Source organism: Homo sapiens, chromosome 14 (assembly GCF_000001405.40).
Source record: "Homo sapiens chromosome 14, GRCh38.p14 Primary Assembly".
Lineage (NCBI taxonomy): Eukaryota > Metazoa > Chordata > Mammalia > Primates > Hominidae > Homo > Homo sapiens.
The window spans coordinates 96,127,512-96,266,227 of record NC_000014.9 but is presented as its reverse complement, the minus strand read 5'-3'; the positions used below and the strand labels follow the sequence as shown (position 1 = coordinate 96,266,227).

General features: G+C 47.8%; 2 protein-coding genes, 1 long non-coding RNA gene and 1 pseudogene across 6 annotated transcripts in view, besides 11 other annotated features; 1 reads left to right on the top strand and 3 right to left on the bottom strand.

Annotated features, from left to right (window-relative positions):
- Nucleotides 1-6,997, top strand: part of BDKRB1-AS1 (BDKRB1 antisense RNA 1) — a 9,350-nt gene extending 2,353 nt beyond the window's left edge. Inside the window, exons 1-2 of one of the 2 annotated variants that reach the window (XR_007064323.1) lie at nt 3,617-4,139; nt 6,336-6,997. This is a non-coding gene — a long non-coding RNA (BDKRB1 antisense RNA 1). Of the gene's footprint in view, nt 1-3,616; nt 4,140-6,335 lie in introns of those variants that run through there. The other variant, XR_007064322.1, reaches the window with a different exon arrangement.
- Nucleotides 1,465-10,018, bottom strand: BDKRB1 (bradykinin receptor B1). 2 transcript variants are annotated; one of them, NM_000710.4, is made up of 3 exons: nt 9,928-10,018; nt 3,458-3,576; nt 1,465-2,555 (listed from the first exon to the last, which is right to left on the bottom strand). In NM_000710.4, the coding sequence occupies exon 3, from the start codon at nt 2,543-2,545 to the stop codon at nt 1,484-1,486; it is 1,062 nt and encodes a 353-aa protein (NP_000701.2). In that variant the 5' UTR covers nt 2,546-2,555; nt 3,458-3,576; nt 9,928-10,018; the 3' UTR covers nt 1,465-1,483. The 2 variants fall into 2 exon arrangements, with proteins under 2 accessions (NP_000701.2, NP_001372936.1); NM_001386007.1 differs by lacking the exon at nt 3,458-3,576.
- Nucleotides 12,523-13,032: an enhancer, noted in NCBI's record as "H3K27ac-H3K4me1 hESC enhancer chr14:96719533-96720042 (GRCh37/hg19 assembly coordinates)". NCBI's record gives its function as "activates a minimal SCP1, AML or CMV promoter by ChIP-STARR-seq in naive H9 embryonic stem cells {active_cell/tissue: H9 hESC(naive)}" and the evidence as "EXISTENCE:reporter gene assay evidence [ECO:0000049][PMID:30033119]".
- BDKRB2 (bradykinin receptor B2) lies at nt 22,064-61,389 on the bottom strand. Of its 2 annotated transcripts, none has more exons than NM_001379692.1 (3): nt 61,269-61,389; nt 29,047-29,159; nt 22,064-25,825 (listed from the first exon to the last, which is right to left on the bottom strand). In NM_001379692.1, exons 2-3 carry the CDS (start codon nt 29,118-29,120, stop codon nt 24,724-24,726), a joined length of 1,176 nt encoding a protein of 391 aa, NP_001366621.1. In that variant the 5' UTR covers nt 29,121-29,159; nt 61,269-61,389; the 3' UTR covers nt 22,064-24,723. The 2 variants fall into 2 exon arrangements, with proteins under 2 accessions (NP_001366621.1, NP_000614.1); NM_000623.4 differs by having other exon boundaries at nt 29,047-29,154.
- Nucleotides 34,701-34,896: a silencer, noted in NCBI's record as "fragment chr14:96697669-96697864 (GRCh37/hg19 assembly coordinates)". NCBI's record gives its function as "represses an EF-1alpha promoter that drives an FKBP-Casp9 reporter gene in an ReSE screen in both phorbol 12-myristate 13-acetate-treated (for megakaryocytic differentiation) and untreated K562 erythroleukemia cells {active_cell/tissue: K562 | K562(+PMA)}" and the evidence as "EXISTENCE:reporter gene assay evidence [ECO:0000049][PMID:32094911]".
- Nucleotides 42,409-43,183, bottom strand: CKS1BP1 (CDC28 protein kinase regulatory subunit 1B pseudogene 1; annotated as a pseudogene).
- Nucleotides 61,053-61,928: an enhancer, noted in NCBI's record as "H3K4me1 hESC enhancer chr14:96670637-96671512 (GRCh37/hg19 assembly coordinates)". NCBI's record gives its function as "activates a minimal SCP1, AML or CMV promoter by ChIP-STARR-seq in naive H9 embryonic stem cells {active_cell/tissue: H9 hESC(naive)}" and the evidence as "EXISTENCE:reporter gene assay evidence [ECO:0000049][PMID:30033119]".
- Nucleotides 67,850-68,456: an enhancer, noted in NCBI's record as "H3K4me1 hESC enhancer chr14:96664109-96664715 (GRCh37/hg19 assembly coordinates)". NCBI's record gives its function as "activates a minimal SCP1, AML or CMV promoter by ChIP-STARR-seq in naive H9 embryonic stem cells {active_cell/tissue: H9 hESC(naive)}" and the evidence as "EXISTENCE:reporter gene assay evidence [ECO:0000049][PMID:30033119]".
- Nucleotides 70,247-70,854: an enhancer, noted in NCBI's record as "H3K4me1 hESC enhancer chr14:96661711-96662318 (GRCh37/hg19 assembly coordinates)". NCBI's record gives its function as "activates a minimal SCP1, AML or CMV promoter by ChIP-STARR-seq in naive H9 embryonic stem cells {active_cell/tissue: H9 hESC(naive)}" and the evidence as "EXISTENCE:reporter gene assay evidence [ECO:0000049][PMID:30033119]".
- Nucleotides 70,855-71,462: an enhancer, noted in NCBI's record as "H3K4me1 hESC enhancer chr14:96661103-96661710 (GRCh37/hg19 assembly coordinates)". NCBI's record gives its function as "activates a minimal SCP1, AML or CMV promoter by ChIP-STARR-seq in naive H9 embryonic stem cells {active_cell/tissue: H9 hESC(naive)}" and the evidence as "EXISTENCE:reporter gene assay evidence [ECO:0000049][PMID:30033119]".
- Nucleotides 71,285-71,404: an enhancer, noted in NCBI's record as "active region_8984". NCBI's record gives its function as "activates an Ori minimal core promoter by ATAC-STARR-seq in GM12878 lymphoblastoid cells {active_cell/tissue: GM12878}" and the evidence as "EXISTENCE:reporter gene assay evidence [ECO:0000049][PMID:35858748]".
- Nucleotides 71,463-72,070: an enhancer, noted in NCBI's record as "H3K27ac-H3K4me1 hESC enhancer chr14:96660495-96661102 (GRCh37/hg19 assembly coordinates)". NCBI's record gives its function as "activates a minimal SCP1, AML or CMV promoter by ChIP-STARR-seq in primed H9 embryonic stem cells {active_cell/tissue: H9 hESC(primed)}" and the evidence as "EXISTENCE:reporter gene assay evidence [ECO:0000049][PMID:30033119]".
- Nucleotides 72,071-72,679: an enhancer, noted in NCBI's record as "H3K27ac-H3K4me1 hESC enhancer chr14:96659886-96660494 (GRCh37/hg19 assembly coordinates)". NCBI's record gives its function as "activates a minimal SCP1, AML or CMV promoter by ChIP-STARR-seq in primed H9 embryonic stem cells {active_cell/tissue: H9 hESC(primed)}" and the evidence as "EXISTENCE:reporter gene assay evidence [ECO:0000049][PMID:30033119]".
- Nucleotides 73,897-74,504: an enhancer, noted in NCBI's record as "NANOG-H3K27ac-H3K4me1 hESC enhancer chr14:96658061-96658668 (GRCh37/hg19 assembly coordinates)". NCBI's record gives its function as "activates a minimal SCP1, AML or CMV promoter by ChIP-STARR-seq in primed H9 embryonic stem cells {active_cell/tissue: H9 hESC(primed)}" and the evidence as "EXISTENCE:reporter gene assay evidence [ECO:0000049][PMID:30033119]".
- Nucleotides 90,042-90,542: an enhancer, noted in NCBI's record as "H3K4me1 hESC enhancer chr14:96642023-96642523 (GRCh37/hg19 assembly coordinates)". NCBI's record gives its function as "activates a minimal SCP1, AML or CMV promoter by ChIP-STARR-seq in primed H9 embryonic stem cells {active_cell/tissue: H9 hESC(primed)}" and the evidence as "EXISTENCE:reporter gene assay evidence [ECO:0000049][PMID:30033119]".

Genomic DNA, 138,716 nt, shown 5'->3' with positions numbered 1-138,716 from the left:
CCCCCATTTTGCTTGGCCAGCTTCTCATTTTTTGGGATTCAGTTTATGTGTCTCTTCCTCCAGGAACCCCTCTCTAACCATCCCTCCCAGCCACCCAGACTGGAGCCCTGCTCTGGTTCTCACGGCACCCCTCACCCTGATGGTGGCGGGCATCCTGCTCTATGACAATCCCTTAATTATTGTCCTGGTTGCTGTGAGCCCCTGGAGGGTAGAGACACCGTTAGGCTCACCGTTGGGTCTCTCATAGCAAGACCCGCACCAATGCATTACACGTTCAATAAGAGCATGCACAAGCATTCTTTTGTGAGCAGCTCACCCTTTCCCGCCTCTGCCAGCCCTTCCTCCCTGTCTCCACGTATCCAGATTGCACCCTTTGTGGAAACCAGGCTCACGGCTGACTCCCTTCACAGCGTCTTCTCTGCTAACCTGAGAGGGAACCCATCCCCTTTCTCGCTGAAGGCGCAAGATGCTGGATCCGTGGTGTGTTCATGCAATTTCTCATTTCATTTTTTATATTATAATATTTAGATGTATGTAAGTTCCTTGAATATAGAACTTCTAGCTATACCATCCCTGTATTCCTGGCAGTTAGCCTAGAAAGCTTTGAATAGACAAATGGAAGTGTAATAAGAGAGGCCATTACCCGATACTTGTTATTTGTTTCCTGCTGCTGCTATGACAAATTACCAGAAACTCGGTGGCTTAAAATACAAATGGGGCCAGGCGCAGTGGCCACGCCTATAATCCTAGCACTATGGGAGACCAAAGTGGAGGATCACTTGAGCCCTTGAGTTTGAGACCAGCCTAGGCAATGCAGGAAGACACCATCTCTACAAAAAATAGAAAAGTTAGCCAGGCATGGTGGTGCACACCTGTAGTCTCAGCTACAGGAGGCTGAGGTGGGAGGATCCCTTGAGTCTGGGAAGTTGAGGCTGCAGTGAGCCGTGATTGTGCCAGTGCACTCCAGCCTGGGTGACAGAGCGAGACCCCATCTCAAAAAAGCAAAGCAAAGCAAAGCAAACAAAGCAAAACAAAACACAAATGTATCCTCTAACAGTTCTGGAGGCCAGAAATCCTAAATCTGTTTCCCTGGGCTGAAGACAGGGAGTTGGCAGGACCCATTCCTTCTGGAGGCTCCAGGGGAGAAGCCATTTCCTTGCCCTTTACAGCCTCTAGAGGGTGCCTGCAATCCTTGGCTCGTAGTGGCCGTCCTGAATTCCTCTGGCCTCTGCTTCCATAGTCACATCTCCTGACTCTGAGCCTCCTGCCTCCCTCCTATAAGGACCCTTGTGATTATATAGGGCCCACTTGGATAATTCAGGATCATCTCCCCATCTCAAGACCCTTAATTTGGTAACATTCATCAAGTCCAGGGATTAGGTACCCCCCAATCTACGGGAGTAATCATTTAGCCTATCACAATAGCATTTATTATGTCACAAAGAATTGATAAGAAAGCCAAGCTTCTTGGTTCAATGCTGTTTTAATTCCGCCAGAAAAGTTGGAAGATTTCTTTCCTATGGGATGAAGATATTGGAGCAAGACTTTTAGGGGTGCATTGTTTATAAAGTTCCCAGACCTTGGTCCTGAAGAGCCGGCCCACAAAGACATAAATTACTGGATTCAGGGAGCTGTTAGTGAAGGCAAAGAAGTTGGCCAATTGCAGGCCCAGGTCAATGAAGTCCTCCCAAAAGCAGCCTCGGACTGCTTGCACCTGGAATAAGAATTCCAGGAAGGCAAAGAAGTGGTAAGGGGCCCAGCAGACCAGGAAGGCAACCACGAGCGTGAGGATCAGCGCTGTGGTCTTGCTATCCTTGCGGCCCCCGCACCTTGTCCTGCTGACCTCCTCCCGCGTTCGCAGGGAGGCCAGGATGTGGTAGTTGAAGAAGACGATCGCAGCCAGTGGTAGGAGGAAACCCAGAATATTTAACTCCACAATCCTTGCAAAGTGCCAGGCCTCATGGGGGAGGAGCAGGATGCAGGCGGTGATGTTCAGATCTGGGACGGCTTGGATGGATCGCAGCAGGAATGTGGGGATGCTCAAGAGGCCCCCCACAACCCAGATGAGCACGCAGGTGACCCGGGCCTGCCTCCGCCGCTGCTGCCTCCGGCTGGCCATAGGGTGCACCAGCACGCGGTAGCGGTCCTGGCTGATGGCCACCACCAGGAAGATGCTGATGAACAAATTGGCCTTGATGACCCCGTTGATGACACGGCAGAGGAGGGCTCCGAAAGGCCAGTTAAACTGGTTCCAGATATTCTCTGCCCAGAAGGGCAAGCCCAAGACAAACACCAGATCAGAGGCTGCCAGGTTGGCCAGGTAGATTTCTGCCACGTTCAGTTGCCGCCGGGGCAGGAGGAAGACCAACAGGACAAAAAGGTTCCCTAGGAGGCCGAAGAAACAGATGGAGATGATAAATGTTGGCAGCACTCTGTGCAGCAGGTCCCAGGCTTCTGGAGCATTGTCACAGGCCGTAGCATTTTGAGGGAAGAGCTGGCTCTGGTTGGAGGATTGGAGCTCTAGAGGGGGCCAGGATGATGCCATGCACAGTGACCTGAAATGAACAGAAGGTAGAATAAAACAGGAAGTGGCAGACTACAGCCTATGAGCCAAACCAACCTGTCACCTGTTTTTGGACAATAAAGTTTTATTGGCACAGAGCCACACCCATTCCTGGACGTATTATCTACAGCTGTGTTCATGCTACAAGGGGGAGTCGAGCGCTTGTAACAGAGACTGTCTGGCTTGCAAAGCTGAAGATATTTACCATCTGTTCCTGAGGGGGAAAAGTTTGCTGACCTCTGGTTTAAGGGATGGTGCCTGAGTCCAAATCCCGGTACAATCACTCAGTGTGAGCTACTTAGAACCATTGACTTTTACTTTCCTTTTTAAACATTGGAGAGAATCGTGTCTCTCTTGTGGGATCACGGGAGGGCTGTTGTCAGGATCTACAGGGTGCTTAGCTCCGTGCCTTGCATAGAGGAAAGACTTTGGAAGGTAGTGATTAGTCTTAGTAACAACTGTACCATTATTATTATTACTATTAGGGTTTTAACAGGCATTTAATGAGCCTCTACCTCTTGCCAGCCCCTTGCCAGGCACTGGAGATATGCAGGACAGAGCAGCCCCAGCCTCATGGGGCTGCAGACATGGAGGCAGAGGTCATGGCTTGAGATAGAGCTGAGGGAAGCCCGGGAACAGCAAAGGAAGCTGACCTGTTGGGGCTGGGACCAGTGTGGTGGCCGGGGTGGGGACAGTGCTAGGAGGTTCCTCTTACAGGCTTGAAAAACATGAGTATTGGCCGGGTGTGGTGGTTCACACCTGTAATCTCAGTACTTTGGGAGGCCAAGGCAGATGGATCAGATGAACCCAGGAGTTCAAGACCAGCCTGGGCAACATGGTGAAATCCTGTCTTTACAAAAAATACAAAAATTAGCTGGGCATGGTGGTGCATACCTGTGGTCCCAGCAACTCGAGAGGCTGAGGTGGGAGAATCGTTTAAGCCTGGAAGGTCGAGGCTGCAGCGAGCTATGATTGTGCCACTGCACTTCAGTCTGGGCCGACGGACTGAGACCCTGTCTCAACAACAACAACAACAACAAAAAAAAAAAAAAAAAAAAGGAGAGAGAGAGAGAGAAAAGAAAAAAGAGAAAGGAAAGCATGAGTAATAAATAAGGATAACAACTAACATCTGTTAGATGGTATTAATGGTCTGTGTTCCAGGCGCCATTCTAAGTGTTTCACATTTAAGTATTTTCTCATTTAATCTTCCTGGCAGCCATTCAAGGTAGGGGCCATTGTCATCTCCAGTTGGCCAATTAGAAAATTGAGTGCTGAGACCCGGAGTCGCCTGTCTGAGGTCACACAGCTGGTCAGTAGGGCCTGGATTCAAACCCAGGCAGTCTGATTCAAGAGCCTGATTGAGATCCTGTGCTTCTGTCTGCTCTCTTCTGCTGCACCTGTCCCCACGCGATGAATGACAAAGCCAGGCTCAGAGAAGTTAACCAGCTTGTCGGAGAAGACCTAGGTGGTGGTTACAGTGCTACGCCAGGAACCTTGGTCTGCATGGACCCCAGAGGCCGTGCTCACAGCCATGCAGCTGACTGGCCTCCCACGCTTGCTGGAGGAGCTACAGCTGGTGGGTACAGTGTACACTATGAACCTTGGTCTGCATGCACCCCATAGCTCATGTTCATAGCCACGCAGCTGACCTGCCTCCCATGCTCCCATGCTGAGTTTCACCGGGAGAGGGATAGAAAGCTCTGTCTCTTTCCATAGGGAGGACTGCATCTCCCAGCCCTCTGCGATCCCACAAGGGGTAGATCCCATCCTGTGCTCATGGCTTCGTGGCCTCCTGCTGGCAAAACCGGCCACAGCCAACTCAGGGATCCACAGAATACTATCTGCAGAATGAGCAGCTGCCTACACTGCGGGATTTATGCGGCTCCAGACAATCTTCAGAGCCTAAACATTCTTCCCCAGCTTGGATAGGTTAATATACGCCCGGTGCTTGGCAGGGTTCCTGACTTATTGTAAGCACGTGGCAAACATTAGTTGTCACTGTCATGATTGTTATTAATGGGTGACACCTGAGATTCCTTCAACCCCGCAAAGCCTCACAGATACCAACAAAAGCTATTGTGTAGCAGAGAATTAACCTTGGAAGAGCATATTTGGCTGTGTAACCTCAGGAGAGTCAGTTCATGTCTCTGAGCCTGACTTTCCTCATCTAAGGAAGACATGATGTCCTCAAGAGGCCCTTCTAGCTCTGACATTCTGTCATGTCACTCACATGGAGTTATTCACACCGGGGTATAATTCACTGGTTCCTCCAGTTATTTATTTGCTGAACAAGTATTTACTGAGAATGTACTATGTGCCAGGCACTGTTCTAGGTATTTAGGACAAAGCAGTGAATACAGCAGGCAAAAATCCCTGCTCTCAGTGTGCGTATAAGCCTAGCAGGAGGAAGAAGTTGATAAACAATACACACACTAAATAAACATGCTGGCGGGTGACAGCTGGGGAGAGTAGCAGGGCAGGTGGTGAGAAGTGATCAAGTGATCAAACTCTAGAGGTGTTTTGGAGGTAGTAACACCGTGATTTTCAGTTGGATCTGGGTGGGAGAAAGGAGAAATCGGACAATGCCAAGGTTTTTGGACTGAACACTGGGAAGTATGAAGTTGTCATCAGCTGAAATGAAGGTGACAGAATGAAGATGAAGCAGTTTTTTTTGTGGGGGGTGGGGAAGAACAGGAGTTCAACTTTGGAATTGTTAAGGTTGAGATATAAATTGGACATCACATGGGGACATCCAGCAGGCAATTAGGTAGACAAGTGTGGTATTCAGGGACAAGATCTGGGATGATGAGACCTAACTGGGAGTTGTAACTATAGGAATGGCATTTAAAGCCACAAGGCTGGATGAAATCACCAAGGGAGAGAGTAGATAAAAGAGCAGAAGTTGCACAGCTGCCGGTTGACAGATCAACAGGAGACATGGGAAATTATGATTTGGTGGTTGTGAAATGTCCATGGCACATGGAAGCTGAGCAGTCCCCACCCAGAGCATAATATGGAGGAGGCTGGAGGCTCTTGTTACAATAGTTTGGTCATTTTTTGCAGGGCATAAATCCAAAACTATGTGTATTTTATCATTTGGCAATACTTAAAGAATTTGAAATAAACCCTTTTGGAGTAATGAGCTAAAAAACAAATATTTAATGGAAATTTAAGTACTGCACTTCTGTTGCTCAAGGAAGTTGTTGATGAGCAGATAGCTTGCATAGAACGTTTGTTGACATTTGCATCACTATGGGGTCTGTAGCAATTTCACTGATTGCAAGAAAACCTAAGACACAGAGCTGCTACTTTAGAAATTAGTAATTTTAAGAACATTGCACCAGGCTGGGCGTGGTGGCTCAAGCCTGTAATCCCAGCACTTTGGGAGGCCGAGGCAGGTGGATCATGAGGTCAGGAGTTCAAGACCAGCCTGGCCAAGATGGTGAAACCCTGTATGTACTAAAAATACAAAAACTAGCTGGGTGTGATGGCAGGTGCCTGTAATTCCAGCTACTTGGGAGGCTGAGGCAGAGAATTGCTTGAACCTAGGAGGCAGAGGTTGCAGTGAGCTGAGATCGCACCAGTACACTCCAGCCTGGGTGACAGAGTGAGACTCTGTCTCAAAAAAAAAAAAAAAAATTGCACCCTAAGACACGGTTCTCATCCATGTAGCTGCAAAAGATGCTGATATAAGATCATTCTGAGAGGCATGACTTTTCCCTTAGATCAAATGACTGTTCTTTAAGTTAACTCAGCTCACATTTAATTCCAGCTTTTCTTGTGCACGTGCAACAGTGGAAGTGATGGCTGACTGTGTGTTGGCTCCATAAGAAGAACATCACAGAAAGCAAAATGGTGCCAGCTCAACACCAGTATCCTCGGACTCTTCAGACAGAAAAACCTGTTAATTCCAATCACAATTCATTCTTTCATTCAGCTCATGGAAGCCAAGCAGGGCTTTGGGACATTCATTCTGGCAAAGTGAAACAACTGACTTTTTGTGAATGCTATTTAAGTTGTTTAAATTTTCCACATTGGAAATAAAGTCATTGCATTTTTGTGAGGATAAAACACAAATTGTGGTGGAGTCCAGCGTCATGGTAACAATAATATTCCTACTAAATTAAGACACTAATGAAACAGAAATGTGATTGGAACAGGTCATGGTGCACACACAATTTGTTATTGCATATAAATAAATGTCAATATTCTATAAATTGACATTTATAGACGTACGTGACAAAATTTACAAAATGTTAAAACATATGCACAGATTTACTGAACTACAAACTTGTGATAAAGTTGTTCATGAATTTTTTTAAAAAACTGGACTTTCACATGTGTTTTCTCTTTTATTTTCCCATTATCAATCAATTTTAGTGGACATTGAGTCTCAGCATCCTAAAATGTTATTAAACAGTGTATTAAAACAGATCTATAAATTTTCGTTGAATTTTGTTCCAAATCAGTTGGAAATATTTAGTCAAGTTATTCAATGAATAGAGCAGCAAAACGTCAACTTTCAAAGCTTTTAGTGAATTATAAATATTGAAAACAAAGCTGGTATGCAGAAAAATTATAAAATGTATCAGAAAATGATCAAAATCAAATGCTGTACAAGAGTTAATTTTGAAATTCTAAAATGAGCTCTGGAACATTTCAGCTTGTGGGAAGAATCTTTTTAATTGGATAAATTCATGTTCTGTATGAAATGAGATGAAATTGAGAAAGCCAATGATTTTTTTTTTTTTTGCAGTATCTGAATCTGACAAAACATTCAAAACTTATAAGTAGGTACAACTTATTTGAAAGGTTTAATCTGGTTAAAAAAAAATACGTGTGGGCTGGGCACGGTGTGGCTCATGCCTGTAATCCCAGCACTTTGGGAGGCTGAGGCAGGTGGATCACATGAGGTCAGGAGTTCAAGACCAACCTGGCCAACATGGTGAAACTTTGTCTCTACTGAAAACACAAAAATTAGCCGGGCATGGTGGCAGGCGCCTGTAATCCCAGCTACACAGGAGGCTGAGGCAGGAGAATTGCTTGAACCTGGGAAGCGGAGGTTGTGGCGAGCCAAGATCGCACCACTACATTCCAAACTAAGGCACAAAGACAGCACCTGTGAAAATATCTGGGCTAAAATATTTATGCAATTCCATATGCAAAGAATTGGACTTGAGAACAGCCTCTGCCTGGCAGAATTTGCTGAGAGCTTATCACTCAGAACCTGCACAGGGAACATTTTCTCAATATATTATGGTTCAAGAGAAGAGTCAATTGAAGGTACTAATTTAAATTTGTTAATTGTAAAATTTGTGGAAAAAAGATTTCAGGCAATTATATGGAAAAATTAAAAATAACAAGACCCCACTGAAGAAAATACATTCTTGTGAAAAATGCCAGTGACAGGGTATCAGTCAGGTACAAGAAACTGTAGCATGTGAATATACAACAAGAACAATTATTTTGCTTATCTTATTTTTAAATGTTCAGTTGATTAACATAAACATGTTTTCTTTTGCTTTAATATTCATAGGTGTATGCATATATATTTAAAGACTTTTTTGAAAATAGTTTTTATCTAGAACTACTTTATAACACCATCAATATAATATAACCATTTTGTTGGATTTTTTCCCCTTCCTTCCTTCCTTCCCTTCATTCCCTCCTTCTCTCCTTCCCTCCCTACCCTCCTTCCCTCCTTCCTTCCTTCCTTCCTCCATCCCTCCCTTCCTCCCTCCCTTCTTCCCTCCCTCCCATCCTGCTTTCCTTCCTTCCTTCCTTCCCTTCCTTCTTTCCTTCCTTCCTTCTTTCCTCTCTCTTTCTACCTGTAAATACTAATTTTTGGGGGAAATAATTTTTGACTATTGGGGTGCCCCGGCAGTGTGCACACACATGGCCTGACCATCCCTCTCCTAGCTATCTCTGATGATGGCCAGGAAGCTGAGGTCTATGGTGACAGAGGCTGGCAGGTGGGAATCTGTAGAATTCCCCGGCGATTGGTTGGGATTTCTCAGGGAGAAAGGAGGCGAGGTCCTGACCTGTGGTGGAGGGGCTGGGGCATTGAGAGTTTGAGAAGAGATGGGAGGGTGTTGAGCACTGATATGGTTTGGCTGTGTCCCCACCCAAATCTCATCTTGAGTTGTAGCTCCCATAATTCTCTCGTGTTGTGTGAGGGACTTGGTGGGAGATAATTGAATCATGGGGATGGAGAACAAAGCCAAGCCAATATCTTGACTTTAGCTCAGCGAGACTGAGTTTGAACTCCTGATCTCCAGAACTGTAAGATAATAACTTGCATCGTTTTAAGCCACTCACTTTGTGATAATTAATTATAGCAGCCTTAGGAAACCAGCACGGGGGTGAGGCTGCACCCTGCCCAGGAAGCCAGAGACGACCAGCTACGCAGGGACTTTAGCTCGAACCTGATTAGGTCAGTGGACACCGCCCCCATCCCCAGGACGGGGAGGTGGCTGGGGCCACTGCAGCCACAGCATGTGTCTGCTCACATGGGGCTTATTTTTAAAGGGATTGTCCTCACCTGCTGCTGTCTGTGTTTATAAAGTTGGCTAGAGAGGAGAAATCTTCCTTTGCCAGTTTTCAGCTTTAGCTCTGATATTTGCCTGGAACATAGTAGGTGCTCAATAAACAATATCTCTGGATATTGTTAGTAATATGTGACCCTATTTGAAGAACTCAGAAGGGGCACTGGGCAAGTCTACAAGAGATGGCAATTCTGTAATTCCTGTGTGGTATTTTCTGAATTCTGCACATTTTAACCTAGGCTATGAGACAGTGTGACTTTCTTCAACAAATTAGTTAATTCTTCAAATTAACTCCAATTTCAACAGCATGGTGATGTTAAAGGCATTGGAAATTCAGCCACAGATGTTAAAGACCATCAGCACGGTCACATAGTAAGATGCTACTTTCAAGCCACGAATAACCCAACCAGTTATTGGTCTTATGAAATCTTGTAAGCCATCCCAGAGAGACTAATTTAATTTTTATGATTCAGAATTTGCAGGCTGTAACTGGTCAGTCCATGCGAACTCTGGTGGCTGCATTCAGCCCTGACATGTTTCACCTGACTTTGATATAAGGAGCTACTGGAACCTTCCTACGAGTTCTAAAACCTTTCCCTCCTCCTCCTGTTCTGGAAAAGCAATTAAGACCCAAACTAGGCATGAAATAAAAGTCTCTTAAATTGATTTAGAATTATTTTTAAAAAGTACCCTCACAGAAGTGGAAAATTTTGCCAATAGGTAGGTGTAAAAGGAAGTTTTTTGTTTTTCTAAGAGACACAGATTTCCTCTCATATTGTACTCTCATAAAAGAAAAAAAAAAGGTGGTCATTTACTTACTCAGGCAGAAAATGAAGGCGTTCACAACTGTAGTTGGGTTTTCTGATAGTGAGAGCTGCTTTTGGAGGAGTTTTCTCTTCTGGGAAGTGCTGTGGAGATGTGGTTGCTTTAAATTATATAACCTCCGCTCCAGTGATGTCATTGTGGGGATTGCCGCAAAAGTGAGTCTTTCGGGACTCACTCCAAGTGGATTTGGAAGGAAAAATCCACTCTCATTTCACTTTGCACTTTAGGGATGATAAGAGATTATTCAGCTACCATCTCCCCCTTTACTTTGGTACCATCTGCAGAGGTCTGCAATCCTGCCCAAGACCTGTATGTTGGCAAACACGCCCTAAAAACATGTTTTGACATCGCCAACTTGCCCCAAGGCTCGCAAAGTGTCAGTGAACATTGAGGGATGGCTTTTGGCCCCTTCACTATTGGCTTCTGAATGTCTGGGGCTCTGCAGCAGCTTTTGTGGGAGCCACTTCGAATGGCCTCTTTTGAATTTTGGTCATGAAAGATACATCGCCAAGAATCCATCAGAGTGGACCCATCACACAAACAGAGAGCTAGGAAAACGTTTGACTCATGCAATGTTCAGAGTTGAGTAAGACCAGATACATTTTTTCCTAATCCTCCTTGGCGTCTCTCAAATTATGTCTGCATGGGTCAAGTTGAACTACTCAAGACCTCATGTTTCAGACAGTAAGATATTTTTGGCTTTGAGAATCAGGTGACAAGATTCTCCAACTGAAGGCCCCTTACCTGTCAACTTACAAATTAAGATCTTTCCAGGCCACCCCCTACACGTAGGAGAACTCATTCATGCCAGAATTCAGGACTTCGAGTCTGACTTCTGGAAAGGTGACCCTCCAAATGTTTGGAGCAGAAGGTGTCACCTCTGTCTTTAGAATCTTGCCTTTTGCTTGTGTTCCCTTTTTCTGCTAGTGACATCTCAGCGGGAGCCAACTGCACTTCAAGTTTTCCTGCTGTCTTCTCCTGTTGCTGAAGACCTTAAAACTGTGGAAGTAGGTGGAACAAATAGCATTCTGAGGCTCAGTAGCGGATGTACATTTCAGGGAAGAAGCTGGAATTTGCCTTAGAGGATAGGATGGTCCCCTCCTATCAGGAGAGACCTCCTGGGTGGGATTTTTAATAAAAAAAAATTGTCAACAGGCAAGCATCTTCCATTACTCCCGGGATAGATCTGAACCGGAGGAAGGCTCCAAATCTTAGCCTTTCCTGTTACTTAGTAATGTAGGCGGGGGTCTCTCCAGCCCGTGGCTGGCTTATTCTCCCTTCAGTATGAGTTTAGACTATACTGTTTCTGAGAAGCGTTTGTTCTTAGGAGATGTCTCCCTGTTTATTCACCCAGGAGTGCGTATAAGGCCAGCTCTGCCACAAAGAGCACGTGCAGGTCTCATCTCTGCTTTGCCTCTTGCTGGAAGACAGTCTGTGAAGAGAGCTGGCCTGAGTGAGCTGGACTTCGGAGATGCATCTGGCTGCCTTGCCAAGGTGGTGGAGGGCGGAAAGGAAAGTTCTTTAAGAAGACCCACGTTTCCCCTTGTTGCTCATCTCCACGGGAAATGCGAGACAGGCCCGGGCTCAGGGGAGCAGAGGGTCTCCTACTGTCTCTGGGGCCAAGGGAGTGGGGCTGAGGGCAGGGGGAGGGGACCCCAAATCTGTGAAAGAAAAGCAGGTCCCTATAGTGTGGCAGAAGATAGCAGGGGACTAAGAAGTGGGTAGGCACTGAGGACCCTCTTCTGAGGCTTCGCTTGCCTTTTTTCTTTTTTTTTTGAGACTGAGTTTCGCTCTTGTTGCTCAGGCTGGAGTGCAATGGAGCGATCTCGGCTCACTGCAACCTTCGCCTCCTGGGTTCAAGCGATTCTCCTGCCTCAGCCTCCCGAGTAGCTGGGATTACAGGCACACACCACCACACCCAGCTAATTTTGTATTTTTAGTAGAGACGGGGTTTCTCCATGTTGGTTAGGCTGGTCTCAAACTCCCGACCTCAGGTGATCCACCCACCTTGGCCTCCCAAAGTGCTGGGATTACAGGCGTGAGACACCGTGCCCGGCCAATGCTTGCCTTTTCTGAATTTAGTTGTTTGTAATTCCCACAGCCTCTATAAGGTTTGGTTAAACCTTACAGTCTGATGTGTGCTGTGCTTGATGAAGTCCCCTGGGTACTTGGGTGAAGAGGTGGTCACAGAGGATAAAGGCCTGCCTCTGGAAATAGAGGACAGGCCAACCTTCCCTGGGGTGTCCTAAATACTAGTGAGGGGGCACTCCAGGCAGGCTGGACTCCCTGTAGTATGCGTGGGCTTGGGCCATACTGGATGTGTATTCAAGGGAAGGTGAGCTCTGGAGTTTGCAGCCCCTGGGGACATGCAGTCCCAGTGCCCACTGTGACATCAAGGGCCACTTTTCAGTTCTCTCATCCATCAGTCCTGGAGTTTTTTTCTCCTTTACTTTTCTAGTCATATCCAGCAGGTTCTTCAAAATGAAAGACTCTAGTACATGTCACCCAGCAGACCTCTACAAATAGCACCCAGATGCTGAGCCTCTCCAGGGTTCGTTCTTAGTCCTTACACGACATCTGATGTCTCCAGTATTCTCCCAATTGTAGACGGAGGACAGAAAGCCACAGCTGGGCAGAATTCTTGCCAGGATGAAATGCAGCACCCTCACTGTGGTCCAGCTCGTGTCCTTTCACCCCCGACCAAGGCTGTTGGCGGTCACACCTTTCTTCCCATCACAGGGTTTAGAAACTCATGCAACGTACATACAAGTCTGCAACAAAGGACTGTAAACCAATCTCCTGGCTTTCTGATTCCTTTCCTTCAGTCTATCCTTCTGCTGGATTAATATTCTGGAAACACCTGGATTTTGTCATGCCACAGGACAACGACCCAACCCCTTGGAATTCAAGAGCTCCCCAACGGTCTTGCTGTAACACCCAGAGCCACCCTCCATGCTGAGCGAGTGACTCATGGGCTCTGAATGCATCCTGCTTGTGAGCATTTGCTGAAAATGACCTCCTCCTCCTCGCACTGTTCAGTGTTCATCCATCACTCAAGTCCTGGTGTAATCCTCTGCTTTTCTCTAAGCACGGGGCCTGAGTGCTTTCCCCTTTATTTTAAAAACACATATGGAGCACCCAGCTGGTGCCAGGCAAATGCCACCCTAGAAGAGCATGCGTGTCTAGCACATAGGAAGCGGGGAATGGATGGGGTGAACAGACGGTGTCTAAGTGTAAGGGGGGAGGTAAGCAGAAAATCCCAAATATACATTTAGCAAAGCACAAACACTTGGAGATCTACAGGATGACAGGGTGGACATGAGCACGTCCTGGGCATTCAGGCAGCTCCAGGTGCTGCCATGGCCTGGCAGCCAGCCCAGAAGTGAAGGGTCCTGGGTGCTGGCTCTGGGGTGGGAAGGTGCCCACTTAGCAGATAAAGCTCCACTGGGCCAGGGGTTCCTCCCCGCCCTTGTGTGGCCCTGCTTTGGGAGATGAAAGCCTTCTCGCCCAGGCAGAGCAGGGGATCACGAGACCTTCCTCTTTAGGGAGCCTCGAGAATCCCAGGAGTGCACATGCTCTCAGAAGGGGCTTGTACCAGGAAAATCAGCTGCATTTCTCTGTCTCCTAAAGCCGAAGCCAGGCCGTCTCATGTCTCTTCTCGAACTCCTCTGCTGCTGTCTCAGGCCCAGGAAAACAGAGACCTTACGGCGGCAAGGTTGCACATGCGCAGACCCAGCTGTCCCCCAGAGCACATGCGTAGACCCAGCTGTCTCCCAGAGCACATGCGCAGACCCAGCTGCCTCCCAGAGCACACGCGCAAACCCAGCTGTCTCCCAGGGCACATGCACAGACCCAGCCGCCTCCCAGAGCACTCGTCTCATGGTGCCTGGCTGCCCTGGCTTCCTCGAGCTGTGTTTTTTGTTTTTTGACACAAGGTCTCACTATGTCGCCTAGGCTGGTCTCAAATTCCTGGGGGCCCAAGCCATCCTCCCACCTCGGCCTCCCAAAATGCTGGGATTACAGGCACTCCCCACTATGCCCAGCCTTTCCTCTCTGTTTTGAATGTACCACCTCCTCTCCCACCTCAGGGCCTTTGCACTGTCCGTTCCCCTACATGGAGCACCTTCCCATCGAGAGCCCCATGCTTGCTCCCCCAGGTCCTTCTGGTCCTCACCAATCCTCCCTTGTCAGAGAGACCTTTCCTGAAATAACCTCTCCTCCTCTTGGCCTGCTCCACTGCTCTTCACAGCCCTATTGCCACCTGCTCCACCAGGCAACGGATTTATCTCTTTTGATTAGGTTCATCTTCCCAACTTGTACAACAGGGCTGATAAGTAGCACGTGCTCAAATATTTGCTGAGTGTATTCATAACTATGTATTACAAATAAGTATATAATAGCAATAGCTTGTCTTATGTCAACAAACATGTGCCAAACCCCTTGTGGGGGCCAGGCCCTGTGTGGGCACAGGGGGTGCATAGACGAACACAGCCCACTCCGTGCCCACTTAAGGAGCTCTTGGGATGGCTGAGGACAGGGACAAGCTGACATCCAGTGACAACATGTTGTAGAAAGCAGAGTGGCAATGAAGTTCTGAGGCTGTGTCTGAGTGTGAGGTTTGAAAAAAATGAGTTCTGCTCGAGGTGGAGTGGGATGGGTAATTTATGTGTCATGCTGACTGGGCCATGGGGTGCCCAGATATTTGGTTAAACATGGTTTCTGGGGGGGCCGTGAGCGAGTTTAACCTTCCTAGGTTAATTTGAATGATTAATGTTTGAATTGGTAGACTGAGTAAGGCAGATTGTCTTCCCTGACATGGTGGGTGGCATCCAACCTGTCGGAGGCCTGAATACAACCAAAAGGAGCAGCAAGGGAGAATTGGTTCTCTCCGCCTGGCTGTTTTCAAGCTGGGACATCTGTCTTCTCCCACCTTCTCGCTGGCCATCCTGGGTCTCTGGCCTTCACAATCCCACTGGAACTACATCACTGGTCCTCCTGGGTCTCCAGCTTGCAGACAGCAGATGGTGGGACTTCTCAGCCTCCATAATTGCATAAACCAATTCCTTATAACAAATCTATCTATATTTATCTATTTTCTGTTGGTTATGTTTCTCTAGAGAACCTCGACTATTATGCAGAGTTGGGGAAGAATTCATGGCAGGGGATTATTTAAACTAGGTTTTCAGGGCTGAATAGGAGTTTGGAAGGCAAGCAAGCTGAGAAAACCATCGCAGGTGGGGGGACCAGCATTTGTATTATAACGCACACATGTTCATAAGCCTTTGTGGAAGGCTCACTTGGAACTTGGGGTCAGAAAGCCCAGGTTCAAGCCCCACACCCCACTTACTCACGCTATCCATGAATATCCCATATCCCCTACCCTCCAGCAGGCCCTGTGCAGCTCTTGGTTTGGTTCAGGGAAGAGAATTGAATGATAGTTTTAGCCCAGAGTAAGGGTGTTTTGAGAGAGCAGGTGCATAAAGTTTTGCAGCTCATGGAAGCAATTTCCATTTCCCTGTACTTGGAGTTTTATAGCTCTAACTGCATGATCTATTCTAAAGATAAATGCTCACGGCAGGTGGAGCCCACCTGCAGGGCTTCCAGAAGAGAGCAGGGCCGGTGGTCCTGGAATGCTCTGGTCCTGCCTGCTTCTGAGAGTTGCTGTGAGGATCAAATAACTGTGTGGGAAATGTCAGTATCGTGCTGTATAGATGTTCCCAGGATAAGATGAATATGTACATGTTGATGCATCTTTTCTCAGTATTATGACCTTCTTTCTTAATCTAGCAGCAAGTGCCATATGGAAAAGCTCTTTCATCATTTTTCAATCAGCCTAGATGCCTAATTAAGCCATGTGTACAGCAAAGAATGGGGGTATGGAATAAGATGTTTTCCTTAGAAACCAGTAGTTCCTTTATGATGTTTTAAAGAGATGGAATTGGATTACCATATTATAAAGTTGATGCTGTGAGCATTTATCTTTCATATAAATCATATTGGTCCCCATGATGGGGATGCAAAACTCCGGATCCAGGGAAACTGAAATTGCTTCTGTGAGCTGCAGAACTCTGAGTATAGGGGAACTGAAATTGCTGAAGATAACCATAACTTTTCTTGAAGACTTGGGGTCATTCTTGACTGTCCCAGCCCTCATGGGGGCTACAGACTTGGGATAGAGACAGACTAACAGAGAAACCTGTACAGGATCGTGATTGTGAGTTCTATGAAGAAACAGAACAGGATCCAGTGGTCTTCAAAACAGAAAGGAATGAGGCTCTGTACAGCAGTTCCCCCTTAGGCATGGGGAAAACGTTCCAAGACCCCCAGTGGATGCCTGAAACTGCAGATAGTACCAAACCTTATAACACTATGCTTTTTGCTATACAGTAATGGTGGGTAGCTTATATAGCATGGGTACATTGGACAAAGGGACAACTCATGTCCCAGGTGGGACAAAGCAGGACGGGGCGAGGTTTCATCACACTGCTCAGACTGGTGCATAATTTAAAACGTATTAATTGCTTTTTTCTGGAATTTTCCATTTAATATTTTCAGACCTATATTGGCCACAGGTAATTGAAACCATGGATAAAGGGGGGGACTACTGTACTTAGGGAGGTCAGGAAGACAGTGAGCAAATCTGACTGCAAAAACAAGTCCCGTCCCTGGTCCTTAAGGTCTGATTTGGAAGTCCAGGCAGGCAGGTGTACGGTGTGGAGCTGCCTCAGCAGCGTTGACACCCTAGCTCCGTCACTGCTGAGAAGGTGAATCTGGACCATTTTCTTCTTCCTCTTCTTCTTCTTCTTTTTTTTTTTTGTGAAAGAGACAATTTAATGGGAAATTATGGTAGAAAGCAACACATTTTTTGTGTGCAATTGGAGAATCTGGACCATTTTCAATTCCACCTTCCAGAGCCTCAGTCTGTAAAGTGGAGCATGTTGTAGAATTTGGTAATCACATGGGATAATGTGGTGATGCAACTGGCCTTTAGTAGGCACCCCACAGTAACTGTTCCTGATTTTATCATTTTACTGTTGCACAAGACGATGGTAGTGTCATTATGAGGAGGGCCCACACACACCGTGCTCTGTCTTGGCCAGAACTGAAGAGAGGAAACAGACACTCATTGCTCGCCGGCTGAGTGGACGGCAAAGGGTGACTCAGCATGAAGGGAGGCATCCAGAGAGTCTCAGAACCCCATCTTTGACCATCTTTCAGGGTTGTCTATAAGTAGCCTCCCACCTGGGTGGGGTTGGTGGCTGGGCTGTCTGGAAGCTGGGAGCTGGGCTCTGAGGCCATTTATTTATTTATTTGAATCCTGGTCTGAGACTCTTTGAATTGGCCTGCCTTTTGGTTCTGGGGAAGGAAGAAAGAATCAGCAGATCCCAGGTCCTAGGTCCGCAAGGATGGGCATTTACACTCAGCACCCGGGGCCCATGATTCACGCTCTGGGGGCTTGGGCTGGCCCGCAATATGGGAAAGGCCTCAGTATCTTCCATTTGAAAAAAATCCTCTACAATTTAGTAAGATGGCATTTGGTATTATTTCTTAGGAAATCTGCACGAACAAGTATCTCTAACCCTAAAAAGACCTGAGAAAAACATCCAGTGTGCCCTCTCATTGTTGAGAGAAGGGGCCTGCAGGTACCTTAATGGGCAACTGGATGGTGAGTATGTGCTCAAAAAGACTAAAATACCTGTATCCATTTGCTCAGGGCTCCATACAAAGTATCAAAACCTAAGTGGCCTAAACAATGAACATTTGTCCTCTCACAGTTCTGGAGGCCAGAAGTCCAAAATCAAGGTGCTGGCAGTGTTGGTTCCTCCTGGAGGGTCTGAAGGAGAAGCCACTCCTTGCTTCTTCCTCCCTTCTGGTGATTCTGGGCAATCCTTCACATTTCTTGGCTTGTGGAAGCATCGCTCCAGTCTCTGCCTCCATCTCTCTCTGTGTCTCTGTGTGTTTTTCTCCTCTTCTTATAAGGACACCAGTTATTGGATTTAAGGGTCACCTTAGTCCAGTACAGGTTGGGGATCCCTTATCCAGAAATGCTTGGGACCAGAAGTTTTTGTGTTTTGCATTTTGAATGTTTTTGGATTTTGGAGTATTTGCAGAATACATACTAGCTGACCATCCTTAATCCAGAAATCCAAAATCTAAAATGTTCCAATAACATGTCCTTTGAGCATCATGTCAGTGCTCAAAAAGTTGTGGATTTGGGGGCATTTGTGATTCCAGATTTTTGGATTAGGAATGCTCAACCTGTGTAACCTCATCTTAATTTAACTACTTCTGCAAAGACCCTATTCCCAAATAAGGTCATATTCTGAAGTTCCATGTGGACATGAGTTGGGGTGGAGGGATACTCTTCAACTCATCACAACATCTTTATCTCACTGAATCTTCACAATACTTGGATCTTCATTTAATAGATGAGAAAAGAGACACTCAGAGAAATTCACTGACCTTCTTCAAATTCCCACAGCTGGGAAGTGGCAGAGGTAAGATGTGAACCAGGAACCTGCCTCCAAGCCCCTGTACTGTTGGTGCTGGGGCCTTCGTAAACTATAGAGGACAGCATCAACATCACATAAGGCAGTCCTTCGAGACCACTGATCTACATGCCAGAAACCTGTTAGAGTCATGACTTATTATCTCTCCACTTGACAGACGAGAAAACTAAGGCCAAAGGTGGTGGGAGGGAAGATGAGTAAAGTGGCTTGCTGAGATCACACAAGTGGCATGGTAGGGAACCCATGGACTGGTCCCCAAAATTCTCCCCCAACAATTAAACATTCTAGCTCAGTGTTAGGAGGTAAAAGGAGCTAGACACAAAAGGCATGTGTTATAGGCTCTACAGAGACAGCATCCTACAACATGTGCCTGGCTTCTTTCACAACAGGTAAATCTAGAGACAGAAAGATTAGTGGTTGCCCAAAGCCATGAGGAAGGGAGAATGGGACGTGACTGTTAATGAATATGCGATTTCTTGGGGGATGATGAAAGTGTTCTGGAATTAGACAGTAGTGATGGTTGCATGAATTGGTTATTAAGTAAAAGCTGAAGTGGGTAAACTCTACGGCATGTGAATTACATCCACCAGCTCTGGGAAGGTGATCTGCAGGAAGCAAGTATGCACAAGGCCTATGAGATGCAAAGCTTTTATTGTGGCAGAAATAGCCCAAGCCCTGGGTCATAAGCTCGTCATGCAAGAAGGCACTTCGAGGACTTTTCCTGTGACAGAATTTGTATCCTCGGTTTGTTAAGGCATGAACACCCCAAGAACAGAGAGAATTTCCAGAGCACCCTCCTTAAGAACTGCATGGCCTTGGAAAGTTACTTCCCTCTCTGGGCCCCAGTTTCCATACCATGAACCAGTGATCATGCAAACTCCCAGAGTGGTTGTGAGCGTGAAGTATTTTGATGGGGTCCCTTTGACCTGGGACTATTTTGCCTCAGCCAGCAAAACAAAATAAAAAACTAAAACCAGAATAAAACTCTCATGAACAAACGATTAAACTTTCAGCCATTGCTGTTGCCAAATCATGACCTCTGTTGCTCATCCCTGCTCCCCACCCTCATCCTTGGTGAAGGATCAGAGCTACATAAGGGTCAGGAATTGGGTAACAAGGAGATAATGCAGCACATGGCTGGGATCTACACAATGGAGACACTCCCCCTCTGAGTCATGAAGGCTGTGCTCAAGAGGCTCCAGCACTAGCATGAATTCCCATGAGGTCATCTGGTGTCCAGTTTGCATCTCTGCATCCTATTCTCACCCCTCTGTGGCCAGGGAAGACTCAGGAGCTAGGCCCCTTGCCTGGTCTCCTGAGCCCACCTGGACTTCTTCTCATTGCGCCAGCTTGCTGGAGCCAGAGAGGGTCAGGAGTTGAGGGGCTGCTCCTGTTGCCTCGCTGGGGAGGCTCTCCCAGCATTTTTTTTTTCTTTTTTTGCCTGCTAAGAGCCCTGCTCAGGTTTCCAGGCATGTGGTTTCCCCTGGATTGCAGACTCCCTTGAGTAATGCAGGCATCTGTGAACAAAATTCCCTGGAGGAGTGAGCTCCCTTGGGCACTTGTGGACAACTTCCTCCAAGTTCAGGGCACTTAGTGAGGGGGTGCAGTCTGGGTGGGAAGAGTGGGCACTGGAGGCAGAATGAAATATCTTCTGGGATCTGTCTAGGTTCTTGTGTCCAAATGGCTGGAGGGTAGAGAATGAGCCTGGAGCAGAGAGAGGGAGACATAGAGACAAGACAGGGACCAGATCATGAAGGGTCTTGCAAGCCATGTTACAGCTGTAGAACCTTATCGCAAGAGGGGTGGGACACTATGGAAGGGTTTCCCTTGGAGGATGCCCCCATCACACTCACTGCCAACACCACCACCATCATCATCATCATCATCATCATCATCATCATCAAAGCTAGTACATGTTCAGTGCCAACTATGTACCAGGCACTGTGCTAGATGCTTTCATACATTAATCCTATTAACAATTTTATGAGGTAGATACCATTATTATCCCCATTTTGCAGACAAGGAAATGTTGACTCAGAAAGGATAACTGAGGTACCCAAGACTACACAGCAAATAAGAGCCCAAGGCTGAACCACAAGTGGAATCCAGGTCTACCTAATCCTAAAGTCTTGGCTCCTGAACACAGTTCTCTATGTTTATAGCCTCCCCATGAATGTATTTGCATTCTTAAAAGACCATGTTGGCTGCAGAGTGAAGAATAAGAATTGGGAGATGGTAGTAGTTAGTATTGGAGGCACCCATGACAGACGATGGTTGGACATAGAAGGAAACATAGATTTAGGAAACACTTAGTGAGTAGAATCTAAAAGAGGTGCTGATCCTATTACTGGGTATATACCCAAAGGAATATAAATCATTCTATCATAAATACACATGCACATGAGTGCTCACTGCAGCACTATTCACAATGGCAAAGGCATGGAGTCAATGTAAGTGCCCATCAATTATAGACTGGATAAAGAAAATGCGGTACATATACAACCATGGAACACTATGCAGCCATAAAAAAGAATGAGATCATGTCCTCTGCGGGGACATGGATGGAGCTGGAGGCCATTATTCTTAGCGAACTAACCCAAGAACAGAAAACCAAATACCACATGTTCTCATTTGTAAGTGGGAGCTAAATGGTGAGAACACATGGACACAAAGAAGGGAACAACAGACACTGAGGTCTAGTGGAGGGTGGGGGTTGGGAGGAGGGAGAGGAGCAGGAAAAATAACTAATGGGTAGTAGGCTTAATGCTTGGGTGATGAAATAATCTGTACAACAAACCACCATGACCCAAGTTTATCTATGTAACAAACCTGCACGTGTACCCCTGAACTCAAAATAAAAGTTAGAAAAAAATAAAAGAGGTGCTGACCCACCAGATGGAACAGATGAAGGAGAGGGTACGTTGAGCGATGAGCCCCAGGTTCCTGGCATGGATGGATGGATGCATGGATGGAGGAGGGGCATTTATGGAGACAGACTAGGCAAGTTTTGTTTAATAAATGAGTGAAGGAATGAATACATGAATAATGAAGGGATCCCAAAGTGGCATGGATAATGAATTCCCCATCACTGGGAGTATGAAACAAGTGGCTTTTCATCAGGATATTGTAGAAGATACTCCTGATTTGAAGGGAAGTCAAGTGGTAGGCACTCAGTAAGTCTATATTGCATGAATAAATGATTGAATCGCTGCTGCGCCTATGATTCTAGGCCTCATGAGGGTCTCACATTCATGTAGTGGGAACTTGGTAATGAGTTATCCCTGCAGAAATGTAAGATGGAAGGAAATATTCAAGCACTGTTAATATTTTTTTTTTTTACATCTTCTTTCTTAAATTTCTACTGGTTGATTATATTTTAGAATGTACATCTTCATACAGATTAATAAGTATACATACTGGGTATGCATAATCAATTCTTTTTTTCCTATAGGAATATACAATCACAAAAGCTTGGAGACCACTGATCTACATGCCAGAAGCCTGTTAACAGATTGAGCAGAAATGAATAGCACCCCTTCCCAAAGGCTTCTGAGTGTGCAAGGCGGTACCCCAGGGACCAAACTCGGGGGTTTCGGGAGTTGTAACAAATGCTAGAGCTATGCAAAAACCTCATCCATTTATTATGCTCTACAGAAAAGACACATGTTTACATGATTTTCTCGTTTGGATGTGAAATGCTTCCTGTTTACAACATAACAGCTCATTGAGTCTTTCACAGGACAGATGTTCTTTATCAGGGCATCTACACCATGCATAGGGCCGCTCTTCTCCCGCAGACTCAGTTGCCCCTCAGACCAGGTGTGGATCCCCACATGGCCATTGCGGCAGAGCTCTGCTCCTAAGAGAGTCTCAGACCATCACGTGCTCTGGTGCTGAATGACTGCCCTGTGTGACAAAACACAGCCTCTTTTTTTTTTTTTCATTCACCATGTGTGGCACAGTTTGACTTCATTCTAATACTAATACTAAATGGTTTTTACTTCTTCTTTCACCTGTTTTCTTCCTCCAGATACTTACTGAGGCAGAGGAGAGTGGGTGGTGGGAAAAAAGAGTGGGTTGGGGGTAAGGAGGGAATCTTTTTTTTGACGCTTTTGCTTTAAAATTCAGAGTTGGATTGGTCAGGATTTATGGGCTCTTTGCCATGTAAATTTTTCTCATTCTCCAGGTTCTAGCCCTCCAGGTTCATTCCCTCCAGGTTCTAGCTTGCCAGGTTCTAGCCTGCCGGGTTCTAGCTCTCCATGTTCTAGCTCTACAGGTTCTAGCCCTTCCAGGTTCTAGCCCTCCAGGTTCTGGCTCTCCAGGTTCTAGCCCTTCTAGGTTCTAACCTGCCAGGTTCTAGCCCTCCAGGTTCTAGCCCTTCTAGGTTCTAGCCCTCCAGGTTCTAGCCCTCCAGGTTCTAGCTCTCCAGATTCCAGCCCTCCAGGTTCTAGCCCTTCTAGGTTCTAGCCCTCCAGGTTCTAGCCCTCCAGGTTCTAGCTCTCCAGATTCCAGCCCTCCAGGTTCTAGCCCTTCTAGGTTCTAGCTCTCCAGGTTCTAGCCCTCCAGGTTCTAGCTCTCCAGATTCTAGCCCTCCAGGTTCTAGCTCTCCAGATTCTAGCCCTCCAGGTTCTAGCCCTCCAGGTTCTAGCTCTCCAGATTCCAGCCCTCCAGGTTCTAGTCCTCCAGCTTCTAGCTCAGGTTTTAGCTTCTCTAGGTTCTAGCCCCTCCAGGTTCTAGCCCTTCTTGGTTCTAGCCTCTCCAGTTCTAGCCCTCCAGGTTCTAGTTCTCCAGGTTCTAGCTCTCCAGGTTCTAGCTCTCCAACCAGCTAATAAATATTCATTTATCAAGTGAATGAGTGCTGCCCTGGCACTGCCGATGGTGAACACCATTGCCATTCCTTTTCACACTCTTCTAGGGCTCATACTGGGCCACCTTCCAATAAACCATTGATTGACAGGAACAATCCCTTGGTTGCTGAGACAGGAACAGTCCCTGAGCAGGCCTGCACTCTCCCCCTTCCCAGGTACCGGCTGGTGGTGGGGGGTCTCAGCACTGTGATCCTCTGGGCAAGACCGATTAGAAATATCTTCCTCTGCCTCATCACAAATCAGACTTTGAAGACATGGCCTTCTCTCCAAATGCTCCTGTGTGTGTGGCGGTTGGGGCCTCAGGGTGGTGGGAATGACAGGTGGAAGGGAGCCAATGAGCACCTACTGTGTGCCAGACACTGGTGCTTCACACCGCCACCGGCTCCCAATACTGATTCTGCTCCACGGAGCTATTTCTAGACCTCAGTGTCTTTTCCTTATAGTAAACATATCCCAGTTACGTCTGCGTAATGATGCCTCACATGTACGTAGCACCCTTTGCTTTTCTAAGTACTTTATACCTGTTACTGCCTTTAACCCTCACAACGACTTCATGTTACAGAAGAGGGAACTGAGGCAGGGACAGATGGTTGTGCAATAGTTATTGGTTGAGCTGGAACCTTGGTCTCCCCCTTCTGCTGTCCATATCACCCACAGCACCCTGCTCGACCGTCTCGTCGAACAGCTTTCTGGTGGTGGCAGTGCCCAGTCGTTCCCACTTGAGTCTTTGAGTTCCTTCAAGATGGAGATGGCTCCTTCTCTTTCTTCCCTCTTGCCTACAGTGCTCAATACTGCATATACAGCAAGTGCTCAATATGTGCTTATTGGATTCTTCTTTGGCACAGACCTCCTTGTCCATCAGTGAGGGGAGCCATAAAATCCTGGTCTCCAGGTTGTTATCAGGGACCCCTCAGGGCTTAACCTTTATTAATGCAAGAAATTGTCCTTCAAAGTTCTAGCTGAATAGATTAAAGAAACCCAGGGCAACAACTCACTTGTGCACTCAGCCATTGCACCAAAGCTGGATGGCAGTTCTCCTGGAGATCTAAGTTGTCTTGCTGGGGCAGGGACGGAGAACACACGGGAGGGAAGCTCAGTCACTCCTCTCCCTGCCCCCAGGCCTCCTCCACTCCTGGGAAGGAGCAGGCTGGCTCAGGTGTGGCAGCAAATAAGAACAGTAATGCTGTTGTGATTTTGGAGTCCTTGGCTGTGCGTGAGTTCACCCCATCCTCACAGCCATGCTCCCTGCAAAATTGGGCAGGGCAGGAATTAGTCTCCGGTGTTTTACCGGAGACATCAACTCATTTCCCAAGGTCGTGCATAGATGTCTCCTTGGCATTCCTGGGCCCATGCTGAAAAGCAACTGTCCCTCAATCCTTACACAAATTCACAGCAGCCCTGCTGGCGTTTGCTCACTGTCTGCTCCCTGCCCAGTCCTGCAGTTTGTGAATCTGGCGTTCCACGGAGATGGAGGTCCGCAGTGTGCCCATGGAGTTCTCCATCTGAATGGGTTCTGACCTGCAGCCCCCTTTCTGGCACACTCCCTGGTACACCTCCCAAGACTTCTTTCGGAAGCGCTTGCCCACGATCACGTACACCAGTGGGTTGAGGCAGCTGTTGCTGTAGGCCATGAAGGAGGCGATCTGTGTGATTACATCGATGATGCGCTCGTCCTGGCAGCTGGAGAGGATGCCGAGGCGATGCAGCGTATCCAGGAAGGTGCTGATCTGGAAGGGCAGCCAGCAGATGATGAATAGCAGCAGCACAACCAGGACTAGCACCGTGGCCCTCCTCTCTGTCTGGATCTCCTTGAACTTCTGCATCTCGTTGTTCCGCAGCACCTGCATGATCTGCATCGTGCAGAAGGTGATGACACTCAGGGGCAGCAGGAAGCCCACGACATTCAGGAGCATGTTGGTGAACACTTCCCAGATGAGGGATGGGTAGCTGATGACACAAGCGGTGACGTTGTGGCCCTCATCGCTGTACTCCTTCATGGTCCGGAACACCAGCATGGGTGAGCTCAGGAGCAGCGTACACCCCCAGATCACCAAGCTGTAGAGCTTGGCCCAGCGCACGCCGCGCATCCGGCCCATGGACATGGTTTTCACCAGGGCCAGGTAGCGGTCGATGCTCACCAGCATCAGGAAACAGATGCTGCTGTACAGGTTCATGGAGATAATGGCATTCACCACGCGGCAGAGCGTCTCCCCAAAGAGCCAGTCGAAGTTGTTGGAGATGGTGATGGCCCAGAAGGGCAGCCCGCAGGCCAGGATCAGGTCTGCTGCGGCCAGGTTCCCCAGGTAGATCTCTGCCACCGTGCAGCTGCTCTTGTGCAGGCAGAAGACGCTGAGGACAAAGATGTTCTCTAGGGTGGCCAGCACGAACAGCACCCAGAGGAAGGGGGGCTGGATGGTGTTGAGCCAGCCCAGCCACTCCACTTGGGGGCATTTGCTCTGGGCAAAGGTCCCGTTAAGAGTGGGCCCTTGCAAGGTGACATTGAGCATGTCGGCGCTGAAAGAAAGTGGAAAAGAGGCTGTTACCCCTCAGGGTCACAAGGGAAGGACAAAAACTGGTCCAGAAGGAGACAGGGGTTAAGGACAACCAGCCAGGGCAAGGAGAAGCCGAGGTGGAGCTCAGGCTGTTTTCTGCAGCCCGCGCTCCAGTGCACCTGACTCCCCTGGGTCTTACAGAGCCCCCTCTGATCCTTGGATCTAAACGGGGGCCTCATGTTCTTCATCTCGAGGCTCCACTGGGATATTTCCTTGGCCAGTATCCACCAACAGCACTAACAATCTCAAGTGTTGGACCCTTGACCTCCTTGAAGCTTCCGTGATGGGAGGATTCACATTCCTTCCTTATCAACCGGGGCCCTCCCAAGGGAGTTGGTCACCTTTGAGCCTCTCAAAGCCGTGTGGTGGGTGAGTTAATTTATTAAAAGAGAAAAATGATATCATTCCAGACCTGGAGATTCCAGTCTGGCTTGGAGACCATGGCCAGCCCATCTGCCTAGTTTCTGTCTTCCTGGACAGTCTGTGGCATCGTATTTCCGTACCTTCTATCAGCAAAGCACTGAAGATGATTGGAGGATACAGATGGCGAGGGAGGGTGGGGACTTTGCAGCCAGATAGTCCTACTGGGTTCACATCCTGGCTGCCTTACTTATAAGCCGTGTGACGCTGGGGAAGTTACTTAACGTCCTTGAACCACAATGACCTCACCTGTAAAATGGGAGTTAAAAAAACTACCTCTCAGGGTTGTGATAGGGATCAGAGACAATGTGCAAAATGCCCCAAGCACTGCACTAGGCTCAATAAACATTAGTAATTAACAATTCTTGCAAACCCATTAAAATAACCAGTGGTAAACTCCAACACCACCGTTTGTTGGTGACCTCATCTTTAACCCACTGGCTCCTCTTTCATTCTTAGGCAAGACTCACAGACCATAGGGCAGGCACCTTTCTAGACTTGTTGCTGTAATTCATCTCTACCTTCAGCAGAGGCGTGGGGCTTGGACAGCCATGAGTTCCACTCCTAGCTGTGTGGTCTTGGGCAAAATGCTTGACCTCTCTGAGCTTCTATTTTGCCTTCTTTGGAGTAGGGTATTGCTCTCATCCTGAATCGCTTTGCATTTCTTTTTTCATGGCTGTTGCAACATTCAAGCTGAAGAGTGGATGCGAAGACACACTGAAAAGTCCAAAGCACAACCCAGAGGGCAGGACTCATTGGGCATTTTCCCAGTGCCCTGTGCTGTGGGTGAGAGAAGGAAAAGGGGCTCTTTCTGGAAGGTCCACTGATAGTCAGGCTCATGGAGGAAGAGCTGAACTACGAGTCACGGGAGAGATACTGATCATCACCTCTGGGATTTCCCAGGAAAAGTCCGTTTGCTTCTAGGAGCAGCTGGCTGGCATCCTGGAGCCAGACTGGGGGACCCACAAATCAATGCTTCTATCCTTTAAATGTTTTTTGAGCGTCTGCTCTGTGCTGAGCTCTGCCCTGAGTGCAAGAACACAAAGAAGACACCACCCGGCCCCTGCCCTGCCTGACTCCTGACAACTGTGGCCCAGAGGGTGGAGGGTGCCCTGGAGGGAGCAGGGGGGTTGTGGGACACAGACTTGGAGAGGGGGCTGGTGGGTAAGGGGTTGGAGGTGACTCTAGAGCTGGGTCTTGAAGGATAAGAAGCATTTTGACGGGACAAGAAGGAGGACAAGTGGACCAGGCAGGGGGAACAGCCTGAGCAGAGGCACAGAACTGGGGAAGCTGTTGGTATGTTCTGGAAAGTGACACTAGATGTTGGACAGGAGAGGTGGGAAGTAGCAAGAGGTTGAGTGAGGGAGTAAGCGTGGTCTTCACTGGGTGCTAAGGAAGTGAGGCTTTGCCCCTGAGTCTTAAGGAACTACAGTGATGGTATAAGAAGTATGCTCTAAAAAGATCCCTGTGGTGTGTGGTGGCTTTCATATGCCCCCCGAATTACTTGATATTCTTCATTTCAAAAGGAGGAATCTGCTTCCTCTTCTCCTGGACGTGGGCTGGACTTCTTACTAATGGTGGCAGGGATGGTGTGTGATTTCTGAGGCTAGGTCATAACATGCTTTGCAGCATCTTTCTTGGCCTTTTGCATTGCTTACTTGGAAGGATGTGAGCCGCCATGTGAGGATACTCAAGCAGCCACATGGGGGGAACCAACTTGCCACCTTGAAAGTGGATCCTCTGGCCCCAGTTACGCTTTTGGTGGCTCCTGGTTTCCTAGCCTTTGAATCTTCCAACCAAGGCCCCAGACATCTTGGAACAGAGATAAGCTGTCTCTACTGGGCTCTGAATTCTTGACCCATGAAAACTTGCAGCCTCCTTTCCAGAGTCCTCTGAAGGTAAGACTTCCCCTGGGTAGTCCCCTTGGTCCAACCCTCAACCCCATTTCTGTAGCTACAGAAAACCCATTTCCTGCATACCCCTGGCTTGGAGAGTCTGTCATCTTTCATGAGCTAACTCACTAGAGACCAAAGTATAGCACCAGATGCTGCTTATTAATTTCTCAGCAAGACAGTAGCCAAGGGGATGGATCCTGGCCCATCCCTGGCTCTGAGAAGCCATCGGATCATCAGAAAGATGCCTGCTGAGTGCGGAATTGGAAACTATAGGTCCAGTGCACTGTGGCCCCAGCTGAGATGGCCATCTGCTCATCTTCATCATAGGCAGCACCTGCAGCAGGGTGGAGAGGTTGGAGTGGACCCCTCAGCCTTGTTTCTTGCAAATGCTGTCCCCAAGAACAGATCTCCCTATCCTCTGCTTCTACTCTGGCTCAGGTCCTCCTCCCCCTCCCCTTAAATTCTCTCTTTAGGGTGTTCTGATCTCCCACCAAATGTCAGCCATGTGTTGGAGATATTTTGTCTCCAAGGCAATCTGGCACATTGCTGTCTGATCCACTGGGTATTTACTTTAATGTTTAACTCTCTTCCCTTCACTTCCAAGTTCATCTGGGATAGATCACATATGACAACCAGGAATGTGCCCTTCTTCTCCCTGAGCCCCTCTTCCTCTAGTTCCGCAGAACATTCCCTCTGCTCCCAACAGGCCTACAGGGACTTGGACACCTGAGAGGTTTTGTCTTTGGGCTTAACATCACTGGTTCCTTCAACTGTTGTCCGGGGCATGAGAGTTGAGCTTTCCAGGGAGTTCTCCAGGGTGTCTGCCCACCTCCCCTAACTAGTGAACTGAGGAATCCCTTTGACTCACCTGAAAGAGGCCGTGGTGGGCACGGAGTCCTCACGAACAGACAGAAACATTGATATCTTCCAGGGAGAGAACATTTGGACTCAGAGTGGGATGTGAGTGAGGCCACACCTGGGCTGAACAGAGAAGAAAAGATGGTTAGATGGCACAGGGGCTGGGGATTGCAAAATACACGCATTCTCCAGCAGGGAGGAGAAATGGAGACTGCTGAGTCCCTGACTCAATGGACGTTTGTGAAGTGCTCCCACACAGCGGTGCTAGGGATACAATGGCTAGGAGCTGACAGTCTACTGGAGAAGCCAGACATTGCTCAGTCACTTAATAACTGCAAACTGACCTGAGTACAGTGAAAAATCAAGCAAAAGGTCCTGTGAGAGCATAGAACATGGGGTCCCAAACGCGCCTGTGAGGGCGAGTGGATTATTGATGAGAACACTGAGGGTGAGCAGAACTAAACAGGGTGGAGGGATGATGGTGCAGGAGGATATCTCAGTCAGGAAGGCGCTTGGTGTGAATATGGATTAGGCCCTGGCTGCTGCTCAGGAAGTCAGGACTGCAGTGGGGGTAGAGTGGAAGCAAGGACCAGTTAGCCCATTAGCTTCGACCTGGGATGATGGAGACTGAGAGACTGGATTCCAGAGGAGTTTAGAGGGTAAACCTGACATGCCTAGTGCTTGATTGGACATGGATGGGGTGAGGACAGGGGCGAGGCAGGTGTCATGGCTTCCATCTCCTGCAAAGGCAGAGATGGGGGGCTGATTTAGAGGAGAAAGGTCATGTGTTTAGACTGGAACTGTTAAAGGCTGGAACTGTTAAAGGGGAGGTTCTTTGGAGAATTCCAGGCAGGTGGGGATGGGGATGGCTGTTGGGTCCAGCAGGGTCTGGAGCTCAGAGGAGGGGTCTGGACTGGAGCACTGTGATGGAGACAGGGTCTCGAGGGACTTTGAACCTAATAAGGGAGACAGACACATCTGAGTATTTCCAGTCCCTCCGGCTGGTTACCAATACAAGGTGCTGTCAAGTTCTCAGCCCAGGGCCTCCTCTGTGCCCCTAGTTGAAAGGGCCTTTTTGCCCAAGGGGCTTCCATTGACGACCCTTGTCTCTACCCCTCTTCAAGTTTCACATCACTCCCATCCAGGGAGGGAGGCATGGGCTCTGTGCTTGCCTCACAGAGGAGGAAACAAGGCGCAGATGGGTGGGGGTGACTTGTCTCAGTCCCATGGCTAGAGGTGGGGCTTAATCCCCCCTCTTTCCCTTCCAGACTTCACACTCTCTCCAGGACACCAAGTGACCCCTGTCTAGGAAGGGTGTGGAAAGCTGTGGTCTATGCATGTGCAAGTGTGTGAGTGCAGGTGTGTGTGTGTGTGTGCATGTGTGGGTATGTGGGTGTGTGTGTGTGCATGAATGTAGCCACGGATCTGCCACATCCCAGCTTTCAGCCACTCTGCAACACCCGGCACCTGGGTTTCCAGAAGCCCAGCTCCCCTAATTCAGTTGGGAGGTGGAGATCAGACAACGGTCAGTTCAGGGAATTCAAACACACTAAAACAAAAAGCTGAGTTGGTAAACAGGAAATGAAGTGGGAGGTAATTAACACCTGGAAAAGGTTTGCAGGAACCCCTAAGCACAGCTGGGATCAGGGTTTGGAACTTGCAAAGGATGCAACGAGCAGCACAGTCCTTCTGATCCTTCAAGGCAGGGAGTTTGCAGAGGGAAAGGAAGACCTAGGAGCTTTCCTCTCTGAGAGGCCCTCCTGGGCTCATAGAAAGAAAATTCAACAGTGGTGAGAGATCATGTGTTTGAAGCGTAATTTTTTTTTTTTTTTTTTTTTTTTTTTGAGACGGAGTCTCTCTCTGTCACCCAGGCTGGAGTACAATGGCGTAATCTTGGCTCACTGCAACCTCTGCCTCCCGGGTTCAAGCGATTCTCCTGTCTCAGCCTCCTGAGTAGCTGGGATCACAGGTGCCTGCCACCATGCCTGGCTAATTTTTGTATTTTTGGTAGAGATGAGGTTTTGCCATGTTGGCCAGGTTGGTCTCGAACTCCTGACCTCAAACAATCCACCCGCCTCGGCCTCCCAAAGTGCTGGGATTACAGATGTGAGCCACTGCACCCGGCTTAAAGCATTCATTTTAAAAAGCATTTAACAAATTATTGACGGTCTATCATTTGCTGGTGATTCAGAGGGGAAGAATGAAGACCAGCCTCCCCTGTCCTCTTGGGGCTCACTCGGGCTGAACTGTCCAGCTGAGAAGCCTCAGCCTGCATGTACAGCTTCCATTTCTACACGACAGTGACCGCCGCACAGATAAGTCAGGTCCTCACAGCTCAGTCATGGGGGACGTGTCCAGCGTTTCCTCGCTGGCCTCCATTATGGGTCTGTTGTGCATCTACCTGGCTGGGTGTCCCCAGATCTGGCCACATCAGCCCAGCTGGATCCTAATTGCTTGCTAGTGGCTGTAAACATTGCTCTCATTTTCAAAACAAAGTTGAGGGCTTTCCCTCTCAACTTTCTCCCGAAGTCCAGAGGGCAGGCGGGTTGAGGAACTGGGAGAATTTGGGAGTCTGAAGTCTACTGAGTTGTTTTCTCCATCTGCTCTAGAGGCGTGCCCTGGGTGAGGATCCCTGTCAGGGAGCTGCTGTGTCCTGCTCCAGGTCACCTCCTGGCTTCTCCTCTGTGGCCCCTGCTTGGGAGCCCTGATGGGTACCACGGAGCTCTTTGCCTTCCGGCTTCTCTTTGGGTTTGGCCAGTGGGAGCCCCAGCAGGAGCCTGAGGGAGGGTGAGAGGGAGGATGGGGTGTTGTTGGCTCCTCTCTTGGGGGCCTTTATGCTGGCCAGACCTGGAGCAGAGTTCACTGCTTTTATCAGGGGCCTGATCGCGAGGGGGGAAGGAGGTAGGGAGGGTGCTGAGGCTTTGCCGTACCAGCCCTGAGGCACCCAGGGTGCTGCCTGCTCTTCGCAGAACCCCAATATGCTGCCTACAGCACTGTAAAGAAACGCTTCATTAACATCCTCTTCCTATTACCCAATTGGAATGTGCCCTCTTTTTTTTACTGAGACCCTGATGAATGCATCCTGGGAATATAAAGTCAGGCGGGGAGGGGGTGCTCCAGGTGGGCCGTTGTCTGTGGGATCTCCATCTCTCTGGACCACAGTTTCCTTGTCTACAGAGCTAGGAGGGTGGACTCATGTGCCTCACAGACACAGATCCTCAGAGCTGGGGACAGGTGATGACTCTGCTCCTGGGTTTTTCCCCTGATTTTTTAAACAGATGCCTTAGAGGGAACATCCAACATTCTGATTCACTCATTCTCTCTCTCCCTCAGAATTCTATCCAAGAAGACTTACTGTAAAAACACTTTCTTCATTTACTCGCACAGACACCGTGGGCCTGGGCTGTTAGAAATCAATTCCACTTGAGCCTTGGAGACAGCCTGTTTTGGTTTCCCAGGAATCCACACCTTAGGGCCTTTGAAGCAGTGGCCTCCACGAAATACATAGTGTCACTGTCTCAAGGGCCAACTGTGCCTCATGTGGGGCCCGCGACCTTGTAGCCAATGATTCAGGGCACGCTACCCCAAAATGTGGCAGCTTCGCATGTTGAATATTTTAAGTGGAAAGAATCCAAGAAACAGCAGGCGCAGAAGGACTATGTGATTGTTCCCTGAAGCAGGACACCAGACTCCACAGCCAGAGGAAAGGGGCACCGTCCACTCCGAGCACTGGGGACACTGAGAGGAGCCCCGACAGGCCTTGCTGTTTCTCCAGTTCTCTGTACTTCGCTCGTGCCCCCTGGTCCCACCACAGCCCCATGATTCTCCACTGTTCATGACATCTAATGGAAACACTCAGGCCGGTCACAGTGGTTCATGCCTGTGACCCCAGCACTTTGGGAGGCTGAGGCAGGCGGATCGCTTGAGCCCAGGAGTGGGAGACCAGCCTGGCCAACACAGCCGAGACTGTGTCTACAAAAAGTACCAAAAAATTAGGTGAGCGTGGTGGCACACACCTGTAGTCCTGGTCCTAACTACCTGGGAGGCTGAGGTGGGAGGATCAGCTGAGCCCGGGGTGATCGAGGCTGCAGTGAGCCGTATCGCACCACTGCACTCCAGCCTGGGCTATAGAGCGAGACTCTGTCTCAAAAAAACAAAAAGGCACTCAGGCTTAATCACTTCATTTCCTTATGAAGGTTCCCATGTCACATTAAACTTACATTAAATTAATTTGTTCACTTTTCTCTTGTTCATCTGTTTTTTGTTTCAGGGCCCCCAACCAAGAACTCGGAAGTGGAGAAGGAAAAGATATTTTTCCTTCGGATGTCAACTTGTGTCCCGTATTTTCTGACTGCACGTTAGAGCTGGGAAGCATTTCCCAGCAAGGGAAGTAGTTTGGCCTGGTAAACAACCTTGAATTGAATAATCTAGTCGTTCCTCCTGATTAGGCCAACAAGAACGTCTCAGCGTGGTGTCCGTGCACTTCAACGCCTTTCTATGTGCGTAATCTCCTTTTTCAACAGACTGAGCAGGTTCAGAGCCTTGGCTGGTCCCCGAATCTACCCAGGCTCTAATAGCATTGTTCACATTCTATTGCTTTTATTTTGTACAGTTATCATCTTTTTTATGATAAGTGATACTCATTTTCCATTTAAATTGGTGACATGAAGTTGCAGTTCAAAAGTAAGTCACTACTAAAGAAATGGTTGTACAGGTGACATGGATGTGGCAAAAACTGTGAACGTGAATGTCAATGGCTAAGTGTGGGAAACACAGCCTGAAAGCCTCTAGCTGGAAACGTGCATTACGGACGGGAAGCCAGCCTGGCGGTTAGGCCGATGGGCTCTGGAAGCTGACTGTGAATTGAGTCCTCCTCTCTAGAGCTCGTTATTTAACCTCATTGCACCTCGTTTTTTTCAACTATACAGTGGGGATTGGTATTTTAAACAGCCCCATCTCCTAGGGTGCTGTGTGGAGTAGACGAGTCCGTGTGTGTCAGATGCATGGAGCACGTGGTCAATGTGTTCGAGAACATAAGCTGTTCTTCCTGCACCAGCCCAGGAGGCCCGTCTGCTTTAGCTACACCAGGGGCTGTGGGGTGTCAGGGATTCCCTTCCACCTGGCCAGATCTCCTGCTCACAGGCCAGCTGAGGTTTCCAGTCATTCATTACACAGCCGGATGGAGAGATGGGGGATTTTGCTGGGACGCCACCAGTCTGTCCATCCAGGAGAGCTCTTGAGACAGCTGGGCTCCATCCTTAGTCAGAGGGCGGCTGTTCTCCCTCTCCCTCTGCATCTCCTATCTCCTCTCAGTGGCAGCTGAGCACATGGTGTGCGTGCATGCGTGCATAAAGTGCATGTGCATCTGTCCCACCATATTCGCTGTACTTGGAGAGGAGGACCCTGCCTTGCTCATCTTCCCACCCTGCATCACGCCTGCAGCTGAGTTTTGCACATCCCAAACTCTTGAACAATATTCGCTCTGTAAATAAGTGAAATCCTTCAGACCACCCAGCAAGTCGATGTCAAGGCCAGAGCTAGAAAGAACCAAGATCTCCTGAATCCTTTCCCTGACACCTCCCCAGAATAAATGTTTTCCTCTAAAAGCTGATTGACGTGGTTACTGAGTCTGGATGCTGTTTTTAGGGCAGTCACGAAGGTAAGCCTCAGGCCACAGCAGGCAGGGGGTGGCGGAAGGGGGTGATGGCGCCTCATAAACCATATGAGCCTCAACAACCAGAGCTGCGTGGCCCTCAGCAGGGTTTCCAAGAGTCCCTTTTCTTTTCTTCCCTGAAAAGAAGGCCAAAGCTGTCTGTAGGGGGAAGACGGGGTTCTGGGAAGTGACCTCCATTCTCAGAACTCCCAAAGAGAATTGAGTCAGAAGATTTGATTCAATCCCAGACATATACATGTAAGTCCTTCCAGCATTTGGACACTTTATGGGCCTGGAATGTTCTGGAAACACTTTCAGTGGGGACATGAGGGAGCCTGGAGAAGCAGAGCCCCTCATCCATCCTGCTTTCTGCAAGGGAGGAGGAGGCCTGCCGGCCTGGCTTTGCTCACCCTTGGATACCCCGGAACTTATTTTATTCTTGGCTTTTTTTCCTGTTCACTGTGGTTAGATTATTCTGCTCAGTGTGTTTTGTTTCTTTCCCCAAACTGGGCTTTTCAGTTTTATTAAATAAGCAATTTCATTTGACATCCTAATACCACTCATTCCCCTTAAAAAAAATAACATCTCTCTCTTTAAAAAAAAAATAAATAAATAAATAACTAGGCTGGGTGCTGTGGCTCACGCCTGTAATCCCAGCACTTTGGGAGGCCAAGGCAGGTGGATCACCTGAGGTCAGAAGTTCAAGACAAGCCTGGCCAACATGGTGAAACCTCACTTCTACAAAAATACAAAAATTAGCTGGGCATGATGGTGGGTGCCTATAATCCCAGCTACTTGGGGGGCTGAGGCAGGAGAATCGCTTGAACCGGGAGGCAGAGGTTGCAGTGAGCTGAGATCCCACCGTTGCACTCCAACCTAGGTGACGGAGCGAGACTCCATCTCAAAAAAAAAAAAAAACTACAGCAAAGAGCATTTAAAACTAATATTAAGCCCCGTCTCTACTAAAAATATAAAAATTAGCTGGGTGTGGTGGCGGGCGCCTATAATCCCAGCTACTTGGGGGGCTGAGGCGGGAGAATCACTTGAACCCAGGAGGCAGAGGTTGCAGTGAGCCGAGATCGCACCGTTGCACTCCAGCCTGGGCGACAGAGCGAGACTCCGTCTCAAAAACATAAAAATAAAAGAATAACTACATGAAAGAGCATTTAAAACTAATGGGAAAATCTCCCAGAGTTCCATCCCTGGGCACAGCTGTTTATGTATGCCACATCCAACTATGTTCTGTCACCGTGGTTTTACATGAAACCTCCTGTCATGGGAATTTATCCGTGTTGCTCCATCATGGCTGTAGTAATGACGCCTTCAAAAAAGGCATTGCATTTGTTTATTTTTGTTTACTAAACCATTCCTTTATTCCAATCCTTTTTAATTTTTTTTTTTTGTTGAGACGGAGTCTCGCTCTGTAGCCCAGGCTGGAGTGCAGTGGCATGATCTCGGCTCACTGCAAGCTCTGCCTCCCGGGTTCACGCCATTCTCCTGCCTCAGCCTCCCGAGTAGTTGGTACTACAGGCGCCCGCCACCACACCTGGCTAATTTTTTTTTTTTGTATTTTTAGAAGAGACAGGGTTTCACCGTGTTAGCCAGGATGGTCTTGATCTCCTGACCTCATGATCCACCTGCCTCGGCCTCCCAAAGTGCTGGGATTACAGGCGTGAGCCACCAATCCTTTTTAATTTAATTTTATTTTCAATTTAATTTAATTTAATTTAATAGTGCCACAGCCACGTTGCTGTACTCCCTGATCTCCAAGGACCTCTTCTACAATCTGCCCTAGGAGCCTTTGCTGGGTCTGCCCCCTGCCCGGGTGCCCTGCCTGATTCTGCTCTGTCACTAACCCTCCGTGGCCGCCTCTAGGTGCTCTGCTGCGGTGAGTCTGTGGGTCCACCTGGCTGGATGACAGGCCCCAGTTATTCCATTTCAAGCTAATCTTGGTGTTGGGGTGAAGCAGTTTGTCTGTGTGGTGACAGCCCACAGCCAGCTGGCTTTCACTAAGGAAGCTTGTCCTCAACTCCCTGCATGGGCCTGAGTCAATCAGTTGAAAGGACTTAGAGCAGATCTGAGGTTTCCTGGAAGAAGAAGAAATTCAGCTTGCGGGCAGGAGCTTCGGTCCAAGGCTGAGTGTTCTGGCATTCCCAAGCGACTTCTGACTTGCCTAGTCATCCCTACAATCACATAAGCCAGTTCCTTGCAATACATCTCTTAATCTGTGTCTCCTATTGGTTCTGTTTCTCTGACTGATATCCCCCTGCAAGCAGAAGGTTCTCTTCCACCTCTACCTGCCTCCTGCTTCTATAACATTTATTATAGGGTATAGCTATAAGAGTTGCTTGTGTTGTTATTTCATTTCTCTGTCAAGTGCCTGACACCTAGTAGGTGTTTAATAAATGGTCGTTGACTGACTGATAGAGGGCAGGGTGTGATCCTTATTTCTCCTCTTCTCCCCAGCAGACATAATTGCTGGGTGGAGGCAAAAGGAAATGGAGCTCACAGTGTGCCCCACCTGTTCCAGCCTCAACACTGCACTGAGTGGCTGATGCATTGCTATTCCCATGTTCCAGATGGGAAAGCAGAGTCAGCGAGGCAACCTGAGACAGTTCAGGTCACCCTGCTCATCAGAGGCAGGGCCAGGATTCAAGCCTGGGTCTGCCTGAGGCCAAGTGTCAAGTCCTTTCTCTGGCTCTGGATTGGCTCCCACCCAGTGAGGTTCTTGGTGCAGGTGATATGGACAGGAGGCAGGGAAATACTGGGTAGAGGAGGACAGCTCTCTGGCAAAAGCCCCACCCACAAGCCTGGGCCCACGGCCCTAAATGAGAACTTCACATTCCTGTTTTCCCACCTGAGTGTTGCTTTTGCCAAAACCACCCTGGCCCACCATGCCCCCCATCCTATACCCATAAAAACCCCAAACTCCACTGGCAGAGGAGCAGAGCAGCATGGCAGAGAAGGAGAGAAGAGAAGAAGTGTCTGAATGTGGAAGAGGCAGCTGGACAGTTGGAGAAGAGTTCAGCCATCTGGAAGAGTACCTTCCCACTCCATCCCCTTTCCAGCTCCCCACCCGACTAAGAGCCACCTCCATCACTCAATAAAACCTCTGCATTCACCATCCTTCAAGTCCGTGTGACCTGATTCTTCCTGGATGCCAGACAAGGACCCAGGTACCAAGAGGGCAGGGTGTAAAAGGCTGTCACCCTCACTCTCCACTGAGTTGGTTAACACTTAGCCATCAGTGAATGGCAACTTCTAAAAGAGCATTAATTGTAACACAACCCTAGACGGTACTGTAGGGCCAGAGCCCAAAAGCGCTTGCCCCGGCCCCAGCACCCACTTGCTTGCATGCTTCCCCTCACACAAGGGATTTGAGCAAGTGAGCCACACCCCTGTCACCGCAAGTCCCAAGAAGGGGTCCAGGGAACTCTCCCTTCTCCCAGGGCAGGCCCCAAGGAATAGTGAGGGATTGAGCAGGTTCACAGGACTGGCTGTCTTGGAGGGGATGCTGTGGCTTATAGCCCTCCAGGGAACAAGCCCTGTGCAGGGGGCAGCTTGGACCTGGGCTCAGCTGGCCACAGGAGTCGGGGGCTGCTGGAAAGTCAGCAGCATAGGTCAGCAAAATTGGCAGCCACCCCGTGTCTCTTCTCTCCCCCAGGGCTCTGATGGGTGTTCCGTCCCTGAGACAATTTGATGACGCAGTTTCCCATCTCCAGAAATCTGTCTCGCAATCTTGCTAGTCACCTTTGATTTGGGGCTTGAGCCGAGTGTGGCCAGCAGGCTACAGAGGAGTAGCCACAGTGTGCACGCATGTGTGTGCATTTGTGTGTGTGTGTGCATGTGTGTGTTTGTGTGCACACGTGTGTTTGTGCACATGTGTGTTTGTGTTGGTGTGTGTATATATGTGTGTGTGTTTGTGTGTGCATGCATGTGTTTGTGTGTGCATGCATGTGTTTGTGCACACATGTGTGTGTTTGTGTGTGCACGTGTGTGTACACGTGTGCGTGCATACATGAATGTTGGAAGAGCATGGGTCAAGTGCCTGGAGATGTCCCCAGGGGGTTGGAACTACACAAGTCTTGTGGTTTCATGACTGAGGCCCACTCCCTATCAGAAGCCCAGCTCCCACTCTTTACCTTGGACAAGTGGCTTAACTCCTCAGGGCCTCAGTTTCTTCATGTGTCAAATGGGGATAATAATAGCACCTACTTTGTGGGGTTAATGTGAGCACAAAGTACATTAATGATTGCAAAGCCCTTAAACAATACTTCACATGCTTCAAACACTCCAGAAATGCCAGTGTTTCCTTTCCCTTTGTGTGACATCCGGTTTCCATCACAATTTTATTGGAGGAAAGACTCCTGGTAGTTAAGAAGAAAATGCCCAACCTCCCCCAGCCTGTCTTTTGCAGAAGGGAAAACTGAGGCCTCGAGAGGTGAAACGATGTCTACAGCCACACGGCAAGGCAATGCCAGCCTGGAGCAAGAGCCCGGGCTTTGCCTGTCTCTTGCTGGAGTGGCTTTTAGGGGTTTGACCCAGGTTAGAGGGACTCAGGTTCTGGGGCCAGGGCTGTAGCCCTCTCGGACACTGCCCGAGGGGCTTTCTGACTTGAGCATAGGGTTATTAGACTGGACATATTCCTCCCTCCATCTTTCTTCCGCCGTTGGAATTCTTGCCAAATTAACCTTACAGAATCCTGGAGTATTAGTGTGGGAAGGGCTCTTGGAAATTATTTCATCAGAATCCCTCATGCTACAGAGATGGGCATGGAGGCCCAGAGACAGAGGGTGGGCATTCTACCAGGACACACAGCCAGTTTGGCTGAACCTAGTTCCTAGGATCTTGGTATTCAGCCACTTTGTAATTTTTTTTTTTTTTGAGACCAAGTCTCACTTTTGTTGCCCAGGCTGGAGTGCAATGGCACGATCTCGGCTCACTGCAACCTCTGCCTCCCAGGTTCAAGCAATTCTCCTGCCTCAGCCTCCCAGGTAGCTGGGATTACAGGCATGCACCACTACGCCCAGCTAATTTTGTATTTTTAGTAGAGACGGGGGTTTCTCCATGTTGGTCAGGCTGGTCTCGAACTCCCGACCTCAGGTAATCCGCCCGCCTCAGCCTCCCAAAGTGCTGGGATTACAGGCTTGAGTCACCGCACCTGGCCTGCCACTTTGCTTTTTAAAATCGTCCTACAGTGCTCCATTGCAGGTGGAAGACACAGCAGTGTGCTAACATTGTCTGATTGTCAAAACCAAGACCTCATACCCCAGGCCGAGGCAGAGGGGTAGTGGGGGTGGAGAGTGGGGAGCTTACATCAAACCTTAAGAGCAATGGCCTTTGCATGGTGGTCATGATGTCCTCATTCCACTTTCCTGCATGCCATTCATGTATACCAGGAAAAAATAGAAACCCTCACCAGAGAGCAAAACCAAAAACCACATAGAAAGGAAGGCTGCAGGTCTGGAAGAGGGTGTGTTTCCCAGAAAAGCAATTCCTAAGGAACAGCTCAGGCTGGGAAGTGAGCCGTAGCTGGGTGTGTCCAGGAAGGCTGTTTCTCCCGCAGCCTCTCCAGCCCCCTGGTGGTCTCCGGTGTCCTGGGGATGGCACAGGCCCTGCTAGGGTGGGAGTGGAGGGTGGTGGGCGGGGTCTCTGCCTAACCAGTTACTGGCCCTGCTCCTCCACCACGTGCAAACCTGGGCTGTGACCTTCTTCCCACCCAGCTGGGTATACAAAACAAGGAGGAGGAGACACAGTAAACAGAGAACCCTAACTGGTAGGTCACAGAGAAAAAGGAATCCTGAACTGGTTTGGGCCCTGCCCAGCAAGCAGGCCAGAGGAGCCGGGGAGAGCACTGAGCTGGGACAGGTGGAGTTTTATCCCTATCTGCACAGGGTAGTATCTGGGGTCTAAGGGCTTCCCACAACATATCCTAGGTGCTGAAGGGACCTATACTATTGCCCTTTCAGCTCCTGGGAGTCGCTTTCCTGCCCCTTTCATCCGTTCCTTCCTTCATTTTACTCTGCTTAGTGTGACATGGCAGCACAGGCACACACATGGTGGGCAGGGCCAAAAAAAAAATTAGGATATCAAGCGACATCTTAGTGCCACCCTACAAGGGCCACCTCCAATCTCACCTCCTCTAAGAAGCCTTCCCTGATTTCTCAGCCAGCCAAGATCCCTAGTCTGAGACTCTATAGCAAAGAGGTGGAAGGAATATTGTCTAAGGGTCGTAGGCCCAGGACCAGGTGTGCCCTTGGGTAAATGCCTCGGCATCTCTGAGCTTTAATTTCCTCATTGGGAGAATGAGGGGATGTAACAGATGATTCTGGAGACCTTTGTACAACCGTAATGTCTTTAAAGAGGGGGATGCAGTGAACTCCCCATCCTGAGAGGCATGCAAGCAGAGGCAATGGGATCAGCACACTGAGTCTGCAGAGGTTCAGCTCCTCACCCATTGGCATCCAACGGCTCTTCTGGAGATGGGAGGAACAAATCTGTCTTAGCAAGTTCCCCTTCACTGGGTGTGGCACAAAGGAGGCTGCTCCCTGCCTTGCTCCCTGTGGCTTCTGAAGATCCTGGGTCCTGGCCCTGACCTGTCAGTCCTGCTCACAGTCTCGCCCATCTCAAAGCCTCACCCTAGCCATGTGACCTTTGTCTTCTATCCAATTCCGCTCAGGAGGTGGAGCCCCTTGGAATTGAGGGAGTCAACCTTCAGAATTCCAGAGTTCCTGGTTCTGCCAATGTTACGCCTTTTCTAGAAAGGAGCAGGAGAGAAGCATGTTCCTTAGAGCTGATCTGCAGGGAAACGGGCCCAGAATCTCTCAGGACTGGAGAAGCAGAGAAGACAGGAAATGTTGAGCCCTGAGCCCGAGGCAAGAACATTCAGGTCATGCCTGAACTCAGAAGTCAGATGAACTCGGGACATGTCTTGGCTTTGCCTCCACTGACTGGAAGACCTAGGGCAGGTGACTTAACCTCTTGGTAAATAAGGATAACCTCCCTGGAACAAGGCACTGGGAGCACCGTGACAATGTGCAAAGTGCCTGCAACATATCTTCATTTCATTTATATTGTTTCCATATTTTTAAGCACATTACAGAGAAACCCCTGCAATGTAGGGACTAATATTATCATCCCCATTTTGCAGACGAGCAAACAGAGGCACAGCTAGCAAGACTAGAGTTGAGATTTGAACATAAGCAGTCTGGGCCAGAACCTCAGGTGGAGATGATGGTTCTTTTTTTTGCTTTTTAACTTTTTATTATGGAAAATTTGGAATATACCCACAAGTAGATAGACTAGCATAATGAAACTCCACATACTTCACCCAGCTTCAGTAATTACCAACTCGCAGCCAATCTTTTTCTCTATGCCCAAACCTACCTTACCCCTCCTGTAATATTTGCAGTAAATCCTGCATGTCTGTCATTTCATCTGTAAATATTTCACTATTCTTCTCTAAAAGCTAAGGACTCTTATTTCAGAAAGCATAACTAGACAACCATTATCACATCTCGAAGAAACTGACAATAATTCCTAAATGGCATCAACTATCCAGGAAGTATTACAACTTTCAATCATATGAATTTCACGCTACTTTCTTCACAGCTGGTTTTCTTGAATCAGAATGCAAATGACTTTACACATTGGGTTGTTTGATAGGTCTCTTAAGTTTCTTTTCACCTACAGCCTTCCCTGCTATTTCTTTTTTTTTTTTAGATTATAAAAACTTCCTTGTTAATCAAGGCTTTTAACATGAACAGATTTCTTGAATAAAATGGAAAGTTTCCAGTACGCTGAAACATAAATCCACAAGTGACCTTACATACAACACCAGGCAGGAAAAAACAAAAACAGCAAGTTGACATGATCCCTGTAACAGCCATGGTCTCAAACTCAGATGCTTCCTCCATCTGCCAAGTGTGTTCTGGATACAGAGCACATTGTGCCTCCTAGGGTCACACTCAGCTGAGGCTGTGGGTCCACAGAGCACTCATCTGGCTGGGCTATGGTGGTGGTGGCTCTACTCAAGAAGCAAAGCAGTTACCAGCACATTCAAACAGTGTATTGAACATCTTTTAAATATCAAAGTGAGAAACAAGAAGGCAACATAATAATGTTATCAGAAAGATGTTAGGAAGTAAGGACAGCTGTGTAAAGCTTGAGTCTGAAAAGTAGCTCGCCAGCTTCATTTCTTTGGCTTCTTGGGTGGTGGGCGCCGGAACAGCAAGATGTGAGGTTCTGATTCATGGATCATATTATGGACCCATCCCTGACTCTGCTGAACGCCAAGATTCCTCCATTCAGATTCAGACATCAAATGGGTTTTAGGGACCAGCTTGGCTATGTCCTTGGGCAGCATGACATGTCGATACTCAAACTCCTCGTCGTCGTATCTGTCCGAATAGTGAATTTGTTTGTGTGACATGATCGCTCGGTTTGCTAGCCTTCAGCCCTGTGCCGCCAACCTCCAAGCAACTCCCAACAGCACACCCTTCCTTGCTATTTCTTACTGTCTTTTCTTCCAACTTCCAGTTGTTTGTTCTACAGAATTTTCCATAGCCTAGAGCGGTCGGTGATGTCCAATAGAACTATAAAGTTAGCCACAGAAGTAACTTCAAATTTTCTAGTAGCCACATTAAAAAAAGTAAAAAGACACAGGTGAAATCAATTTTGGTTATATATGAGATATAATCAAATATATCCAAAACATTATTTTAATATGTAATCAATACAAAAAGTCATTGAGTTATTTTATATTATTATTTTTTCCTGCTAACTCTTCAAAATCTAGTGTGTATTTACACTTAGCATACCAGTTTGAAGCAGCCACCTTTCAAGTGCTTGGTGACTGCATGTGGCTGGTCACTGCCATATTGGAGAGTGTGCAGCTCTGGAGTTTGACCATTGATTGCATTCTTCTCACAACCTGTGATATCGTGATATATTAGGAAATACATATTTGGTCTTTGACACCAGTTCCTGACACGGAGCTCCTAACTCCCTTGACATTTCTAGATGATAGGCACATCTTTTGTTCTAATGAGGTGGCTCTTGGTGGTGGCTGGATAGGCTCAGGATGGGGGCTGTCATCAGAATGACCAGGCCATGATACAAAGCTTGGAACTTTCACCCCACATCCTCCAGGAAGGGAAGAGGGGCTGGAGATTGAATTTATTATCCATCATGCCTATATGATGAAGCCTCCATCAAAATCCCTAAAAGACAGGATTGGGAGAGCTTCCGAGTTGGTGAACGCAGGGAAGTGCTGAGCTGGTGGTGCCCCCAGAGACAGCACCGAAGCTCCAGGCCCCTGCCCCACGTGTGGGTCTGTGCCTCTCTTCCACCTGGCTGTGGCTGAGTGGTGTCTTTTATTATAAGTCAGTAATGTAAGTAAATGTTTCCCTGATGCTGTGAGCCATCCTAGCAAATTACTGAACCCGTGGAGGGGGTTGTGGGAACCCTGCCTTACAGCTGGTTGGTCAGAAGTGCAGGCCACTTGAGACTTGCGATGGGTTCTGAAGTGGCGGCAGTCTTGTGGGACTGAGCTCTTATCCTGTGCTGCCTCCGGGCAGATAATGTCAGAACTGAACGGAATTGTAAGACAATTTCTGAGGAAATAAACCCACACATTTAATCACAGTGGCATCGAAAGGATTGAGTGGGAAACTGTTTTCCCTACACAGAGCCCTCAACCCCTATGACCCACTCAATCGTCCTTAATCCTTCCTCTCTCTCCTCTCCAGTGACCTTGGCCCCTTCTTTCTAGAGTCAGGCTTTCTGTCTGTCCCAATGTCCTTTGTCCTTACCCAGCCTCTTCCTTGCTGCTCTAAACACCAGGACGCTCTGGTTCCCCACAAGCCCCCTTGCACCAACCACTCAAGCACCTCTAGCAAATCTTCCTCCTCCAGGAAGCCTTTCCAGACAGCTGACTCTCCCCGGCAACCCCTCCCAAATAAACTCAGAACTCTGTCCTCCGGGTGTCTACTCAACCACACTGGTTCCAAGGTCCCAGTGTAAATACTGTGAATGTCTGTTGACGTCTCCTGAGTCCTCGCATACCCTACTTGAGCGAGGGGCTAGGACTGTGCCCACATTGGTGGTCTACAGCCAGCAGGGCTCCAGACAGGACACCCACCATGAATAGCATCAGGACAATGCTGATGACGACAACGAAGCTGATGAGCTTGCACCAGCATTTACAGAGCATTTCCCTGTTTACATTGCATTCATTCAACAAATTTATGAGTGCTTAGTCTGGGCCAGCAACCAGGGAATAATAATAGCTTCAGTTTTTGGAGGCTTACTATGAATGCCAAGCAATGTTCTAAGCACTTTCCATGAAATAATTCATGTAATCCACACCTATTTTAGATGCAGGCACTGGTACTATCCCAATTTTATAAAAATTGGAGGAATAGAGCAGTGAGGTGACTTGTCCAGAGTCACACAGAGGTGGCTTGTCCAGAGTCACACAGCTGGTGATGGGTGGAGTTGGGATTTGAACCCCGGCACCTCACTGCATTATCTCTCTTTATAGGGGGATATAGTGGTGAAGGACAGATGGTGCCTGCCCTCAGGGGTCTCCCAGGTGGTGGGAAGTGTGCCCAAGTTGGGGACAGGAGGTGTGGGAGGCTTCGTGGGGGAGATGATGACCTGAGGCCATGGCTGTGTCCACGCACTCCAGGTAGCCTCAGTTGCATCCCTCTCATATACGCTCTCAAGTATAGATCTCATCTTGGCTTTTGAGCCAGGATGCCTGGACATGGTCAAAGGTGGGGGGCAGTTGGCAAAATCTGGAAGCAGGAAGCGAGGGGGCTGAGGCACCAGACCAGAGGCACAACGGAGGCCTCAGCCAGGTCTGGGGAGATGGAGGAAAAGGGATGGATTCCAGAGAGGGCCTTAAAGGGGGTGGGGAGGGAGGGGCAGAGGAGGTGGCCCTCGGAGTCTCATGTTGGTACCTCCAGATCTGCAGGATCTCAGCCAATGACCCCAACTCCTTAGAAAACGGACAAAAAGACCTTGATGATCTCATTTGTTCCCAAGCCTCCACTTCTCCCAAAGTAAAGATCTGTCAGCTTCCTTGTATTTTTGCTTTTTGTAATTGATTTAAAACACTTCAGGGTCTATGTGTCATGGTGTGGATAAGCTCGTGCCTAGGAAACCTCCTCCAGCTCCTCCTGAGCTGCTTGAGGGACAAACTCATGCCTCTTTCACCTTTGAGACCCCTGGCATAATGTAGAGTCCTGATAGACACTTTTTAAAATAAATACCCCCGGCATTTCCTCTGACTTGCCCAGGACCACACAACTCTCAGGGGAGGGGTGGGGGCTGGGACCTGGTACTTGGGCTCCTGCTGCTCTGCCCTATGCCCTTGGGGACTTCTGGACAAGGGTGCGCTTCCCTGGGCTGACAGAGGAGACAGAGGTAGTGGGGTGCTGGTAAATGGTTAACAACGGGCTTTCTGGAAAAAAATGCCCTAACCGTAGCATTTGCAAATTTCTATGGTATAAATACTCTCGCAGTGACCAGTTTCAAGTCCAATGTCACAATGGCTCACTGCAATTGGCTCTAGGCTTGGTCGGCCAGAAAGGTCCCTGGACCACCTCCCTCTCCTGCTCCACAAAGGGCAGGAGCTCTTCCAACTCCTTCCAACTCCTACTCATCCTTCAGAACCTGCTTGATGTCACCTTCTCTAGGAGACCCTCCCAGGCACCGTAGAGACACCCCAGCCCCAGTGCTCCTATATGGCTGTCAGCACACTTTATGGAAACAGCACACTTAACTTTCTGTCTTCCCTCCACTGTGTCCCCACCTCTTAGCACTGGGCCTGGCCTACGACAGGGGCTCAGGAAATATTTGTTGAAAGGACAAGTAATGATGCTGATGCTGATAGTGACAGCAAATGCCTATATCATCTGCAATGTGCCAGTTCTAGTCTCTTTTTTTTTTTTGCTACAGTTAGGGCATTTTTTTCCAGAGAGCCAGTTGTTAACCATTTACCAGCACACCATTGCCTCTGTCTCCTCTGTCAGCCCAGAGAAGCCCACCCTTGTCCAGAAGTCCCCAAGGGCATAGGGCAGAGCAGCAGGAGCCAAGTGCCAGGTCCCGGTCCCCACCCCTCCCCTGTGAGCTGTGCAGCCCTGGGCAAGTCAGAGGAAACACCGGAGATATTTATTTTTCTCATAAGAGAAAACCCCATTTCTCTTAAGGGGTTTTTGGTTCTTGTTTTTTGAGGCAGAGTCTCGCTCTGTCACCTAGGCTGGAGTGCAATGGCGCAATCTTGGCTCACTGCATCTTCCGCCTCCTGGGTTCAAGCGATTCTCCTGCCTCAGCCTTCTGAGTAGCTGGGATTACAGCAGCATGCTACCACGCCCTGCTAATTTTTGTATTTTTAGTAGAGACAGGGTCTTGCCATGTTGGTCAGGCTGGTCTTGAACTCCTAGGCTCAAGTGATCCCTGCCTTGGCCTCCCAAAGCGCTGTGATTATAGGCGTGAGCCACCGTGCCCGGCCGTGCCAGCTCTGTTCAAAGCACTTCACAGATATTAACTCATTTAATCCCCACAACACTCTAGATGGGTTTTTATTTGTTTTGGTTCGTTTGTTTGTTTTTTTTGAAATGGGGTCTCGCTCTGTCACCCAGACTGGAGTGCAGTGGCGTGATCTTGGCTCACTGCAACCTCCGTCCCCTGGGTTCAAGCAATTATCCTGCCTCAGCCTTCCTAGTAGCTGGGATTACAGGCATGAGCTACCACACCTGGCTAATATTTTGTATTTTTAGTAGAGATGGGGTTTCACCATGTTGGCCAGGCTGGTCTCGAACTCTTGACCTCAAGTGATCTGCCTGCCCTGGACTCCCAAAGTGCTGGGATTACAGGCATGAGCCACCATGCCCAGCTCTAGATGGGTTTTTATGTCCTTATTTTGCAGATGGGGAAACCCAGCCTCAGCGAGTCAGTGGCAGAGCAGGGCCTGGGATGCAGCTCAGAAAGCTCTCATGTCCTTGGGCTTCCCTTGTCCTGTAAGATGGGTGGGGCCAGTAGCATTGCCCTCACTTTAAAAAAGCAAAACAGGCTCAAATTCCAGCGAGGGGCTTATGGAGGTTTAGGTGAAGAGCCTTGGCTAAGGTCATCCCACTATGAAGTGGATGGGGATGTGGTAGAATTAGCACTTAGGGGTCTCAAGTGCAAAAGCGCTTTGTAAACCATCAAGGACCACAGACATGCTAGAGCCAAAGAAGTTGGAAAAATCTCACCATTTAGATATTTTTAGTCCAAGCTTAACAAGTAAGGAAACTAAACCTCTGAGAGGGAGGTGACCTGTCCAAAGTCATGCACGAGCATCTCAACCCTGCCCGTCTGCACTTTCCACAATCCCAGAGTGGCACTCATTCCTTAGTGGCAGCGGGCACTGCACTCGACAGCTCATGCCATGGTGGGTTTGCACGACAGTCCTTTCCCTGAGCCTCACGATTGTCCTGGAGGAACTTGTTATGCCCATTTACAGGTGAAGGAACTGAGGCTCAGCAAAGGGAAGTGATTTATCCCATCTCACAGGCTCGTAAGTGGGGACCTGGGTGACTCTGCATACAAAACCACCAGAGAGATGAAAAGAACCGAGAAAGAGCCGGGTTGATTGTGGTCAAAAGCGTAAGGCAGACCTGGTTGGAGGAGTCTGGAGCCTGGGGCTCAGAAGGGACTTAGGGATCGCTGCCTGATTTTTGGTCATCCAGCAGTTATAGGGCCGCCTCCTTAGAGCCTGGGGGCTTCCTGGATGCATAGCCTGTCCCTGCCTCGGGGCTCCCAAGACAGGTGCTCTGGCTGGCGCTACTGGGAGAGTGAGGAGGTGACAACAAGGTCTGGGATAGACCCCCAGCCCCCCACTTCACCTCTCTGAACCTGGGCTTCCTCATCTGCAAGATGGGGGACCCAGTTGTTATGGCAGTGAAATGAGGTAGTGCCACCAGACGCCTAGCCCAGGGGCTGGCATGGAGCCAGCGTCCATCTGGGACAGCTGCCCTCAGTGTTGCTATTGCTATGGTTATTTTTATTATTAGACTCAACAATATGCCTTTGAGCAGGTGGCTTTCACTCTTTGGGCCTCAGTTTCCCCATCTCTAGGGCAAAGGAGGATGATAAGATAGATTATTTTGTAAAATCCTTCCAGCTGTGACCGTCTGCGGTGACTAGCTTTCTTAAATCTGTTCATTCTGGTGCCAGGTGGGCCTCACCATTGTAGTGACTTCCTCTGAATACATACTGCAGTGTCAGTGTTTGCACATGCATGCACAGAGACACACATATGCTGTCCTTTTTCTTCACACTATCTCGATTGTCACACACCATCAGTCCCTTGAGCACAGAACAGGGTGTTTGCTTATCTGAATCTCTGGTCCTGGGGAAGCGCAGCTATCACTGAATGTTTGCTGAGCTGAGTTAGTTGCCTTTGGTAGTAGTTAGTTCCCTGTCACTAAAGGTATTCAAGTAAAGTCTAGGCAATGTTTCTGGTGAATTTGGACCAGGATTACTTAAATTCTATAGATTTAAGCCCTAGGGCTATGTATAGCTACCCCACTCAATGCCACAGCCCCTCACTCCTTGGGCTTTCTGGTTCAAGACACACATTTTACATTTGTAGGATGTGCCGATTGTATATCAGATGTGTGGGCCTAATTTTCCCATAATCTTCCAAACAGTGCTGTAGGATCTCCTCCTCCTCCTCCTCCTTCTTCTTCTCCTACTTCCTCCTCCTCCTCCTCCTCCTCCTTCCTCCTCCTCCTCCTCCTTCCTCCTCCTCCTCCTTCCTCCTCCTCCTTCCTCTTCCTCCTCCTTCCTCCTCCTTCCTCCTCCTCCTCCTTCTTCTTCCTCTTCTCCTCCTTCTTTCTTCCTCTTCTCTCTTCTTTTTCTTTTGTTGAAACAGGATCTTGCTCTGTTGCCCAGGCTGGAGTGCAGTGGTACAATTATAACTCACCATAGCCTCTACCCACCGGGTTCAAGCGATCCTCCCACCTCATCCTTCCAAGCAGCTGGGACCACAGCTCCTGCCACCACAGCTCACTAATTTTTAAATTTTTTTTTAAAGATGGGATCTTGCCCAGGCTTGTCTCGAACTCCTGGCCTCAAGTGACCCTCCTACCTTGGTCTACCAAAATGCTTCATTTACAGGCATGAGCTACCATGCCTGGCCTACTTCTTGCGGGGAGGTGGGAGGTACAGAAGAGTTCTGTTCCCTGTTATATAAAGGCCCACCCTCCAGGAACTGTGATTTGTAGCTCAGTTGGTAGGAGGGGTCTTGCAACCTGGCCCGAGGCAGTGACTAAGGCACAGGCTATATGTGGGGCCCTGGGGTTTGTCATCTCTGCTGCTAACAAAGGTGGAAAATTCCTACTTCCTGAGCTGAGATTGAGGATTCTGACATGCATGAGCTTGCCTACTTTCCTTGGTATTTCATTTTTGGAGCCAGAAACAAAATCCTCCCAGATGCTCTGCTTGGCTCCTGTGAGTCTGACCTGCAGGCCTGTGTCTGGCAGAGGGCACGCAACAGTGGCTCACCTCCCACTCGCACTGCGCAGGGGCTGACACAGGGAGAACGGGAGTCATAGCTCTGTGTCTGCGCTTACTGCAGTGCCCTTAACCTCTCTGAGTCTCAGTTTCCTTATCTGTAAGATGGGATAGATTATTGCTACTCAGTTTCCTTATCTGTAAGAAGGGATTGATTATTAGTAGATGCCGAATCAATGTTAGGGATGACTATTAATAAGAAATTGCATCTGATGAGATGCCAGCTCCTCTGTCTCCAAGGACCTGCCTTTTCTTCCTGTTTCTGATTCCTGCAGAAACTCCTGTAGCCAAGACAACATAAAAATAATCTAGTTTGCAAGTATTTAATGAGCCACTTACAGACTGTGAGAGGAAAGCAGATGGCAGCTTCCAATGTCTTCTCTGAATAGGGTCAGACAGGAGGAGAGGGTTTAGTGGCTCCCAAACCTGTCTCTAGATCATTTAATATTTGGATAATTCAGTGAAGAAAACCCAGAACCTTCAACCCCCTCCCTTTTTTTTTTGTTTGGCATTTTTGAAAATAATCAAAAGGACAGGAAAAGCTTTATGCACAGAGATGTTCCTCATCATGCAGAAGAAGGGTCACAGGAAACAACCTAAATGTTTAGGACCAGGCAGTTGGTTAAATACATGATCTTATATCCATTCAACAAATGTCAAGCAGACATGAAAAAAGGATGCTTCTAAGAGTTCACCAAAAATGAGAGAATGTTTCTGATAACATGTTAGGGGAACAAAAAGCTGGGTAACCAAATTGTACATACAACAAAGTTCAAAAGTTGAGAAGGCAAAATACCAAATTATTACTGGCGCTGGTTGTCTTTGAGCATGGGATCATAGGTTGCTTTTGGGTTTTCTTTACTGTTTGTCATGGTATCCAAGTTTTCTGTGAAGAACATATATTCCTTTGGCAATAAAAATATTTAAATAAGCCAAGTGTTTGGAATGAATTATGGGTTTATTTACGTAAAAAAGATAATCAGCCAATTTGTGCTTAAAGGAACTCTCTTAGGTCTACAGCTGCCCCCCTGGCAGCTCTGATGCATTCGCTGCTGCAGAAAAGCCTGAACCCAGCCTGATTTTTCTTGCTTTATGGATTGCCTGTCCCCGCCCCCACCAACTCCCCAACCTCCAGTCAATCTGGATGCTTATAGTATTTTCTTTTTCTCTTTTCCATTCAAAAGTGCTGTCAGATGTATTTAGGGGACACTGTCTCGTCTCACCCCTTTTCATAACCTGTGAGCCGGGCAAGGCACCATTGCATAGGTGAGGGCTTGGAGGCTGGAGAGATGAGGGACTGGGACTCAAACCACATTTCGGGATTTGGGGACATCTCCTGGCTGTGCCCTGAGGCCACCCCGACTCTGGCATGTGAGGCAAACCTGCTGTACAACGAAGGGGTCTGGACGAGGGAGTCTCACCAGGGGTGTTCAAATCCCAGCTCTGCCGGTCACTAAGGGAGGGACTGTAAGTGTGTGGCCTCCTGTCAGAGCCCAGGTCCCCGCTTGTGGGATAAGGAGCATTGTCCCCGGCAGGAGGGCTGTTGTGAGGATCCAGTGTGGTCATCCCTGGCACTCAGGAATCCTTCCTGTTGGTTCCCGTCCTCTCTCAGGAATGACAGTCGCCTCCTCTTTCCCCCAAATCCACAGATTGTTCTGTCAAGTGATGGGCCTGGGTGCCCTCACCTCCACCCCCTCAGCCACAGACACCACAGTCCAAACAGACTCCCGGAAGATATGGCCCAGACCACTTGCAGGGAAAGTCCCTGCGGCTGTACTCATCCTCATGGAAAACATGAGGACTGGCGGGGACTGGAGGGCAGGGAGTGAGGGGACATGCAGGGTGCCCCCGTCACAGGGCAGAGGGCTCTGACTGGGGCTTTTGGATCACCGCCCACCATGGGGAGGCCCAGGCAAGGGACTCATGCTCCTACCCATCTCTCCAGCCCCAGCTCCTCCTTCCCCTCCTGTCCCCTCCCTGCCCCACTGGTCTCCCCTGGCCCTGCCTGAGCATCTTTGGGAGTTCCCACCTCTCGACCTTTGCTTATGTAGGGAGGCAGGATGCGATGGGAAGACCCAGGCCAGGCTCCAGGGCCAGCCCAGTCTCTAGCTAGCTCTGTCTCCCCTCTAGGGACCATTTCCTCAACTGTCAAGTGGAGACACAATGCCTACTTGGCAGGTTTGTCGGGGGGGATACTTGTGATTGTTTTGGGGGGCCAAGGGTGCCCTGGGGCTCAGGCATATGTCAATGGCACTGGGCAGTCTCCCCTACCCTTTCTCTCCACTGTGCACCCTCCCTTACTTAGGGAGACCCTCTACTTTACCTAGGTCTAGGTCCTCCAACTTGAAACCTGCCCACAATGACACATCAAACATTGTAGGTGTGTCATAAGCTGGTGTGAGGACATGCAGGCAGCAAAGAAGCAACTTGTGTGTGTACACGTGTGTGTGTGTGTGTGTGTGTGTGTGTGTGTGTGTGTTTGGGTCGGTCCAGACAGAGGCCCAGGAAGAAGAAGAGTGGAGATCCTGCCACATGGCTCCTGATGCTGGAGGCTTAGGGACAAACCATCAGTGTGACTGTCCCAGTGTCCTCTGGGGATGGGACTTGGGGTTACAGATTCAGAGAGCTGTGTTAGAACCACTTGGGTCTCTGCCTGTCTCTCCCACCAGGCTCTCAGCTCCTTGTGGGGAAAGATCTCTGAGCTGAGGGGAGCCCTGAGCAGTCTCTCAGTAAGTGGTTAGGGGAGGAAGGAATAAACCAGCTTCCTGAGTCTAGGCACAGTCTGGGTACTTTCATACACAGTCCTATTGTGTTGGCACAGCAGTAGTCTTTATCACACAGGTGAGAAAGGAGAGGTTCGGAGAGGTCAGTGACCTGTCCTGGGTTACTCAGCAAGTAATTGGCCTAGTAACCTAACCCAGGACTGTTGAACAATCGGGCCAGTTGGTGCCAATTTCTAAATATTGACTATTAAAAAAATACTGGTGGCGAAATAGCTAGCACATCTGTGAGCCTGTTTGGGTTGTGGGCTCAGACCGAACTCCTATAAAGCATATGAAGCAGAGATGGTAGAATCCCAGGCAGGGGCCATGGAATGGGGGAGGGGGCGTTAACTCCTGCTATCCTACCTTTCTATAGGTGAGGCGCCTGCTGTTCAGAGACACAGGAGCATCAGCAAAACCCATCAAAGAACTGGGGGCCAGGGTAGAAAGGAGACCTTTCTGGGGGTGCTGATGGAAACTCCTACCCAGGCAAATCTTGTTTCCCAGGCATTCCCCCAGTGAAGACTGCACTGCTGTGCCCAACTTTGGCTGCAGGCTACTCTTTACCACCCAAGTGAGCCGCCACCCACTGATCTCTGCCATCAACTTATTCTAATTCTCTGCATAGCACATAGCACTTCCTGGGATTGCCCTTCTCCTGTCTGCTCTTCAAAGAGCCATCCTTAGATGGCCTACTGACATTAATGCTTTTTACCTTTCTAACTTGTCATTTTGTTTTTGTAATTCTTTTCTTTCTTCTACTTTTTTGGATCATTATTATCTAGTTTATTGAATTGAACAGTTTTTTTTTGCAATCTTTTTGGTTTAATAATTTAAAAATTTAAAGGCATGACTCATCCCCTGACTATGGCTTTGGCTGCATCCCATAAGTTTGGTAAGCAGTGTTCTTATAGTTAGTTGTTTCTCAAATATCTATAATTTCAGTTTTGATGATCTGTCTCTTTGATGTAACAGTGTTTTCTAAAATTTTCAAGTAGTTTATTTCTATTCAAGTTTGTTTTGCTTTTTATATTTAAATTTTTGCAAAGAGATATGCATCCTCATGGTAACATTTCAGAGTGCGAAAAAGAATACAGTGAGGGGTAGGTCTCCCTCCAGATTCTGTCCCTGCCTGTTGCCTCAAGAGACAGCCAGGCTCACTGGTGTCTCCTGTTGCTTTCCAGACATCTTCTGAGCTTTCAGGAGCAGATGTGCACATATCCATGTATAAGGACGCCTGCAGAAGCACCCTAAATGCACCGCCGGCTGTGTCCTCACCTCTTTGCATTTAACAATCTGTCGACCCACCTTGCTTTTCAATAGCCTCACAGTATTTCAGAGTAGGACTGCCCTGTAATGCACCGGCCTTCGCAGGGAGTTCCCAGTTTTCGTAGGTAGTTTGCAATTCTACTACTATTTATAGCTGAAGGAACCGAAGGATCCCAGAGACCACATCTCTTGCCCTAGGTCACACAGCAGGGGAGGAATGGGGTGGGATTCAATCCCTGTGCCTGGCTTCCGAAAAAGGAGGAGCGGGAGGAGGAGGGAGAAGGGAAGTGGGTGGAGAGAGGAATCATCTTCACAGAGTCCATCTCCCCAATGTGCTACAGTTCATTTGAGGAGTCCCCCCAGGTTTTCACTACTTTTGGCTATCACAAATGATCAGCACAGATCCCTCATCTGCAGGCCCTGGCCCACGTGTGAGCACACCTGTAGCAGGTGTGCAGACCCTCTCCTGCCTCCCCTGACCTGTTCTTGTGTTCTAGCCATTGCTTTCTGGATCTTTCTGTTCAAAGAAGACCAAGAGGTCCTTCTCTCACCTCTCACTTTGCTAACCGGCCAGTGGGCTCCAGAGTGGGGGTGATGTACCCCAGGTGCAGCAGCGCATGCACAAGGTGCAATCTCCGAGGCTCCGGGAGAACCCCAGAGAGCCTCCCTCTGTGGTCAGGGAGTGACCCCTGCACTCTTAGAGCACAGCAGGTGCCAAGCATGAGTGGGTGCTAGGGGCTGAGGGAAAGGCCCAGTCTTTTCCCTCGAGAGGATTCCTGTTTGGTAGGGATGGCGGGGCACAGCCTGATGCTTCCCGAAATGTTTGGGCCCAAATCTACCTTGAAAGGAGCTGGCTGTGAGCTGTGTGCATTTAACAATCTGTCCATTTAAATTTTTGTGGAGATGGGCAGTTTGCTAATAACTTGGATCGGGGAGGGTTTCTGTCCTTTCCTGAGGCAGCAGGCACATGAGCACAGGTGCCAGAGAGTGAAGAACAGGTTTGGGGTCCCCAAGTTTTTTGGCTGGTGGGACTAGGAGGAAGGGCCTGAGGAGAGTGGCTTTTGGGTCCAGGACAGACCATTTGCTAAGGTAGCTTGTTTCAAAGTGTGGCTGAAATCCCCTGAGATATTAGCAAGTCCTTGAGTACTGTAAAGGAAAACAGAAATCTTGGGACCCCCAAACTCTTTATGCCAAAGGGAAAGTTAAGCCTGGAGACTGAGTCAGCCAACATTGTCATCCTTATTCCTAATGACAGCTGTTACTCCACAACCTTAGACATTAGCCAGACCCCCACAGAAAGGAAAAGGCCTCGGATATCTCCCCATGACTGCCCCCACAAATTGTTCTTTGCTGGGTGAAACCTTTCAAGATGTGGATCTTACCACAAAACAAGGACACATCAATTGTAACTTGAGGTCTGCAATCCAAGCCTAGCTCCTCACACTCAAGTCTGTTAGAGTCACGCTGATGGTGCTGATCTCCCCAGGTACAGCATAAAAGCAAGACAAAGGCAAGATGAGATCAGGCCTCCTTCTGCCTAACCTCCTCTTCCTACATGCTTTCTCCACTTCAAGGACATGTGTAAATACTGTGAAAGAAAAATAAAATTAAAATCCCCAGACCCCAAACGCACTAAGCCAAAGGGAAAAGTCTAGCTGGGAGCTGGGTCATGCAACCCGCCTCCCGTTTTGTGTCTAAATGGATAACTATTTACTTCCCTCACATTTTGCTCACAGTGAAATTCCTTGTGGGCCCCAGGATCTTTGCCTTCAAGCAGCTCTGTTGTATTTCACCCTCATGATATAAATTAACAGCTTAGCTTCACAGGTATGGAACAAAGGATAGAACCCAAAGTCATCCCTCTGCTCACCTGAGACGAGTGCATAGCTGACAGCTTCCTATATGCTATGATGATGATGATGATGATTATTATTATTATTATTATTTTGAGATAGAGTCTTGCTCTGTCACCCAGCCTGGAGTGCAGTGGTGTGATCTCAGCTCCCTGCAACCTCTGCCTCCTGAGTTCAAATGATTCTCCTGCCTCAGCTTCCCAAGTAGCTAGGACTACAGGCATGCACCACCGTGCCTGGCTAGTTTTTGTATTTTTAGTAGAGACAGGGTTTCACCATGTTGGACAGGCTGGTCTCGAACTCTTGACCTCAGGTGATCCACACAACTTGGCCTCCCAAGCTGCTGGGATTACAGTTGTGAGCTACCGTGCCCAGCCCTATGATTATTTTATCTTATATAAAAATGCAGATTGACTGAGCACCAGGTGAATGCGGAATTGATGATTCCTCCACCTGCTTCTTTCACATGAAAAATGTGCATTCAGTGAAGTTAATGAAAAGGCTCAAAGGGGTGCAACTGCTTGCCTCTTTTGGCCACCTTCCCCCGATTTTTCCTTCTTTCCCCTACTGCCTGCTTTTTTCCCTTTGAATAGTGAAGACCCTTCTTTGAAAGAAGCATGGGCCAGAGATGTTTCCTGTGATTTCGTGTCCCTCTTTCCTGGGTGCATCCTTAATCTTGGCAAAATAAACTTCAAAAATAATTGAGACCTGCTTCAGTCAGTTTCTCTTTGATTTACAACACTAAGTCTCATGACTCTTCGGAGAGCATAGGCCACACACATTTTCTGTGGCTCATGTTTTTCCCAGGTGCACCCTCAAACTCTCGATAAATGTCAATTGAAGTTTATCAACTCGATGAACCTTGATTGATTGAGATTTGCCGCAGTCTGTCATTTCAGTGAATAGTACCCAGACTTCAAATCACAGTCCCCAGAGCAGGACCCCCGCACCTGCGTGGGTGACCAGTCTCCAGGTGATTCTAAAGTATGACAAATTTTGGTCTTTCTCCGGCAGACCACCCTGCCACTGGAGTGTGACCACTTAGGAAACCCGCAGGGAAGAGGAGAAGCGACCTCATGACCATGATAAGAACCACAGAAGCGACGGGGCTGTGCTGGAGCCTGGCACTGTACAGGTCACAACACCCCACGGGCGTCCCCTCAGGCACTGCTCATTTCCAGATGTCACTCAGCTGGGCCACTTCTCTGTGCCCCACGACTGCCCTTCACCGGTGGCACAGATCAGAGAGGCTCAGAGGGGTTGGCAGTGAATGGGATGGGACAGGCCGGAGTAAATCTAAAGTTTGAGCCCTGAAGAGAAGCGTGAGAAGGACTCTTGCTGTCAGTGCCCACAGGCTCATTGCCTGGACACAGGAGTGTGTGCATGTCGGACAGGGCTTTTTTCTGGACACCCTTAAGCGGCCATGGCCTTACTGCAAAGCAAATGCAACCTCTGTGACCGCCCCAGGCCCTCACTCCTGCCTCCATAGACAGTCCGTCTGGTACCTGAGCTCCTGCAGTGTGCCTGACATCCCCTTTCACTACATCAGCACAAACAGAGGTAAGCCTCCTAGTGGTCCTCAAAAATAGGAATGATGCTCCCCATTGTACAGGAGAAGAAACTGAGGCTCAGATAACTTTCCTGGCCAGTAAGTGACGGTGAATTCGAACCGAGAGCTGTTTGTTCCACCGTGCTTTCTGCTGTGATGACTTTTTTGGAATGTGTGTGGGGAGGGGGAGGCACATATGTTTCCAGCCTCCAGAATCTTCCAGAACCCACTGTGATGAAAGAGTCAAAGAAATACTTCATGCCTTACGTTTGTTCTAGAAAACAACCCTGGAGTGGGTGTTTTGGGGAAGCAGAGCCTTAGGTCCCCAGGAAAACCAGAGGAGCTCAGAGGAGGAATTGAGGATTTAACACTTTTCAAGGGGGGCAGATTTAGTAGCTGTGGATATTTAGCTCAGAGAGAAGCAATAGGACTAGAATGGTACAAACCCCAAGGAAATGAAAGTGGACCCATTGCTCAGTGGGGGCAGTTGGAGGAAGAGCTTTTAAACAGTAGAACTCTCCTAAGATGGAATGCGCTGCCTCGCAAAGTAGTGAGCTCCCCATTCTTGGAGGCATGCACACTAAGATGGATATTCATGAGGCAGGGGATTCCTGGACCCAATGGATGTCAGAAGTGATGCATTTGGGGTGTCAAGTCTTGGCAGGTCTGATTGTTTGACTCATGACCCTGAGGTACCGTAATTGTCCTAAGTGCCTTCTGAATCCTCAAAACAACATGCAGATCTGCTCTGTGTGCCTTTTTTTTTTTAAAGAGCAGTTTTAGATTCACAGCAAAATTGAGCAGAAAGTACGGAGACTTACCATATATCCCCTGTGCCTACACATACGTAGCCTCCCCCGTTACTGACATCCCCCACAAGAGCAGTCAATTTGTTGTAATTGATGAACCTGCGTTGACACATCATCATCACCCAAAGTCCATAGTTTTCATCAGGGTTCACTCTTGGTGATGGACATTCTGTGGGTTTGCACAAACGCACAATGACATGCCTCTACCATTACAGTGTCATACAGAAGTTTCACTGCCCTAAAAGTCTCTGGGCTCCTCCCATTCTCTCCTCCCTCCCCTAATTCCTGGCAACCACTGATTTTTTTTATTTTTTACTGTCTTCATAGTTTTGCCTTTTTCCAGAATGTCACATATAGTTGAAATCATACAGCATATGCCTTTTCAGAGTAGCTTCATTCACTTAGTGATAGGTTCTGTATGCTTTTTTATTGCCTGCTATATGAGCAATATTTATTTATTCATTTAACCATTCAGCATTTCAGCAAACACTGATCCATCCATGTTGGGCTAGGCATCGTTTTCAGTGCAGAGGAGGCAGCTTGAGCGGATAGACAAGGCCCCTACTTTCATTCTGAAAACCAGAGTCCCCCGGTGCTATGATCCAAATGCCTGTGTCCCTCCAAAATTCACCTGTTGAGACTTAATCTCCAAGCTGGTGATATTAAAAGGTGAGACTTCTGGGGGGAGATTAGATCATGAGGTCCCCCTCCTTGTGAATGGGATTGGTGGTCTTTAAAGGAGGCCTGGGAGAGCGTGTTCACCCTTCCACCATATGAGGATGCATAGAAGGTGCCATCTATGACGACTAGGTCCTCACCAGACACCCAATCTGCCAGTGCCTTGATCTCGGGCTTCCCAGCCTCCAGCACCGAGAGCAATAAATGTCTGTTTTTTGATAAATTACCCAGTCTAAAGTATTTCTTATAGCAGCTCAAACAGGCTATGACACTGGGCAAATCTGCAGGGCTCCCCCCACCGCGCCCAGGTGGGCCCCTCCCTGACCACAAGCAGCACAGGTGAGGAGGCCGCCCTAATGTTACCTCTGGAGCCACCAAACTTGTTACTGAGCCAGTCACTGTGTTAGCAAAAACCACGTGGCACAGCTATTCGGTTGGTGCAAAAGTCATTGCGGTTTTTGGCATTACTTCTAATGGCAAGAACCGAGATGACTTTTGCACCAACCTAATATTTCCAGGTTGGGTCCCACCGGCAGGCAAATACCACTTTCAAAGTCCTCAGATCCATCATGCAGGCCCAACCATGGGAACCTCCCCGTTTGCAAGGGAGGGAATCCCAAAGAGATTGAGGCATTTCCCTGGACACTGAGCGAAGGGCTGGCTGAGGTCATGTTCCCCCTCTGAGACTCAGTTTCCTCATCAGTGCAGTGAGAGGCTTGGAGTGCAGGGTTGCAGGGAGAGCTGGGATGAGGCCTGGGGTGCTGCCTGTGGGGACAGCACGCATGCTTCCTCTTTTTCATCCAAAGACGCCTTCTCTTGGCTGTCCCCTGCTCTCACCCCAAGCAGGGGAAACAGCAAATGCTTCCTCCAAGCTTGTGGGGCTCACAACTGTGGAATGTCTCTTGCTGCTGCCAGGGCCCGAAGGACGCAGCACAGTTTTTTCTCCAGAGAACCTCGGGCAGGGCCTCTTTGCAATGTCCTCTGGGGTTGCTTACCTGTTCCCCCACCACCTAAGCCCTTCTCCAACTCAGAAATGGAATTAGGGGCGGGGTTGGCCAGGGAGGCCCCCATCACCCCACACCCAGGCCAGGGCTCCCACTTCCTGTAGGCTGGGGAGCCACAGGCGGCCTGTGACTCAGTGAGGCACATTCTGACCTGCCTGGAACAGCAACACCTGCTGTTCACCTCCACCCAGGCTGCGGAAACGACCTACTCTCAGCAACTCGAATCACGGCTGCCATTTATTTAGTGCCTATGACATACGTGGTGCTTCACAGGCAAGAGCCTACCTCTATCTTTGCATAAAGAGGAACTTCCAGGTCTTCTTTATAGCTCAGGAGACAGGACAAAATAACTCGCCCAAAAACGTCACCCACAGGGTGAGAGCAGGGCTGGAGCTGCAACCTGGGCCGGATGCAAAGCCGGTGCTTGGAACCCCTGCACCATCCTATCCCCCTGCCCTGGTCAGCCAGGACCGTGGGAAGAGGGTCTCTAAGCCCATCTGAGGTAGTCACTACCACCTGCCTCCTGGAGGCGCATCAGCCAACATTCACAAACCCCCCCACCCCCGCCTGCTTCTGATTTAACCCTGCCACCCCCAGGGAGCCAGCGAGCTGGCTGCTTTGCAGACAGAGAAACTGAGGCTCAGAGAGGTTGAATAGCTTGTCCAGGGTCACACAGGGCCAAGGAGTGGCACAGCTGTGGGTGAAAAGCCAGGTTCTGGAGCCTCCACCCAGCACCCGTCCCTGCTGCACCACACACACCTCGCTGCCTTACTCCAAGGTGTCCACTCAAAGTATGTGAAAATCCAATCACGAAATCCCTCACACACTGGACACACACAAGCCTGTCTGTCACCTTGATTCAGAGAAGAGAAACCTACAACAGACAAACAGGGCGATTCCTCCTGCTGGGAACCCTTCTCCCCATCGCCTGTCAGACCTCCCCTCCGGAAGGAAGGGAACTTTTCCCAACTCCCCACGACCACAGGGAAACTTCTCCCCGCTGCCTGCCCTCCCTCCCTCCCTCTGTGCTGGGACAGTTTGTCCTCCCAGCAGAGGTGAGGCGGCTGGAGCAGCCCCTGCCCGGCACCCACCTTCTCCGGAGCAAGCGGCATGGGCACTTCAGTCGCTCCCTGGTACTGCGGGGCAGCCTGATGTCCCCACCGTCCCCACCGTCCCCACCCCTCCTCGGAGCCCAGAAGCCAGAGCTGGAGTGGCGGCGGGAACAGCTCATCTTTCAAGGGCTGGGTAGTGATGTCATCAGCCTCCTGGGCACTTCCCCCTCCGCCTCCAGCTGAGCTCTGCACTCCTGCCCAGCTGGAGCCAGGCTGGCTGTGGGGCCGGGAAGGCTGCGGCCACCTTCGCTCTCCGCTCTGCCACCCTCTGAGCCCTGGGGGCCAGGGAGGCTCTTGGAAGATTTCCATGTTTGCGTAGCCCGGCTGCCCGTTGGAGTCGTGGGACGGCAAAAACGTCCCTCCCGGCTGACCACAAAGTGGCCTGGGAAGCCCCATGTGAATAAATTTGCCTCGCGTAACATTTATTTCTTATCATTATTTATCTTCTTGAGGTGGTTATTTTGTGTCTGAGTTTTGGATGTAAACAGTGGGCGTTTACGCGGAAGGTGTAAACAGAGGGTGGCCAGGTGGGCAGGCGGAGTCCTGGGATTTCTTTGTATGCCACGTACGGCTCCCAAGGGCGACAGTGGCAGAAGCTGTCCTGTTTCCTGGGTACGGGTGTTTGCGCTCCCCTGAGACACGCGGCCGTTTCTTCGGAGATGTATGGCGGAGGTTTCTCCCATGTCAAGGCTCAGGCTGGCTTTCTCAGTTTTGCTCAAAGACTTACTAACTATCTGCAGCACTTTACACTCCCAGGGCTGAGACGGTAGGAGCTGGAAAGGGCAGGGACTTTCAAAACATTTTTTTTTGAAGCCTTAAAACCCTTCCTTCAGAAGAGAACAGATAAGAGTGGGCCCAGTGGATCTGGGGAAGAGACAGGAGGGCCAGAGGACGTCCCCCCAGCCCATCAGCTCCTCTTCCCTGTGACTTGATTCATAACAAGCCTACAAACCAGCAATCAAGCCTGATCCCATCATCATGGAGACAGGGAAACAGAGTCTCAGATCAGTTTATGGGTGGCCTGGGCGCTAGCCCTGGCTTGGCTGTGAACTGGCTGTAGGCTCTTGAGTGAAGGCCCTCCCTGGCCTGGCTGTGTGGTTGACTCATCTGTGCACCTGGCTGTTCAACCACATTGGGGCTCCTTAATCTGGAGTTTCCTGACTTGCCAGTTGGGGACAGAGGTCTATGGACAGGCTGCCCAGAGTCCACAAGCCCTCTGAAAAGGTGTGTCTGTGCTTTATCCCCTATGGAGCCTCATCTATAGCTTTCACTAAAATATTGAAGAGCTCTGAGATCCACAACATATTGAGACCTGCATGAGCGTCCAGAGACCCTCTGAAGTCTCTTCCAACTTAGATATTGTAGAGCTCTGTATCTATGAGTTGAAAATCCTCAAGGATCTGAATCCAATGTTGATGCTTCTGTAAATATCATTGACAGAAATCTCTAAAAGACATCTGTCCATCTGCACACATCTCCATCCATCTCTGTCATATAGTTTTTTAAAAAGGCTACTTTAAACCAGTTTTGAGGTCCTGGCTGGAGGCCAGCCAGTTCATGAGCAGCTGATTAAGTTCACATTCTGGCCCTTTCTCTTACCAGGTTCTCACACTCTGGGCCACTAGCCACCTGCCCTGATGGCCTTGGAGCCAGGTACCAAACAATAATGGACAGCTCCCATCATCTGGAACTCACAAACTTATTTAAGTTAGCCAATCCATAGGGAGCCAAGGAAACCTCGTTAACACCACCCTACGTGCCACACATAGCTGCCGCCTATAGCTCCAGCTTGCTTGGACCCTGTCCCCAGTTGCACATCCTGTGTGGCCCAGCCTGACAGCCTCTCATTTGGAGCTGTAAGAAACAAAAGTTCTACCTTTCATTTATCTGAGTGTCACTGTGTTGTGTCCTGCCATCAAAAGAATATTTTAATCTTATAAAACAATTACACACTCTTCCATTCATCTACACTGGTATCTACCCACACATCCGCCCACCTGCCTATCCACCTATCCAACCATTCATTTACTTATTCGCCTGTCTGTCTGTCCATCCGTCTATCCATCCAACCATCCATCCATCCATCCATCTGTCCGTCCATCCGTCCATCCATCCATCCGTCTGTCTGTCCATCCATCAGTCCATCCCTCCCTCTCTCACTGCCTCCCTCCCTCCCTCCCTCCATCCATCCACCCACACACTCATTTATCAGATACCCACATAGCCAGGCAGTGCATTGTCAAGCAGAAGTGAATGAATCAGTCATCCCCATGCCTCAGACATCCCCGTGCCTCGGAGGAGTTTACCCTGAGGCCAGTCCCCTGCCTATGGGCAGAGCCAGGCGGAGGATTTCAAAGTGTTCCTTGAGGACTCAGTAGCACCCAGTTTATGTCTGGAGTGGCACACTTTTGTACTGCATTTTTGCTATGAGAAGGTTTGTCTCAACGCCCCTGCAAAGTCCCTGCAGCGGCAGCCTCATCACACTCCTCACCACTCAGTCTCCTTGGCTGGGGTCTGCAGGGGGTGGCTCAGCCCTGTAAAGCCTCCAGGTTCGAGTCAGCCCAACTGCGTTCAGCAAGGACCACAGGAGGGATCCAGTTATTTTGGCAAAACCCTGCCCCACTAAGCAGGGCTCTTTCACATGGCACGATAAGAAGCTGTTCCTCCTGCTGTCTCCTCCCCGGCCACTGCAGCCTCCCCAGCCACGGCCAGCCCTCTGTACTTTAGCCCCACAGACCCCCCTCGCACTCCTGAGTGGGGCAGGATTGCACTTGACCCGGGGCCTTTGATGTGGCAATCTCTGCCTGAAATGCCCTTTCTCGCCCTCGCTTGAATCAAGCCTGCTCTTCTCTTGGGAGGCTGCCTGGGGGCCTTTCCTGAAGCCCCTGGTCTTGTCCGCACCTCTTGCATGCCTGTTTTCTAACACACCCCGGAACTGTTCTTGGTGGTCTGAGAACACCACGAGGCAAGGACCCCGTCTTACTTATTGCTATTTATCACCCGGCACATAGGAGGTGCCCTCTGCAAGGAGTACAAGCAGTCTATAGGGAAAAGTGCCCAGATCCAACCTTACTGGGATGAAGGAAAGACCAGGCCAAACAGAACAGCATAAAAGCGGGCTGTAGACATGTGTGTACATGTTTGTTTATGAAAGTCCACCCTCCACCCCAATGTTCCAGATCTTTCTCTCCACATGTCTGTGTGTAAGGCACAGGTCCTCCCGGGAAGGCCATTATTCTATTCGTCGGCCTCCAGGAGCGGGCTGTGCTTTTGTCCAGAATGCCACAGTGCTGACCAGAAAGGCACTCCCTGGTCCTCTGTGAATCAGCAGCCGCCCTGCAAAAGGCTGACCAGTTACACACAGGTCAGACAGACCAGCAGGGAAACTGGAAAGCAGGGTCAGAGGATAAGTGCTGATTTGGGTTCATGGCAAAACCCATGCAGAGCCTGTAGTTTTGCCTGATTGGCACTAACACTCACAGCTAAGAACTCTAGAGAGCCTCTGCGTCCCCAATGCGCCTCCCAGCCCATGTGCCCATGCGTGCCATCTCTGGCCTGCCTTCTCTGCCTCTGGCCTCCCTTCCCAGAGGCCTCCTGCACAGCCTGTGGGGGCACTGTCCTCTGGCACAGGCATGAGCCCCCCAGCCCTAGCCCCGCATGGCGACTCGCTGCCAAGTGATCTCTGTAGCAGGCCCTACGTAAGCACACGACCCTTCACAACAGCCTGATGAGATGGTTACCAGTCAGTATCCCCATTTTACAGATGGAGAATCAGAGGCTGAGAGGAGTTACTTAACTTGGCCTAAATCCTGCACAGTGGAAACAGCAGAGCCAAGAGCTGAGTCCAAGTCTGACTCCATCGGCATGTCTTCCCCTTCCCCAAATGAAAATGCAGCTTTTTAAAAAAGCTGGTCATGGCTGGGTGCAGTGGCTCGCGCCTGTAATCCCAGCACTTTGGGAGGCCGAGGCAGGCGGATCATCTGAGGTCAGGAGTTCGAGATCAGCCTGGCCAACATAGCAAAACCCCGTCTCTACTAAAAAATACAAAAATGAGCCAGGCATGGTGGCACACATCTGTAATGCCAGTTACTCAGGAGGCTGAGGCAGGAGAATCACTTGAACCTGGGAGGTGGAGGTTGCAGTAAGCCGAAATTGCACCACTGCAGTCTCGCCTGGGCAACAGAGTGAGACTCTGTCTCAAAAAACAAAAAAAACAAAAAAAAACAGCTGATCATATACATAATATGGATGTATTGTTTCTCTATTATTTGAACTTAATGTGTATGATAAAAAGTGAAAATCAACTGAAAAGTGTACAGCTTGGAGATGATTAAGAATTTGATGCCAGCTGGGCGCGGTGGCTCACGCCTGTAGTCCCAGCACTTTGGAAGTCCAGGCGGGTGGATCACTTGAGGTCAGGGGTTTGAGACCAGCCTGGCCAACATGGTAAAACCCTGTCTCTACTAAAAAATACAAAATTAGCCAGGTGTGGTGGCAGGAGCCTGTAATCCCAGCTACTTGGGAGGCTGAGGCAGAAGAATCCCTTGAACCCAGGAGGCGGATGTTGCAGTGAGCCGAGATTGCGCCACTGCACTTCAGCCTGAGTGACAGAATGAAACTGTGTCTCAAATTAAAAAAAAAAAAAAAAAAAGAATTTGATGCCATGTTTCTGTGTGTTTACATATATTCATTATATAGTGTTATATATGTCCGTACTTCAATATATCCCACTTTACATGAACAGGATCATATTATGTATGCTGTTGTTGTAAGCGGAATTCCGCCCCCCCCTTTATTTTTTTTTGAGACGGAGTCTCGCTCTGTCCCCCAGGCTGGAGTGCGGTGACACGATCTCGGCTCACTGCAAGCTCCGCCTCCCGGGTTCAAGCGATTCTCCTGCCTCAGCCTCCCGAGTAGCTGGGACTACAGGTGCCCGCCACCATGCCCAGCTAATTTTTTGTATTTTTAGTAGAGACGGGGTTTCTCCGTGGTAGCCGGGATGGTCTCGATCTCCTGACCTCGTGATCCGCCCTCCTCAGCCTCCCGAAGTGCTGGGATTACAGGCGTGAGCCACTGCGCCCGGCCGAATTTCCCCCTTTTGTATTGCTGTTTCTTCTTGCACAGCTCCGCCTCCAGCCACCATCCTTTCCTTAGCATTCACGGAAACGTATGACAGGCAGGCCAACTACAGAATTTGTGGGACTCCGTACAAAGTGAAAAATGGGCCCATTCCTCAAAAAGCAGGAAAGAAGTGTTGGTAAAGGTATTAAGCCATAAGGCTTTTTCCTTTCTTCTGTGGTCTCTCTTTTGACTTGTCATGACAAGTGTTCTTTTTTGTTGTTGTTGTTGTTTTGTTATTTTGAGACCAAGTCTCACTCTGTTGCTCCCCCAGGCTGGAGGGCAGTGGTGTGGTGTGATCTTGGCTCACTGTAACCTCCACCTCCCGGGTTCAAGCAAATCTCTTGCCTCAGCCTCCCGAGTAGCTGGAATTACAAGTGTGTGCCACCATGCCCAGCTAATTTTTGTATTTTTGGTAGAGATGAGGTTTCACCCTGTTGGCCAGGCTGGTCTCAAACTCCTGACCTCAAGTGATCTCCCTGCCTTCAGCCTCCCAAAATGCTGGGATTGCAGGAGTGAGCCACTGCTCCTGGCCTGTCATGGTGTTTTTAAAATTTGCTGTTTAATGTTGTTCTAAGTATAGAAAAATTAAAACGTTAAATTATTAGCATGCATTTACCATTCACCTTGAGAGTATAGAAAAATTAAAACGTTAAATTATTAGCATGCATTTACCATTCACCTTGATATCACTCAATGCCAGTTATAAGCACAAAAACCAGTGCATTTAGCTCTTATTTAAAACCACCAGAATTGTGCCTATTTCACAGCTTGCAGAAACACTGCAGAAAACAAGCTCATCTGTTTTCCTTTCACTTCTTGGTATGTGCACGTTTCATCAGCACTCTCTACCTTCCTCTCACAGGGAGTGGGGGGACTCAAAGGAGCAGGAACTCTGGGGCCCTGCCCTCCCCTTTTCGGTGGGTGTGGTTGGCCAATGTAGGGAAACAACACCAGTAAGGAAGGATGTGACCGGGTCTCTTGCCTTGGTATCTGTTAGAACGCCGCTGCCTTCTTTCTGCCTTTGAAGCAAGTCCTGGTTTGAATGGAAAGCGTGGCCTCTGGATGGAACGCCTTGGACTCACTTTGAGTGTCTCTGAACCGGGCACCACTGCTTCCAGCAGAGAGACTTGGAGTGACGAGACTCTGGAGAAGTGAGCCCTACCCTCCACCTCTGGGGGTTGCTGGGCAAACAAGGGAGAGAGGGAATGCCCAGTTCCTCACCCAGGGCTTGGCAGGGACTTCCCCAACTCAGAGACTTTTCTCCACTCTAACACTTAAGAAATTGAAGTGGGTAGATTTAATCTGCAATTATTCTTTCCCTTGAAAGCTGGTGTCTTATAAATAGAGGTCCTTAGTGTTAAGAAAATATGCAAAGTCCTCTGAAGGGTTTATGAAATGCGTTTGGAAGAAATAAACGCTTAAAGCAAGCAAAGTCCTGGCTATTCCTGGTGCAAAAACCTCCAGAAGTGAGATGGAGAGGGACCTGAGGTGGGGGCAAGGTGAAGAAGAGGCCAGTCCTTCCTCTGTCCGTCTATCCCTCTGCTGCCCTGGGAGGTGACGGTGGGTTCCCAGGTTTGGCGGGAAGTAGCCCTCAGCCTGGCAGTCGGCCTGGCCACTCTTCCTAATTCTATCCTTGGCAGCGGGGCTGTCGTCTGCAGGTCTGGAGAGGCAGTTACTCACTTCCTGGTGCTGGGACGTCCGCCTGGGGGATTCTGAGGCAGGGGCAGTGGGGCTGGTTCCTCCCCTCGCTTCCTGGAATTCCTCAGACCCCTCTTCTGGGACTGACAGCTGAGCCAGAGTCCCAGGCTGCCCGCTCGGCCTGCCCATAGAATAGCCCTCCCCACCCTTATCTGCCCTCCATATCCCAAGTTCAGGTTCCAGCCTATTGGCCACCAGAGGTGGCACAAGGGGCCTTTGCCTCCGAGAAGACACAGGAGTGGGGGTTGGCACCTGGCAGGAGCCCTCCATGATCTAGCCATGTCCACCTGGTCCGCCTGTCTACCAATCAGCTCCTTCACCTGACCAGGCCTCCAGTCCCCTGGGGCCCTGTTCTTGGCTCACACTGTGCTTGGCGTGTGCTGTTCCTCCCCTGGACTCCCTTCCTCACAGCGCTGCAGACCCAGTCCCATTGCTCTCCAGCCCCGCACGATGTGCCTGCTCCCGAAGCCCGCGTTCCCTCTGAGCCGCTTTGTCACAGCCTCTTACTGTCGGTCTGTGCCTTCCCAAGTGACCCATGACTTGTCTTCCTTCAAGGCCCTGGGCCAGGGACCTCCTGTCCTCTGATCACTTGTCACCAGGGTGGCTGTAACCCCCCGGTCCACCCATGCCCTTTATAACACAGAGACAGCACCTGCTGCACGGCTTGTGAAAATTAGATGAGACGATTGCTACAAGGCAAGCAGCAGAGCGGCAGGCCTGCGGCAAGGACTGCACAAGACAGCCACGGACCTCGCCTTCAAGCCCAGCGCCGCCACTCACAACCCACACAAGCCTGGGCAGGAGCCCCAGGCTCCTCACCAGTAGAATGGAAGTATTAATATGAACAGGTCCATCACAGGGCTACTGGGATGGCCAGGTGGGAATCTGCGTAAAGCCCAGTCCTCACTGGATTACTCCTCTCTTCTTGGCAGTGGCCACAAGCACCCCTTCTTTTCCTCCCTTTTGAAAAAATCAAGGCGAAACTCACATAACATAAAATTCCCCATTTTAAAGTGTATAACTGATTGGCATTTAGTACATTCACAATATGGTACAACTATTCCTTCTATCTAGTTCCAAAGCATTTCATCACCCCCAGAGAGGACCACATTGCCCACTAAGCAGTTGCTCCCAGAACCCCCTCCTACCCCCAGCCCCTGGCCACCACCAGCTGACTTTCTGTTTCTATGGATTTGCCTGTTCTGGACATTTCGTATAAATGAAACCTTACAATATGTGAACTTTTGTGTCTGACTTCTTTCACTTAGCAAAACGCTTTTGAGGCTCATCCGTGATATGGTTTGGATATTTGTCCCCTTCCAATCTCATGTTGAAATGTGACCTCTGGTGTTAGAGGTGGGCTGAGGGGGAGATGACTGGGTCATGGGGGTGGATCCCTCAGGAATGGCTTGGTGCTGTCCTCACAGTAATGAGTTCTTACACGATGAGCTCCCTCAAAAGCTGGTTGTTTAAAAGATCCTGGCACCTCCTCCCTCTCTCTCTTGCTTCCTGTCTTACCACATGACACGCCACCTTCCAGTTGCCTTCCACCACAATCAGAAGCTTCCTGAGCCCTCACCAGAAGCAGATGCCAGCACTGTGCTTCCTGTACAGTCTGCAGAACTGTGAGCCAAGCAAACCTCTTGTCTTTATGAGTTACCCCGTATCAGGTATTTCTTTCTTTTTTTTTTTGAGACGGAGACTTGATCTGTCTCCCAGTTTGGATTCCAGTGGTGCAATCTCAGCTCACTGCAACCTCTGCCTCCCAGGTATAAGCAACTCTTCTGCCTCAGCCTCCTGAGTAGCTGGGACTAGAGGTGCATACCATCACACCTGGCTAATTTTTTTGTATTTTAGTAGAGACAGGGTTTCCCTGTGTTGACCAGGCTGGTCTTGAACTCCTGAGCTCAGGCAATCCACCGGCCTCGGCTTCCCAAAGTGTTAGGATTACAGGCAAGAGCCACCGTGCCCGGCCAGGTATTTATATGCAAACAGACTAACACAATCCATATCGCACCATGCGTAGGTACTTTATTCTTCTTTAAGGCTATCTAAATATACCATGTTTTGTTTATCCATTCACTAGCTGATGTACATTCAGGCTATTCCCATCTCTTGACTATGTGGCTAATGCTGCTAGGGACAATCACGTACAAGTGTTTGCCTGAGTCTGTTTTCCATTCTTTTGGGAAGACCCAGAGAATTGCTGGGTCACGTGGTTAACTCTATGCTTAACTTTTTGAGGAGTGGCTGGACTGTTTACTCAGTGGCTGCTGCACATTCCTACCAGCAATATCCCTTTTGTCTTTTGATCTCCACTCTCAGGTTCAAACACAGCTCACTGAGTCTGGAAGGACACTGACCCAGGGGCAGTGGAGTTTCTACCCACTCAAGGTGCCAAATGTCACCGTGAGCATCACCATCCTGTCCATCCCTGTGTTGGGAGAGTATTTCATAGTGCACCAAGGGACGTTCCCATGTTCTACTCATCTGACCTTATAAACAGGCAGAGGCGAGTGACCTTCCCAGGGCCGCCCAGGTAATGCGTGGCCATGTTGAAGCAGGAATCCAGTCCTTCTGACCCCAGTGCCCTGGTCTGCAGCCTGGAGCTCCAGTCCTGAGCCAACACCTTTCCCTGGGAGCTGCCCGCCCTGCACCTTCCCCCTCCCAAGGCTGGTGCTTCAGCCAGATCCTGATTTGGCCCCCATAAAAATGCTCAGACCTCCCTGGGAGAGAGAAGCCCTCTAAGTACACAACATTCTGGGTCACATTCCTCGGCTTGGGGTGACGTCACTTGATCTGTAGGCCAAGGGCCTCCAGCCAGGTGTCCTTCACTGTTGAACAGTTCCCCTTCAGGTCTGTTTTCTGAAGGTGGCCCCCTCCCTGCTCCGTGGGTGGATGGCTCACCTCCAGGCACCCTGAGGCCAGCCACAGCCACCCTCTGGAAAAAGGTCAATCATCCAGCTCCTAAGGGCTGAGCACCTGCTCCAGCCAGGCCCTGCCAGGCAGGTTATAGGCACCATCCCCAGACCACATGGACAGCTCCTGAGTGGAAATTGCTGCACAGTGTCCCTGATGAGGAAACTGAGGCTCCTCAGAGGCTCCCAGAGGACCTGAGCTCATAGCCCCCTCCCCACGGCCATCACCCACCTCACCCAGACACTCTGACCAGGGGTCTCCTCTGGGACTCTGGCCGGTTTCTCACTTCCCCTCCTTTGCCTCCCACACTTCGGCCACACCTTCATACAGCTGCTGGAAGGGCCTTTTCAATTAAAGAACTTAGAAAACATTGCACAACAGTACAGTTCACTTTCTGTGGTGTTTAGTTACGTGGGTTTTGACAGGTGCAGAACCACGGCTCTGGCCCCCTGGAGCAGTGCGTCACCCTCGTGGCCTGCGTGTCCCATTTGTGGTCAAAGTCCTCCCAACCCCCAACCCCTTGGCAACCACTGTCCAGAGAAATTTTTAAGAAGGTATGCCATCCTCTGGTTTCCACTGCACCCACAATAAAACCCAAACACCCTCTCACCTTGCCGGGTGTGAGCCCCAGGACCCCACATCTCCGACCGTCTCTCACCAGTGCCCCACACCTCCGACCGTCTCTCAGCAATCCCCAGCCCCCATCACCACCCTCTGCAGGCCTCCTCACCTGCCCCGTGCTGCCGCAGGCCACTGGCTATGTCAGGAAAGCTCTCCCCTTGCCCCCCATGTCCAGCGCCTCTCCTCCCCAAGGCACAAGCTCAGTGGCTCCTCCTCAGGGGCCTCCCCTGCCATCCTGACGAAGACGGTGCCTTCTGCCCTCCCTATGCAGCAGCTTAGGGAGGTGCCTTCTGCCCTCCCTGCATGCAGCATACCTCCTCTATGGAGTGGTGAGCTTGTTGATTTGCTGTTCTCCCGTGTCACCATGAACGTGCAGAGGGCAAGGGCTGTGTCTGTGCCATCCACTGATCCGCAGGCAGGCACATGCCAGGTGCTTGATAAACACCCCTTGGCCAGAGAAAGAGAGGCTGCAGCCAGCTGTGAACCCAGTTTCTGGCTGACTCCTCAGTCTATACCCTTCCTATTCCATTTCATGGATCCCCCAGAATTCTCACTCATCTGCCCTTCAAATGGCCATGGAAGCCACCTCTGTCCCCATGTGCCAGCCTAGGACTCCCTGAGCTGGGAAGCTGGTCCCGCTTTCTCCCTGTCAAGATGAACACCCCCAGCCCTCTACCCGCTACACATCGGAGGTGGCAAAGGGTCCCCTGGTCTCCTGGCGAGTCATGAGAGTGGCAGTCCTGGGAGATGTGGCAGTCCTGGGGGAGGGGTGCTGGACGGAGGGAGGAGCCAGCCCCGAGACATCAAGGTGGCCCTGAGCAACACATCCTGTCGCTCCTGCCCCGTAAATAGACACCACCTTCCTAAACGTGGCCCTGGAACGAACCCCAAGGGGTAGAGTTGGAAGCAGAATCCAGAGTCCCCTGTTGCCAGGAATAGCCAGGGCCCCCTGCAGCAGAGCCCATGTGGGTGGAGGCTGTTAGATTGGCCGCCCTTCCGGGCACCGAGCTAGGCTCTTTTCCCAGACCAGATGATTCAGAAAGTGAGAAGGTGACCTTTCCTTTTCTGAAGGTCCCTTTTTTGATTCCAGGGTTTATTTGGGGACATTTTTAGCAATCTAATGGAAGCAAAAGTGAATTACGTTGTTATGGAGGTTGGCACGGTGCCTGGCAAAGGGAAGTGTGTCGTGAATAATTATTGATTGAATCACAAACGCCTTCTTCCCCTGAATACGGAGTGCTTCAAGACAAACAATAGAAACCCAGGCGGTCTGTGCATCTCCTCCACCCGAAAAGGACTCAGCAGTTCTCTGGCTGGTGGGGGTCAGGGGAATTCTAGGGGACAAGCAGCCAGGAATGATGGTGCCCAAACGTCACCTCAGAGCTGCTCCTGCGTAGACACTGCCGCTGCCTCTGTGGTCACAGATCTGGAGTTGCTGCTGCTGCTGAGCCCTGGCCACGCTGGACAGTCTCACGCTGCCCCAATGCATCTGGGAGCTGGCTGCAGCTTCTGCCACCCTCCTTGGACGGGTTCCTAGTGTGCTCACCTCTCCCCATCACTGGCTCCTGGTTCAAAGGCCCATGTGGGAGCATCCTATGAGGGAATCCTGGTTACCACCTGCACCCCAGGTGCAGAAAAGAATGGGAGAGCATTTGCCACCCTCATCAGGTGGAGAATCCCCACACCCAGAAAGGGTGTTCAGAGAGGCAGGAAAGACCCACAAGAACCAATACACTCACAACGACCCCGCTCCAGACCTCCCATATTTGGGCCACATGTCCCTGGCATTCTCTGCCTCTGAGCCTTTGCCTGAACAGCCCCCTGCACTTAGCAAGATCCACGCTGTGTATTTCCCCATCTTTCCATGTTACAAGTCCCACCTTCTAGAACGTCTCAGCGCCAATGTCCCCTCCTCCAGGTGTCCCTCAGCTGGAAGGAATCTTTCGTTCTCTGAACTTGCCTGTCTTGCATCAGTCTCTCCACAGGCTGCCCAGAGCTGCCCCCGGGAGGGGCTCTGCCCAGCCCCAGGTGTCAGATGAGCAAACTTCTGTTCACACTCCGGCCGCTGCTTGCTGTAATGCCTGCCCCAGAGTTGGTCCCCTGAGCTGCTCACCCATACCAGTGCCATGGGTCCTTGGGCAAGAGGACCGCTTCCTACCCCTCCCCACCATCTGAGCCCCTCCTAACGAGCTTCATCCAGTGAGGTCCTGTGACTTAATTCCATCCAGCAGGCCCCATCCCCACTGCATGGTCACTGCACACAGTGGCAGCGCCACCAGGCTCTGAGCCTAGAGCCACCCTCCCTTTCCTCACTGCCTTTGTGTTGTGCCCTTTGGATCCCATGAGGACAGTAAGAGCCCTTCTGATGTCTGTCCCTGCTGCTCTTCCTGCTTGGCAAAACATTGACATCCCCAAGGATGGTGTTTGCATAGTAGAATGATTTATAATACTTTGGGTATATATCCAGTAATGGGATTGCTGAGTCAAATGGTCTAAAGACCTGGGATCAATAGAAAGGAAATGTTCAGGTTAAGATAAAAGTTTGTGGAGACCAGGGTTCTTTTGAAGTCTTATATTGGCTGCCCTTAGAGACAATGGATGACAAATCTTTCCTATTCAGATCTTTAAAATGTGCTAGACTCTTAGTTAATCTCTTCAGGATTGGGAGGGCCTGGAAGAAAAAGATCTAGCTATGTTAATAGAGATTCATTTCAGATGCAAATTTTCCCTCACAAAGGACGGCTTTGCAGGGCCATTTCAAGATACAGCAAAGAAAAATGTTTTGGGGTAAAATATTTTGATTTTCCTCCTTATCTCATAATATTATGCCAGAGTCAGGTTGGAAAGTAAGTCACGATATATAGGGTTAAATAAAACACATCTGATGAGAATGTATGGTTTGTAAGGCATGACTCCCAAGACCCCTTAGATAGGAATTTGGGCAAGATTGAAAAATCAGAGCTTAGTCCTCAGAAAGGCCCCCACCGGCATTCCTAGCTTGCTGCTGGATGTTTCCTCCATGAAGCACTCTTGGCACTGAGGCCAGACCAGCTGTGCAGACCCTGGGCCCAGCTCACTATGCAGTGTAAGCAGGTGGCCAGCAGCACTGGCCATTTGAAGAAACCCACTAAACAAGCAAAGAGGAAAGAGACCAAGAATAAGCAGTGAAGACTATCAAAAAAAATTAAATTATTATTAAAACCTCACAAGGATAAAATATTGCACCCATTAAATAATCATTCTACTATAAAGACACATGCACACGTATGTTTATTGCAGCACTATTTACAATAGCAAAGACATGGAACCAACCCAAATGCCCATCAATGGTAGACTGGATAAAGAAAATGTGGCACATATACACTAGGAATACTAGTCAGCCTTAAAAAGGAATGAATTCATGTCCTTTGCAGGGACATGGATGAAGCCAAAAGTCATCATTCTCAGCAAACTAACAGAGGAACAGAAAACCAAACACCGCATGTTCTCACACATAAGTGGGAGTTGAACAATGAGAACACATGGGCAGAGGGAGGGGGAACAACACACACCAGGGCCTGTCTGTGGGTAGGGGCAAAAGGAGGGAGAGCATTAGGACAAATACCTAAGCATATGGGGCTTAAAACCTAGATGATGGGTTGCTAGGTGCAGCAAACTACTATGGCACATGTATATCTATGTAACAAACCTCCCCCTTCTGCACATGTATCCCAGAACTTAAACTAAAATAAAAAATAAAAATTAAAAAATTAAAAAAGGAGGAATGCCAAAAAAAAGAGAGAAACTCAACCAATTGTCAACCAGAAAATGTTTAAATGTACCTATAGCCTGAAACACCCCTCCCCACCACACACTTTGCGTTGTCCCACCTTTCTGGACCAAATCAATGTATTTCTTAAATGTATTTGATTGAAGTCTCATGCCTCCCTAAAATGTATAAAACCAAGCTGCACCCTGACCACCCTGGCACATGTTCTCAGGATCTCCTGAGGGCTGTGTCATGGGCCGTGGTTGCTCATATTTGGCTCAGAATAAATCTCTTCAAATATTTTACAGAGTTTGACTCTTTTCGTCAGCACTTCCAATGTCAGCTCTGCAGGTGTTCCCTCTAGAGCCCTGCAGTCCCTGCCTGACAAGCATATGCCTGGCATCGGCCTTGTGGGAACAGGACCCAGAAGGAGCCTGGGGTGCCAGAGCTCCACATACAGATTTCCATGGAACCCTAAGCTGTTCAGCCTCATGCCTCACCTCTAATCTCTCCCATTTAATTTTCCCAGAGAGTAAAGCTAGTGTAGGGGCTGGAGGTATTTAGTGGGGGAAGGGAGAAGAAGCTATTGCTGGAGTCAGACCTCTTGGTCTACTCTTTAATGTTTGGGTCAGAGGGAGCGTAACAGAGGCTAGAAGGAGGGGACTGAGAACACAACCATTTTGCAGACAAATTTTTATCCAATCTCCTTTTTCTTGAGTCTCATATCTAACGCCCTCCTTTTGTGACACCTGCCACTTCAAAACACTGAGCACCTAGATTCTGTGGTCAAGTGGCTTGTTGACGGCACCCTTTCCTCATGCCCTTGGGTGGACACCGTCTTCACTCTGCTAGATCCCTGGCTTGCTTTCAGTCAACTAACAGTTTATTGACTCTCAGCTGCTACTGCAGCATCTTCTGTGTGCTGTGTTCTTGTACAGCAACATCTTTTGAAAAATCGCAACACCTTTACTAATATTTTTAAAGGGGTTTTGGGAGAGGGAGCACACTGACGTGTGATGAATCTGCCACTTTTAGCCAATACTGTCATTTAATTTTCTGCCTATAACCCTCCTGCCTTCCAGATAAGTTACTGGACTGCTCACACTGCGTCTGCCTTCCCCCTCACTGGTGCGATGGCCGTCGGCCCCTCCCTGTCCCTCGAGCACTTCCACATTCGCTAGGGCACTGACGATGGGCCTCCCCCAGCTCGGTCCCCTGGCCACTTTGGCTGAAGTGTCACTTCTCCCAGAGAAGCCTGCCTGACTGCCCAATCTGAAGTAGCCCACAACACATACACATACGCACACACACAGAAACACACGTCACACATACCAGCACACACATACCAACACAGACCACACACAACACCACTGCTGACTCAGAATCACCAGCTTTGGCAGCACCCCACGGGCTGCCCAGAGCCTCCCAGGGGTTCCCATCTGCTTGTCCTTCACACCCTGACACCTTCTAGTTCCCCATCATCCCACGCAAATAACCTTTCCTGCTACTTTACAGACAAAACAGAAGTGAGGACTCCCCCAGCTGTTCCCACCCCCAGCACAGAGCTGCCACCCACCTCTCCGGCCTGGATAAGGCTCTGCTTCCTACAAAGTGTCTTCACGGCCACATTTGCCCCTTCCCCTCCTGGCAGCCCAAGGGCCCTTCCAAAAGCGTAAGTCAGCATTTGTCACTTAAAACTCTACCGTGCTTCTGTTGCTCTTAGAGTAAGGACCAAGCCACCGGTGGTGCCTGGCTCCTGCTATCTCTTCTTCCCACTTTCACGCTCTCTCTCCTGTCCCCTGGAGCTTTCTTTCAGTTTCAGAGAGATCTTGGACTCAGGACTTTTACATTTGCTTTCTCCAGGAGTGATGTTTAAAATCTTTACCAATGGCAATATGATGGAACAGCCTCTTGGAGACCTCTTGGTCTACCAGGAGTTTCCTCTTTAACGTTTGGATCATAGGGAGTGTGTCAGTTACCCACGGCTGCCACAACAAAGTACCATAAATGGAGCGGCTTAAACGACAGGAATTGATTGTCTCACAGTGTTGGAGACTAACAGTCTGACATTAAGGTGTGGGCAGGGCCGGGAACCCTGTGAAGGCTCTAGGGGGAATCTGTTCCAGGCCTCTCTGTAGCTTCTGGTAACTCCTTAGCTGTGGCAGCAGAACTCCTGTCTGCACATCGCATTCTCCCTGTGTGTGCGCATCCGTGTCCAAGTTACTCCCTTTTATATAAGAACACATTGGATTAGGGCCACCCCAATGATCTCCTTTCAACTTGATTGTCTGCAAAGACTCTATTTCCAAATAAGGTCATGTCCACAGCTACTGGGGGTTACAACATCAACTCCTTTTTGGGGGACACTATTTACCCCATAAAAGGAGATTCCAGGAGCAGGGGTTGGGGTGAGCTGAGTGTTGGGATGGGATGTGGGAAGGTATCTATTCATACATAAGGAAGTATGTTGGTATTTAATATCCAGTGTGTACTGGCTAAATCTTTCCTCTGCTAGTCCTGGAACTCTCCTCGTTACTTTTTTTTTTTTTTTTTTAAGATGGAGTCTTGCTTAATCACCCAGGCTGGAGTGCAGTGGTGAGATCTTGGCTCACTGCAACCTCCACTTCCTGGGTTCAAGCAATTCTCCTGCCTCAGCCTCCTGAGTAGCTGGGATTACAGGCACCTGCCACCACGCCCGGCTAATTTTTGTATTTTCAGTAGAGACAGGGTTTCACCATGTTGGCCAGGCTGGTCTTAAACTCCTGGCCTCAAGTAATCCACCTGCTTCATCACTCTTCCCTGCATCTGGCAACACCCATTTATCATTCAGGCCCCAGCTTAACCGTCGGTGCCCCACAGAACCTTCTCTGGAAGCTCAGCCTGCAGGGGCTTGTTGCCCTGCCATGTGTATCCACTGCGCCTGTACCTCCCTGTCTTACTTTGTGTCTGCCAAGAGATTACTCCCCTTCCCTGGGCACCTGGAGCTGAGCAGGTGCTCAGTGATTATTTGGATGGATGTCTTTTCTCCCTCCCATGGAGTCCTGGAGGCAGCGATCTCATCTTCTATACATCACTGTCTCCAATCCTGTGGTCACTTGAGAAAGGTGGATGAGTAAAAAAATGATTTTATGTGTGCATGGTTACCCAGTCAGCCAGTATCAGGCATATGAAAACCTTGCTTGGATTTTCACTCTGATGGATGGAATGGAACGCGTAGATAAGCAGGTACAGGACTTTTGTGGTTTTGGTTTTGGAGTTTTGCTGTGCAAAAAACGTCTGGCCTCTTGCACTCCAGAGTGAGAAGAAATGAATGAGCTCCATGCAGATGGGTGACCTTGGGCAGGCCACAGAGGCCTGGAAAGTCCCCCAGGGAATCCGGGCTCTCTAGACAGCTAGTGGATGCCTGAGGGCTGTGCCTGCTGGGCAGGGTCCCTGCAAGAGGCAGTTAAGAACAATGACTTGTTTGGAGAAAGGCCCCACTGGGGCATGGGTTTCCTCCGGGTGTTTGGGAAGCTCCACCAGCACAGCTGTAATCTTGCCAGCAGTTCAAAAGGGTTGGGAAGCTCAGGCCTGGGTTTGCATTCTGCCCTTCTGTGGACCCTGGAAGGGAGGACACCTTTCATGTTCCTTCACCAGGAGCGACCTCACATAAGAGGAGGGCTGATGGGGCACCACATGCCACAGCTGGGAGCCTCCTAATCCTGGGGGCGGCCAGTTCCAACCATCACCCTGATTGTCTCATCTTCCATAGCCGGGTCCCCTGGCCACTTTGGCTCAAGTGACACTTCTCCCAGAGAAGCCTGCCTGACCGCCCAATCGGAAGTAGCCCACAACACATACACATATGCACACACACAGAAACACACGTCGCACATACCAGCGCACACGCACCAACACAGACCACACACAACACACACATACACATCACACAGATAAACCACACACAATGTGCACACCAATGCAAACTCCACCAACATACACATCACACAAACACACGTACACACCCCATGGATGCTACGCACGCAGACACACACATGCACGGAGGCTTTGACCTCTATCTCTTTACCATTGTTTGTCTTCCTCGTAGCCCTACCACTGTCCTGCTTTTGAGGGCCATGGGTTTACTCGCTCACTGGAGGTGCTCCTTCACTAGAACGTAAACTCCAAGACATCAAGGACCTTGCCTATCTCGTTCACCAGTGGACTCTGAGCTTTTAGAGCAGTGTCTGGTGCATAGTAGATGCAGTGGGCTATCTCCTAGAATGAGTATGGACTTTTGGTGGCCCCTGGCCTGCCAGGCATCACCACTATGCTCACTGCTGCCCTAAGCTATCTTACAACAGACAAAGTAGTCCATTCCCAGCTCGGAAATAAAAGCCTTAAATTGCACATGAAGCTTCTGAGAGGTTAAGAAACAGCCTCTTGGGTGTTTGTGGCATTCTCAAATCCACTTGCAGACACAGTGGTGCTAAGATCAGATGTTGTGGAGTCTCAGAGGTGCTGTGTGTCCATCTCATCCAGCCCAGAGGCTGCTAACCCAGGGCATAGCCCGTGTGACCCTGAGGAGGAGCTGACTGAACTTGGATGGGCTCTCTCTGTCCTGGAAGCTTTCTGGGGTCCATGTCAGCCAAACCTCCAGAACTCGGGGTGCTGACACCCAAGCCCTCTGAAGCATGGTGAAGAGAGGTCCCCTGTGGTCCCAGAATGGCAGGCAGGGCAGCAGCCAGGGAGGTGGACTGCCTGGTCCAAATTCTGCCTCTGCCTCTGCTGCAGATCTCAAGGTACTTAGCTTGATTTTTCGTCTGTTCAATGCAGCTGCAACAGAACCTATCTGCTAGGCTTGTGCCAGGATTCAACAAGCTAATGCATGCACAGTGCCTGCATGCATCTCTCAGGAACTATTATTCTGGGTTCTAGGCAATTGATCCATGACCATGGGTAGGAGGAAGCTTCCAGAACTGCCTTCCTGCATCTTTGGAGGAGAATGTGGCATACTTGAGTCAGGTTAGTAAAGGCTGAAAATAGAGGCAGCTACGTGCCCTGTGTAATGTCCAGATCCTGGCACTACAGGGACGTTGCTCCCTTCCCTGCCCCCGCCTCCCCAAGGTCACTCTGGGTCCCACCACATCTCCTTAATATTGTGCTCATTTAGTGCCTCCTCATTACTCATGAGGGCAACAACATCAGGACAGCTCAAGGCTTTTCGTTCTCTGTGGCTCCAGGTCATGGGAGTTCATGCCTGGCCCTGGGGCTTGGCCACTGACTGGGGAGGCTTTTGCCTGGACCGGGACCCACACAAAGATATAGTCTAGGGGCATGTTTTAAAAAACCATGGAGCCAGCCAGGAAGATTTTACCTCCTCACCTGCCTACCAATAATAATACAAGATTATCAGCTATGAGTCAGCCTCTCCTATTCCTTAGAACTTGGCTTAAGTCTTCTTATAATAGTTATTTAATCCTCAAACACAACTGTGAAATAGGTATTACCAGTCCCATCTTATATATGGGGAAACTGAGGCTCAGAGAGGAGCAGTGACTTGCCTCAGGTTACACAACTGAGAGACAGAAGGGTCAGCTCTTGCGGGCAGGTCCCCTATCTCAGCGCCCACCCAGGCTCTTCACATTCCCTCCTCCCCTGACCTGGGACAATACCTGAGTCTCTGGTTATGCTCTGGGCAGATGGCACCGTAAGAAACCAGCCGAGTGAGGGGTCAGAGGGAGACTGGCTCAGTGAATGTGCGCGGGGCCAACACACTGGGCAATGGCTTCCACTGGCAATGACAGACCAGTGGGGGAGAGGATTGAGGCCCGGTTGACATTGTGCCTCTGACTCAGGCATGAAATTCCCCACGAGGTCGGGGAGCTGGAAAAACACCAGTGTTGTGGGAAAAACATTGGGAGGGCCGCGTGCATACAGCCAGATGGTTTCCATCTTGGCAATGATGGAACTTGGGCACCAGGGAGCAGATGGAAATCCTAGGGTTTGATGTGGGTAAATGTGATCATTAACACCAGCCTCCTTGTTTGCTCTCTCACTCTCTCACTCTGTCTCTTTCCCTTTCTGTCTCCGTCTCTATCTCCCTTCCCCTCTGTCCTTGTTGGTGAGAGTTCTCCCTCTGAATCTAAGGTTTACTTTGCAAGCAGATTTCGCATCTGTTTTTTTGTCTATGCTTCTCATTGTTTTTTTCTGTGTCCTTTTCTTTGGCTTCTCATTTTCCCCTCATGGTTCTTACAAAGTTTTTTTTTTCTTTTTTGAGATGGAGTTTCACTCTTGCTGCCCAGGCTGGAGTGCTGTGGCACAGTCTCGGCTGACTGCAACCTCCCCCTCCTGGGTTCAAGTGATTCTCCTGTCTCAGCCTCCCGAGTAGCTGGAATTACAGGTGCCTGCCACCACGCCTGGCTAATTTTTGTAATTTTAGTAGAGACAGGGTTTCACCATGTTGGCCAGGCTTGTCTCGAACTCCTGACCTCAGGTCATCTGCCTGCCTCAGCCTCCTGAAGTACTGGGATTACAGGCATGAGCCACTGCACCTGGCAGTTCTTACAAATTAATCTCTGGTATCCCCAGTGCCCTATCTCCTCAATCTTCGTCAGACTATAATTTAGTCTTAGCGTTTTTTTTTATTGTCCTGCCTTCCAAAATTCTGTCAGTCTTGTGTATCATTCTTTCAGATCCCCTTATCTCGGCTAATGAAATATAGAGAAATGCATTATTCTATTCAGGATTCATGTGCACTTTCTTGGTCAGTGTGCTGGGGTGAAATGCTTTTACCAAAAGGCCAAGGTCCTACAAAATGGCTAGAAGTTGGGTTGGTATCTGTTGACCAGAAGGCTTTTCCTGGTTCCACATCATGGGATGCCTCCTCTAGGTACTGAGATAAAGGCCTTTTTGATTGTAGGTGTATTCATTTACGTGAGGACTGGCTTGCAATCTCTCGCTCTCACGTAACAGTCCTGGAGCGAGCCATTCAGCTTGTCAGGGTGGTGGCACTCCATTATTCTCCAGGTCACCTTGGTCATTTCTGTGATTAGAGTTGGGTCACTGCCATGTCCAGGTTCCAGCTTATGAGAAAAGGAAAAAGAGAGTGAGAAGGAAGCGTGCCCTGAGGCTTAAATTCTAGACCTGCAAATAGCACATATCACATCCAAGATAGCCTGGGGAGTGTTATCTAACTGGGCAGCCCATCACTGGCTACATGCCTGTAACTAAGAAATCAGGGGAATAAGTTTTGGCGGACAGCTAGTAATCCTGATCACACTGAGCAACAGGAGAAACCATTACGTTGGCTTCAACTCATCTCTGCCTTCTTTGTTGGGAAGGGGGTGCTGGGCACACCTTAGGATTCAAGCCATAGGCCAGTCCCATCAGTGGCGTCTTTATATAAAGAAGCCAGGGATTTCTTGGGAAATAACTCCTTCTAGCGGAATAATCCATTTTTGCTAAGTTCAAGACAAAAATGGCCAAAATAGGAGAAAAGAGGTTGTGGGCACAGCCTGCTGTCTGCCATTTAAGCGTTGTTTTGGCTCAGTCCCATGGACACACATCTAAGTCAAAGAGGAGGTATAAAGAAAAGCAAGTCAAAACCAAAAAAAACTCCTCAAACACAGGTGAAAGAAGCATCTTTTGGGGCAAGTCTTCCAAGGGTAACCTACCAGGGGACACTTGCTGTGCCAGCCAGTACTCAGGTCCACATTTCTCATAGTAGTACCCCAATTGCCTTTTGGTGGCCTTCTGGCTCCCCAGTGCACGAAGTTTCATTGAGACTTAAAATCAAGTGGTTGGCGTATGACTGAGTTGGGCCAATCAAGTTCCTGGAAGAGCAGCTTGACCCTTGAGTGCGTGTAGGTGAGGATGGACAAGAGTTAAGGCTTTGCAGACTAAACTGGCTCCTGGGGGTTTCAGACCTGTTGGTGAAGTTCTATTTCTTGACCTGGTTGTTGGATCCATGGAGGCCAGTTTATTTGTATATTTTTGAAATGATACTGATATGTTCTGAATATAATCTCTTATGTGTATGACGTAATTTGATAACAAAAACAAGGATGCAGTGGTGGCTGGTGATCCTGCTTGTCCAGCTCTGAAGAGGTCGCTGGCTGGTTCCTGTTCCTGGATCTCTGACCCGGCTGCTCCTTGTCCTTCCCAAGACCTCGCTGTTCAGGCTCCTGTGATTCTGGGAGACTTTCCAATTTTTCCTCTTTCTCATCCTCTTCTTCATGGTCCTTCTCTGCTTCCTCTCTCCCTCCTCCTTAGATATGCCAGAATTGGTTTCTGTTGCTCATAATGAAAACACCCTGCCTGAAACAAAGAAAATGTGATGTGAATGTGTATGTGTGAGTGTTTGTGTATGTGTATGTGCATATATGAGTGAGTGTGTGGGAGAGACCCATTGAGGACAGCTGAGTCCACTTCTACAATTGCAGTTAAGGAAAGAGGGAGAAGAATCCTGTTTTATATTTGTGATCCTGATTTTACCTCCAGGCTGGCAAGGCTGGCATGGCATGGTGCGGTGGCTTAAGAATCACTTGGGTTGGAACGGCTGAGTAGTGGGTTTTGGCTCTGAGCCACCGGAAGTCCTGGCAGTGTGAGAAGGGGCAGTCAGGCCAAGGTGCAGAAAGACGTAGATGATTGTGGATCGCATAGTCAGGGCCAGGGGGCCTCCGACAACCCTCTGATCCAGTCTCTCACTTTATAGAGGAGGATCCAGAGCCAAAGAGGTTAAGGAATATGACCCAGGCTACACAGAGAATTAGCCTCAGAGCGGAGTCTCCTCTTATTAGAAAGGAAGGAGGGAAGCTGGGGGGAGACCTGGGGGCCTTGGCATCTGAGATCAGGATGTTCGGCTGGATGGTGAGGGTTGGGGAGGGAAAGGCTAGGAGGGGCAGCAGGGACGCTTGGCTACGTGGCTGAATGTCCCGGGTGGGGTTGCTGCCACAGGCAACCTGCTTTAGTCAGTTTCCCATCATGGATTGTGTAATGATGGAGACATTTTTGAGTGTGAGCATTCGTCATGCAGCCAAACAATATGTGATCGGAAATGAGAAGGAACGATCATTGTTGTGTCCAGCTGGAAATACATATTTGGATTATAATAGATATTCATTTATTTAGTCTTTTAAATTGTATGCAGGCCTATGACATGCCCCAACCGCAGGCACTGGGGACTCCATGTGAACAAAGCAGGCTCTGTCGGCTCCTTGATGGAGGACATTGATTTTTGGGAAAGATGAATATTAAGCACAAGGTCAGTCTTTTAATCCTATTTGGGCCTTCAACTGATTGGGTAAGGCCCCTGTACACTGGGGAGGGCAGTCTGCTTTACTCAAAGTCTGCCCCTTTAAATGTTAATCTCCAAAAACATCCTCACAGCAACATCCAGAATAATGTTTGACGACACATCTAGACACAGTGGCTCAGCTGATTTGACACATTACATTAATCATCATGGTGTGTATTTATGGGGTGTGGTACATGATCCAATGGGCGTTTCCCAGGGCGCTCTGCTGTTGTGGGAGATGGACCTGCATATATGTATGTGTTTGGTGTGCACGTGTGTGGCTGGCGTGCATGTGTGTGGTTGGTGTGCATGTGTGTGGTTGGCGTGCATGTGTGTGGTTGGCGTGCATGTGTGTGGTTGGCGGGCATGTGTGTGGAGAGGTACAGAAGGAGCAGCCCAGGGGAGAGATGAAGGTGACTGTTCGAAGATGGTAGGAGGGAGGTGGTGATGCTGATTCTGTTTGGAGAGGTGTTTACTAGCTGGAATTGTAGGACTTCATGAAGGACTGGGCGTGGCTGAGGGAGTTGGAATGTCAGGGGGTCCTCAGGCTTTGTGTTGAAGCTGAACAGACAGAGAGGCCGATTGGAGAGAGGAGCCTAGGTTCTGTGTGAGGCGGGATCAGCTTCTGCTGGGCAGGCCCTGGGAGCTGGGCATGAGTCTCCAGTCGGGTGCTTTCTCACCTTCCTGTAATCATACAGGGCCCCCCCGCCAACCCCCATTCACTGCTCTTCCTGCCTCCTGGAGGTTGGCAAACTCACACTGGTTGAATGAAACATCTCCAAATCTTCTTCTGATCCACAGCCACACACATCCTAGAAATTCCCCTCAACACGCCTTTTACTGCTCGCTGCTGTCCAAAGTGATTTCTCTCTTCCCTGAAGTCCCACAAACCTTACGGTGTGTATTATCCAATTTACTAAATGGCTTATTTATCCTTTAATGTTCTTTAATTTGTAATGGCTCAGATTTGAAGTGCTTTTTATGGGCTACTGATGTCACATATTTCATTTAAATGGCACAGCATGCCTTACGAGGTAAGTAGCTGTCAGATTAAGCTGGGCTGCAGCAACAAATACATCCTGATACCTTTAAGCAGCATGGGTTTATTTCTTGTTCACATCATAGGCCACTTGGCTCCCTCTCCAGGGTCTGACATGGGGACCCAGATCTGTTCCATCCTGGGTCCTGCTGGTGGCTCTTCCATCTCATGGTTTCCTGAATGCCTTAGTGCAACTCAATAGCATGGGGGCCCTGGAGGGTAAGGAGGGAAATTGGAGGACCATTGGTGGGAGATTCTATGAGCCAAGCACAAAAGCGGCATACATCACTTCCTCCTACATCCCATTGGCCAGAAGAGCGTCATGTGGCCTCATCTAGCTGCAAAGGAGGCTGGGAAATATAGTTTAACAATATGTTCACAAAGAGGAGAAAATTGATATTGGCTCCAGTAAGAGTGTGGTTATTTCTGAGATGAGAAATAGGGGCTCAGCAAGGTGAAATGAATGGCCCAAGGTCACAGAGCCAGAAAGTGGGGATGCTGGAACCTGACTTCAGGGGTCAAAACATAGCAAAGTATAAACAGCAAAATATTACCTGAAAATGACAGGATATAAAACAGTATGCAATTTCATCCCACTTACATTACTTTTTACATTCACACACTTGCCTAGCAGACTGGAAGAAAATACACCCAGTGTCATTGGGCTATATCTGGTTGTTTGGACTATATGTGACTAATCTTGTCATCATGTTTTCAAAGTTTTCTACAATGAGAAAACAGGTGTCATTACTTTCTAAAATTGGTTGACTGATTTTCTTAAAGCTAAATTATTTATTTCCATAAAGCCCTGTCACAGGGCCAAAAAAGTTGCCCAGTGGGGCAGGTGATAATCACATTCTTCCTAATAGTAATAATTTCTTTCGTTTATGATTTCAGTTCTTTATAGTGTTCAGTGGACTCTTGCATATTTCATTGGTTCTTTTATTTATTCTATTCTCCATCAGCTCTGATCCCACCTCCTTTCTGCCAAGTGCTGGCAAGGCTCTGGATGGCGCAGAGGGGAGACAGATCCTGGATCATGCATTTGTGTATCCCTGAATTCAGGAATAAAGTCAGGAGTGAATTGATGGAGTGCCTTCCTGGTGGGCCCAGGCTATGAAGGGCTTCGCACATCATGCCGTGGGGTCTGGGTGGCTTCCTGTTGGCCTAGGTGTGCGCTGGAACAGAGTCAGAAGCTCACTGAGGTGAGGGATGGTTGTAGCTGGGTGAACATGAAGTTGAGGGCTCCGGAAGACATCTGGGGAAGGCCGCTGAAGCCCAGGACATGCCAGGGGTCTAGAGACCAAGGTCTGATCTGAGACCAGACTGTGTCCAACCCAGGGCTCTGTCTGGAACTTCATTTCTTAGCCACCAGATGGCCTGGCTGCTGGGACTTTCCCGCTGTGCCATCTTCAAGCACATGGAAGGGCTCTACCTGCACGGGTGGGTCTAGAGCCCTGTGGGTTTCCCCCAGCTGCAACTTTGGAGCAGGCCGGGAACTCTGCAGGCAAACAACTTGCTTGGATTTATCATTTGTGTTGCTCAGCATCTGGGAGCATAAACAAGGCCATGGGTGCCAGCTGTGGTTACCTCTTAGCAAGGATCAGGATGTCTGTGCAAAACCTGTCACCCTGACTCGCTGTGAGTGGGTGTGGGGCATGCACACGTGCACCCATGCACACACATATCACACACAAACACACTCACACTGCTACAGCGCAATTGAATTCCTTGCCCCAAATGCAGAGCTGCTTTGTATGTCTCCCTTCTCTGCATTCCTGGTGTCAGGGAGCTTCCATTTTTTGCTGAAATCAATTTAGGAGCAAGAAAAAAAATGAATGTGGAAAGTGTAGCTGCATTTCCAAACTGCTTTTGTCAGGGGAACAGGGTCTGGCTCTGTCACCCAGGCTGGAGTGCAGTGGAGCGATCATACCTCACTGCAATCTCGACCTCTTTCCTCAGTCTCCTTAGTATCTGGGACTACAGGCAAGAGCCAACATGCCTGGCTAATTTTTTTTTTTTAAATTATTTGTAGAGATGAGGTCTGGCCATGTTACCCAGGCTGGAACATAAACTTTAAAAAATTTTGTAAGCAACCAAAGCCTTTTTCCAACAAAATCTTAGATTGATAAAAACAAAGTTGCTCAGGTTGAAGCCAGGTAGGGCCCAGAGCCCTGGTCACTGGGCAGCCCCCCTCATCCCCCAGTGTTGTTTAAGAAATTCTGGAAAAACACAGATGAGAAAGGACAGGCACTGGCAGAGGAGCTCTCGGAAGGAACGCCCTGGGCTCAAAGATCTGCTCAGGGTCCTGGCTCTGCCGCGATTTGTGTGTGGGTGGAGCAGGGTACGCCCCACCCTCTCAGGACCTGAGCTTCCCCTCCGTGTACTGAACTTGTGATGAAGCCTGGCATGTGAGCGGCCTCAGGAAACCCCCCTCCCCTGCCTGTTTCTCTGTTAAACCCAAGTGCTCTCTGAGTCGGTTTCTAATATTGTGATTTCATGGTGGAAGCCTCATCACTGATAAAATAGGACACTATAAAAAGTTAAGCAATATTTAGGGATAATGTACTGGCCTTCCAGAAGAACTGCAGTGGCTATTTGCACGCTCACCTCCTCCTAAACTCTGCCTTCAAGCTTAAGCCGTTATGCACTTTTGGTCTTCAAAGCTATCTTAGGAAACTTGGGACAAAGCAGAGTAAGAAGGGACTTTTGACTCACATGCATCTGTGTTAACTCTTTCAAGGCCAAGACTGCCATTTTCAAAAATTCAATTGAGATAGAGCTGGAAGGGACCTTTTTTACATTTTACAGATTGGGCAACTGAGGCCCAAGGGGAGGGGGGTCAAGTTAGTGGCAGAGCCAGCAGGTGCTCCGAGGGCTCCTGACTCTGTATGGTGCAGAGAGTTTAAGAGCAAAGGCTTCAAAGTGAAAAAGACCCGCCATGGAATCCTAGCTCAGCCAACTAAAAACCAGGAGATGGTGGGCAAGTTATTTAAACTCATTGAACTTCATTTTTATCCTTTGATCAGTGAGAGTAATTCCCAGTTCGTAAGGCTAATGTTGGAATTAACTAAGATGATGGTTATAAAGTGCTTGGCCTAGTGCCAAGCCCAAGAAAAGTGCTGGAAAATGTCAACTGTGGTATTATCACCCCCATTGTCTAGATTAGGAAATCAAGGCTCAGGAAGGTTCAGCTCCTTGCTGTGGCGTGATCCCGGAGTTTGTACCCCTGACCACGACACCACATTGTTTTCGCAGAGGGACAAAACTGCTTTCCAAATTTCTTTCAATAAGAGCATTGTATGTCTTGGAAATAAATTCCTGGACAGGCACTTGGAATGGAAGCTGAGCCCCCAGGGCCTGCGTGTGGGCAGAAACATCCTCCTTCAGACCACGGGAGATGCTGACTACTCTGATGTGTGTGAGCATGTGTGTGTGTGTGTGTGTGTGTGTGTGCACATGCACTCACGCTGAGGTCAGTGGGGTGAGAAAAAGAGAGGAACGGTGAGCCCCAGCTTGGCAGAGAGCAATGCACGCACACTGCCCCTCTTCCTCCTGCTCCTCTGTGCCTTAAATTGCTCAACTCACAAAATTTGGCAGCTGAAGCAAAGCCTGAGCTTCACGTTCAGAGAGCTGAGGCCAGGAAACAGTCAGTCCCTCCGGGATACAGGAGTGCAGCGCTGGAGATTCAAGCTGTCAAACAGCCAGAAAAATCATTTTGAGGGTTGGAGGGTGGGGTGGGGAGGAATCCTTGGGAGGCTCAGTGCCCACACGTTGGGAGTTTGGGTGAAATTCCTCCAAATCCCCAAGAGGCAGGGAGACCCCAACTAAACCCTTGGTTTTGTGTATGCAAACCAGTTAAATTAGTTTTTCAGGAACCTGGATAAATGGCCTGAGAAAGTTGCTCTTCCCATCCATGATGGCGGACATCCTTCTGCTGAGTCTGTTGCCCTGGGGCACTTGTCAGTATGAGCGCTCAGCCCCAGGACCAAATCCACCAAGAATTAAATGTCCCTTCCCCTCAGCTTCTGGCAGAACCTTAGCCTCCTGAATCATCTGAGACTTTCCACTTCCTACAGATGCTCTGAATATTTCCTAATCTGACCCCATCACCCATCCTTCCTTGCTTATCCACCCCTTCCTGTGAGCCATCCAAAACTCTTGGTTTATCATGAGTTCTGATCATTTCACCCTCTTATACCATCCCAAACTTGGCTGTCTGTTGAAAGTCCTGCTTTCCCCCAAATCTTCTTACGTGGCTAATTCTTTCTATCACACTCCATAATTGCAGGATCTGGAAGTAGTAGGGCCAATACCTTCCTTGCCCTCCAGCCAGTCCCCTACCTGTCTCCTTCCTTTTCAAAGCCCCTTTGACAGGCATGGTCCTTCTTCATGACCCCGACTCCTGCCAGCTGTCATTTCCTGACTGCCCCATCACCCTCCTTGCTCACCGATATTGTTAGTACTGGATTCACTGGCTCTTTCTCCACCACCACCCCCATCATGGTTCTTGGCACATGAAAATTCATAGATCTTAAAGCGGAGCCTGAGGTTGGATTCTTGCTCAGATGATTTACTGGGGAGTACTCCCATGAAAAGGGGGGCAAAGGAAGCAGGATACAGCAGGTGGAAAAAGCTAAGCAGGTGGTCTGGTTGGAGCCCAGCTTCTGCCTCATCCCATGGGGGGCTCTGGCGCACCAATGAGTTAGTGCCTCTATCTCCGGGGCAAACTTTGTGGCAGCCATGAGGCTGGCATTGGCCAAGGTCTGCAGAGTGCACAGAGCACAGCCTCCTGGGGTCTGGAAAGGGCTTGGACAGGGCACCAGCAGCAGCCACTTCGCTGTCTAATCCCAAGCATTTCCAGTTGCCTGATCTCAAGGGACAGCCAGTGATCATCTCTGCCACCCAGCCCAGCCACCCATCGAGTCTCGCTCTGTTGCCCAGGCTGGAGTGCAGTGGCACGATTTTGGCTCACTGCACCCTCTGCCTGCCGGGTTCAATCCATTCTCCTGCCTCAGCCTCCAGAGCAGCTGGGATTACAGGCATGTATAACCATATCTGGCTAATTTTTGTATTTTTTTTAGTAGAGACAGGGTTTTACCATGTTGGCCAGGCTGGTCTTGAACTCCTGACTTCAGGTGATCCACTTGCCTTGGCCTCCCAAAGTGTTGGGATTGCAGGCGTGAGCCACTGCGCCCAACCCCCATTCAGTCTTGATTCCAAGAATCCCTCTTGCTATCGTCTCCTATTTTTCCACCTCATGACCTTCCAAAACATCTCTGCCCCAACTCTGCTCTTCCTCAGCCCTCACCTGGAAGCTGATTATGGCTGGGAAACATCGTACAATGCTGCTAGTTGCTCTCACTTTAAATTTAGGAGCACAGATCTCTAGAGGGCAATGAACACTTTCTCTAAATCCATCACACTTCCCTAGAAATGTACTCTTTCACTTTCCTAGTTCACCACTCCTTCCTCTACATCTTCCACGGTGCTTTCTTCTCTCTCTCTTGGCCAGTGGCCTCCTGTCATGTTTGATAGAGAGAGTCTATGTACTCAGATGAGAAGTGCTCAGCAGGTCCCAGCCTGCCAGCATGTTTGGTCTCCACATGCTCCACGTGGAAGATGGGTCTCTGCTTCTAAGCACATGGCTCAGGATCCCTTTCCCTCTCCCCCTCTCCAGGACTTTGTTTCTCTACTTATTTCCATCTCTTTCCCCTGTCATCAATGACACCTTCCTGCCAGACGTCCCTAAGTAGCCCGCACAGCCCCTTTTGAACACCCCTGGATTGTCCATCTTCTTCTGTTCACCACCTCCTTTTCTGCCTCCTTCACAGCACCTCGAAGAGTCACGTTGGCTGCTGGCTCACGTTCTCACCCTCTCCTAGAGCCTCTCTACCTGGGTTCTTGTCTCCATCATACCCCATGAGATGGTTCTACTGGTAACTGATGCCTTATGTGGCCACAGCGAGTGTTCACTTCTCTGTCCTCGTTTGACTCAATCTCCTATATCATGTGATGTGACCAACCTTGTCTTTCCGGAAGCTCTTCCCTCTCCAGGCTTCCTGCCTCACGAGCCGCTGCCTGTCTGTCTCCTCTGCTGGATCTTCCTTCTCGCCAAGAAGACCCCTGGAAGGTACAGCGCCCTGGGGCCAGCCTCAGCCTTCCTCCCTCTGTCTACAACCTCTAGGGGAGCTCACGCAGCCCCACCGCTCAAATGCCATCTGCCATACGCTGACTCTAAAATTCCCTTCTGAATCCTGGACTCCTCTGAGCCCCAGGCCCTTCTGTCTACCCGGCACTGGGCCTCTTCTCCTAGATGAATAACACACACCTCCCACTAATGTGACAAGGTAGAACAACTGACTCTCAGCGCACCGCCAAGGCTGCTGCTTCTCCAGTCTTCCCTGAGACAGGAGATTGCATCACCACGCGCCTTGTGGCTCAGTCAAAACTCAGACATTACCCTTGATTCCTCTCTTCCTGAGACCCTACTACCAACCCCGCAGTTACTCCTGATGGCTTTACCTCTAAAGCTGATCCTGAGGTGACTGCCCCTCAGCACCTTACCTTTCCCCTGAGCCCAGGCGCCACCAGCTCCCCTGGGCCTGCAGCGGCCGCTGACCCATGTCCCACCTGCCCTCTCCTCACAGAGCTGGGTGGTCTCACTGAGGTGTAAGTCAGATCATGCCACGCCCCGGCTAATGCCCTCCAGTGGGTCCCATCACACTGTCAATGGGATCCCAATCCCTTTATTGGGCCAGCGCCCCTGCCCTGCCTGTCTCGCACCCTCATGTCCCCAGGTCTCCCTCTGAGCTGCAGCTACACAGACCTTATCCTGGCTCCACACCCTGCAAGCCCTCTGTGCTTCTACGCATCTCCTCCTTCCATTTGGATGCCTCTTCCTGAGATCTTGGTGCTGCTGCCTTCTTGACATTCAGGACTCAGACAGACGCCACCTCTACAGAGCTGCCCTGTCACTTTCTCCATGAGCCCTGCTCTTCTTCTCAGACACCCTTGGTTTCTGGCTTTGTCTTACTCATGTGTATCTTACATCTTTACACTCTGCCCCTAGGACATCAGCTCCTTGGGGGCAGAGGTCCATCCATATGGCTGTGTCCCCAGTGCCTAGAAGGTGCCTGCAATAGTGGAGGCTCAGAAAGTGTATCTTGCCTGACAGATTGAGGCCTCCAGGTTCTCAGAGGCAGCTACCAGCCCATGAGATGAGTGGAAGAAGTCATGACTGAAGGGTCTGTTTCAGCGTAGCCAGGCGTGTCCACAGACTGTGGCTGTGCAGGAGAGATGTGCCAGGGCAGACCCCATGCAGCTTCAGTGGGGCTGGCACAGGACAGGGAAGAACAGCAAGAGACACAGGAGCTGGCAATGCCCAGGGGCTGCCAGAGGTCTCTTGACTTTGCCGTGGTTATGTCCCTCATAACCAGAGAGAAAAGAAGGCAGCCACCTGGTGCAGGAGGAAAAGCCTTCTGTGAAATCCAGTCTCCTGGGGTTGTAGGACACTGAAGTCCTTGAGAGATGCTAACCCACCTTTACATTTAGGACTCTACCCATCAACAACCCAGATCATCCATGCGGAGGCCCAGTGCAGACAATATGCTGCTCTTGAGAACAGCAGCAAACAGACTCAAAGAATTCAACATGCATCCATGCCTCTGGTGTGTCTGCTGCTGAGAGGTGAACAACATTGGGGTGGTAGGTTTAAGAGCTGGGCCCAAGGCCGGGCGTGGTGGCTCACACCTGTGATCCCAGCACTTTGGGAGGCCAAGGCGGGCAGATCACGAGGTCAGGAGATCGAGACCATCCTGGCTAACATGGTGAAACCCCATCTGTACTAAAAATACAAAAAATTAGCCAGGTGTGGTGGCAGGCACCTGTAGTCCCAGCTACTTGGGAGGCTGAGGCAGGAGAATGGCGTGAACCTGGGAGGTGGAACTTGCAGTGAGCCGAGATCGCGCCACTGCACTCCAGCCTGGGCGACACAGCGAGACTCCATCTCAAAAAAAAAAAAAAGCTGGACCCAAATCCAGCAGACCCACCTGAGAGATGTACATGTGATCTGGCACCTGGAGTTAGATTTCAGTCTTCCTGGGCCAGGCATCAGCCCTGGCAGGGCTCTCTCAAGAGCAGGGTCAGGAGTGAAATGGGAACCGGCAGGTTGGGATGTCACAGGAGGTGCTCCATCTGGGGTTGGATGGTTAGCGGGGGGCTCTAGGATTTGATGTGCCTGAATTGAATCATGGAGCAAGTTTTGAACGTCTTTGTGCCTCAGTTTTGTCACCTGTAAAGTGGAGTTAGTCACTATTGGATTGTCTAACAGGCAATGAAGCTGGGGGCCTAAGGCACCCACATAGCAGAGGCACCCAAGCAGATGAAGTGGAAGGGGAGAGAATGTGGTACTTTAAATAATGGCTCACGGTGGTCAGCATAGGCAGGTGCTATGATCTGAATGTTTCTGCCCCCCCACCTCCCCAAATTCATATGTCAAAATCCTAACCCCCAAAATGATGGTGTGAGGAAGTGGGGCCTTTGGGAGGTGATTAGGTCATGAGGGTGGAATCACATGGATGGGATTAGTGCCTTCATTAAAAAGGTGAAGGGAAGCTCATTCATCCCTTCTGCCATGTGAGGACTCAGCAAGAAGCTGCCATCTGTGAACCAGGAAGGGCCCTCACCAGACACCGACCATGCTGGGGCTTTGATCTTGGACTTCCCAAGCTCCAGAAAGGTGAGAAACTTCTGTTGTTGATAAGCCACCCAGTATAAGGTACTTTTTTACAGCAGCCCACACAGACAAAGACAGTGGGTGAAGACTTATTTTTCCACTTCCATGTGTTCATTGAAGGCAAACTCCTAACCCTTTGCCTGACACATAACAGATGCGTAATAAACGTTGCCACTTTTCTATCCGTCCTTTCTTCTCAGACAGGAAGTGCAGAATGGCCCCAGAAGGGCTTCACCAACTATACCCTTTGGCGAGGGGTTCTGCTGATACTTTTCTGGAGGATGAAAGCACTCCTGTGTGTTGTGCACAGTTGGCCTGGAGCTACAGTTGTGAACAGACACGGTGCTTGCCCTGGACACAGACGCTAAATGAGTAAGCATGTAGCTAAGCCGTATGTCAGGCAGTGAGCATGGCATGCTGGAAAACGTGACAGCACGAGGGGGAATGTGGAGCATGGGGGTCGGGGGACATGCTATTTCAGATGAAATGACACTTTAGAGGATCTCAAATGATAGGGAAGCGGACAAGGTGTGCCGTTCTCTGGGGGAGCAGCTTTGCAGAAGCAAGCACAACTGGGGAGGTCGTAGGATGGGAAGGAGCCTGGAATATCCTAAGCATCCAAGGAAAGGCGGTGGAGCCGGGTCAGAGTGAGCCTGGAGAGAGGTGAGGGGTCCTGGGCCAGATCTGGGGGGCCTGGGGGCCAGCCAAGTGATTCATGTTGCCTTTTACTCTGCGTGGGATGGGAGGAAGCCCTGGAGGGTTCTGAGCCGAGGAGCAACAGATCTGACTTAACCTTTCAACAGATCATGCTGGCTGCTGTGTTCATAACCGATGGCAGGGAGGCAAGGGTGGGTGGTGGAGAATGGTCATGAGCTTTTTGCAACAATTCAGGAGAGAGATGATGGTGGCTTGAGGCTGGGGGCTCACTGGATCTCTATGGATCACTTGGGATCGTAAAAGGAAGGTGAGCCACTGTTACATGTTCACACCACACTGTGATTACGGTAGTGGGTGTCTACTGAGCACTGATAGGCGGCAGGTGTTTCACTCAACAGCTTACCCAAAGAATTGGACAATAAATACAATGAACATGCATTAAACGCCTGGTAATAAAAACAACTGACAGTGTTAAATGCCTACTATGAGCCAGGCCCTGCCAGCTTAAACAGAACAAGGCTTGGAACCAGAGATGCCAGCAGAGAGACTTCATTTTGCACAGATTACTGAGTGTGACTTTGCTAAACAAATGCCAGGGGTCAGGGAAAGGCCTCAGAACACACATGGCTAATGCGGTTCAGCAGAATTAAGGCATCGGGAAACAGGTGATGACCCAGAGGGCTCCAGGATGAAGCCGCACAGGTGTCAGGGGTGGGGGCGTGGATCCCTTATCTCATCAGTATCTCAGTTCATTTTCCCCATCCCTCCTCCTTCCCAAGGAAGGTGTTCTGTACCAGGCAAGGGGAGCAAAGTGCAATGAACTATAGACCTTGTCCATCAAGGAGTTTCCAACCCAGCCAGGAAGAGATGCTCAGCACTCTCTGGGAAGACTTTTGACCACACCTGAAAGAAAATTCAAAAGCAACGGATTCAAGTGAAAAGGAATTATAGAGTCTAATGTAACTGAAAAGTCTAGAGATATATCCAGGTCAGGAGATGTTTAAGCAGGTTAATGTATCATATGATGTCACCAGAACCTCACGACCCCATGGACCAAGGATGGGGAAGGGGCGGATCCCCAAAAGGCTATTACTGGAAGAAGATCGGTGCTGGGCAGCCTTAGCCATCAGAGACTCTGCAACAACCAGCTGGACTCCATGTCACACTGTACATCCAAGGGGAGCGCTGAGGAGGGAGAGGTGGATTCTGATTGGGGTGCTTAGTAAATGGTTACAGGAAACGTGGCATTTGAGCTGAGACTTAAAGGATAATTTCCAATGAGTAGAATAGGCACGAAGAAAGCCATGTCAAGCACAGGGAGACCGCACAAGCCAAGTTTAGGAGGCCTGGGAGAGAACCCACTGCCCACAGATTGGGAGATAGTGGGGTGGCTGGACATCGGGAGTTCTAGGAGGCAAGGGAAGAATTAGGTTAGGGCTGGAGTGTAAAGGGACGTCAGTGTCAGCTTGAGGAATCTGGATGTCTTTAATAAGCAATGGAGAGGAACTGCGGATTTGAGAACAGGGAAGCCACATGCTCTGTGCTTTGGAAAGATTGATAGTGGCAGGGTGGGAGTGGACAGCAGCCAGTCACCCCACTGTGCCTCGCAGACAGCAGGGTTAGAGGGGGCTGCACTGGGGCATAATCTTGGCAAGAAAAAGAAAAGTGGATTTCAAGAAACTGAGTAGTTAGACTGCATGGGACTCAGAGGCTGGGTAAATGTAGGAAGTGGGTGTGGCAGGCACAGGCAGCTGATTGCTGATCCAATATCCATTCTTCTCTTTCTTCCCAGCAGAAACTCAGCTTTGTTCAGGGAAGCAATGTGATTAGTTACTGCTCACCTTCCTAGGTGCCTTGCAATTAAAGGTGGTCAAGTAGCCCAGTTGTGACGATGCAACGTAAACAGAAATCCACCAGGCAAAGCTGCTGTTTCCTATATAAAAGGGAAAAATTCAGGTGACATAAACCTTTCTTCCTGCTTGGAAAGTTGTTGCAATGTCTGGAGGTAGAGCATCTCTCTTGTGATCATGAGGAAGAGAGTTTTGAGGTAAGGAGGGTGGAACAGGATATAATGAGGAAGCTGAGCTCTTAGTGGCTTTCTCACACAGGTGCAAAGCTCCAGACTGCCTACCTCCAGATATTTTGCCACATAACACAGAGATCCCTCCTTGGTTAAGCCACTGGAGCTGGATTTCTGACGCATGGAGTTCAAGCCAATTCTACCACATACAGTGGGGATGAAGACCATGTGGAGGTTGATGCTATCAGCTAAAATTCGGAACCCTGGAAGGGTAACAGGTTTGGAAGGATCAGAGTGGCAGGAAAAGAGCCTGCCACCTAGAGCCGGGATGGCCTGTGGCCAACTGGGGCCCTAGGAAAATCCTTTACCCTACTTGGTCTCTGCTTCCTGATCTGTGAAATGGAATTTTAAAGCTCAATTTTTGAGAAAACCAGAAACAACAAGTTCATCTGATACATGCTATGGGTCCCCAGCAATTTACGGATTTTTTTTTTTTTTGAGATGGAGTCTTGCTCTGTCACCCAGGCTGGAGCGCAGTGGCATGATCTTGGCTCACTGCAACCTCCGCCTCCTGTTTCAAGCGATTCTCCTGCCTCAGCCTCCTGAGTAGCTGGGACTACAGGTGCGTGCACCACACCTGGCTAATTTTTTGTATTTTTTAGTAGAGACAGGGTTTTACAAGGATGGTCTCGATCTGACCTCATGATCCACCTAGCTCGGTCTCCCAAAGTGCTGGGATTACGAGCATGAGCCACCGTGCCTGGCTGATCTTTTTTTTTTTTTTTTTTTTTTGAGATGGAGTTTCATTCTTGTTGCCCAGGCTGGAGTGCAATGATGCGAACTTGGCTCACTGCAAACTCTGCCTCCTGGTTCAAGTGATTCTCCCATCTCAGCCTCCAGAATAGCTGGGATTACAGGCATGCGCCACCACGCCCAGCTAATTTTGTATTTTTAGTAGAGATGGGGTTTCTCCATGTTAGTCAGGCTGGTCTTGAACTCCTGACCTCAGGTGATCCACCTACCTCGGCCTCCCAAAGTGCTGGGATTATAGGCATGAGCCACCGCCCCCGGCCATGGATTTATTTTTGTAGTGCCAGGAGAGAGGAACCCAGCCTTGCTGAGGGATTGATGGCAGTCGAAGATCAGAGAAAACAGCATGAGACAGGTGCTGAAAACTGTGGCTCCCCGGGGTTCAGCCCAAAGGGTCCTTCAGCTTCCCATGAGATGAGGACACCATTTAGTTGATGGTGAGGCCCATGAGGGCTCCCCTGGTGGGGCTGGCAGTAGCCCGCCCACCTCTTCTTCTTGGCCAGCACAAGGATGTTGAATGTGGAATGACATACAGACCAGACACAAAGATGGCTAAATGTGGGGTGGTCAGATGTTTGTAGCTCATCCTCCATATTACATTCCGTGCAGCTACATAAACTCCAAACAGCAAATAAACAGAGCTGCTGGTAATGTGTTTATAATGGCTATTAAGAAGGGAGGTGACTTCTACTCGGGGATTCCACAGGGTGACTCAGCTCTTGTTTACCTCCCTCTGGTCATGGACTGCTCATTAGCAACTGGAAGACTGTGGAGAGGCAGCTGAATGTTTTGGAGCCAGTGTCTTACAGGACCAAGATCTCAGAAGTCAGGGAATCCAAGGGCCAGAGGGACACTGAAACCATCTAGACCCTCACCCATGGGAGCTTGATCACCCTTCTCAGTTTCCTGCCAAGCTGGGGCCCAGCCCACCTCCCTACCTCCAGGGATGAGGACCTCACTGCCTCTTAGAACACCCATCTCACTGAGCCCTTGAGCACCCTGTGAGCAGGCTGCAGGTCTTAGTCAACTTGTACCCTCAGAGCCTGGCACAATGTCAGACTCCAGAAGTGTCCATCCAGTTCTCTTCCACCCAACGCCAATTTTTGTTGAGGCTTGAGCGAGGTGGTGGGGTGTCTGAGATGATTAGCATGCAGTACCTGGCCTTGAGGATCCCAGAGACTGAACAGGGAGGCAGGGAAGTGAACTGGCCATGATGACATGGTGTGGTGGGTGGCCCAGTGGCAGTCATAGGCACAATGCAAGTGGGCACTCACAGAGGGACTCTGACCTGGCACTAGGGGGTGGCCAGGTGTGTGGGCATGTGTGATAGAGAGACTTTCATGACGTGGGCCTGCAGTCAGCAGAGATTTCCCTGACTCTTGCAACCTACATACGATTGGCTTTTTCCAGGATGTCTTGGGGGTTTAAGTTCCCAAGGATGCCTGTGGCCCCAAGCATCTGCTTCCAATTTAGGGCTTATCTCGCTGCCCCGTGTCTCACCAGTGTTGTGTCAAGCTCAACGTGGAACTCGACTCTCCCATTTCCACAAACAAAAGAAATAGGACAACCCTGCACATTGAGAGTGTGTAGCCCACTCTCTTGAAGGTCTGGGGAGAAGGTGGTGGAGGTGTGCATTGCAGCAATGCCACCAGCCGTGCCCGCCTATAAAACCCTCTGGCCACTTTCCACTGGGTCTCTCCCTGCCAGCCTAGAGTCCTGGCTTCCTGCCATTCTACAAATTCATGACTCTGTCTTTCCCCTTCTCTTCCTCCTTCCCCACCCTCCCTGCAGGTCCTCAGGGCAATCTACCCTTCCCCAGCCCATATTTACCTGTCCAAACCCACCCCGTACTCTGCAGGACAGAAGGGCCTCTCATAGAACACGATCTTTCCCCTTTGGTAGAGAGACATGTTTGCAAGTGGCAGCTCCACCTCTCTGGGGTTCCTATATTCCTATACAGAGCCCACATCAGTCTCCTGTTGGGTTGCATAGAACCACGTGTTCCCTGGCTTCCTGGACAGAGAGGTGTGCCAGCCTGGAAGGGAAGTGACAGCCCAGTGTTTCTTTGTGCTGTCACATTCCATCCTTGGCCATAAGAACATTTGTTCCATATTCATGCTTAAGGATTCCTCTGCCCCAGGCAGGCGATCCAGGCTGCAAAGGTATTTGGCCATGCCACCCCTCTGGTCAGGGTTTTAAGCTCCCCTGTGTCTTGATGTGGTGTTACAGGAACAGTGCGTGTGGCCAGAGAGCAGTGCTTGCGAAGTCCCGTGGTTTGGGCTTCATCTTCCCTGGCTTCTTTATGACAGGCAGTCGCTTACAGCTGGGGAGGGAGCTTGGGGACACCTGAGATGAGGCTCCTGCCACACTGGAATTTTACCCTTGGGCTCTTGAAGGCAAATCAATCAATCAATCCGTCCCCTGACTCTTTTATTCTTGTCATTGCCTCTCCCCCTCCCCCACCCCCACTCATCCCCCATTGTCCTGGCCTCTGGGGATGGGGGAGAAGGTAGGGAGGGAGAGGGGAGGAAGAAGATGGGTGGCACTTCCGTCCCCACCTCCTCTTTCCCTCCCAGCCTTGGCATGCATGTCAGTGTTTTCTGCTTTTCCAGAGGACGGGTTCTGCTGCCCTGGAGGCAGCAGCGTGGCAGCTGGTCCTCACTGGTTCCTTGTTTTTCAAGGGATGAAAGAGCCCACCATTGCCCCTTAACAGAGAGAGCACACACAGGGGTCAGAAGTGGGTTCTAGGCTTGGACATTTTTTCCAACTCCCCTTTCTAGTCCGAAAATGATGTTGGATTAGAGAGCAGGCTTTGGTCTCTAAGTTTCTAACTAACTGTGAAAGCTGTGATTGAGTTCTGTTCTGTGATTCTCTCTGGTTAATTTCTTCCTGTCTTCTTCCCATCTCATTGGTAACTCTCCACCACCAAACCGTGAACTCCTCAGCCACAAAGACTTTGTCAGGTTCATCTCTGAGTCTGTAGCGCCCAGCCCTGGGCCTGCACACCATGAGTGCTCCGAAGACAGGGGAGGTGAGGCAGGGAGTCAGAGAGGTCAGGCTCCAGGCTGGGGTCCCCTGGGGAACCCTGGTGGACTAGACCTCTCTGAGTCTCACCCTTAAGATGGGGGATGAAAATATCTACCCAGCAGGATTAGTGGATTAAGGATGGAAGATTATAGGAGTGCATTTGTTTATTATTGCTGCATAAGAAATTACCCCACATTTAGAAGCAGCTTAAAAGAAAACCCATTTGTCATCTCAAGTTCTGTAGGTCAGAAGTCCAGGCAGGCCAGCTGGGTTCTCAGCTTAGAGTTTTTTTTTTTAGATGTAGTCTTGCTCTGTCATCCAGGCTGGAGTGCAGTGGCACGATCTTTGCTCACTGCAAGCTCCACCTCCCGGGTTCAAGTGATTCTCCTGCCTCAGCCTCCTGAGTAGCTGGGAATCCAGGTGCATGCCACCATGCCTGGCTAATTTTTTTGTAATTTTAGTAGAGGTGGGGTTTCACCATGTTGGCCAGGCTGGTCTGGAACTCCTGACCTCAAGTGATCTGCCCTCCTCGGCCTCCCAAAATGCTGAGATTATAGGCATGAGCCACCAGGCCCAGCCTTTGGCTTAGGTTTTAATAAGGCCAAAATCAAGGTGTTGACCAGGCTGGGCTCTTATCTGGAGACTCTGGAAGAAGAATCTGCTTCCAAACTCACTCACGCTGTAGGCTGAACTCAGTTCCTTGCAGTTGTAGGACCAAGGCCTGCATTTTCTTGCTTGCTGTGAGCCGGGGACCACTCTCAACCTTTAGAGGCCACTGCATTTCTTGGCATGTTCCCCTCCCTCCTCCATCCTCAAAGACAACAATGATGTATAGACCTCGTTCTGTGCTTCTGATAACTCTGACTTCTGCCTCCAACTGGAGAAACTGTTCTGTTTTTTAAACTGACGTATAATATTTGTACATAGTTATGGGATACACATGGTATTTGGATGCATGAATACAATGTGTGATGATCAAATAGTGTATTGAGAATATGCGTCACCTTGAGCCTTTAGCATTTCTTTGTGTGAGTAATATTTCAAATCTTCTAGTTATTTTGAAATACACACTATGTTGTTAACTGAAGTGACTCTACTGTGCTATTGAACACTGGAATGTGTTCCTTCTATTGAACTGTATTTTGCACCCCTAAACCAACCTCTCTCCATCTCCCTCGGCCCTGCAATATCCTTCCCAGCCTCTGGCAACTGTCAGTCTACTCTCCACCTCCATGAGATCCACATTTTAGCTTCTACACATGAGTGAGAACATGCAATATTTGTCTTTCTGTGCCTGGCTTATTTTACTGAACATAATGACCTCCAGTTCCATCCATGTTGCTGCAAATGACAAGATTTCATTGTTTTATGGCTGTGTATTCCACTGTGTATATATACAACATTTTCTTGATCCATTCATCCATTGGTGGATACTTAGGTTGTTCTCATATCTTTGCTGATACAAATGGTGCTGCAATGAGCATGTGAGTGCAGGTATCCTTTTCATATACTGATTTCCTTTCGTTTGTTTAAATACCTCGTAGTGGGATTGCTGGGTCATATGATAGTTCTGTGTTTAGATTTTTGAGAAACATCCACACTGTCTTCCATAATGACTGTACCAATGTACGTCCCGACCAACAGTGTATAGAGGTTTTCTTCTCTCTGTGTCCTCACCAGCATTTGCTATTTTTTGTCTTTTTGCTAATGGCCATTCTAACTGGGGTGAGATGATATCTCATTGGGGTTTTGATTCGCATTTCCCTGATGTTGAGCATTTTTTTCACATACCTGTGGGCCATTTGTCTGTCTTCTTTTGGGAAATGTCTATTCAGATCTTTTGCTCACTTTTTAATGATATTATTTCTTTTTTGGCTTTGAGTTATTTGAGTTCCCTTTATATTCTGGATGTCAGTCCCTTGTTGCATAAATAGTTTGTAAATATTTTCTCCCATTCTGTAGGGGGTCTCTTCACTCTGCTGGTTGTTTCTTTAGGGGGTGAAGAAGCTAAAAATGTGCTGTTTTTAAAGAGCTCACCTGATCACATCAGGCCCACTTGACAAGGTCCCTTCACAGCAGTACCTAGGTTAGTGTTTGCTTGAAGAACTAGCGGATGGGAATTGAGGGCATCTTTAGGATTCTTCCCACCACAATGAGCTGAGGTCAAGTGTGTGGTAGAGCCACTGACACATAGAAGGGGCTCAGCTCCAGGAGGCCAGCGGAGTTCTCTTGGTACTCACTGGGCCCATGCAAGTCATGAAAGTGCCCTTGGGCATGGTTCAAGGCATGAGATCACTGGAAACTGGAAAGCCACAGATCTCAACCATTTCCTGCCTGGATGAGGCCGCCTTCTTGTGACCATGAGGAAAAGGCCAAGAATTTCATAGAAATGCAGACCCTGACATCACCCAGGGCCTGGACCTGTACCAGCATCACTGGGAAATCACTGGGGGCAGGGGCGATGTAAGCAGTGGTGTGACGATCTGCTAGGTCCTCTAAAAGGATCACTGTGTCTGCTGTGCAAAGGATGGATTTTAGGGGGCAAGAGTAGAACCTGAGAGACCAAGTATGTGGTTATGGCTGTAGTCTTGGTCACCTTCACCAGAGTGGGTAGCCGGGGAGGTGAGGGAAGTGGTAGACTGCAGATACACTGCGTAGGAAGAGGGTGCGGTTTGCTGATGAATTGGATGTGGAGTATGCAGGAAAGAGAGGAACCAAGGCAGACTTGGGGAAGCCTGTGGGAGGTGAGGCTGGATGCGGGTAGAGGGTGGCCTGGAAGACTTGGAGGTTCTGATTAGAACACTTCTAGTTGGAGACACCTAAGGAAAATAAGAGCAAAGGAGTCAAGCAGACTGACTTGTGCGCAGGTCAGGAGCCTGAGAGGAGCTCAGACCACAGACTAAGATTTGTTATGAATCATCTTTTCTGAGACTCAGCTGGGCAGAGTGTTTAAAATGGACAATCTAGAGAGAGCGAGGGGCTGCAAGTTTGTAACAAGTGCCACAGATGACTTCTTCCTCCCTCCCCAAGTCTGAAAGCCTTGGCTCCAATTCAGCCCTAGTCCTTAAGGCACAGAGAGGACCATGATTTGTCCAGCATCATTTAAATGCCGCCCTCTGTGATCCATGGATGGCTTGCCTGCCATACCTGGCTGCCTCCCCTGGGTGGCTGTTCCCCATCTCACTGCCACATCATTTGCCTTTTCTTAGAAGGGTTAAATGTTGCCTTGCTAACAAATCAGAAGCTTACCTCTAACCCATAGGAAAGTAGAGAAGGAGAGTTCTGGAATCTTTATGCCATGCCTGAGAGACAGCATCCCAGGAATCATGAGCCTGGCATCAGCTCTGCTGTGACATTCTCCAGTTGTGTTGATACACTCTTTCCCTCCCCAGAAGACATGTGCTCTGTGGAGGAGCAATTAAGAGTGGAAATGGCTCAAAAGTCCAGGTTGCTTAGATAGACGGTGTTCATTGCAGCTCTGGTACTAAAATGCTTGGCAAAGGAGTCCAGATGTGCACTCACTTATGGAGTGAAGAAAGCTCAATAAGTCTATAAACCCAGTCCCTGTCATTGAGGTAATGTGGACTGGTGAGAAGAGCCCACACCTGGAAGGCAGGACGCCTGGTTCTAGTCCTGGCTCCACCACTGACTAGTTGTGTGGCTTCAGGCAAGCTACCTGCCCTCTCTGAGGCATGCTTTTCCAGCTTTGAAGCAAAGACAATTATACCTACCGCACTGGGCTAGGATTAAGCGAGGTAGTATGTATAAAAGCAATTAGCAAAGTGCCAGAAAGTCTGGTTCCTCTCTTTCCTACATTTTGGCAGGCGCTCAGAATGTTTATTTCCTTCCTTCTCTCCTTCCCATCTTGGACAATGGTTGAGGCAACTACACTGATGGTCTCAGAGTCTCCCCAGAATCAGACACCCCCAAAACAGTGCCGTGTAACCCATCTCAGTGGATATCCAGGTGTGTTGGGAGGACAGGCACCTTGCTTTGCGCTTAGGCCACCCCACCCCTTAGATGCAAGGATGCAGTTGAACTGACCAATGGCAGAGCCTCTGTCCTTGAACCTGGGTGACCCAAAGGTGACTCAAGCCTCAAGTGGACAACTGACCCACTCCCTAGTGAGAGACTCATACAACCTGACTCGCCCCCAACAGTGGTCGAGACAGATGATCTGAGGAATTTGAGGCCCACACATGAGGCCTGGCCTTCATTGTTCCCCAGGTAAGTTGGTCCCCTGCGTGGGCCAGGTTGGTTCCTGCCTCTGCTCCTTTGCACCATGAGGATCTTCTCCTAGGACCCCATTGCCACCTTTATTCAGCTAGAGGGCTCTTAGAAGCCCTCCCAACTCAGCCTGGATGTTGTCTCCTCATCTCTCAACTAAAGATCAGGCCATTCAATCTCTGGGCTCCAGGTGGTATTCTGAGCTGTCTGTCTTCTCACTACCTGGTTTTAAAGTTATCTGGTTTGTGCAACTGTTCCGTGGGCTCTTCCAGGACAGAGACTGGCTCTAACTCGGCTCCACTCTCCATGCCTGGACCAGAGTATGGCACAAAATCGCTGGCTTGGAAAAGTTTGCAGACCTGAACCCAACTGAACTTGGCCTGCTGGGGGTGATGTGGATGAAGACAGGGCTCAGGGAAGTCATCACCCTAGCGCTTTAGAAAGCTGAAAACCAAGTTTATTCTTTCATGATTATAAAATTATAGACAATTTGCAAAGTTCAGAAAAGTATAAGGAAATGAAGATTGAGCAACATTCTCTCCACCTAGAGACAGTTCCTGTTACTATCTGGTTTGTTTACTTTCAGAGTTAATTTTTAAGGCATTGCTCTGTTCTGTATTCTTTGTCAGAGTTGTAATCAAGTTGGTAGACAGATCTTCAGACTCTTTCTCCCCAGTTGACATTGTATCATATGCACTTCTCTCAAGTTACTCTTTGTAAATATCTTCTTTAAACAGTTACATAATCTTCCACTAAGTGGATTTGCCATAATTTACTTGATCTCTGTTACAGAAATTAAGGTTGTTTCCACATTGCCAGTGTTATAAATAACAGTGGGACGACACACGTTGTACCTAGTTGGCCATATATTTGGAGATGCTGGGCCTGTTCCGTGCAGCATGAGAGCTGCTATGCCGAGCCTCAGTCAAGCATAAACAACTTCAGATTTATGATGTTTGGCTCACACAGTGTTGATTTACTCTTTTTAAAATGGGAAAGTCTGGAGAATTCACATACAAATTTGATGTTATAGCTTCTGTTGAAGAATCCCGAGCAGTCGGGTTTACAGGCCTATGCCACCATGCCCGGCTAATTTTTGTATTTTTAGTAGACACAGGTGACCCTAGGCCCACAGTCCTACATGTCGCCAGCTGCTGAAGCCCTTTAGATGGGCCATGAGCTCTCCGTTTTGCCCCAGTCCCCACCACTCTCTATTGTCTCCTTCACATGGAGGCCACGTGGCTCTAACAATTTGCCGTTGCACCTACGCTGAATTTTTTTTCCTTAAAGACAAACGTGAGATATTTCTCCTACCTATACTTTTTTTCAAAAATAGAAAATGAACACTGAGAGAGCTTTAGGTTTTACAAAACATGGGTGAGAACATTTTTCTTGGTGGAATGGAAGCATATTCCTAATACTTAATATGCAAATCAAGTGTGTCTTTGCAGAAAAAACACCATCAAAACTGACATTTTGTAAATGTTTGAAACAAACGTGATAGGTTCCTACACACTAGCCTGCCTTACTCATTAGGATTCTCTGTGAGGCTCCTGTCCACATTTCCATGTGCAACTTCTTCTGCAGGATGTTGTACCAGCCAAGAGGCTTTTGCAGCAAAGAAAAGACATCTGATTAAAAAGGGGCTAAACAGGGTGCAGTAGCTCACGCCTGTAATTCCAGGAGTTTGGGAGGCTGATGCGGGTGGATCATGAGGTCAGGAGTTCAAGACCAGCCTGGCCAAGATGGCGAAACCCCTGTCTCTACTAAAAATACAAAAATTAGCCTGGTATGGTGGCAGGCACCTGTAATCCCAGCTACTCAAGAGGCTGAGGCAGGAGAATCGCTTGAACCCGGGAGGCAGAGGCTGCAGTGAGCTGAGATCGCACCACTGCACTCTAGCGTGGGCAACAGAGCAAGACTCTGTCTCAAAAAAAGGGGGGCTAAACAATAAAGAAATGCATCTCACATAGCTCGCAGTGCAGAGCCAGGGGGGCCTTCAGGTACAGGACACCCTGTGGTTTGATGCTGGCATCAGGGAACACGTCCTTTCCAGTCTCTTGCTCTTCCATTCTCAGCACTGACGTCACCCTGAGGCTGGTCCATCTCGTGGTTGTGGGGTGGCAGCCAGTGACCACAAGGTCAATATGCTTCCTTATTCACCTCCCAGGTTCAGGCGATCCTCTCACCTCAGCCTCCCGAGTAGTTGGGTTTACAGTCTTGTGCCACCATACCCGACTAATTTTGTATTTTTAGTAGAGACAGGGTTTGGCCATGTTGGTCAGGCTGGTCTTGAACTCCAGGCCTCAAGTGATCCGCCCGCCTTGGCCTCCCAAAGGCCTTATCCACACCCACAAGGAGAAGATGGAGAAACCTCTTTTCTAAGTCTTGTCAAGTTTTTCTTGAATCTGACTGGGCCAATTTAGGGGACGTGTGCACCCCTTAGCAGATCATCGTCACCAGGGGAATGCCATGTGCTAATGGTCAGGTTCATCACTGGGATGAAATGATGGGCTACCAACCTCAGGGTCTACCAGACGCCTTCCAGAGCCCTTCTACCTCTGTTCATCCTCATCCTTGGCTGTGCTTTATGTTTGGAAAGACTCCAACTCCCTTCTTCTTGAGTCAAATTCCATGTCAAAGCCCAGCAGAAACCAATTCTCCCCAAACTGGGCCACAAGCCTTTTTCTCTGTCACCTATGGCCCTCCTGCTGGACAGGCTGCTCCCATCTCAAAACCGAGCTTCATTTAACTCTTCGGTGTGGGACTTGAAATAGTTTTCTCAACAATGCCATATTTCAAAATGTAGTTTTTTAAAGCCTCCGTGTACCCCTAGGAGACTGGATGATTAGGGCAGTACTAAGATTGTTTGTGCAACCGTAAATATTTAAGTGAATGGCCAGGCGCGGTGGCTGACGCCTGTAATCCCAGCACTTTGGGAGGCTGAGGTGGGCAGATCATGAGGTCAGGAGTTCAAGACTAGTCTGGCCAACATAGTGAAACCCCGTCTCTACTAAAAATACGACAAATTAGCCGAGTGTGGTGGTGTGCACCTGTAATCCCAGCTATTCGGGAGGCTGAGGCAGGAGAAATGCATGAACTTGGGAGGCGGTGGTTGCAGTAAGCCAAGGTCACGCCATTGCACTCCAGCCAGGGCGACAGTGAGAGACTGCATCTCAAACAGAACAAAACAAAACAAAACAAAACAAATATATATGTGTATATATATATGTATATATGAACAGTGAACAGGAATAGAGTTAGTTTTTTCCATCAAACTCCTGGTTTCTTCTTGGGATCCACTCTTTGTGCTAATACAACTCATTTCTGCATGAACCAGCTATTACCTACCCAGGAAAGGGGTTGTGGTGTGCTGCAGGTGGCTGGCTTCCCTCATTCCCAGGTTTCAGGCCTTGCACAATTGATTAGTTGGGGTGGGGAGGTTTTCCAGCTAATGAACCTGCCACATAGTTCTCAGCTATCTGACCTGCATCCTGGGCCACTGCCCACTGCAATCCAGGAAGTATAAGTCCCAAAAGTGATTAGCCCTGCAAAGGATAGGATTCTGCAGCTGCCTTTCGGAGGCTAAGGTCATTATGTCTCTGCTATCATTGCCTCCAGACAGGCAGCTGTTCTCCAGGGATCTGTCTGTATGCACATTAAGCCCACTGCCAGGGCTGCCTTCTCATCTACGTGGACTCCTCAAGAAAATGCTCTTTTACACTTAGCAGAAGGTGAAATCACAGAATTTTGAAACTGGGAGGGGCAACTTGGGAATCTGCAAGTCTGACTTAGAGTAACTACCCTAGGGTCACCTGTGATGCTGGTCCAAAAGATGGCTCTTGGGCCTCAATGCCACACTCCCTCCAAGGACGAAATTAGAGCCAATAACCTAGAAGCTCCAGCACCCATTTTTTTCCCCAGCCACAGACCTCCCACAGGCACAAGGTTGCTGATGTAGGGATGACAAAAATGAGCTGAGAGATGGAACATACCTACCTGGGGACATGCAGGGAGTTTATGGCAATGCCATAAAAAGAGCCCAGGTCTCCACATTCCCATCCTAGTGCTCTAACCAGCCTAGGAACTGGGCTTTTCATATACTAGTTTGTGCATCCTTGTCCTTCCACTTGAGGAGGGAGCTGGGCACAAGTGCTTTGTAGAATCGTGCAGGTGGCGCCCTGCCCAAGGGTGTCTAGCCAGGAACGAATTAAGCTAAAATCAAGCTCGCTTTCAATCCTCCAAGCCATGCTCTGCAGCATGGGCCCATATGCCTGGGAGAAGCTATGCCTTTCTAATATTTATTTTCTTTACTTTTTCTGCTTAACCGTTCAATTATTTTATTCTCTGTATAAATTTCCTTTCTCATTTTTATATTTATTTATATATGCAATTCTTTTTAAATTGAGGTAAAATTTTCATCCCACAAAATGCACAGATCCTAAATGTACAATCTGGTGGATCTTAACAAATATGTATATATATAAAACCAACTTCCAATCAAGAGAACGCATACTTTCATTTCCACAAATTTCCCTCATGGCCGCTTTTAGTCAACCTTCACCTCTCAAAGGCAATCATTTTTCTTTCTTTCTTTCTTTCTTTCTTTCCTTTCTTTCCTTCCTTCTTCCTTCCTTCCTTCCTTTTTCTTTCCTTCCTTCCTTCCTTCTTTTTCTTCCTTCCTTTCTTTCTTTTTCTTTCTTTCTTTCTTTCTTTCTTTCTTTCTTTCTTTCTTTCTTTCTTTCTTTCTTTCTTTCTTTCTTTATCTTTCTTTCTCCTTCCTTCCTTTCTTCCTTCCTTCTTCTCCCTCTCTCTCTCTTTCTCTCTTTCTCTTTCTTTCTTTCTGACAGAGTTTTGTCGTCACCCAGGCTGGAGTGCAGTGGCATGATCTCAGCTTATTGCATCCTCTGCCTCCTGGATTCAAGTGATTCTCCTGTCTCAGCCTCCAAGTAGCTGGGATTACAGGTGGTTGCCACCACAGCCACACTCAGCTTTTTGTTTGTTTGTTTGTTTGTTTAGTAGAGATAGGGTTTTGCCATGTTAGCCAGGCTGGTCTTGAACTGACCTCAGGTGATCCGCCCGCCTCAACCTCCCAAAGTGCTGGGATTACAGGCGTGAGCCACCGCACCCAGCTTCTCAAAGGCAACCACTTTCTGATTTATACTACCATAGATTAGTTTGGCCTGTCCTCAAACTTCATGTAAAATGAATCAGGCATTGTGTGGTCTTTTGTGTGTGGCTTCTTTTGTTCAATATGTCTACGAGAATTTTCCACAGTGTTGTGTATATTGGTTATTTCTACTGCTGAGCAATATCCCATTGTAATAAAATACTACACTTATTTATCTATTTGCCTGTTGATGTTCATTTGGGTTGTTTCTAGTTTGGGGATATTTTATATTTTATTTTATTTTGAGACAGGGTCTCGTTCTGTCACCCAGGCTGGAGTGCAGTGGCACAAACTTGGCTCACTGCAAACTCTGCCTCCCAAGTCCAAGCGATCCTCTCGCCTCAGCCTCTCAAGTAGCTGGGTTTACAGGCGTGTGCCACCACGCCTGGCTAATTCTTGTATTTTTAGTACAGACAGGGTTTCTCCATGTTGGCCATGCTGGTCTCAAACTCCAGGTGTCAAGTGATCTGCCCGCCTCGGCCTCCCAGAGTGGTGGGATTACAGGCATAAGCCACTGCACCCGGCCTTAGTTTGCGGATATTTTAAGTAAAACTACAGAAAACATTCTTACGCAGAAGTTTTGTGATATATGCTTTCATTTTTTTCCTGGGTAAATACCTAGGAGCAGAAATCCCAATTATAAGGTAAGCATATGCTGCACTTCATAAGAAGTTGCATGTGCGAATACAGTAATAGTTTATAGAGTGTGAATGTATACTGCTTAAGTATACAAGAATCCTGGATGTTCCATGTTTGCCAACATTTGGTATTGTCAGACTTGTAAATTTTAGCTCCTTGAGGACTATGAATGGTATGTAATTGTGGTTTTAATTCACATTTTACTGATGACAAATAATGTTGAATACTTTGTCATATGCTTATCAGCCATTTGTATATCTTCTTTTGTGAAATGTCTTTGTTTAAATCTTTTGCTAAATTTTTGTGGTATTGTCTTTTTGTTATTGAGGTATAGAAGTTTTAAAATATATCCTGGGTTCCAGTGCTTCATCAGATATATGTTGTAAAAATATTTTCTTCCAGGCTTTGGCTGGGTTATTCTTTTTTTTTTTTCTTTTTTTTCTTTTTCTTTTTTTTATTTTTTTGAGACAGAGTCTTGCTCTGTCACCTAGGCTGGAGTGCAGTGGCACAATCTCGGCTCACTGCAACCTCCGCTTCCCAGGTTCAAATGGTTCTCCTGCCTCAGCCTCCTGAGTAGCTGGGATTACAGGTGCCCGCCTCCACACCTGGCTAATTTTTGTATTTTTAATAGAGACGGGGTTTCACCATGTTGGTCAGGCTGGTCTCGAACTCCTGACCTCGTGATCCACCCGCCTTGGCCTCCCAAAGTGCTGGGATTACAGGAGTGAGCCACTGTGCCTGGCCAGTTATTTATTTTTAGTCAATGTCTTCTGGTGCACAGAGGCTTTGATTTTGATAAATTCTGATTTTTCAATTAAAAAAAAGTTTATGCTTGTCGCTGTGTCCTGTGTAGAAAATTCATGCCTACCCTAAATCATGAGGATATTTTCCTATTTTCTTTTAGAGTTTTATTTTAGCCTTTATGCTTACCATTTATCTTAAATTAGCTTTGCTTATTGGTATGGAGCAGAGGTCTAGGTTCATTTTGTCCTCCATATCACTATCCGATTGTTCCACAATTCATTGAAAAGACTTTTCTTTCCCCATTGGATTATATCGGCACTTTATCAAAAATCAAATAGCCATGTAAGTGTGGATTTATTTCTGGGCTGTCTATTCTGTTTTCTTGATCTGTTTGTCAAGCCTTGGGTCAGTATCACATTCTCTTAATGAATATAGCTTTAGAGTAAATCTTGAAGTCTGAAGTCAGATAGTGTAAGTCCTCCAACTTTGTTCTCTCTTCTTAAGATTGCTTTAGATATTCTAGGTTCTTGGTCTTTCAATTCAATTTCAGAACTACATGGTCAAATTTCTGTAAAAAAAAAAAGTCTGCTTGTAACTGATTTTATTGGGATTGCATTAGATCCATACATCACTTAAAAGAAAACTGACATCTACAAAACTTGAGTCTTGACATTCATGAACAATCGTCTAGCTCTGTCTCTAAGTCTTCTCTCGTTTACAGCAACGCTTTTTAGCCTTCAGTGTATAGATCTCGCCCATTTTTTTAAAGAAACATTTATTTATAAATATTTGTGGTTTTGATATTGTGATAAATAACATTACTTTTTAAATTTAAATTTCAAATTGTTTGCTGCTAATATATAAAAATTTGAGGCCGGGCCTGGTGGCTCATATCTGTAATCCCAGCGCTTTGGGAGGCCAAGGCAGGCGGATCATCTGAGGTCAGGAGTTCAAGACCAGCCTGGCCAACATGGTGAAACACCGTCTCTACTAAAAATACAAAAATTAGCTGGGCATGGTAATGCATGCCTGTAATCTCAGCTAGTTGAGGGCTGAGGTGGGAGAATTGCCTGAACCCAGGACGGGGAGGTTACAGTGAGCCGAGATCATGCCACTGCACTCCAGGCTGGGCAACAGAGCAAAACTCCATCTCAAGAAAAAAAAAAAATTGATTGATTTTTTAAGGTATATTTGCCCTGTATTTTGTGACCTTGCTAGATTCATTTTATAATTCTAGTAGTTGTTTTGTAGCTTAACATTTTCTATGTAAACAATGATGTCATCTGCAAAAATGCTGTATTTATTTCCTTCCTACCTTTGTGTCTTTTGATTGTTACTTGCTTATTATATGGTTACAACCTCCAGTGCAGGATTCAGTAGAAGAGATGATAGCATATATGTTGCCTTACTCCTGGTCTTTAGATAAAAATATTAACTACTTCACCATTAAGTATGATTTGGCCGTAGTATTTTATTTATTTTTTTTTTTTTTTGAGGCAGAGTTTTGCTCTTGTCGCCCAGGCTGGAACGCAGTGGTGCCATCTCGGCCCACTGCAACCTCTGCCTCCCAGATTCAAGTGATTCTCCTGCCTCAGCCTCCCCAGTAGCTAGGATTACAGGCACCCGAAACCATGCCCAGTTAACTTTTGTGTTTTTAGTAGAGGTGGGGTTTCACCATGTTGGCCAGGCTGGTCTCAAATTCCTGACCTCAGGTGATCTGCCCACCTCGGCCTCCCAAAGTGCTGGGATTACAGGCATGAGCAACCTCACCCGTCCGGCTGTAGTATTTTTAATAAATGTCCTTTCCTCAAACTTTTCTGATAATTTTATTATGAATGTGCATTTAATTTTGTCAAATGCTTTTTTGGTATCTTTTTTGTATTTATTAAAATTATCATGTGTTTTTCTCTTTTATCTTATTAATATGGCAATATATACGATTTGATTTTTAAAGGTTAAATCAATTTTGTACTTCTGTAATAAAACCAACTTAGTCACGATGCATTATACTTTTGATACAGTACTGGATTTGGTATGTTGTCATTTTATTAAGATTTTTGTGCCTATATTCATATGGCATATTTATCTGTAATTTCTTTTTGTGTAATATCTTTGTTAGGTTTGATATTAGAGTTACACTGTCTGGTTATGTCTGCAGAAAAACCCTTCTTTTATTTCTGCTACTGGTAGTTTGTATTTATTTTTTTCTTTGGTCAGTCTAGTTAGGTGTTTATTATTTTTTTCTTGTATCTTTTCACAGAATAAACTTTTGGATTTGTTATTTTTCTTTGTAGTATTTCTGTTTCTATTTTATTATTTCTGCTGTTATCTTTATTACCTTCTTTCTTCTATTTCCTTTGATTTTACTTTGCTTTTCTGTTTCTAATTTCTTACTGTAGAAACTTAGACTATTAACTTTAGACCTTCCTTCTTTTCTAGTGTAAGTACTTAAAGCTATACATTATCTCCAAGCGCTGTATTAGCTTTATTGCACAGATTTTTCTCTCTGCTTTAAATATTTTCCAATTTCCTTTGTGATTTCTGCTTTGACCTCTGGGTTATTTAGAAGTTTGTTGCTTAATGTGCAAATACTTGTTGAATTTCTAGATACAGTTTTATCATTGATTTTTAATTTATTTCCATTTACTTCCACTCTGCATGATTTAAATCTTTGTAAACTTACTGAGACTTAGTTTATGACCCAGCATCAGGTAAACAGACATTGTCCACTGAAAGATAGAGCCTTCAGCTGTTGAGCATGGTGATTGATACTGTTAGCTCATCTACATCTTACTCAACTTTGTTTCAAAGTCGTTAATGTTGTTGTCAAGTTGTTTCATCAGTTGTGGAGAGAGGGATGTTAAAGCTTCTTTAGACTACAGCCAGAGTTCTCTTCCTGAAACATACTTTGGATCATAATACCCTTCTCTTCAAAAACGGGCAACGGCTGCCCATCGTCTGCAGGGCAAGGCCAAACTCCACAGCGCGGCTTTCCGGGCCCTCCGGGATCCACTCCTGCCTGCTTCCCCAGCTTCACCTTCACCAAGCAGCATGATCTAAGTGTCCACGAAGGCTCCCTTGCCAAGCGACACGTGGTGGACAAGGGGGGAGGCCAGTGAGCAGGGCGTTTTCTCTCAGCCTGCCCCCAAGCAAGGCAAGCCACATCTTAGTGTCCCCAAGCGTCTTTGCTGGCACTTTGAAAGTGCTACATTTTGAGCCTGTTATCTGGCAGCTTTCACGAGGCAAAAGCACTCTCCTGATGTGTCAGCCTCTGGTGTCTGGTAATGTTTCAAATAAAAATGGGCAGTGAAAGAGAAGCAGTGTAACACCATCGAGGCCATCACATACAATATGGTATTCTCCAATTTCTCACTCTGTTACCAAGCTGGAGTGCAGTGGTGCGATCTCGGCTCACTGCAACCTCCGACTTCCTGGTTCAAGTGATTCTCCTGCCTCAGCCTTCCGAGTAGCTGGGATTATAGGTATGCACGGCCACACCCAGCTAATTTTTGTATTTTTAGTAGAGATGGGGTTTCACCATGTTGGCCAGGCTGGTCTCGAACTCCTGACCTCGTGATCCACCTGCCTCAACATCTCAAAGTGCTGGGATTACAGACGTGAGCCACCGTGCCTGGCTGGTACTTTCCAATTACTAAAGAGGAATTTGAGATTATGTTTTGACGAGTTGTAGGAGTTACATAACAAGTGAGAACATGCAGGAGAGGCCTCCTTTGAAGACCAATAATCAAGTAGCCATTGAGTGTTAAATAAAATTGATTTATTGTAGCACTGGTCAAACTTTTGGGTTACTCTTGCAGGGCACCCGAGGCTCCAGCCCCCAGCAGCTTCTACCGTGTAAGATGCCATTACCCTTCTTCCTCACCTTTTGGAATTCAACTCATCATTCAAAGCTCTGCCTCAGTGCCTCCTCCTCCATAAAGCCTTCCTTGATTTCTTTCTCGGAATTGCTCTGCCCGTCACCGCCCCATGGGAGTCTGCTCATATCCCATTTTAATGTAAAATAATAGAAATAATAGAAATAATTAGAAATTATTAGAAATAATAGAAATTAGAAATAATTAGAAATAATAGAAATATAAATAATAGAAATAATAATGTAAAAAAAAAGAAACTCTGGAGGCAGACTCAAGTTTTATACTGGGTCTGGCACATGCTGGCTTTAAGATGTTGGGGCAATTACTTAGTCTCTGTTTTCTCATCTGTAAACTGGAATCAATAATGGGAACTTCCTCATAAGTCATTGTGGGAATTAAATGAGGTGATACATGTAGAGTACTCTAGCACCAGAGTAACAGGCTCTCCATCAATGCTAGCAGATGTGATGATGATGGAGTGATGATGGTTACTTGGTTAACTTTGTTTGAAATTCAGTGGTTATTTTTACCTATCTCTCTTTCTGAACTAAAATTTCCTAGAAGAAAGAAATTGCCTCTGATTTTTGTACCTGAACCGTCTGTGTTGTACTATGTACCTGGCATATAGTAACCACTCAGTTAATGATGTTTAAGGATAGAAATGGTGGATAGGAGACAGGGCTAACATGCAGCTCCCACATGGATGAACAGAACAGTGTGTGGAGACTCACACCATGATCTTTTGCTCCAAGAACCATTGTAGGAACGTACCAGGAAAACCAAAAGAATCCACAGATCCTTTGAAAGAAGCGGCACCCTGATGCAAATTCCATGAAACAGGTGAAAAACTGTGAGTTCCCAAAGTGTGAGAGGGGGAAAATCCACCTCTGAACACACATCCCCACTGGAGAATCTGAAAATCCAGATCACAGGAGAAGGATTTAACCTTACCTAGAAATGAAACAGATTTAGGGAGGTGCAAGAAATATAAAAGTACAGTTAGCTTCAAGGGAAGAGCCTTAATGCACTCTCAGTCTCCAGCTCGAGCCCTGGGAAGCCATTGCTTTTATATCTCACAGGGGCCCTTGGGGAAGGCAGCCAGTGGAACTGGGGAGGGGTTGTGGGACAAAGGAAACTCCCAACTGAAATTGGTTGTGGTTTCGACTGGGCACACATTTTCTTGAGTGGAGTCCAGGGGATGAGCAAGAGCTGGATATGAGTGAGTGAGGGAGCACAGAAGCACAGGAGCTGCCACTGTCAGAGTGGGCAGATGGGAGGGGCGAGGGGCAAGGTCTGAGAGCTGTGCTTGCTTTCTCAGTGGGGTAGCTCATGGCCTGGGGCAAGGTCTGAGTGGGGCACTGCAAGAGCAAGACTAGTCTTTCCAACTACGTGGGAGCTGGGTGAGGCCTCTCGCTACCAACTATCCCCCACTTCCCTGGCAAACTACATGACATGGCAGAGGCAGTCATAATCCCCTCTGGACCTAACCCCATTGGCCTGAGAGACACTCCCCTATTCCCCACAGTGGCCATGGTAAGCCCTCCACAAGAAGAGTGTGAGCCTAGACCTGCCTAACCCTGCCTGGACCTGATGGTATTTCCCTACTTGCCCTCGTAGCCAAACACAAAACCCAGAAACTCTTGGAAGCTTTAAGGCCCTATCCATTGCCTGATAAATCAAAATACTTACCCTGGCCATCTTTGGGCAAGCCTAGAGAGCTTAGAGCCTCCTACTACTACAGCAGCTGTTGCTCTCCTGAAAGCAGCACCTCCTGGCTGGAGGCCAACCAACTCAGGTCATTACAACAACTCAGGACAGAATGACCTTGATCCCAGGAAGGAGAATACAACACCTAATTTTGCTGCCTGCAATATCTTGGCTAACCAGAGGTCCTGCGGGTGTCCACATGAAACCTCATCACTAGCATAACCGGCATTCAAGAAAGTCAGCACACTAAACATATCTACAACCAAAGACTCTCACAGAGTGGGCACTGGTATCCACGGCTGGAAGACCTGAAGACAGGTCACATCATAGGACTCTGCAGACATCTTCCAGCACAAGCTCAGAGCCTGGTATCCCCACTGGGTGGCTAGACCCAGAAGAGCAATAATAATGAGAAGGAATCAGAAAAGTAATTCTAGTACTATGACGAAACAGGGTTCTATAATATTCCCAAAAGATCACATCAGCTCTTCAGCAATGGATCCAAACCAAGAAGAAATCTCTGAATGGCCAGATAAAGAATTCAGAAGGTTGATTATTAAAGCTACTCAAGGAGATACCAGAGAAAGGTGAAAACCAACTTAAGGAACTTTAAAAAAAAATACAGGATATGGATGAAAAATTCTCCAGAGAAATAGATGTAAAGAAAAAAACAATCACAACTTGTGGAAATGAAAGACACACTTAGAGAAATACAAAATGCAGTGGAAAGTTTCAGCAATAGACTAGAGCAAGTAGAAGAACTTTACAGCTTGAAGACAAGGCTTTCAAATTAACCCAATCAGAAAAAGACAAAGAAAAAAAGAATTTAAAAACGAACAAAGCTTCTAAGAAATTTGGGATGTTCAATGGCCAAATCTAAGAATACTTGGCGTTCCTGAGGAAGAATCAAAATCTAAAAGTTTGGAAAACTTACTTGAAGGAATAATTGAGGAAAACTTCCCTGGCCTTGCTAGAGATTTAGACCTCCAAATACAAGAAGCTCAAAGAACACCTGGAAAATTCATCATAGAAAGATAATCACCTAGGCACATAGTCATCAGGTTATCTAAAGTCAAGATGAAGGAAAGAATCTTAAGAGCTTTGAGACAAAAGCATCAGATAATCTATAGGAAAACATATCAGATTAACAACAGACTTCTCAGCAGAAACCTTATAAGCCAGAAGGGATGGAGGTCCCATCTTCAACCTCCTGAAACAAAATAATTGTGTGTCAAGGATTTTGTATCCAGTGAAACTAAGCTTTATAAATGAAGGAGAGATAGTCTTTTTCAGACAAACAAATGCTGAGAGAATTTGCCCAACTAAGCCAGCACTATAAGAAATGCTAAAAGGAGTTCTAAATCTTGAAACAAAACCTTGACATACACCAAAATAGAACCTACTTAAAGCATAAATCTCACAGGGCCTATAAAACAATAATACAATGGAAATAACCACAAGGTATTAAGGCAACAACTAACATAATGGATAGAACAGTACCTCACATCTCAATACTAACATTGAATGTAAATGGCCTAAATGCTCCACTTAAAAGGTATGGAATGGCTGAAGGGATAAAAATCCACCAACCAAGTATCTGCTGTCTTCAAGATACTCACCCAACACATAAGGACTCACATAAGCTTAAGGGGTGACAAAAGATATTCCACGCAAATAGAAGCCAAAAGAGAGTAGAAGTAGCTATTCCTATATCAGACAAAACTGACTTTTAAGCAGCAACAGTGAAAAAAGACAAAGAAGGACATTGTATAATGATAAAAGGAATAGTCCAACAGGAAAATATCACAGGCATATATATATATATATATATATATATATATATACATATATATATACACACACATACACATATATGTATATGTAGCTATACACATATACATATATATTTTGTAGCTATACGTGTGTGTGTGTGTGTGTGTGTGTGTGTGTGTGTGTATATGTAAAACACCAGAACTCCCAAATTCATAAAACAATTACTACTGGACCTAAGAAATGAGATAGATGGCAACATAATAATGTGGGAGACTTCAATACTTCACTGACAGCACTAGACAGGTCATTAAGACAGAAAGTCAACAAAGTAAATGTTTAAAATGCAAAACGAAATTACCTAGATGGTAAAACTGGCCTGAAGGCACATTTCTTTCTCAACATTGTAAAGGGCTCACATGTTCTGGGGTCACCGGGAAGGGTAAGCATTCTCTCAAATATATTTTTTCAGATTTAGTGGATGTGTTTGCTTGAGTTGCTGCATGCTGGGGGACATGTGAGGTCAGACTTAACTCTTACTTGCGTCTTTGAGTTCTTGGTGGTGTTTTGCCCTTGTTGAGTTCCTGTAGTTGTACACCACAGGATGCAGGGTAGGGGTGGCCTGGGAGTTTTTACCTCTGTTTTGGAAGTTAATTCTACCCTGTTTGTTAAACACTTTCCACTTCCACACACTGAGTGACTGGGCGGGGAAGGTCTTGAGGAATGAGCTAAGACCAATTTCATCCACCGCCAATTCATGCCCTGCTCCAGAGGGAGCTGGCTGGCTGTGCTTTCTCATTCTTGGCAGGGGAACACAGTCATGTTTGTCCTGCAATGCCAGGGGAGCCCCAGGCCTAGAACAATGGTGAGTGATTTATTTGGTAAAGTGTATTTGAGTTCCAGAGTGTTGCTAAGCATGTTAAATAGCTGTTATCTTTGCTCAGTCCCAGCCAGTAGTTTCTGGATGCATCCAGGAGGAATTCCACATAGTTTACATGACTTTTCAAGGAGCTAGTTTAGCTTTCCTTTCAGTCTTCCTAACTCTGGGATGATGGTCACTGTGCTTCCCAACCTTTTAGCTGTGGGCAATCAATGTTATGTAAACTAAAAGATTACATTTAACGATTCAAAAGATCAAAAATTTAAAAGATTAATCACAGATGAGCCCTAACCCCCTCAATATCAGAATCATATTTCTGTATGTTCTAATACAACATGTGGATGTCATATCTAAACATCTAAATTGGTGAGATGTCCTATCTGAATGTACCACAGGGCATGGGGCCGCCTTTAGGGAGGACTCTTTTATTCTCTGTGGCAAAATATTACTCCAAATCCCAGCACCCACTTTCTAGTCCATACCATGGCTATGAAAATAATCACGAACTAAACAAATTCTTCCCTTGGAGAATGAGGTTTCAGTAAATTCCAAAGAGTCAGGAAGCATTTGTTTCTCCAACATGAATCATACACAGGCCAGAAGTTGATTTTATACCCTGTCAAACTCGGGAATAAATTTTGTGTGTTTCTTGTAAAACGAAACTGTGCTCGTAATTCATATGTTATTTTGTAGCTTTCTGTTTGCAATTACAGTATGTCATAAGCATTTTCATATCTCACTAAATATCATTTTTAATGGTTGCAGAGTAATCCTTTGAATTTGGTACCATAATTGATTTATCCAAAGCATTATTATTGGATGTTTGGAATAACTATGTCTTAATACAACTTATTAATTCATTTTCTCAACATTCAAGAAGCATCCACCATGTGCCAGGTCTTCAGGGATAAGTAAGATAGCCCTGTCCCTTAAGGAGCTCTCAGTCCAGGGGGAGGTCCTTGTGATCCACTGTGTTAGAGTGAGTAGAACCCACAGGCCAGACTTATTTAATAAGGGGCTACTCTCCCTAAAACCTGCCGCCCTCTCTCTAACCCCAAAGTGCTCAGAATCTGAGCTGTACCTGTGGGAGCAGGGGGTCTCATGTTTGGCCAGAGGCTAGTAGTTTCCTCTTCTTTGCTACCTTCTTCTAGGGTAGTGATTCTCAGCTCCTCTCCATGCTGGTAGCAGCTGATAGATTTAAAAAATACCAATGCCATGGCTGATCAATTATCACCAAGAATGGAGTCTGAGCAGTGCTGTGCTGGTAAATATTTAATAATCAGTAATCCACAAAAAGTATGCGTAATTATACATGTACATAAGTTTGTTATATATCTAGCGATACAAAGAATGTGTAGGACACAATTGACAAATAATTAAAAATATGCAGGACTCTAATGTAAATTCCGTAATAATAATAGATTCTTTTATGTTGTTATTTATTTATTTTAACTTTTATTTTAGGTTCGGGGTACATGTACAGGTTTGTTATATGGTAAATTGCATGTCATGGGAGGTTGGGGTACAGGTTATTTTATCACCCAGATAATTAACATAGTACCTGGCAGGTAGTTTTTCCTCTTCCTCCTCTCACCTCCACCCTCAAGTAAGCCCTAATGTTTGTTACTTCTTTCTCTGTGTCCATGTGAACTCAATGTTTAGCTCCCACTTGTATGTGAGAACATGCGATATTTGGTTTTCTGTTCCTGCCTTAGTTTGCTTAGGATAATGGCCTCCAGCTCCATCCATGTTGTTGCAAAGTACATGATGTCATTCTTTTTTATGACTGCATAGTATTCTGTGGTATATGTGTACTACATTTTCTTTATCCAGTATACTGTCGAGGGGCACTTAGGTTGATTTCATGTGTTTGCTATTGTGAAAAGTGCTGCAACGAGCATAAACGTGCATGGGTCTTTATGGCAGAATGATTTCTATTCTTTTGGATATATACCCAATAATGGGATAGCTGGGTCAAAAGGTAATTCTGTTTTAAGTTTTTTTGAAAAGTGACCACACTGCTTTCCACAAGGGCTGAACTAATTTACATTCCCACCAGCAGTGTAAAAGCATTCCTTTTTCTCTGAAACCTCACCAGCATCTGTTGTTTTTTGACTTTTTTAAATAATAGCCATTCTGACTGGTGGGAGATGGTATCTCATTGTGGTTTTGAATTGAATTTCTCTAATGATCAGCGACATTGAGCATTTTTTCATATGCTTGTTGGTCATGCATATGTCTTCTTTTGAAAACTGTCTGTTCATGTCCTTTGCCCGCTTTTTAATGGGGTTGTTTTTCACTTGTTAATTTATTTAAGTGCCTTATAAATCCTGAATGTTAGACTTTGTTGGATGCATAGTTTGCAAATATTTTCTCCCTTTCTGTAGGTTGGTTGTTTATTCTGTTGATAGTTCCTTTTGCCGTGCAGAAGCTCTTTAGTTTAATTATGTCACATTTTCCAATTTTTGTTTTTGTTGCAATTGCTTTTGGCATCTTTATTATGAAATATTTGCCGGGGCTTATGTCTAGAATGGTATTTCCTAAGTTATTTTCCAGGGTTTATATAGTTTTATGTTTTACATTTAAATCTTAAATCCACTTTGAGTTGATTTTTGTGTATGGTATAAGGAAAGGGTCCAGATTTAATCTTCTGCACATGGCTAGCCAGTTATCCCAGCACCATTTATTAAATAGGGAGTCCTTTTTCCATTGCTTGCTTTTGCTGGCTTTTTTGAAGATCAGATGGTTGTAGGTGTGTGGCTTTTTTTTCTGGGTTCATGTGTCTGTTTTTGTATTAGTACCATGCTGTTTTGTTTACTGTAGGCTTGTGGTATAGTTTGAAGTCAGATAACCTGATGCCTCCAGCTTTATAACAATAGATTCTTACAGAAAGCTTTTTTCAGGCCATAGTCAATCTACAGTTGTGAATGACAAAGGAATACAGTCCTGCCATGAACAATAGTTATTTTCATTTCTGTTAATGAGTAAGATGAAAGTGAAACAAGGAAGACACGTGCCAGAACTTCACTCGTTTATCAATGGCATAAATTACTTTTTTGCTGGATTATAAAATGGGTTTTGAATATTGGAGGAATATTTTCTCTTTTTCTTTTTTGTACAATTCACAATATAACAAGTACAGACACAGCACTCTTTTAAGTTGAATCTGCATCGTTAACACTTACCCATTATTTTTAATAGTAGACAATCAACAAAATAACAAATCAAGCTTTTATTTGTAGTATTTGCTGATTCCTGTGGTGTAAATTCTCCTATGGCCAATTACTGATGGACATTCCTGAATGCAGAGCTGGGAAATGTACATATCATTACAAAGAATTTTTGCCATGTAAATACAATAAAAATATGCCACAATGTCACAGGTGACTCAGGCTGGCCGGGCAGGGAGGGCCAGAATCCCTGAACACTGAGCGCACCCAGTCTGCCCCCAGCTGCTGCTCCCACCAGTGAGACCCACCTGCCTGGGTGGCCAGTGGAGACCTAATCCCCTGTGACACCATGTGGCAGTTTCTATCCACTTTGGCAAATCTCCGTCTTCAACCAAGGACTCAGATGGGGGCTGGCTGAAAGACGACACTCTTTCAAACAACTTGACTTTTATTCTCCGAAATGGGGATTTTTTTTATGATTTTATGTAAACAACATATTTTATTTGTAAAAATTCAAATAGAATGATAAATAAAAACAGGAAAGTTTTCTGCCCTTCAGTCATTTCCCACTCCTCACAAAGAATCACCTCTAATCATTTGTTATCTATCCTTCCAGACAATATTCCATGTGAGCGTGTGTGTATACATTTAAACGGGATGATATGACATTTTAGATTCTGTAACCTGTCCTTTTTACTCAATAACAAAGCATATATGGCATTTGTGATTGCATTTCCTCAACTATTTATACTGCCTAACCTCCCACATATGGATGGTTTCATAATTTACTTAATAAATCTCTGTTGACAAGCATCTAGGTTGTTTCTGGTGTTTGCCATGACAAGCAATACTGTCAATTTTAACAAGGGGAAACATTATGGAGATAAATACAAACCTTCCACGTGAGATATCCCTCACCCAGAATCATAGTGGCAGTTACCATTTCTCTAGTGCCCGCTGCGTGTCAGACACCATGCCTAGGACTCACCCACTGCAGTGGGATAGCAGTGTTACTACTACACAGTAGACAAAGCTGATCCTCACAGAGATTCAGTAGCTTCCTGCGGTCACGCCAACCGATGAGAGAAGAGCCAGTATTCGAACCCCAGTCTGCCTGAGTCCAGAAGCCTCAGATCAGCCTGGCTTCTGCCAGGATGAGTGCATTAATCTTGCTTGTTATTTTCTGTATTTTATGATGCGTTGATGTCTTGGGGCCTTGCAGATCTGGGAGAGTCTGCCCCTTCCAGGTTTAGCTAATTCCTGGAGATAACAGACAACTTGCCTGCCAGCACACCTTTGATATACAAACAACCAGTCCAGAGCCCACAACCCAACCATCTCTTTTACCAGACCCTTACATACCAAGCCAATATTCCCGGTACCCTAAATCATCTCAGGGCCAGATACTAGACAACTGGGGATCACACCCGTAGATCAGAGCCCACTGAAATTATTCCAACCATTCAGTCCTCAGCTTACTTAGAATATTTACCATGTTTGGACCATTCCTTTCCACAAAAGCCACGATTCAGGGTCTGGTCATGCTTGCCCCTCGCTCCTCCTGCCTCCTGACCAGCACTGGTGCTTCCTGACATGGCCCTGCATGGTGTGGCGGATCCCTTCCTCTTAGGAAATAGAAATAGAAATATTGAACTCTCCTTGCAAGGCCGTCATCTCCACATCTGTCAACTAACCATCATTATAACAAGATCCCAGGCACATTTTAAAATAGCAAGGAGTCCATCTGGGCTCTGGCTAGGGACGTGGACTTCCCACCTTGGTTATTCCCCCTCCACCCTCTTGTCTGTCTCACCCTCCCCAGGACATCCGCCTTCCTCCACTAGTCTGTCCTCTATCCTCTGCTCAGGCTTGGTCAGTTTCCCTAAGCCTGCCTAAGTCTAGACGATGATGCTCTAATTTGTTTAGACTGTTGTTTCCAAAACTCTGCTTGCGGATGTCCTGGGATGCTCACCCTGTGGGCACTCACTTCCACTCCTGAGAGTTTTACATAAAATTGCAGATAAGGAGAACAATGACAATCCTCTCCAAGATGACAAGGGCATGAGTGGATGACGTTGTCTGAAAAGAGACTGTGGGGGAAGCAACCATCCTTAGGGAAGCTGACTTATTCCAAGGTCCAACAAGTCTTCCCACAATAGAGTTTTCAGAGGTCTAGAATATCAGACAGTGAAGGGTTTCCTAAATGAAATATCAAAGGGCTTCCAGTAAGCTTTATCTTGAAGTCAATAACCTCTTCATTTCCTTATAAGAATTTCTACAAGAGAAATTCTTTTCATAAAGCTTAGAGGGAAAAGAAAAAGCGGCAGGAAAAAAACAGAACATGAAAACTCAAGATACAAAATGATTCAGGATTTTTCCTCAAGTAGGAAACTGGACTGTGCCTTCAAGGTGAGCTTCATCATCCTTCTGTTAGGTCTCAGAAGGAGATAAGCATTCTTGGGAGCTGCTGGGATGCAGAAGAATCTGCCCAGGTTGTGAGTGGTGGGTTGGGTGCTGGCTGGCTTCCCCCAACTCCACCCACTTGTCGAGATCTGTTGCACAGCTAAGATGGGACATTCAGGAACATGACCCAGAAAATGGACTCACAGACTCTTGCAGTCAAAGAGCACATGACACTCATAGGAGGCCCCTGCAGACATCTCACAAAGTCTGGGTTTCTTTCAGTGTTCCACCAGCAGGTCCTGGGGGTTCTTCCTTGAGCCTGAAACCAGATGGCACTAAGAGTGACCAGAGGTTCAGAGGAAGGACCTAGGGCAATGAGGATAGAGGGTAAAGAGAAGGGAGATGGGGCTCATTCAATGTCTGCAGTGGGTGGCCTGGTGAAGTTGTCCCCAGTAGCAATATGAGGAGGCTTGTGTAAATTAAGGAGCTAGAGGGAGGTGAGTTGAATAGGGTGAAAAAGCTACTCCTAAATCCCAACCCCATGTTCCTGTGGGGTCGGGGAATTTTGTGGGTCAGATGATATGATTCACACAGTGGTGAAGCACAGTCAGCTTCGTACATTCTTCTGGAGTGCATCTGTGTGTGATGTGTGTGCTCTTGACTGCCCTGATACTAGGATGTCTAATAATGTATGCCTCCTCAACCTCCCACAAATGAAGGCTTGGTGATGGTGGTCTAGGTAGAGCCTTAGCCACCCCCACTGAGTTTTAGGCAGCTGGCAATATAAAAGGAGTCAGGTGGGGGGTCGCTGGGATACAGGAGGTCTCATCTAGGGCAGACTATGAGAGGGGTTGAGGAATAGGTCTGTATTTCTAAGCCCCATATACACAAGCCCTGGGCCAGAGCTGTAGAGTTGAACTAGGCTTGGTGGGGGTGGGGGACAGGTTGACGGTAGGCTTCAAATTCTGTGTGCACGTCATGGACCAGATGGCTAACACGGGACGAGGCAGAGCAGCAACAACTAGAGAGGCAAAAACATGTTAACAGTTCAGAATGGGTTTGGGGATCGTTCTATGTCTTTTTCCAGAAGTTTCATATACTTCCAGAGTGGACAGTGGTGGGCTGGAGGTGGCTCTTATGGGCTTACAATGGCAGATCATGTCTCTCTTTCCAACTCTCTGATCAAGGACATCAGGTTGGTAGTTTGCAAGTGGCCATGGTGGGAATATTTACACCATGGCAATCAGCAAGTGCTACAGACCAGGACTTCTTTTTCCCCAGAGAGCTGGTTGTTAAACATTTACCAGCACATAATGGGCAATAGGTAGAGTGGTAGTCAGGCACGTAGGAATCAGTGAGAGCTAACAGACAGCTCCTAATTCCTGCCTGAAAGAGGGAGGGTTTTATCTGGAAACTAGCCCTGTAGAGTGGGAAAAGCATGGGCTTAAGAGTCAAACAGATCCACCTGGGTTTGAATCTAAGCTCTCCTATGGATCAGCTAATAACCTTGGGTACATTGAGTAAGAAGCGGGGACAGCAGTGTATCTGCCTTTTCATGGGGTGCATCTGGTGAGGCAGACACATTCTAGACACTGTCTCTAATACTCACATGCCTTGAATGCATGCAGAAAAACATACACTTGATCAATAAGGCTCTCTTGGGCACCTACTTAGTACAGTGTGGTGGATAATGTGATGTCCAACAGGCCACCAGTCTATGGGAGGAGTAGAGGAACAAGCTGCCATTCATGCAGGATAGAAGTATGACTTTGTGGTGTGACGTGGCAGCCCACACACGGCCTCCAGTGACCCCCACCTTCTGGTGCTCACAGCTGTGTAATCCCCTATCTGTATTGTTCCAGGAGTGTTCTCTGTGACCAATAGCACATGGTAGAAGTGTGTGTTGTGTTTTCCTCTGTTAGGTCTTGAGGTCCCTCTCATGAGAGTGGCTGTAAACTCTACCCCTGCTGTGATGTGGCTTCAGGGATCTGGCCATGGATATTTATAGTGTGCCTTCCATGGGATATGTCTCTATTCTGGCAGACAACCTAATGCCTAAGTGCTAGACCCATGACCAGGTGTCCCTCTCCCTGAAAATTTGTTTACACTGGCAGACACCCTTGTGGCTCTTGTCTGACCTCTGTCCAGTTTATTCCTACCAAGACATCCATTCTCTGGAAGATCCCTGATGGAAAGAAGCTGGGTTTGGGTGTGTTAGTTGGATGAGACTTAGAGGAGATGACATAGCAAAACACATGAAATGACAGAAGCAGTTTATTACTCACAGATCCCAGAGAGAAGAAGGCAGCATGCCTCGCAGGGCCAATGGGAAGCAGGAAGCCATCCAGAATAATGCTTTCAAACAGTGGGTGGGGAGTAAGAGAGAGCTATAAGGCTCCCCACCCACCCACTTGGGTCTGTGGGCCCTAGCTATTATTGGATCCAGGGCATTACCCAAGCAGGTTTCCTCCTGGGAAGTTCTAATTGGTGGGTTTAGAGGAAACAGGCAGTTTTCATGGAGTTATACTGTGATTGAGAGGGTAGTCACTGCAGCATATCTGTGCTCTCCATGTGGGGTATGGGAATCAGTGGGGTGCATCAAGTAGGTTGTATCCGGCTGTCCATGGGGAGGTGTTCACCAGGAGGTGGTTGGTAAGGCAGGTATCTGGAATGACCACATTGAGGAACTGGAGGGTAGAGAACTGGAAAGTGTGTTGAGGGTGACCAAACCCTACTTCTGGTATAAGAAATTTCAGTGGCACCTGTAGTCCCAGCTACTTGGGAGGCTGAGGCAGGCGAATGGTGTGAACCCAGGAGGCGGAGCTTGCAGCGAGCCAAGATTGAGCTACTGCACTCCATCCAGCCTGGGCGACAGAGCAAGACTCCGTCTCAAAAAAAAAAAAAAAAAGAAAGTTCAGCTTATATTCAAAATGGATGCTGTTGCAACATAGCAGTAGCAGTAACAATAACTCACTATCTGCTGGGATGTGACTTCCAAGATTAGGTTATAGAAGACTTCAGCTTTGGTCTTGGGCTCTCTCTCAAGCCATTCACTTTGAGGGAAGCCAGCTGCCACGCTGTGAGCAGCTCTAAGGAGATACCCCATGACAAGGAACTGAGGACTTCTGCCAGTATGTGGTGAGCTTGAAAATGGACTCTCCAGCCCCAGTTGAGCCTTCAAATGACTGCAGCCCCAGCCAAGAGCTTGACAGCACCCTCGTGAGAGACCCTGAGCAGAACCACCGAGCTCAGCCTCCCCTCAATTCCCAATGCTTGAGACTGTATGAGACAACCGATGCTTGTTTTAAGCTGCTAAATTTGGGGGTCATTTGTTATGTGGCTCTAGATAACAAATCTAAGAATTGTGGCTAGAAAACTACCAGGTAATCTTACAGAGGAGGAAGCATAAGTTGAAATAAAGAGAAGCAAATTACCTATAGAGTCCTCAGGAGGAATAAAGTCTTAGAAATCATCTACTTCATGTCATTAAAAGAGATAGGAAAGATATTTATTATTTATTATTAAACAGTTTTATCATGCCAAAAATACTGTACCCATAATGCTATTCCTCCAGTGCATCAACTGTTTACATTTCTCCACAGCTCCTTGCACTCTTTAGCTATAAGCTGGATAGTTAATATCTTAGTGTACATGTAGTTTTGTGGCCAACTTTTAAAAACTTGACATTTACATGCTTTCATCTTTCTACAGTTATCACATTGATCATTGTAAATGTATATTAGTTTGGCGCAAAAGTAATTGCAGTTTTCACCATTACTTTCCATGGCAAAACCACAATTACTTTTACACTAACCTAACAGTATTTCATGGCATCAACAAGCCATATTTCCTGGGCTTCTTAGTAGACATTTCTGTTGTGCATGATAAATAACCTTTTAAGAAACAGCTACAGATGCTCCTCTAATTGTGATGGGGTTATGCCTTGACAAATCCATCATAAAGTCAAAACATCCTAAGTCAAACAATCCTATGTCAGGGAGTATCTGTATATATGTGATTTTTTCATTTCTTCCCCAGTAATTTCCTTTGGATACATTCCCAGAAGTAAAGTGAACAGGAAAGCTGTGGTATTTTTTTTTTTTTTTTTTTTTTTTTTTTTTTTTTGGCTCTTGGTGTGTACAGAAGGGTTGCTAGGGAAGGTGGCTAAATGTTGTTCATCCTACATTTCTGATATGCCTAAGGGGGTGGCCCCTCCAGGGATGTGACTCATCACGGTCTGACTGGCGTCTAGGACAAATTCACCTTGAGAGAAGGTGAAGGGCTGAGCCAGGAAAATAACGCACACTATTCTATTTAAAATTGACTATGTTCTAGTCAGGTCACATGCATTATTCTCATATCCACAACCTTAATAAGTGTGTGGGTGTGTTTGTGTGATGTGTGTATATATGTATGTATATATATATGTGTGTGTATGTATATATATGTGTGTCCCATTTTGTAGATAGAGCAAGTAAGGTAGTAAAAGGCGTGCAAGTGTTTTATCTTTAACAGATAAAACCAGTGGTTCAAGCCCAGACCTACCAGACTTTCACACTTGCACGCCTTTTACTACATGATATTGTCTTGAAATCCTCTTTTACGCCTCATGAGTGTTACGGTCTGTGACTACGCTGATCCCTGGCCCCCTTCAGTTCATAAGACCTGCAGCAGGTCCCTTCACACGGCCTACTGCAGTTTCAGCATCAACAGAACTGCGTGACTGCTTCTGTTTAACCACAAACTCATCTGCACTGGCATTTAACATTTTCTTCCTTTTCTCTAGTTTAACCCAACCAGGTCGACTTAAATTTGAAGTGAAGGGACTTGTTGAAGGTCACCCACTGAATTAGCCATACCATTTCTGCTTAGCCCTCTCCCCATCTCCCCCATTTCCAGTTTATTCTTTTTTATTCCTCCACCACTTTCCCTGCCTTCCAGCCTAACGTTTGTACTCCAAAAGGAAGCTGAAAATAGCACCTTCTGGTCATGAACCAATTTGCTCAAGGGTCCCCTCTGTTTGATAAGAAGCGAGGGTGTGACTGATTCCCATATCCATGTCCGTGCAGCTACACCAAGCTGGGACATCAACTTCCCCGCCACTTCTCAGACCACAGGAAACCTGGATGGCTGCCTTGGCCAACATTTAAAGTGTCCATTTCCTCAAAGCTCTGTGGTCTCACCTCTCACCTCTGGCCATGGAATGCCTTCGCCCACGAATGTCTCCCTATATGGTGGTTGTTTGTCTACAATCTGGGCTAATTCCCAAAATAGGTGCTCCGGAAGTGTCTCCGTTCCACTCACTTAGGGAAGGGCGTCTTCCAAAAAAGGTTAAAGATATCCTGAGATGGAAATGGGGAAAGGGAAGGCAGAGAGACCTTTGGACTTGGTTATTAAGGAAGGAATGTGATATCTGGTGTTGTGAACTCCAAACCCATTAATCAGATGTGAGAGAGGGAGAGGTGGCCTGGAGTGGCCAGGCTACTTCCAAAACAGGGACTTGAAGGAGTTGCATAGGTTTTGTTTTGTCATGAAGAGATTCTAGAATAGCTTCTTTTTCTTTAAAAAAAAAAAAAAAATTGTCTGGGCTTGGTGGCTCACACCTGTAATCCCAGCACTTTGGGAGGCTGAGGCAGGCACATCTCTTGAGGTCAGGGGTTCAAGACCAGCCTGGCCAACATGGTGAAACCCTGTCTCTACTAAAAATACAAAAACTAGCCGGGCATGATGCCATGTCCCTATAATCCCAGCTACTCAGGAGGCTGAGGCAGGAGAATCACTTGAACCTGGGAGGTGGAGGTTGCAGTGAGCCGAGAAGGCGCAACTGCACTCCAGCCTGGGCGACAGAGCCAGACTCTGTCTCAAAAAAAAAAAAAAATTTAAGGCAAAATTCACATTAACATAAAATTAATCATTTTAAAGCCCACAATTTAGTGGAACTTAGTATATTCACATTATTGTGCAACCACGACCCTTATCCAATTCCAAAACATTTTCATCACCCGAAAAGAAAACTCCGTGTCCAGTAAGTTACTCCCTGTTCCTTTTTCTCCCCAGCCCCTTTCAGCTACCAACCTGCTTTCTGTCTCTATGGATTTAACCATTCTGGATATTTTATATAAATGCAGCCATATAATTACTGTGCACTATGGCACATGCCTGTAATCCTAGCTATTCAGGAGGCTAAGGCAGGAGGATGGTTTGAGCCCAGGAGTTTGAGGCCAACCTGGGCAATATAGTGAGACCCTGTCTCAAACAAGCAAACAACAAACAAAAGGCAACTAAATGGAGCCATATAATTTGTGACCTGACTTCCTTTACTTAGCACAATGTTTTTGAGGTTCATCCATATTGTAGCATATATGGGTGCTTCATTTCTTTTTTACGACTGAATACTGTTCCATTGTATGGATGTACTGCATTTTGTTTATTCGTTCATCAGTGGACATTTGGCCAGTTTTCACCCATTGGTTATTGTGAATAGTGTTGCTGTGACTATTTGGGCACAAGTATTTATTAATTGAATTTATTTCAGTTCTTTTGGGTATATATCTAGAAGTAAAATTGCTGGGCCATATGGTAATTCTATGTTTAACTTTCTGGGGAGTCACTCAACTGCTTTCCACACTGGCTGTACCATTTTACATTTCTACCATCAATATACAAGGGTTCCCGTTTCTTCACATCCTTGTCAGCACTTGCTATTTTTCATTTCTTTGATACCCATCCTAGTGGGTGTGAAGTAGTATTTCATTGAAGTGTTGATTTGCATTTCTCTAATGACTAACATGTTGAACATCTTTTCATATGCTTGTTGGCCTTTTGTATATCTTCTTTGGAGAAATGTCTATTTAAGTCCTTTGATCAGTTTTTAAGTGGGTTAGAATAGTTTTTAACCTCAGAGCTGAAAAGGGCTTTGGGGATCATCTATTGCCTGCCCAAATTTCTCCCATTTTACAAATGAGGAAACAGAAACCTAGGAAGGTGCACAGGTATCCTTAAGATCACACAGCAATGACTCAACAAGAAATCAGAGCTCTTGACTGAATTCCGGACACCCCACATAGCCTATTCTTCACAGATTTGACCCAAGGGCAGATCACAAGTCTAGACAGCTGGACTTTGGCTCTAAGGAAACCTCTAGAGCAGTAGATCCATGGTCCCATTGATCTGGCTTGCTGATCGCCCAGCTAATGGAGGTAGGGACTCCATTAGCAAGTTAATGACCACAGAGAGTGAAGCCAGCAGCACTCACACCTTAGTTAGCCTCACTCATCCTTCCAGTCTTTAACCCCTCCAGGTCTGTGTCCTTCCTGCTGCTTAGTTTCACCATATTTTCATTCATATGCAAATAGATGGACGGGTGGATGGATGGGTGGGTTGGTGGTGAGGGGGTAGATGGATGGGTGGGTGCATAGATGGATAGATGAATAGATGGATGGATCAATGGATGGATGAATTGATGGGTGGCTGAGGAGGTGGATGGATGGATAGATAGATGGACAGATAGATGGATGGATCGATCTATCTGTCTGCTCTTCTTTGTGCTCAGTTTTCTCGCTGAGAATGTCTGTTTCATAGTTGGCACTCACTGATGATGCAGGCTGAGTGGTTTTGTCGTTGTCCCTTTAGTTGACCTATTCTTCAGATTGCGGAATTTAAGACATTCACAAAGGCACAGTTCATGGAGGGAGCAGAGAATGGTTCATTCTTGCCGTTAATGTCTTCCTTCTCTGGATCTCAGCCTCTTCAATGCTTCCTCCCTCTCCTGTGTCTTCAGCCTGCCCCATTCTATCTCCTTATTAGTTCCCATCAGCAAAAAACATGCCTAGCTCTCTTATCTCTGCAAATGTCTCCCTTGAAATCATGCCCCACCCATTAGGGCTTTTTTTTTTTTTTTGTCACCCCACACCAGCCATTGACAGGCAACTTCTTGAACAAATTACCTGCTCTCTGTAACTCCTATTACCCATTCTTGCTCATTCTTTAACCAATCTTCTGGCTTTTGCCCCCAGCCCCCTCACTGAAGTTGGTCCTTGCCATGGTGACCTGCATCTCTCTAAATGTGGCCTGTGCTTTGGAGACTTTATCTTGTACACCTCTCCACAGCATTTATACTACTGACTGTTCCTCCTTAAAACCCACTCCCTGGCATCCTCTGACAGTCACCTCTCCTGGGTCCCCTCTGCCCTGATCTGTTCTTCCTCAGACTCCTCTGCCAGCTCCTCCTCTTGTATCCAGCCCTCAAATGCTATAGGGTCTCATAGTTCTGTTCTAGGCACTCTCCATGCCAATACTTTCCATGCAGCAGATAATGACCATGAACCAGTTTATGATCCCCTGATTTCTATAGAAAACCAAGATCTCTCTAAACACTCAGACTACAAAGTCAACCTCTCATGGGCACACATTTCCCTTGAATGCCTCACTGGTACCTCAAACTAGTCATATGCAGGGCTGAATCCTTAGTCTTTCTCTCCGAATTTGCTTCTCTTCTCAGCTTCCCTTCTACAACATGCTTAAGTGTATCATTTGGGAATCTAAGTCTCAATTCTGGCCATGACATTTTATCAGCTCTTGTTCTAAGGGTTGCCCAATTTGCATATCAGGAAATCCCACAGCCAAATGGATGGGGGTAGCTGAGTCAATGTGCACACGCACAGTATATAAGATCAACCCTGAGGGTTTGCAAGTTTGCATGTAACCGATCATAAGGGCATGAGCAGCAATGTCACTAGGGGACCAATCCCAGAAGGAAATGTCCCACTTGGAGCAGAACTCTGAGCTTTCATAGCCCAGGCACCCTTGTTGCCACCACGGAGCTGCATGCTGTGTCTCCTGTCCCAGTGCGAGAGGGTGAGCCTCTGGCTGGAAGCTCCTTGCTCTGAGAGAGCCCTTATAGCAAATGCAGTCCGCAGTGAGAAGCGACAGCATCCATAGCTATTGGGCCACCAATAGGCTCTTGAGATACTCACCTGAGGGTGAGGTACTGTGGCTGTCTACCCCATCCTAAAAAAGTGTTTGTGTGGGGGCAGGGGGGTGCATCACTAGGAAGCTTTTGTTTAGAAAGACTGAAAAATTCTAGATAAGATATTGTTTTATATTGGATAATTCTACAATAAACATGAGTAATTTGAGAAAGCTATCTTTCAGTTTCCACTTATTACACTGAAGCCAGTGGGGCAGCCTGAGCAACATACTGAGACCAGTCTCTACAAAAAATAAAAAATTTAGCCGGGCATGGAGTATGCGCTGGGCTTGGCGGCATGTGCCTGTAGTCCAGCTACTTTGGAGGCTGAGGCGGGAGGATCCTTGAGCCCAGGAGTTTGAGGCTGCAGTGAGCTATGATTGTGCCACTATACTGCAGCCTGGGTGACAGAGCAAGACCCTATCTCAAAAAATAAAAGGAGCCAGCAGAGTGATTGCACTGCCACTCACTGAAGGTCTGAGATCCCCTTTTCCTCCCTCCCCTCCCCCTACTTTGACACCCTCTCAGGTCAAGAGTCCCACTATCTTCCCAGTTGCTCAAGCCTGAATGCCAGGATCCCTTCTGGCCCTCCCAGTTTACACCCCTCAGCCAATCCATCGCCAAGTCTGCCAACTCTACCTCTACAGTGTCTTGAGAATTAGTCACTGGAATGAGACTGCCAGAGTGTGAAACCTGGCCCTGCCTCTTCACTACTACTTGTTAGCAAATGATGTTGTTTCTCAACCTTTCTGTGCCTGAGTTTCCTCATCTGTAAAATGAGAACTGTGCACAGAAACCGTTGTACTGATGTAATTAATAATACTCCCTTTCTCTCTTGAAAGTGTCCTAGTTTGGATAAATTATATGGTCAACCTAACTGATATGAATATTATGAAACCTAATCAAGGTTCCCTCTTCAGGCAATACGCCCATCCCCCTGCTGGGAATATCACTTTTATCTCACTCATTAATGCAAATAAAAGTCTCGATCATCATTCATGTCAGAGCTGCCTTCCTTTGTCCATTGTAAGCGCACAGGGACTGTGGCCCGACCTCCCCCTGGTGCCCCCAGCCCTGCCCTGAGTCCTTCACTGGGAACCATCCTGTGTCTCACCCGCTGTTATACTGTCTCCCAGGGGCAGCCCATGGCTGATGACTGGCTGATTAGGGATATGAAGATCCAGCCCATTTACCGTAATTTGGGGCAACTCTGAAGGGCCTCCCCAGCTCCAGAGTTTCACATGGGATTGTCTGAGGTCTCAGTTGTACCACAGTGTGGGTCCCTTCTCTCTTCCCAATTCTATCTTCCTCTCTTCCTACTGGTGAATCCTTCGAGAGCAATACCCAGTAACCATTCTGAATCTGGTTCCCCATATTACAGTTCCTTTCCAGAGAACTGAATCTTAGACACTAATAACAATCTTGGTCAACATTTCTTTCCAGCGTGGCTGTGAGCAACTTGAGGTCAGGGCCCATGTTTTCTTTGCCTTCCCGGTCTTGGCAAATGGCACATAGATCGTGCTCATCTTAGGTTGGTTGAAGTGCCTGAAATGCAACTGGAAGGGCGAGGTGGTTACTACCCTGGGAACAAAAGAGGTAGATAAGTTAGAGACCTGGGTTAGGCACTTACCTCAACCTTCCTCTCCACCAGGAAGGCGGTCTAAGTCAGGTTGCTGAACACACACCTCCCAGAATAGGGGATGCAACATCAAGGCTGGCACAGCTCCTGCAAATGTGGGGTTGTGTCTGTGTTATGGGATTTGATGCTATTGCCTGCGCTAATAGAAGAGCCAACCAAAAGTAGATTAAACTTTAAAGGCATTTATCATCTCAGATAGTAAGAACTCTTGAGGCAAGGCAGCTAAAGGGTTGTTTAGTCCTGTGGTTCAATAATGAGGATCCAACTCCTGTCTGCTCTGCCTTTTTTGACATGTTATCTTTAGTCCTTAGGCTTATCTCCTCATGGTCGTAAAATGGCAGCCATATTTCCAGACATTACATTTTCACCTGTTAAGGCCAACACAGAAAGCCATTTCAGCCACTGACAACTGCACACATGAACTTCCCCCACTCAGGACCCTCAGGTGACTTAGATACGGGCTCCCTCAGGGGCCCTAAAGTTAGGTAGTCCAAATGTAGAAAGGACAGGAACAACCCACTTCTATAGACCCCACAGGCCCAGCTTCCTGGGTGAGTGGCCTGGGCAGCCCCACAGGACCCCTTGCTCAGTAAGGCCTAGTGCTTGGATTAAGGCTGTGCTGTGGCTGTCTTGAAATTCTTAACACTTTTATCTTTGAATCTGTTTGTAAGTGAAGTCTGATGGGACACTGGAGCATGACTGTGACCCGAGGAGGGAAGTGCAACGTGTGTGTCTCTGTCCCTTGCTGCTCCTTGACACAGTGTTCAAGATGCTCTATGAACCCACGATGCGTCAGTGATCGGTAAGACTCAAAGTGAGCACAAGGTAAGTGTGTTACAGCTACGACTGAATAGGGGGCTCTGCCACCCCCAAGGGGTCACATTTTCTTTTCATATCAGAACTTGCTTTGAAAGCACAAAGTAGGCAGTGGTGTTCTAAGAAACAGGAACAATCAAGGCATCTTGTCATATCCATTCTCATTCATGTTGTTTCCCTGTATTGACCAACCATATAGGGTGACGATGATGGCATAGAAAGACAAGGAAAGATGGTCCCTTTCCTTTCGGTCCTGCTTTACTCCTCAGGAAGATGAAGGTAGAGTTTGGGTAGAATGTGCCCATAGCAAGACATGAAGGGGCTGGGCATGGTGGCTCATGTCTCTAATTCCAGCACTTTGGGAGGCCGAGGTGGGAGGAACACTTGAGGCCAGGAGTTTGAGACCAGCCTAGGCAACACAGCAAGACCCTGTCTCTACACACACACACACACACACACACACACACACACACACAATTGAATTAAAATAGTTCAGCTAATTTGGTATTCTGTCTTAGCTGTACTGGTAAGAACAAATACATATGTATATATAAGCTACAAAATACAAATTGCATAATATCAGTGATTCCGCATGTAAGTTAAATGTCTCTATTTGCATTTAAAACTGGAAATGCACAATGTCAAGATGAACAGAATTTATGCTAATCATTTAACATTTTAATTTTTCTTTGCTTACAAAGTTAAATAGCAAGTAAAAAAAAAATTCCATGACAGAGAGGGAGAGAGAGAGAGAGAGAGAGAGGAGAACAGCTTTATATTTTAGTACCTTTAATGGCATTTTTCTCCGTGTTTTTATTTTGCAGTGGTGCAGATGCTGGAAGTCCTTTGAAGAAGTGATCCACAATGGAATGAGTGTCTGGGACTTAGGCAGTAAGGTCCTTGGTTCTGGAAGATTTCAAACAGCAATTAGAAGATGTCTATAAGAGATGCGGTAGAAGATTCCTGACATGCGTACAGTGATCCTCAAGACTCCCTTTAAAGCTAATAATTCCATAACTTTTAGTGGGGGAGTGACAGGTCCACATTCCCTTCTCTGATACCACTGGGACCAGATTATTCCAGAATTCAGGACTTTCATATCTTATAATGTATGCATATAACTTGCATTATGTAACACCCCTAGGGGAGTTTGGAAAGCACCCCAAAGCCCAACACACTAGTATCTCTGGAGAAAACCATAAGCAGGTGACAAACACAAACCATGAAAAGCCTCATGTTAGGTTTAGCTGGGAAACAAACTCAGGGAGGTCAGATTGTCCCACCAAATATGGGAAGTCTTTTGGAATTTGAAGCTTTTGGACTTTCAGATAAGGGATTATGGATCTGTTTGTGAACTCTTAAGTCATTTCACAGATTGGAAAAAAACAAAACAAAAATCCCAAACAATGTATACATGGAGGCACCTGAGATGTCTTTAAATTTCATGATGGGAAGAAAGAAACCAACACTTGTACACTGGTTTAGACCTGATGAAAGTGCTTGGGGCTCCACTGTCTATTAGACACTCACCGTGACCTTATGAACGAAGACGCATCATCTCCATCCTTTGGGGACAGGGAAACTGAAGCTTCCACAGAGCCGGCATCACATAGTACATGCTAGTGCCTGTGTGAGAACACACAGATTTGGGACTCCAAATATCAGGCTTTTTCTATAACCTCAAAAACCTCCTAAATGGTGCCCAGTGAATGTATTTCAGGCAGTGCTGCCATTCAGAGGGATGC

Excerpts from the sequence above, each read along its gene's own strand:
- BDKRB1 (NM_000710.4), bottom strand. The coding sequence starts at position 2,545 with ATGGCATCATCCTGGCCCCCTCTAGAGCTCCAATCCTCCAACCAGAGC.
- BDKRB2 (NM_001379692.1), bottom strand. The coding sequence starts at position 29,120 with ATGTTCTCTCCCTGGAAGATATCAATGTTTCTGTCTGTTCGTGAGGAC. Across the intron at positions 25,826-29,046 it reads CCCACCACGGCCTCTTTCAG|CGCCGACATGCTCAATGTCA; the intron begins GTGAGTCAAAGG and ends ACTTTCTTTCAG.